Source organism: Diadema antillarum, unplaced genomic scaffold (genome assembly GCF_040938485.1).
Source record: "Diadema antillarum isolate AM-2024a unplaced genomic scaffold, OU_Dant_1.0 scf00000014, whole genome shotgun sequence".
Taxonomy (NCBI): Eukaryota; Metazoa; Echinodermata; class Echinoidea; order Diadematoida; family Diadematidae; genus Diadema; species Diadema antillarum.
Window position 1 is genome coordinate 8,005,187 of NW_027270903.1, and position 144,179 is coordinate 8,149,365.

Below are 144,179 nucleotides of genomic sequence, written 5' to 3' on the forward strand. Positions count from 1 at the left end.
GTCTACTACTACCTGCACCGATAGACATGTTGGTTTGTAGATTCACTGATACCGTATCAGCATTTGTCATACTCTGTAAGAATGGAGATTTTCTCGGTGTACCGTATAAATTTACGCATATTTCGCACAACCAGAAACTTGCGCAAAAATAAAAGCACGCGAATATGTTTGCTTGCCGTATTTTCTTGTGCGTGATGTCTTGATTCTGCGGAATTACAAACATGCGAAACTCTTCCTACCCGGCCAAGCGCAAAAAATTAGTCACACGAAAATATCCACTTTTACAGTAATAATTATTCACGTGATGCTGTAAATATTATCCTCCAAATGTGACTTTGCATCATCACTATCATCATCCGTTAGTGAATTTACATGATCACATGAGGTTTTGTTTTCTTCATCCCTTTTGTCCTCATCTTGTTGAATGTCATCATCAAAGGAGATCTGAACACTGTTTTGGATGACAGAGATTATTTGGCTTCTACTGCTCTCAGGAGAAACATAGTGTTCTCGATCTCCTTCAGGCAAATGCCCAACAGTTATGACAGGGATTCCGAAAGAATACAAGTTTTCTGTCCTACCTCGAGGAGTAATCAACATCGTTCCTTGATTTAAAGGACAAGTTCACCTTCATAGACATGTGGGTTTTGTGAATGCAGCAATATTATTAGAACACATCAGTGAAAGTTAGGGGAAAATCGGACAATCCGTTCAAAAGTTATGAATGTTTAAAGTATCTGTGCAATCACTGCTGGAGGAGAAGACTACTACAGTGCATGATGTCACATGCGTACAACAATATAAGGAAAATAAAAAGAGAATTTCACAAAACTTGACTTTTTGAATAAAGTGCACATTTCTTCAACATGTTACTGACTTATGTTAGGGGTAATATTATTTCCCCTGACTTCTGAAAGAGAGAAGTCGATTGTTCTTTTATTAGGTGAGAAAAGTGAGAATATCTTGAATTTTCTTTATACTTTCTGTATATGTGACCGTGCACCTCAAAACGAACATAAAGTCGCACACACTGATTTTGCGTGAGGACTGAAAATAAGTGAAATGGGTCAACCTAGCCGAACTTGACTTTTTTCGTATTTTATGAAAGAGCGGGTCTTCTTTTACATTATGCTAAAATTTGGTATCATAAAACGGGCAGGAAAGTGTGTTTTTTTAGCAGTTTATCTCGAACATTTTTGGTAGAATAGTGTGATTAGGTGTGTCTTTAGAATCCCTTTTTCATTTCTGAAAAACCTTGTCCACACTTTTCACTTTCAACTCTAATAACTTTTGAAAGGATAGTGCTGCTGCTTTGAAAGTTGGCATTAATTATGGACAGAATGTGTTAATGAGGCATGCTTAATTTCAGTTTAATCTGATGATCTCTTCATTGTTGTTACTCTGGTGGTTTACTTCCTGTTTTTTGTCCCATTCATCGCACAGCCAGCACGGTTTGGTAAAGATTAAGAGCTTGAATACACACTGTACTTCAGAGCCTTTTTTCTCAGTTCACACTTTTCCTGAGTTTGTGCCTTCTTTCCAATATTTAGATAGGTTAGGAGAGTCCATTTGAAATGAGTTATACATCATTTGAAAGCTTAAAGTCTGCTCTTTCAGAATGTGTTCTTAACTAAAAATTCATGTCTGGCGACTTTTTGTTTGTTTTGAGGTGCAGGGTCACATATAGTTGTACTCATATGACATCACAAGCTATAGTAGTCTTCTCATCCAGCCGTGACTGGGCAGAAACTTCAAAAATTAATAACTTTTGAACGGATTGTCCAATTTTCCTCAAATTCTCATTGGTGTGTTCTACTAATATTGCTGCATTCACTCAACCCATATGTCTATGAAGGTGAACTTGTCCTTTAATGTCGATACTATAAGAATTTGGATGTTATAGATATCTGAAATCACCTGCATACGTTCCATCTTGCATCATACAAAGGTGTCATTTTTTTTTTTTTTTTTTTACAGCATGTACTGCTTCAGTCTTTAAATAATACCTACGCATTTACTTTCTGAATGCTACACAAATTTTGATGGACTTTTTAACATGAGCAGTGCAGGCCAACACAGCAAGATTTTCATGAGGTCAGAGACAGTGTTTGTTTGTTTGTTTGTCTTTCTGTCTGCCTGTCTCTCTGTCTGCGTGGCAGGTAGCTTTTCAAGATAAAGTACATTATGTCCGGTTGGTGTGTGTGGATGGAATCTGGCAGTCGCTGAATGGCTGTATTGCAATATATGATGTGCACATCACAAAAACACATATCAACTCTTTAAAAGTTTTCCTTCATTAAGAAAGCTCGTGTATGTGTGTGATTGTAGGCGTGTGCATGTTTTTGTTTGTTTGTTTGTTTGTTTGTTTGTTTTTGTGCTGCTGGTTTTTACCATCAGTATAGATATTGACCCATAGACATCTTACAGTGGATGCTCTGTATTTTATGATAAAATCAACCTGTGTTATTCATTCTTAGTAATTACATTGTAATAACATGTGAAAGAATTCATACCAAGAAAAGGTCCTTGTTCATTTTAACACTGATAATGAACATTGTTTCAGTAGCACATTTTCAAAAACCGTATAACTACAGTCAATCTTGCCAAAGTCAAATCTATTTGGACTGAAGAAATAGCTTCAACTTCAAGAAAATTTGACTTGTGAGGGATTAAAATCAATAAAATGTAGAGAGAAGAGGGCTTGAAAAGACCTTTGACTTCGGCAATTGTTCAACTTATGCGAGGTTGACTTCAGCAATGTTGACTGTACATTTGTTTTGAAATAATTATCTAGCCGAGGCACCATGCCATCCATTATTCTGCATATAACTCAGAAGAGCACTCTGAGACCAGAACGATCCCATCCTTTTTCAGAGCTACCAAGTCTCATGCATTGTGAGTGAGACTCAAGCATTTAGGGTCTGTCTCATGATCTCACACATGACACCCATTCCTCTCACGCATTGGGAGCATACATGTAGCTTAAAGGATTAAAGTGAGAGTTGCAATTGAAGGCATATTTCCCTTTTGTCTTTCAAAATAAGTAAAAAATAGTCACTTAAGTATGCACCAGCTTGCACAATTAAGAGCTAAAAACTGAAAAAGCTCCCTACCGTGGGAGGGCGGACACCCCCCTCCCACACCCTCGCTCACAAACATGCGTGCGCGCCGAGATGCTGAGTCATGAAAATCTCACTCATAAAAATATTTTGAACTTGGCATCTATGCTTTTTGATTAGCAAATCTTCGGTAAATATCTTTAGTTTGAGCGAATTTTTATGACTTTTACCATGTTCCATATAATCTTATTCTATTAAAAGATAAGCAGTGAATTCAGCATTGCCAATTTGATGATAATGATACTCTCTGCAGTGATTCTCTCTGGACACTATTGGTTATTGAATAACATGACATTGTGATTATTATGAGATAACTGCTGCAAAATTCCAATGATTAATTCAGTGGAGGTGACTTCCATTAGAACTAACAGAGTCCTAGGAACTGGCAAAATTATTTCATTTAATTGGATTTTTGTTACAGCAGATATATAAAATATGTAAAGATTTGTGGATAATAATTTTGGGACCGAAATTTTTCCTTTGATTTAACAAAATTTTGCTATGTGTCGGGCAGCGCACTGTATGCAAACGCTCAAAAGCTTCACACAAGATTATGGGAAAGAAGGTTTTTAGAAGGAAAAATGCATTGCAAACAGATTACTTGCATAAGAAATAGATATATTCATTTTATTAGAGAGCATTCATCTGTGCTTCCAATTGTATCCTGAAATATATATCATGATTCTGTAAACATGTGTGTATGCTATCATACAAGAAATTGGACACAACTTCCATAGCCGAAAAAGAAAAGATACATATTGAATATTTGTATTGCTTTAAATAAAGCACAAAGCGGTACATCACATGAAAACCAAGCCATGCCAAAATCAGAGCATGTATTACTTTGTGGAAAAATGGGAAAAATGATAATATTGAAGCTTCTAGGGGCCTTTGTACACACCAAGTGCATGGCCCAATGAAGGGGAAGATTAATAAAAACACATCTATTCACCTCATTATCCTCAAATAATTTAGAACCGTCAGGGAAATTTTTGATATAATCAAGTAGTTCCAAGCAATTCTATAACATATAGAGTGACATTCAGAGTCTTTGCTCTTTGTAACAGCAATTCATGTACTAAAAGATACCACATAAAAACCTACAGTATGTTGTATTACAATGCCCAGCTATAGGCCTACTTGCAACACTGCATAACTATGGTCTTACCAACAAATTTTGTACAACAGGCTGCAAAGATAATATGCAAACAGTACCTTTCACACAACGTTCACTGTTGCCTAGTTGTTATAACAAGTCTTGATATACTGTGGAATAACTGCTGTAATAACATAATCCTACTGGTATGTACACAGTAAAAATAGGTAGAAATAATGCTTGATCTTAAACTGGTGTAGACTAACTATAAAAATCAAAGACTGTGTAATCCTTGCTGTCAACAAAACGACAGACCCTACTGCTCTGTAAAGCCATCATTAACCCGTTGAAGACAAGTCCTAAGAATACTCGGGAAGGTGTCTATGGGAAATGTGTGTCATAGCAAAATCAGCTGATCCTCGATGAGTTAAAGGGATCATATACAGTAGTTCTGGTTGAGACCTAACTTCAGGTTTCTAACATTGTTGGGTGAGATGATGAGAAACCTCTTATGAAAGAGCATGTAATTCCAAGAGGGATTCAATGTTTATTTGATGAAAATTGGTTTTGATATGGCCGAGATATCCAAAACAGAGCGATTATAATAAAAGGTGGGACCCACCTTTTATTACGATTGCTTTGTTTTCCTTTGTTTTTGGATGTTTCAGCCATTCCAAAACCTATTTTTATCTGATAAACATTGAACTCCTCAAAGAATGGTATATGCTCTGTATCATTTCATTAGTGGTTTCTTGGTATCTTGCAAAAAGTTAAAAGCCCATTCTCATCTCCACCAATACTACACCATCCCTCTAAATAGTATTGCTGCTAAATCATTGTACATCAACATGCAGCTCAAAGAATACGGCTGGTTTCCTTTACAATAAAGGAATTTCTGTTCTTTTCTGTAATTGTGGAAATTGTTGAAAATAAAAGAAGGCACATTCACACATCACTAAGTGGAGAGGTTGAACAAGGAACAAATGCTTGAAAACAAACAAACAAATGTATTAATACTATGACTTTGGGGCATTGACAATTTTTTACACTTTGGAGAAATTGTCTATTCTAAAGCGTCATATGATGTACACTGTATGACTTCAATATACACCTCTGATCAAACATAAATGAATGAAACAAGATTTACATTATGGTAAAGCAGATGCATAACTTATCTGGTCAGCTTTACTTGTGGCAGGTAAAGCATGTCAGAGCTAGATAAAAGATCTACATTTGACTCACTGGACAAATGTCTTTTTAATGGTTCGGCAGAGCCGCGATAACCACGAGTACGTATGTTATGTACACTGTTGTATCTAATTATTCATTCAATTCATGAAGTGGACATTCGGTTGTAATCCCATGACTATACTCTTATAAAAAAAATGATAATAAAAAATCCATATTAAATAAATGATAATAAAGATAGTTTTTTATCCAATCTTTAAGATTAATATGAACATTTGCAAAAATTAGATTATTACATGTACACTGACATATTCATGATCATTAATAAACAATGTAAAATCAAAATATGGTGCCATGTGCACTCTTGATATTCCATGACTGTTCTCTTTATATTCATATAACGAGGCACTTTTATCATCATAGTAGTAAAAATGCTACACCACCAATAGCACTGGCAGAAAAAAGCAATAGTACATTTAGAAGTCGAGTAGCAGTAGTTGTAGTAGTAGAGTAGCAGAAGTACAAAAGAGGAAGTGATAGTGACAGTTAGTAGTGATAGAGATAGTAGTAATGATAGTGGTATGTGTAGTACAACAGTGTAGTAGTAGTAGTAGTAGTAGTAGTAGTAGTAAGTAGTAGAAGTAGTAGCAGTAGGAGTAGTTACACTTGTACTAGTAGTAGGTTGTAGAAGTAGCAGAAGTAGCAGCAACAGTTACAGGAAGACAACAAAAGCAAGCTGCTCACAATGATTTCATTTCACACTGATTTCAATATTCCTTTCTATTAAAAATAAGGACATTTGCCAATCAGTATTATGTATATCTGCTTGGTTGTGATCATCTGGATGCAGGCCATCGATCTATTAACTTTGTGTGGTTTTGACTTATTCATACATTCTTGCTCATTTTGCATAACATCATGAATATCAATGGCAATTAGGCAGCTTCAATAAGACCCCTCAGCATTTAGTGGGGTGATAACTGGCGGTACAATGTAGTACTGTAAAAGTGGACATTTTCGCGGTGTTCAAATTTTCGCGCATTTCGCGCAACCAGAAACTAGCGCGAAAATAAAAGCACGCGAATATTTTTGCTTGCCATATGTGCCTGTGCGTGATGTCTTGATTCCGCGGAATTAAAAACATGCGAGACTCTTCCGACCCGGCCAAGCGCGAAAAATTAGTCACACGAAAATATCCACTTTTACAGTATTACGATTAAAGACCTAACTTTTACTGTCAAAAATAAAGTGTGCTTAACCTCTAAACTTCAATGGAGCACCATGCTCTATAACTTGATCTCCTCTATAATCATCTTGGGACCAACACACTGAGATACTATTCAGGGCTCAACATTAGCGGTGGCCCAGTTGCCCAAGGCCACTAAGAATTAATGTAGGACCACCAAGCTTCAAAAAGGTTCTTTTGGTGGCCCAGCTGGGAAACTACGATTAAAAATGAATTGCTATGATTTACATTTATTTCCGGCCACCACATTTCTTCCTTAGGCCACCATAATCTAAAATTTAAAGATTTTAGTAGCCCAAACAGGCCACAGTGAAGGGAAAAACTAGTGTGGTGCCCTGCTATTAGCAGTATGTGCAGTAAAGGTGCCAGTGGTATGGACCAAGTTAACCCGTTCCTTCCGCAATTCTCTGAGTGCATTTAATGCCCCCAAACGAGATTCTTTTCGCCCGTCGACAGAGAGGCACACAGGTTGGTAATCCAGCTGTGTGAAACGGTTCATTGTGTCCCCCTTTCTACGGTCAACTACATGTGCCCGTGAACAATGGAAATATCGATCGGGTGCGAATAGAGCGTGCGCTGATGAGCTCTCAGAATCTTTTGTTCTACACAAAACCAGGTACCTGAATGAAGTGACTGGTGTCAGCGAACCCGCATTTCTAACTGATCTCAGCCTTGATCATTATGTACATGTTCGTACGAGTTTACAGCAGAACAAGCAAAAAACTAAATCAGGAAAAGGTACATAATACTGTAAAATCCCTTTTTTTTTAAAACAGCAGGAGAACAAATCCTGATAGAATAAACTCTGATCTTTTTATCAAACCCACTTTTCTGAGCATTTTAACACAAAGAAACATGAATTTAGGCCACTGAAGCAGGCACCCTTGTCTTCATTTTGGGAACCTGGTAAACCAGGTTCCCGTATATCAGCTGCTCCCACGGGAACCTGGTAAACCAGGTTCCCGTAAGGAACGGGTTAATAATCACTCATTCATCACCTAATAATGTATAAGAAGAAAAACTTGCAAGCACCTGTCCTACCAAATACATTCTTGGCCTCTTAAAAACCACAATGGGTCTGTTCATGAATATACACACTTGTCAATCATCATGTAGTACTTGTACTTTCGTATTTTACGTGGAAATGTACATACAAAGTTGTAGCTATACCTTGCTAGGCTACATTTAATATTAGCAATCACCTTGATCAGCCCAAGAACTTGACTGAAATGTCTGTGAAAGAAACTCTCTTCAGGTTTGACACTTTCACAGTCTGACACAAAGGCAACCATGCCACAACCGTATGGAGGGGATTTGAAGAATAACATCAGTAATACAGTGCACTCCCGTTATAACGAAATGCTCGGGACCGGCAGTTTTCTTTCGTTATAACGAAATTTCGTTATAACCGAAAAAATACAATATACAACGAAAACAAGGAACCACGTATATATATCATATTATTTTTGCTGAATACTCATCATAGTGTACACTGGAAAGCTATGTGAAATGTGATGGGATAACTGTATTACAATAATAAACGCAAGTTCCCCTCAGAAACTGTGCGTGACACAAGGAGCGAACACAGAGTGGTGTGAAGCGTTCACCCATGCAGAGACGCTATAAATGCTTGTTCCGCTACGTATTTTCGAAAGCAATTCACATTTCGTTGTAACGGAGCACATTTCTTTTGTTTTTCTTTGTCTGTTGTTCTCAGAAAAGACTTCGTTATAACGGAAATTTCGCTATAACCATGTTCGTTATAAGCGAATTTTGTACCATAGACTTTAATGGTGATAATTTTGGGACCAGAAGATTTACTTCGTTATAACGAAATTTCGTTATAAGCGTGTTCGTTGTAACGGGAGTGCACTGTAATAGCATAGCGCACCGGGCCATCTTTCGGTGGTCATGATGAATGATCTAGTTCCTGTTCACTGACAGTAAATTCAACATACCATGAGCAGGGCTACCACCATTAGCGCATCAAAGTCGGGAAAATTCTGAAGAGCGATCATGGAGATACTTGTGCATTGGAAAATACACCTGTTTTGGAGGGCAAATGTAGTTCCTACATCAGAGGGATTTTTTGTGGATTGCTCTTATCTAGCCATGAGATATGGAAGTTTTTAGAAAGCCTTCTGCAGAATAAAGGGAGACTTGTAAGGTGTGCTATTAATGCCAACCATTCACGATGGCATTACAAAGGTGCATGCTGTAAGACAAGCGCTGCAGACCAAGGATTACATATGGCCAACACACTGTGATTCCAGACACTCATCAATTAACTCATCTCCTCTCACTTTTACGGCATATAATTTTGTGAATGTCTCACTTCTGAATGGATATTAAAAGGCAGATGATAAACTCTACATAGTCAAGCGCAAGTATAACAACCACTTGAGAGATACATTAAAGTTGACCTTTGAACATGTAGATGGGTGACCACTACAAACAGACATAAACAGACAGGGCTTCATGTAATTGTAATATCTGTGGCTGCTTTACACACTAAAATACAAAAGATTACCGGGGTACCCCAATGAGAGTAATACTCAAATACATGTTAAAACAATTATTTCACTATTAAACTTTGGCTAGCATTAAAGAATATTAAAAAGCAATTACAATTAAAAAGGTAGCATTGTACGCATCATACATGTATACTGTATATATCAACATGTATATAGCCAACAGATACCATCACTGTATGACTTTGTGAAAATGCAAATATTTATATAGCTGTCATATCACGATTTTCGAACTGCACCACAATTTCCTTGATTGAAAAATTGATCGCTATCAAGTGACTTGCTTCTATAGGCACCAAGTGCACTCCATGCTACAGTGTAGTTGTGATTTGGGATTTTCACCCAAAAGAAGGCTTGCAGGGCTGCGAGAATCATCCCTGTTGCCACGGCAACCCAGGCATGGATGCTGCGTAGTTCAACAGCCTGATGATATCATCTAGGACTTTCAGGGTCATGCAACGAAAGGAGAGACTTGGTGTGGTTCCAAACATCCTTCAAAATTGACTCCACTTTCGAGGAGAGGACCACAATCCATGGCAGGGAAACTAAGGGTTGATGAGGATGCTGCAATCCTTGTCAGTTTTTAAGAAGAGATGGAGATAATGCGAACTTCTCAAGAAAGGTTGAGAGTGAATGAATAGTATCCCCATATCATCACCTTGAAGGTATTCAAAGTACATTTGGATATTAAAGGATTTACTGTCTCCATTGGAGTTCATGATACTATAGTGCCCGTGAGAAACAGGTAGGAAGGTCGCTCCTTAATCCGAGCCAAATGTCTCCTGCGCGGCATAAACGAGGTACAGGAACCCATCTGCATCCTTCTCCGTGTGGTAGACCTCGGCGATCGGCGTGGAAACGCTGACGAGAGACTTCTGGTTGACGAGAAGAAAGAATGCCTGGTTGGGGCTCAGCTGGAGTCGCCTCCTGTTAAAGTGACATCAAGAATATTCTGGAAGGATTGAATTCTGTCGAACATCACGGGGAGATCATTTTAACCCTTTCCGTGCTGGAGAATTTGGACAGTGTGTGCAATGCTGTGGAGTGTGGAATTTCCAGTGCCAGTTGGCACTCAAAGCTCATAAAGTGTTAACCACTATACACAGTCTCACATTATTGTAAGAGTACAACTTGTTGTTAACTAACAGGATATGTCAGAAAGAGAGGGCACTACAGACTCTCTTATCTGCAGATGAGAGCCCTGTAATACAGAGGGGTTCTTGATATGGTTTCTCTTTCGTTTTCTTATTCTTGTCTATTAATTTCAGAATTTTTTTTTATTTAGCACCTGGCACAGAAAGGGTTACAGCCAAAACATACAGTACCGGGTAGTTCTTGTATCTGCAGAACTGTCAATGTTTGCTCAAAAATATACATGTACCTGTACACGCATGAAATGTGTGGAATAACACTGTTAAAACACAATTAAAGTTTAGCAATTACAAAAATACTATGTACAAAATTTTCTCTACAGACAGTAGTAAGAATAATGTTGGAACCTGAATTTTTACTACCTTGAGAGTATATTTTCTAATAACAATGTTCGTTGAAATGGTAGGACCCTGCAAAAGTTTTCTTGCCATTCCAACTTGCGACCATGCCCTACCTGACGATCTTGACAAGCTCGCCCATGGTCACATGATCAGGAACGAGGAACTTGGACTTGTCCAGGAGCGGCAGAGTTTTTTCACTCTCAAACCTTTCAATGATGACCTATGGATAAAAGAAGTCCAAGGAAACAAAGTCATGAGATGGGTTTAATAGTCTGAGGAGTCAGCGATTGGGCAAATATAATCATCATTTATGGAGGGACCACTTGAAATATTCTACTGTGGAGAACATCTCGTGTAAACAAATGGTGATCATGGAAAGCAGCATGCGTTCCCTTCATAACCAACGAGGTCATACAACAAAGTAAAAATTCAGGCCCCCAAATTACTATGTTCTGCATCATCCTTAACATTAACAATAAACTTCGTTTGGCTTTAACAAAATTTAGATATTACATTCATACACTGTAAACCCATTGAGGACGAGCTAACTCTACTACAACACGCATTTCCCATAGACTCTTGCCCGATTATAATCCGGACTCGTCCTCAACAGGTTAACAATGAATGGCAGATTGCAGCAAGAAAAATACAACTTTATATGGGGGGGGGGGGGGGGGGGATCATTATTTGCAAAGAACTCTTTCTCAATCAATAAGTTTTGCAATGGTTGAGTAGACCGCTACAGCGGCAGCGACTGAGTGATACTTACCGGAATCTTGGAGGGATGCTTGATGCGGATGTCTTCCACATCCTTCCTTCTTTGCTCTACAAAAATATAGCAATGAAGAGAAGAAGCAAAATGAAAGTTTTCCTGCTGATACACCTCCACAGTTATCTTAAATAAAATCCCCACTCACAAGAAACATAATGTAAACTTTGTAGGGGGAGCAGGCAGACGCATCATGACATTTCTAGACCACCAATGTTCAATGAAAGTCAGGTGGTGGCATGAAGGCTGATGAATCCAGGCATTAAATAATTTTCCATCCTTCTTTTTAGGGGAGCCAAAAGTGTGCGTACTGTGTGTGTGTGTGTGTCAGTGTCGGCAAGTAAGCAAAACTAAATTTTACACCAAAATATATATATTTTTTTTCAATATACAAATGTACAATAATGTAGAATTTAAATCTATTGTGTTTGCATACATTAGGGTAACTGCGACCAGCCCCAACGTGCAGTGCAGCGCATCATAACGACGCGGTCTCCGGGGCTAACATTAGGGGAAACTTCTGTGTACATTACTGTAGTGTTAGTCTACTACTATGGTATGACAATCTATGCAATGTCAATGATGATCAAATTACTGACCAGAATCGCTACTACATTGTAGAAACTACTGATTATTTATAGCTAAACTGGCATTTTGCCTTTTTGGACAGCATTGATCACTGTTGATTGGATATGCACACAGCAGCACAGAAATGATTGCCCAACTTCCTTCCCCTGGGCATTCCATTGACTAGCTTAGCACTAAAGCAGTCTGAGGTATGAGTCATGCTACGAATGATAGACCCTAGTATAACTATGTCACAAGAAACAAACCTTGAAAATGACGGTGAACATAGAGAAAATAGAAAGGCAAACCGTGTGCTTACCGAAACTCCTCCTCTGTTTGAACGTCTTCATTTCTTCAGTCATTCACAATTGTATGGGTCACAATCTCACTGCGCATCTGTCGTGCCAGTGCAGTGCAGTGCAGTATTGTAAAAACTCTGACGTTACGTCCACTAGCTACGCTCTTTACTCGAAGGGTTGGGACTTGTTACTCAGTATTTGATGTGTGTTTCGATCGTTTCGATCGAGTAGACGTGGAACGAGGGTAATCCTTCGCGTGAAGATGTTCTCTTACCTGTTCGGTAGTTTGAACAGTAGGCGAAAGTAGGCATTAGCGCAACGTCATGCTAAAAATAAAGCCTACCGCTAGGTTATCGTTGGCTGTTGTAATCAAAGCTAGCTAATGTTTACTGTGTGTGTAGTATCGCGTCTCTCGCGGACGTAACACGAGCGATCAGCGAGCGGAGTTTGGGAAATTTCCCCGCTGTTCGCTGGCGGCCGTGGCCGTACGTGCAGCGTAAAAACAATACTAGTACAGTACACACAGGGCCTAGGGTGTTGCGATAGCGGAGGCGCAACACGTACGGTACATAGACCAAACAAAACATGCAAGAGCGTCGAGGCGAGGCGTCAATCTAGCCCACTGACTGTTTGTGGACGAGCTACGAGCTCAGTGTTTACAACATGGTCCAAAATTAACCATGATGACGTCATAACAAGCAGTCTAGCACAATACAAGCTTTGGTCTGCTACAATGTTATGGAGTTGTCAATATCACAGGGATAACGAAATAAAATGTTGTACACGTGTATTATAGATTGTGTCTGTGTGTGTGTATAAGTGGCGTACGTGTGTTATTATTTCCATTGTGTGTACCAGCAAGGGTGAGATTCACCAAGTGGAAATGGTCCAGAGATCAATTGAAGAGCTGCGCGATTCACTTTAAATCGCTATCATAACACCTCGAGTGTCACCAAAATGCTACAAGAACTTAATTGGGCCACTCTGGAACAGCGCAGAGAAAATGACAGGCTAATTATGATGTACAAAATACACAATATTTTTACACCTCTGATCAGCACGCACAGGACTATCAACCGGGCTATACTCAGTTGACGAGAGCCTCGCAACCACACTCCGTGATCCTATCAGGTACCATATTCGAGAACTGAATCGCATCGCCATTCGTTCTTCCGAAGAACTGTAAGGAACTGGAATTCCCTGTCGTCAGAAATTGTTTCAGCGCCATCTGTGGGATCATTTCGAAACCGTCTAACGGTTGATATCACAGTGGCTAGTTATTTTCGTCATATTTTCTATGTGCTTGTAAATATCTGTAAATAAATTGTATTATAATGTAAATAGCACCAGTCTGCAAGAATCGTCAGTCTCTAATATTGAAGGAGGCAGACTTAATCAGAAGAAGAAGAAGAGTTGTGGATCGCCAAATGCAGATAACAAGAGACAAACCAAACATTATGATGTTGATGATAATGGTGGTGGTGGTGGTGGTGATGATGGTGATGGTGATGATGTTGATGATGCATAACGGTGGTGGTGGTAATGATGACGAGTGATAATCAACAATATGCATAGAGATAATGAAATAAATTCAAGCTGCATCTAAGTTACATGTAAACCTTCTTGAAATTGTCCATGTATAGGTCAACCCCTACCTAGGCAAACATTGAGCCTGACTCGATCTATAGCTTACCCTTTCAGAGCGAAACACCTTTGATCCCCCTTTAGAGATGAGCTAGAAAAGACTGGATATGATTATTTCTATTCATTTGTTCTGCTTATCAAACTCATATTCCATTATACAATTACCAGACACCCTATAGTATTACCTATACGAGGTAGCTACAGTTGGTATTTTACAGGGTCGGGAGTTCAGCAGGCGACATTAGAGCATATCACGAGCATCCGGGGGTTTTACATATACAGTGGACTCCTGTTATAACGAAATCCTCGGGACCGGCAGTTTTCTTTCGTTAGATCGGAATGTTGTTGTAACTGAACAAATAAACAATAGAAATACATATAGTGGATGACATTGCAGCTCAAATTTTTACTTCGTTATAACCAGAATTTTGTTATAACCGTGGTCGTTATAATAGGAGTGCACTGTAAAATAGGGAGGTGGGAAGAGAAAGAGTGGAATCTCTCTCCCCACCTCCCTGCTTTAAACGTAAACATTCCGATCGACCACAAAAGGAAAACATTCTAGGACGTCCAGGGTGTCAGTTACACGCACCGCAGAAGAACGTTGATAAATCAACTCATACAAGGTCGACCACTTACAGCAGCACTAGGCGTCAAACAATGACTAGTCCATTTGTGCTCAGTAATTGCACAGTGACCATTAGTTTTACAACTCTCCAACTTTAAACAGAGAAGTAAAAATAAAGTGTAAGAGCGTTCAGATGTTTGAAGTTTGCCTGTTACAACTACATATGTATCTTTGAAGTTGGAGTTGAATGATATACATTGATGAACAATAATTTTGCAATTATTCAACATGCTGATGGTCTACAGGTAGTCAAATGTGGCTTGATCTGTATCATAGTGTATAGCCGTATTCACATATTTTTCTTAATTTACCTAGGGGATAGGTAATAATTATGATATTGACTGGCCTTTCTTTCGGGAGGTACCAGATAAATATTGCCCGCACTGAAAACATATTGCCCGAGTCGAAGACGAGGGCAATATGCTTTCAGTTTGGGCAATATTTTCTGATACCTCCCTCAGGGCCAGTCAATATTATATAATTATAGTCATCTTATTGGATATTGTATTTAGCTAACATAGTTATATGTATATATGGAAAGGGGTGTCTGTAATAATATTATCATAGGTACACGAATGTACAGTGCAATTACCTCATTAAGAACAGGGTGGTATGTAGCAAAACCCTCTCACATCAAGGTGAAAATGCAAGCCCCAATTCTTTGCATTTCTTTTGTTTGTGTAGCCTGATGAGAAACCTGGTATAACAAGGTACTTGTTATAATGAGGTCCCCCAGTATTTTTACCTGCAATGTTAAGATCTGCCTTACATTCAAAATCTCTTCGTAGGACTCAGTACAAACATGACTACCTCTACAGTAATGAAAAAAAAAAAAACGCATTTCCATCTAACTTATAATACCTCTACTATCATGACCAGAACATTAACTCTTTCACACCACACAGTAAGAACAAATACTAGTAAAACTACAGAGTGTATGTGGCAAGCCTTCTGCTAAACATTTAATTGCAAACACATGACAATAAATATGAAAATACATCTCTTACTCTAGAAACCACAAAATTCACAATACCCCTGCTTGAATACTAAATATACATACAACAGGCTTTTTCAAGGTTCTCACTATTATAATTCGCATTTACCATACTCAGAAATGATAACAAAAAGACAAAGTAACATATAAGCACGTACAGTGATAATTAATGTACATGAACAACCATTAAACATAATTAATATCAATAAAAAAGCATAAATGACAATTTCTATGCACCAATGATTACACCTACATCAATAGAATTCATTCAAAACAGAAGGGAATTGTGGAAGAAAGGAGAAAACGTGAAGAGATCATCTGCAAAGAGTACAACAGTGATGACATCACAGTCTTTTGTTGTAGATTGGGTTGGGTCCAGGTGTGTGCATAAACACTCGGACCAGGTGAGGTTGTTGAGAACCAGTTTCCATGGCAATGAATAGCTATGACATCACACTTTGGCACTAGTACTCTATGCTGTATACTAATCTCTACATTTGACATACACATTGTCAAACTTCTGAAGAAATCACATGGAAATGAATGCAGTATACTAGAAATGAGAACGCAATCAGTGTGGAAGGAAAGAAAAAAAAAAGTGAAATCCAGTCCATGTTTTCTTGATATAGAGAGTGACATCACTCATACAATACAATGTCAAAGATGAATTACCATGAGATAAGTTTAAGACTAACTGAATACCTGGACTAAAATTGGATTCCTAGAGTAGTGATACCTGTCACAGGTACATGTACTGTACATGAATATAATGAAAACAAGCTGAAACTAGAGATTGTAATTTGTCATCACTGACAAATTAAGGTGATCCGATTTTTTTTAATCAATGATTCGAGTCCTGATAGTGCAAAGTCTCAGCTACAACATATTAAAATCTGAGAGAAATTCACCGAAGCATAAGTAAGATAGTGCTCGATAAAGATAGTCATGTCAATTTTCATTTCCAGAAAAATTTTCACATCTAAAAAATTCCCTCCCATAGAGATAATACGTCATAGCGAAGATAGAAAAAGAAGTACATATGACCTTTGACCCCACTTTGCACAGACAAGATGGCATCTGAGCAAAAAGTAGTTATTTTATGAAATGATTCCTGTAACATGGTCTTTACGTGTGCAAAATATGGGAAAGATAGGACATGTATTCACCAAGATACAGGATGAAATATCTACGACCTTTGACCCTAATTTACATACCCAAGATGGCGTCTGATTAAGTAGTTGTTATTTTATGAAATAATGTTCGTGACATGAACTAAACATGTGCAAAATATGGTGGTGATAGGGTATGTTTTTCTTGAGTTATTGCACATAAAGTTGTAAAAAGAAAGAAATATTACAATACATCGAAGATAAGCTGTAATTTCAAGCAAGTTTTTTTTACGTGATCCCGACAACGTATGAAAAAACAAAGGGCACACATACGATAGCCCTACGTCTCAGCTACAACATATTAAAATCTTAGAGAAATTTACCGAAGCTTAAGTGAGCTAGTGCTCGATAAAGATAGTCATGTCAATTTTCGTTTCCAGAAAAACTGCACTCCCATAGAGATAACACGTAAACTGGTCAAATTTGACAAGATTACTTTCAATCCATTTTTACGAGGTGATACCGTTATCCAATCAAAATTTAATTATTTTATTTTTGAAAGAACATTAAATAAGCTACATCATACTGAAATCTGGGTGAAAATTGACAAAGGACTAGTGAGATACGCTCAAATGAACTTGAAATTTGAGGACGTCATTTTGAAAATTTACTTTTTTTACTTTATTAAGAAATTTGATATCTTTTAATCATTTTGTCAGCATTGCCACCCCATGAAATGACATGTACAACTCATCAGCTTTCAAAATATGTACAGAAAATGGGGGGTCACCGTCCATCCTGACGAGTAAAATCGGATTTAAAATTGGCGGTTTTTTGGCATAGTTGCACTGTATATCGCCATTGACGCGCGCGCGGAATTTCAACTTTGACGGGCCCGTATGACGTCATATTGAGTCGGATTGACTTGAAACTTGGTAGAAATATTCCTTGACATTTCAGACAGCCGATAAGTGTGAAAAACGGGAAATTTCTATTGCATATGAGCTGTGCGTGCGTATATGTGCGCGCGCGTACGCGTCCGTCCAAATTTTTCAATTTTTCAAAAAATGCTCCAAATGACCTGAAACGTGTGCAAAAAAAATTTGAGCTCGATTGGAGCATGTCAACATTTTAACGCGCGCGTACGCGCACGGTTTGAGTGTAAACTGAAATGTGAGAAAATGTGTAGAATACGCTCGATTTGAACTATATGTGACGTAAATTTCATGGAAAAATTCCTTTCCATTAATGAGATATTAATGAAAATGTGTTTTCATATAATGACGTCATAGTGACGTCACGGTCCATTGATCACAATGATTTTACAAAATCTGTCGTCTTTGTGACATGATACATATATGGTATAATTTTCAAATTGATAGGCAGAGGACTTTCTGAGTTAATCTCTGCACAACTTTTGTCCAGAAATAAAGAATCAGTACAGATACAATAGGTGATCCGAAGGATACTCGGATCACCTAATAAAAGTGCCACAGCCCCACAAATTCCCTGTTTCCTCAAACACAAATCTCAGCTATTAATAATCTTCTTGACATAGATTCAAGGCGATATTTCCTGAACATCAAGGGCCGTATTCTGAGAGCTTATTAAGTGTCTGATTAGCACTTAATTACCGAATTGGTATTCTGAGAGCATGATTAAGTAGGGGGTATATTAACTACCATAGTAACGAGCGTTTTGGCGGGAAGGACCTACGCGTTTGCGCGTATCAATGCGCGTACACCTCTGAGAGGACTTAATCACAGAGTTAATTACGAATCGGTATTCTGAGGGTGTAATTAAGTATGAAAGTTAATGGAAAACTTAATCATACCAAAGAGCGTCATTAACTACTCCGATATCACGCATTACATCGTGTTTTCTCTGCCACAACGATGCTTACCGTCTTCGGTAACCGAGGAGCGGTTGAATCTTGTTATCATGGTATCCGTAGAATTCAGAGAAAAAAGAAATATACCCGATCTTTGAGGAATTTTGTCATTTTATGTGAGCAAAGAGGTTGAGATCTTCGCGTGCGTAGGTGAGGGGTTGTAATCAAATACCGAAGTGTGCGCACGGAGTTGGGTTGTAATTACAGGGGGCGTGGAGGAGCGCGCATTGAGGGCATATTTGCGCGTGTAATCATCATTTTGGCTTCTAACAACGCGTCTGATTGGATGGAATAACAATTAGATGGGAGGGACCTAAGATAATTACAGGGGACTTAATCATACCTTAATTACGTCCTCAGAATACCGATTTTGCCCATGATTAAGGGCCTATTAACTTCACGACTTAATCACGAAGTTAATTACAGACTTAATTACGACCTCAGAATACCACCCCAAATTGTTCGAGAGGCTCAATAATTTGGAAATAACTTCAAAGAAATGGAGATTTTATATGACGCCTCATCAATGAAGTAAATAATTTTACGTACAATTTTAGGCACCAACCAATGGGAGAGCTGTTAGGCGATGACATCCATTGTCCTGCCTAATTTGCATACATGAATGTAACCAATGCCAATGTGTCCTTTAAACCAAAGGAAACATGCTTATCTTCAATATCCCATTACATTTTCACAATTTGTTCAGTTTTCATTATACTTCTAGAGTTCTTTTGTTCCACTTGTGTTTTCACATCACAGTTTGACTTAAACATGGAGTGGAGATTTCACTTCAAAACAACAACAGCACTAGGTAAAGAAAAAAACAAAGACTAGAAGGGGATGTAGAAAGGAAGACATTTCTTCAAGAGACAGCCGACTGAATATGAGAAGAAAAGAGCATATTTCAGATATCTCCTACTTTGGTAACAACTATTTTCAATCACAATGAACTGCCAAAACTAGGTCATGCAGCAGTACAGAAACTGCCCCCTAGGTCCTGCACAACTTGTCATTTCTATCATGTATGAAACCAGTTCAATCAAATATACAGCGTTGAATGTACATGTATGTACTAGCTATATTATCTTATCATCTACTTATTTGTTCTTGTCGATTCAACGTTCTGTCATAATTTCATCAAATGAAGACAAATTGCAAATGGTATGAGAAGAGAAAATCATCGTTCAAATATGATAGTAGTCATCCTACTGTTGGCGATTTCAACTAACAATTACACACAGTGTACATGAATGATTACAGGTATATCAATTTTTAATCTTGCGCTTTTAGTGCTTCATGGTGTAGATGCGGTGTAGATGCAGTGTAAATGTGGTGTAGCTATGGTGTAGATACAGTACATACACCCTCAGTAATGGCTGCATTTCATCTATGAATACACGGTGCTGAGAATCAAACACTTTATACACTTTATCGCATCACTATGCAAAAATGGCAGTGGCTAGAGAGTGAAGACTATCTCTAAAGCACTCAATCTACTACAGTGTATTTCAAATATTTACATACAGAGTACTGTGCCTGGCATACCACCTTGCCTGACACTGAATATCGAACACATCTCTTTATATCAAAATATGGATGATTCCTGTTACAACGAAATCCTCGCATCAGTCAATTTTCTTTCCTTATTTAGAAATTTCATTACAGTCAAACAAATAAAATAATTATACATGCAATAATTTTGGGACCTGAATTCTTTACTTCGTTTGAACATTAATGTCACACAAATAGATGATATCTGAGATAACAGAATGAGTCACTACACCTTATCACATTCAAATGTACATTTGTATTTGACATAGCCAGCTTCATTTTCCATCAACCACTGCAAGTTGCATGCTGATTTTTCCGATGTTCAGCTGTTCAATTACACCACCATAGCTTCTGATGGTGATATTCTAATAGTGTTAAAATCTATCATTGAAGTTGAAAGCCACCTAATTTCTTTTACCGAAATAAATGCGCCGATATGCCTTCAACCATTTTCCGCAGGACATAACATCAACCCCCTTTAATTTTTCTTAAAACAAAAGAAATAAAAAGAAATACATATAATACCTCCGGCACCCTTTGGGCGGAGGCATAAACAAATGAAGGGGGCGCTTGTGACCCTCCCCCCCCCCCCCAAACTGAATTCCTGGATTCGCCCCCGAGTACTGAGAAGAATCTTATTATGATAAGGTCAGGTGCAGCGAGATAGCTGATATAACATTAAGGTAATTTTACAAGTCCCCTTTCTTTTACATTCTTTTTTTTTTATCCCTGATACAACAAGAAGATTCCTGATATAGCAAGGAAATTTCAGTTGCCCCAAGCAGCTGGTTAAAAGAAGGTGTCTCCTGTACAGTTGGTTTATCAATATCACAGAAATCTTAAATGCCATGGTAAGCTAAGCACACATTTACAGCATAGTTTAGAGGATGAAATCTTAGAACACCATGTATATGACATCCCAACACAAGAAAGAGATTGCAGACAAGAAAACATTTAACAAAATACTTATGTGTTCTAAATCAATAAATACACAAAAAAACACAAGAACTGAAATCCTCGCCATTAAATAGGACATCTTCACTTTTACTATATTTCACCATTTCCCTTCTTAATTTTTAACTCTTTTTTTTTTTTTTTTGGGGGGGGGGGGGGGGGGGGGGGGGGGGGGGCTGATGCAGGAAGAAAGTTGGTGTGATTAAATTTGGTCAAATCTGATTGAATGAAAGTAACATACCGGTAACAACTTTAGCTAGAGTGCCTGAGAACATAATATTATATCAAAGACATTACTGCCTAGTTGGCATACAATGTATGACAACAATTATCAACATTAGTAAATTATTTCATTTAGCTTCCACCACTATCGGCCACAAGGATGACGACACTTCAGAACTCTCAACATGTGTGCACTCGAAAAGACTGGAAGGCAATTCTGTCACTTGCATGTGTGTGAAGAATGGGTGATATAAAGTGAACTCTCTGTACAAGAACACTGATATAACAAGATCTTGTTACAAAAAATAAAAGGTCCTTGAACACAATTTCAAGGTTGTTTTTTTTTTTTGCATCTTATGGTTTTTAGAAACGGTTTATCAAATCTGGATGAAACAGGCCTCTTAAGGACGATAAATGTGTTACAAACTAGCAGGCTGGAGATAGTATGTCTATGCGGCTAGGCAAGGAGACAAAACTAATGGAAAGTGATGTCTTGCCTGCATATTGCAATCTGCCAGTGTAGCAGTGTTTTTCAATGTTCATTAACCTTTTGACCTTTGACCTTGTCTGACTGCACCAATTTTCCAACTAGACCAGTATTTCAAGGTTATTTACCTTTGGTGTGAGTTTGGTGGTCAAACCTCAAATACTGGAAAAGTTAATGAGAATACACCAAATTGTTGACAATGACGATAACGACAGATAAGAGATGCCTATGTCTCGCTTCTGCTACGCAGGCAAGACAAAAATAACTGGCTCCAGAAAGCAATCAGTTTGATAGTAGCCAGCAGAAAATCTAATGGAAACCCACAAAACATGGAAGAAGACTGTTAAAGGAGACATTAAAACACCTGGCCTCATCAACATAGATCCAACTGACAGGAAGATTCAGAGAATGGCCATCAGGTTAATGAACTGCCCGACTCCATAAAGTGGAAAAATGAACTACCATTTGCAGATGAAACAAAAACCCAGCATTAGTGCTTTAAAATACTTCTAAAATGTGAGTTAGGGGTAGAAACAACCACTGTGAAAATTTGAATCAGTACAATGGATGCCAAGTGTTGTTAAATAATAATTATAGAAAATGTGAACAATAACTATAATAAAAATGTTTCCAGACTAAACCGTATACTGCTACGGTTTATTGAGAAAAATACTGACATCTCCTTATATCTTAGGCTTTATTGCAAAACTTTTATATGGGAGGGTGTTTTGTGGTACAACAGACCTACACATATGCATGAAAGGCAATATCCTGAACATTTTTCAAATGACTGCTTCCAAAGGTAAACTGGACCTTTAACTGCAGGCGGTGATGATAACAAAGTTTTGATATTCTTTCAGAGTGACTTCCCTTTGTGTTAAGACTCCACTATGCAAAGATGTCCTTCCCACATCTCATATATCGTCATGGAGACATCTCATCTTTCTAGATCATGTGTCATCATAGTGACATGGCAAAACAAGTGGCGCACACACACAGAAGCACAATCACATGATCCAAAAACCTTTGTGTCTCATGACTAACTGACGTTCACCTCATCAAGATATTTTCCTGACAATTTGAAAATTCCTCTCAATTTTCACTTACACAATATTCAAAAGTTAAAGTTTTTCCTTTGAATTTCAGTCCCTATAATTCTTTTAGTTTCATGTCTAATCGCTTTGAACAAGCTCACATTGATCATGCTGACACAAAATACTTACATACACAAATGTGTGGGTTTTGTTTTTTTTTTAACTTAAAAAAAAATAGAAATAACAGAGACTCACCAATTACTATATCATCCTCCTATCCCGGTCAACATACTCAAACTACAGTCTTGACATTTCAATCATGAACAATAAATAATATTATAGCACCTGGAGGCAATATCACCAGAAACATTTCATAAAAGATTTTAGTCATGACTGTCTTCTTGTCCATCAAGAGCAACATTTCATCAAGTGTTTGGTCAAGGATTTTCACTGACAAATTTGCTCTCAGCCAATCAAGTGCAAGGATTTCAGTAGTTTGTAGCAGTTGCCAGTGACTGACAAGTTTCATGAAATGCTGCCCAGGAATTAATCATCTCTTCAAAATATTCACCTGCACCTGCACCTAAAAGCTCTCGATCCTTGACCACCGAGTAGTTCATATTCACATGGCTAAAATCATGACTTCATTAATACTGCTACTTATGATAACGACAATCATAATCAAAACAATAACAAATCATTAATATCAGTTGTAAATCTTGTGAACACTTTCATGGCAATAAGTACACGAAATGATATTTCTCACAGGGGAAGTTTCAACTTACCATCCAGGATGCAAGGGTTGAGAAAAGGATTTGAATTCCATGTTTTTTTCTTGATAACCTTACAAGATCAGTGATTGAATGACAAAAAAAAAATGGAAAGTAGAAAGAATATGAAAGAAGAAGACATTCAATAATATAAAGTCATTAACGAAGCAAACCAAAATACAAAGAAGCCATAACAAAAACAAAATAAGTGCTGGAATGTCATGTAATGCAGCCGAGATATCACAAGCGAAGTTGAGTTTGTACTACTCCACTTAATACAATAATGTCCTATGAGGGGCAGAAATTGAGCTAATCTATCATTTGTAAATACTACTGTCTCAGGATTTCTCTTTTCTAAGAATGATTTTGTCCATTTTCTTACGGTGGAAAAGAAAAGCACTTTCTAAACATACAAGACAAAGATGCATTGTAGAAACATATAAAGCACTTGAGTCCCCATCCCCTGTATGCAAGTACTATTTCAGTTAAGTGATGATTGTCATAAACATTCTTAAACACTTGATTGACTTATTTCCACTTTCCTTCAAGCGATATCTGATATATCTTCTGAAATCTTCCAAATTATATCAAGCCCTCATAAATCTCCCATCGAGTTTGTTCATGAAAAAAAAAGCACACATGAAATTATTTCTTACTTCATCAAAGATTTCTCTAGTCTTAACAACCTTTACCATATACAGTTAACAATTATGATATGAGGGCTGGAATTTCTTCTTCTGAAATCATTTTGAGCCAGAACTTAAGAGAAAGTCGGCATATTTTCTTCTTATCAATCCAATTTCATGGTAGTGTTTTTGTTGTATGATCTATCATTAATTACAGCAAAATCAACCTTTGCTGGGAGAACATGAAAAAGCTACACCTACACAGCACCACACTGAAATAACATTTTCAATTAATACACCGACATAATTTCAAAAATGTCTAAATTTCTTAAAACAGCCAACACAGCGATCATGTGTTAAGCCACTGAAATTACATTTGACCATTAGCTCACCAGCTAACCCAGAATATCTACAATCTCTGAGCTTCACTTGGTATTTCATGTTGTACTTCGAGTTCCCCTACTCTTTAAGAAAACACTGTTAACAACTAGAAAAGGAAAAGAACTCCATGTTCATTCTACAATGTATATGTGTTGAGTAGCAGAATATTGCTTTACCTCAAATCTACAAAACTTGGTCAATTTACCACAGCATGCTACAAATATCACGGAAGGTAGATGCTAGACTATAAACATATTTCACCTCAATCCTCTGAATATGTTTACTTACTTACACTTTTACACTTTACTCCAATCTGACCAAAGTGACCTTTGAACCAAAGACCAAAAGTGACTTCCAAAGCTTTGTATCACTGTACTCTGAATACCTCATATCATCATCTCTACTGCTTGAAAGAGGCTGCTTTCATAGCAAAGGTCTGATAGGCCCTATGGAAGATTTCTGTAGGCCGAAGGGACATATAACCCAAAGGTTGCACAGAAATCACTTTACTGACGGGGTTGGGTTGAACTGCAGAGGGAATAGCTCTGCAAAGGTCAAAAGATGTCTAAACTGATTTTAAACTGAAATGACCTTTGACCCTGAGGTCACAGGTTCCTACCCAAAACATGAATCACCAAGCTGTGTAGAACAGTGGCTTTGATGGAGGTCAGCCTGGCTGTTTGGGAAATATTCTTGCACCTTTGTAACTGACATGACCTTTGACAAAAAAGGTCAACATTTATTTCCTACTAGAATACTGACACTGTATGAAGATCTTATAGTGGAACTGCTATACAGGTGACTTGCAAAGGTGTGGTTGGAGGTCTGGAAGAATCATTTGATCTGAAATGACCTTTGACATAAAAGGTCACAATTAACTTCTCCAGCTGAGTCGTGACAGAGAAGGTCTTGCATTGGGGCTGCTGGAGAGACGGCCTGGTGAAGATCTTTTATTTTCTACAACTTGAAGCGATCTTTGACACAGAGGTCAAAGGTTACTTTCCCAACTGAATCATCGCGGTGAAGGTCTCGTAGTAGATCTGCTGGGCCGGCGGTGGGTCAGCGAAGGTCAAGTTGGTGGTCTGAGAGAAGATGATCATGGCGGTGGTGAGGAAGGCAAGCCAGAGAAAGAAGCCCACGGCTAAACCGACGTAGCAAAGACGACGGGCCGTACCCGATGCCCGCTGGGCTCCTATGATATCACCGACAGATGCTCGGTCACGAACCTATGAAAAGGAACATCATGGGAGACATTCCAAGTCAGGCCAAGCCACACATGAATGAGAAAACTCTCAACTCCAGGCCGCCAAAAATGCACTTCTTAATTTCAAATTTATGTTGTTTTACAGTCAAACCTGTCTTAGCGACCACCTGCCTATAGCTGCCACCTGCTGTATACAACCACTGAACACAATTCCCTCGAAGAGAAAAAAAGCATGTTAAAGAACCTGCCTGTCTATAGCGGCCACCTGTCTACACAGCCACTTTTTCAACTCCCTTGGGTGGCCGCTCTAGACAGGTTTGACTGTAGTTCGTTGCTCACTGGGATAAACAAAGTGCATGTAATATTGGTACCATTATAAATTATCTTAATTCGGTCTGCAAGCTGCCATGGTAATTGTTTTTTTTTAATGAAAATAAATAAATAAATAAATAAATAAATATATAAATAAATAAATAAATAAATAAACTAGAAAAGCACTCTGAGAGCGCAGACCTCCACCAAGCATGAAGCTTATTTCCACCATTACACTGATCTTGTTCTTCCATAGAGATATCATATGTACACAACATTGGTGCTAAAAGTCGCCAGATTTCCAAATATAGAAGCCTTTGTTACGTCATATGCCTTCAGCTGCACGGCGCGCCTCGCCCCAGCAGAAACTAGAGTACGCACTTTAGTGCGCGCAGGCAAACCTCAAATACGCGCAGCCTGAACACCCAAGTTCATTGACCCTACCTGCCAAAACATCAAAAATCCTTTATAAATTCCCCCAAAATTCTTGGATCATTAGCAAAAGTTGGTCGCTTGTTACTTGTGTCATTCTCAACCTTTCCTGCAAGTTTCATCCCAATCCGTTAACTACTTTTTGAGTTATTTTGCACACGGACAAACTAACGAAAGAACGAACGAACACACAAACCAACGGTAACGAAAACATAACCTCCTCCCTTGGCGGAGGTCATAAATGAATCCCACAAACCTGTCTGGACTTGAGGATTGCGAAGAGACCAATTGGAGGAAAGAAGACCAGTAAGAAGACGGAGAGACCGAGGTAGTCCCTACAGGGAGGACCGTTGTACTGGACGCCGATCACTGAGATGTTGGACACCACCGGTCTCACCTGCAAAGCAATTTACCAGAGTTGGTCACAATAATCATCCATGAAGTAATTTACCTAAAAGGCCGGTCCTGTTACAACTAGCACAGTTACAATACAAAATAAAAATTCAGATCCCAAAATCATTAATATTCTGGTAAGAGGGTAACAGCTGTTATTTTTATTTATGAACAGAAATTTTCACAAATCAGGACAGAGATATTTTTGTGAGATGCTGTTCTTTGAAATTTGACCCCAAGGCTACAAAATGCACTAATGCCTGCCTGTTTATCAGAGTTTTGTGTGTTGCACAGCCTAACAGTGTTTAGCGAAGTTTGCAACCCTTGCAACAATACCAGCTTTTTCAGTATTAAAAAGTCTACGATGCAAAATTTCCTTCAATAATAACAAAAGTTCCATGAAAAGAAAACTGCCAGTCCCAAGGACTTTACATTTTTTATGATAGGAGTCGCCAGTACTCTGTTAAAACTTCTCAATGTTTAATGCCTTCTGATGTCAGGTGATTACTTCAGAAACTTTCACAGACTTTAACTCCTCATGTGCTATGGTGTAGAGCCCCTGTGTGCCATATTATTCTGAGATAGCAACGTAATGATTAAATGGAAAAACGTTTTCTTTTTCAAATTTATGTTACTTATAGATTTTTGTAACCCTGGACATGTAACAAGCAAAGTTGAAGAGGAAAATGTCAAGCTTTGCTTTGATGTAAATTGTATGACAAATCGATGATTGCTTTTCTATCAAATGACCAGTAGTGGATGCATTATTGTCAAGTCATGATTTTTGCAAACAAAACACATGTTGCACTGGTTGCCAGTCAAAGATAGGTTAGTTTATAAGTTACTTGTAATTGCATATAAATGTCAACATCAGTTAGCTCCTCATTATTTGCAACAGCTCCTCCAGGAATATCAACCTTCCAGACAACTTCGCTCAAGCACCAAACAATTGTTAAGACCGGTTAATGTATCGACTAAGTCATACGGACGGTCAACGATCATTTCAATATTCAATACCTCAACTTTGGAATCAGCTCCCCAATGATATCAGAGAATGTTCATCATTAGATCAGTTCAAGTCTTTATTGAAGTCTCATTTAATTGTAAAGTAACCATTGTTCTGTAAATTGTTTAATGATGTGTTTTAAGTTGATATATATATGTAATTTTCTACTTTGTATTGTGTGTTCTTACACATGTATGATCTGTCTTTTCTCATTTCTAAAAGTGCTTAGAGACTTGAATGTAATTTGCGCTCTATAAAAATGATTTATCAAAACAGTGGCAGAAACTCAGAATTTACTTGCAAATCCAGTAAGAAAAACCAATTGATAGTCAATCACCACATAAAATGCAAGCTACGTGTGACAAGCAAGACTCGCAAGAAACGCTTTCATTGTACTTCCGGATTTGACAACTTGTCAATCGTTTTGGGTGGGTTTGCATGTTTGAGCAGAATATGCAAAGTTGGTACTCCATGGACTGAGTCGGGCGTGCGAATGTGGCACATAAAGAGTTGAAGCAAATTCTGTCATGGAAAGTTCTACAGAAGAAATCAGAGTCAAATTTGGCTCTGCTTTTCAACGGTTCGCTCAGGAGACTTGAACATACTACAGCGATTCAACATTTGTACTTACAGCCTGTGTGTAGACCCCTGGGTAAGTGGCATACGGAGATCTCTGCATCCCATGCTGGAAATTATTATCCTGAAGTCTCGTGTAAGCTGCAAAGTGTGAGACAGGAGATAAAAGTGAATCATAACAGCGCACAGTGCCATTGAACAGTTGTTTCATAACCCTTTGGAATACTGCACTATAGTCACCAAGTGGCATGGACGCGGGAGTGTTTTCTAGCAAATTGGCTCAGATGTCCTGAAAGCAACCGTCATTGATTAGAGACCAGTGTTACCATTGCCTCCATGTTGCACATTTCTACACCTGAATCGAGTGGGCTTACTAAAGTTTACAGCATTAAAGGCGCATAGTCCCGGTAGTGTAGAGGGCGCTGTTGATGATTTTGCCGATCACCATTAGTGTTGATATGAAGATTGCCGAAGTACAGCTGTCATCAAGAGTAAAGCGCGTACAGTAGGTGTTGCTAAGTAACGTTGCCTTCGTTGTCTTCTCTGCGCATCACGCAGTCTGTAGAAATGTCAGGGCGCGTGTATGCGTTTCTTATTATGACATCACAAGAGAAGTTTGCTAAAGCTGTCATCCCCTCAGCCGAATTATGAGCCGAACTGTGATCGGACCACTGGCTACATCGGATCGGACTTTTTCGGACTCGGGGGAAGTGGGCCACAGCGTAAGCGCTAAAGAGGAGTCGATAGCGTAGGACTCTATAGGAAACTAGCGCGATGCGCCCGCGTACACACTTGACTAAACCAACGGGACCATGTGCCTTTAAAAAGTTTGTAATTCAAATACTGAATTCTGATTTTAAAAAAAAAAGAAGAGAAGCTAGCTACCCAAGTACCTACAATTTGTAGACACTTTGTAAGTTAAAGTGTCACATATGCCTGGCCCTCCAGAATCATTATCATCATTAGATTTAAAATCATCAATTTCTAGTACACCATCATCATTATTGACATGATTTTGGTCATGCATGTAACACTATTTAACAGTCATTAAAGAATGTGCAACATTTCAAACATATTTGACAAAATTGAGAAAAATGATTGGAAACATACATGGGTTATATAGATCTGACATCTAATTCCAAAAGCTGACATCGAAGCTATAGATCTGCACATACTGTAAAAGTGGAAATTTTCGTGGTGTTGAAATTTTCGCGCATTTCGCGCAACCAGAAACTAGCGCGAAAATAAAAGCTCGCGAATATTTTTGCTTGCCATAAGTTCCTGTGCGTGATGTCTTGATTCCGCGGAATTAAAAACACGCGAAACTCTTCTTACATGGCCAAGCGCGAAAAATTAGTTGCGCGAAAATATCTACTTTTACAGTACCCCTTGATATGTTACTGTAGCCCACCACACTCTGCGACCAGCCCGAATGCACTGGAGCGCAATGGAGCACGCCCTGGGGCGGGGTTGATCACACCCATGACACATACCTGGTACTTCAAAATAAATCAACAACAAAGCCAATCTTTTTATTTGACTAGATGTCTAAATCCACAATACCTTCAACAAGTTCAACGTCTCCCATCCATTCTACAAAAATAACACTTTGAATCTCAACTCTCTACCAGATATTGTTCTGCCATGAATTAACAGCTTTCATACACAGTGACTGCAGATGACATTCCTTTGCCTGGACCAGTCCAAATAAGTTTTTTATCTAAACATTCTTGTTTATTTTGAACTGAAAATAGATCTCTTCGTACATCAGTCATCTGTGACTACCGAAGCTCCCCATCAGCATGCAAATTAAAGACTATATTGTCATAAGAGAATCTAAAAATGTTAGAAGGGAGTGAACATATAAAACAAAACAAGGTAGAATCTAGTAAAAGGCAAGGTGATGCCCTGTGCTGTGCTGCCTGGATGTGCAGCAGCACTGTTAGTGTATTGCTTTGGTATGTTGGTTGTACTTTAATAGTTATCCGATCCAACACTACGCTACAGAACGCGTACTGCTGCCTGGATGACATCCGTAGCGATGATGCGGCATTGCTGCGAGATGCCCAATCACTGTAATGAGCTTTGCAAGCTATTGAGAACTGAACAACGAACATGTTATCGTGATTAACATAGATCCCGTACAGTAGCCAAATACCGTTTTATTGTCTGATCACTGATACACTCCAACACTGTCCAACTTAAAATGGTGAATGATGATCAATACTTACGTGCAGACATTTTGGGCAGGTTTTCGTGATATTTTCAGCAAGATGGATGCAGCTCCACAAGATCCATTGGCTTGTTTCCGGCAGAAATAAATAATATCGGAATCGTTCATTACGATAAGGGGGGAACTCTACCATTAATCTATTCCAATTTCAATCCGTTATGATAATTTTTCGAATGGAGTCATCAATTTTAACTTATTCTGTCTAGTCTATGATTTTTGATTGTGTAAATCATTTTTGATTGTTTTTGCCTCAATATAATAGATTACTGAATCAGAAATGAAAATTATGCCCCCTTTGTGGAATAGACGCTACTACAGATGATGTCATTTTTCTCTCCTCGATCCTATCCTCCGACCGAGACTTCGCGCGCGCGGTGGACGCAACATCCGGAGTGGATTGGATTCGGCAAATGGATGGATGTGGGAAGCTCCCATCAACTCTGCTCGGTGTGTGTGTGTGCGTGTGTCGTGTACTTCAATACGCGTGAATACATAAGTGTGTGTCTCGTTCAATATTCTTGCGGTCGGCTACACGTCACTTCCGGTTGACTGGAGTGAAAACAAACAGCTTGCAAGCGCTAAGCCTGCATATATGAATGCGCATACTGCATGCTGTGCATGTGCGACGCGTACACTTTATGTGCAACTCTGCGCAGACATGGGGACTGTTTTTCATTATTCATTTTGTCATTTGTGCCATCATTCATGGGATACATGCATCATGTCTTGGCAGCAATATTCTAAAAATCTGGATCCTGTCGATCGATCGGTCCCGGTATTTTGCCAACTTGAAGGCAGCCGGACTGGACCTGTGCCCGTATGAAATCGCGGCAGGACTCTGGATCAACGACCCGACAGAATGGCCAGATGTGCAGTAGAACCTCTTTGAGTAGGCCCTACCCCGATATCTACGCTTACTTAGTACCTCATAGAAACTTCAGGTAGGTCTAACGTTAGTACTGTAGTACTTAGGGTAGGGCCTAATTTAGAGTAGGCCTAGGGCCTAATCCTGCCGCCCGCACAGCTACAGTACCAGCTTGCGCTAGCGCTATGCTCGCGGGGCGCCCCGGCAGAAAACACGTACAGCGTTCACTCCAGGCTCACGCGAGTGGTTTGTTTTCACTCCAACGCTATCCATGACCCCGTGACACGCAAAATACCCGGATGTCCGACCATGAGAATACAAACGCGAGTCATTACGTAATGGCTGCCCTTGATGTCATGTACAGTAACGTTAGTTTAGTACAATACCCCTTGATGGATGCTGAAGAATCGAAATTTGTTCAGTTTTTTAGTGTGCAGACTCAACAGTTGCCGAAGGATTGAGGGTGAGTCTAATATGGTGTCGTCAGGTATTCCGGGTCTACCGTGTTTATCCACAAAGTCCCGAAATAGGACTCTCTCCTCTGCACTGTCGAGTTCCACAACTTTAGTTTTTAAGTTATAATGTCTAGTCCCATGTATATAAAATCACGTTTTGTTTGTAAATGATTTTAAATTCTCTGTGTTAGTTAACCCCGTAGCTAGCGGGGCGCTGTAACATACATGTATTTGTCCGTATGGGGTCGCTGCTGCGGTTATGTGTTAGTTAGCTGTGTCGTATTAACATCGAAAGAACACTGCCACCTACCTAATCACTACCCGAGAACCGAGTTCTGAAAAATCATCATCATGTTCATATCCTGCTGGTTTGGCTGTATAAATGTCTTGAAACTTCAGATCTTATTCTTAATCTTAGCATTGGCCATTGTTTACCATCCATGCATTTCCCATTTGGCATTGTTTAATGATGTGACACATTGCCTAAAATTTAATTTTAACTTCTTAGAAATGGAATAGAAACTAGACCATTTCTAGCATTGCTTGCCTTTCTTTATAGGCTTGCTTGACTAGGTTTTAGTTGTACAGTGTATTAGCTATTATTGTACAGTGAACTAGGAGCCTTTCTTCTATTTCTTTCTCTCATACTGTTCTTTCTCAACATCTTTCATTGTTGCTATCCCCTTCTGTGTTTTTCTTTCTAAAGCAGGCCACCGCACGCTACACGATCAGACTGGTCTTAAAGTCTTAAGCCAAGCTGGGTCTTAGAAGACCGGTCGTACGACCGGACACCGCACACTGTACAACCGAGTAGGCTTACGACTGTAAAGTGCGCGCAGTGCGCACTGTGTGCGCTTGCATTTTACTGCATTGTGAATGGCTGAAAGCTCACGACTGGTCGTAGAAATTCAACATGTCAAATCTCTACGACTGGCGCTAAGACCCAGTCCTACGACTAGAAAATGGCAAGACTGTGACGTCACACTTCTAGTCTTAAGGTCTTAAGACTGGTGAATCGGGGCAAAATCGTGTAGGTCTAGTGTGCGGCGGGCTTTGGCATCACCTGTGTACATAGCATGACGATGTATGTTTTGTTGTTGGAAATAGAGAAAAGTTGGTTAAAACTTTATTTATATTTCTTTGTGCATGAGATTCCAATATTCAGCTCGGCTTACTGGGGATCCTCCTGTACATATGGTACCTTGACTTTTTTTTCTTTTATTATGTCTCCGTTCTCTGTCACAATGATTTGCTTACCTTTCACGTGTGCAAAATCAGCCATGAATTATTATGAACCATGTGTATATTCCTGACAGTGAACATAGTTGATTATTTGTACCGTACAGAAACAATAAAATGAAATGAAAATAAATTATCTTAACTTAAATTCAAGGTTCACACGTAAATTATGGCCATCAAACATGTTGTAAGAATTCATAAATTTATTGCCTCTACCTATTTTTAAAGTTGTGAATTGACTGACTCGATTGGGGGGTGGGGGAGAGAAGGGCGAAGTGAAGAGCTTTCACTACAATTTGTAGGTTCTAATAACCTCGGGTACAGGAGACCAGCCAAGCTTGCTGTTTGCTTTCTTCTTTAATATGGCGGTTTTCCATTTCGTCAGCCACAGCCATAGGTCTAGTTCTTACTAAATAGCAACTAGGCACCTTTTAGAAATACACAGTTTTTAACTTACAGATTAAATTGAACAAAATGGAAGAAGTTTAGGATATTTTATTAGTAATGATGTATAAGGAGCCCAATAGGGAAGCCGGAATATGTAATACAGACCCAGTGTCAGTGGAGAGTCTAGTCACTCCACTGTTTGCTTGTTTATTGTTGCTTTTTAACGGTGTTTCTCCTTCTTCTTTTTTTTCTTCTTTTTTTTTTTTTTACCAGAGACAAGAGTGTAAGGTGCAGTATGGACCTTATCAGTAAGGAAAGCATACGACAGAAAATATGGAACTATCTTGAAGAAAATGACATCGCTGCTTTCCCACGGCCAGTTCACCATCGCATACCAAACTTCAAGGTAGGTGGGAATCTCGTATCTAAACCTCTTCCGGGGGGTGCTATATTCCCAGATATAATATTAAAAGACGAAGATAGCAAGTAATTGAAGATATTCTTGACTGTGAAACAGACATCCAGAGGTTGAATCCTGCGGAGTGCTTACGTCCTTGGACAAGATGTTTTTACCCATCATATGTCCCTCTTGATCCAGGTGTAAGAATAGGAACCCGGCATTGATTGGTTGGGTAATGATTATTATGGCATGGTGCTGTGGAAGAATGGTTAACACTATAGAGGCTTCCTTTGTAAAATAAGAACATTATTGAGTTGTCATTATTATGATTCTATAAAATATTAAGTTACTACCGAGTCTACATTTACAGCTTCAAAGGTAGCAAACATGGACCTCACTTTTTCATGTTGGCTTCACCCATACATGTACTCCAGAGCTATCATATTGTAGAGTAGATGAAAATATTTGGGCTGCATTTAATAGGCCTATAATATGGAGATTGCAGATGTAACAACATGAATAAAAATATGTTAGTTTTAAATATTATTGGATTCTTTCCTTTAGAGGATGAAGTCTTTTGTGGTCTGAGTAAAGAAAAACAAGTGAGATGTATTATGGATGGCTCCAAACCTTACCTGCTCCAGTGAGAGAGAAGGATTGAGTTTTCATGTAACATCTGATGAATATTGTACAATGATTGCACTTGTTCTAGAAAGTCTGGAAAGAGAGAGACAATGTCCCCATGATACTATTGTTTATATCTTTTATCCAGGTAAAAAGTTGAATGCACCATAAGAAAATGCTGTTCGACTTCAATGAGTTTCATGAAAAGAGCTAGTGGGAGAGGTCAACAGAGTGTTACAATGGAAGATTAACAGGACTTCTTTATATAAAATATTGATTAGAAACCTACTGAACTGAGAAGACACTGTTACACAGATGTACAAATGTATTCAAGTCTGTGCTATGCCAGGTAATTATTACTCATCTAGATATTCCTTTCCTCTTTGATTCCCATCTGCCCCCCCCCCCCCCACCACCGCCTTCCCCTACCTAGGGGGCAGCAGCTGCCTGTGATCGTCTCCAGTCTATGGAAATCTTCCGAAAGGCGAGAACTGTCAAAGTGAATCCAGACAAGCCCCAACAACAAGCTCGCTTTATGGCGCTTGAGGTAAGATTATGAATCCAAGCATTTCATTTTACCAGTACAGTGGAACTTTGTTGTAAAGAGGCCAGATACAATTGTATTACAACACTCCCTTTTAACAAGGTGATTTTTCAGGTCCCACCTCTTGATTTTGTACCCTGATGTAGCGATAAACCTGACGCTACTGTAATTTTCATAGTTTGAAGTGTTTTGTTGTAATTAGATTCTCTTCCGTCAGGTGTATCCTCGATTGTTGTGTTTCTCAGTTCTCACTTATAAAGTGTTATAGAGACTCCTATATCAGGGTCTCCTGTCTCTATAGTTCTGTAAATGTTGACATCAAGAACACGTTAATAGAGAACTGCATTTTCAGAAAATGGAAACTTGCTTACACTTTTATTTTTTTTTTATCTGTACTTTTTGGTTTGTTACTTTATTCCATTACTTTTCTGTTGTTTTTTCTTCTCTCTCTCACCAGCCCTCCAATACCAACCTCCCTGTATTATTTCAGCCCCCCCCTTTTTTTATGTATAGACCGATTCGGGTTCGTTGAGGGCAGCAGACAATTTGTGGCACTGGGCGCAGCCATGAGCTCATTTTGAGGTGTCTTAGCCGACACCCCCCCCCCTCCTCTCCCCCACCCCCAGGCAACATGTTTATCACGCACTTGTAACAAAGGTTCGTGCACTAAGCAAGCGTTCGCACACTCAGTACGAGACGCCCATTGGCTAAAACGAAAATGCATCAGTTTTTCATTCTGCGCGCGGAAGGGGGTGGGGGAGAGGGGAGGGGGGGTTGGCAAAGACACCGCGTTAATGGCGCTGCCCATGCCAAAAATACACATAGCGCGTCACGGAATCGGTCTATAGAAGGAGATATGACAAGGAAAACAATGGTTATGATTGTTACAAATGAGAAGAGCACAGCATTGATAAATCTGGATGATGAAAGAAATTGCCAAAATGAAGAATTACACCATGTTGAGTGATAACTAAACTATTCTTCCGACTGACAGTCACATATCAACTTTTTCATGGAACAATATTAGACAGTTACGCAGACACAAAGAATAAGCAAAATATGATTTATGAAGGGTAGATTAATTTCAAACTGGTTCAGCAAATAACTTTTTTCCAGCTTTCTGAAATCTTATCACGTATTCACAGGCAAGGAAAACGCTCCTCGTCCCGACCCCTCGCCTTAAATCGGGTCTCTTCAACCGGATTGATCCACCTCATGGAGCTAACAAGAACATGCTCAGAACATGCTCCTCCTCTCAGGTAACTACGGAGACCTATTTAAATTGGTAGCCCCACCCCCTCGCACATTCAGACTGTTGTTGTTGTTTTCTTTGTTTTTGTGTTTAATGTAAATATTTTCATTGCTAATGATTGTGTTCACTTGTTGAAATATTTAGTTGGGGACTACCATAATTTTGTGCTATTTGTGCATGTAGTATGTAGGTACACTAGTGTATAGTGAGGTGCCCGCACCTCGTCAGGGGCCCGAATACCGTCACCCCGCTTAAAATTGTTTTGAGCGCACTAAACAAAAATGTATGCCCGGGACTGTGTTCTGTACGCTTGAAACTTGGCAGGGCTACCACAACCAAGCAAATTGTGGTGAAAACCGAACAGTTTTTCGCGAAAATCTGAAATTTTCATAGGGCTATAGGAATACGTGTTATAAGTCACCCGCACGCATCTTTTACGTGTATGTCTATGGGAACATCACGGTCACCCGCACACGTCTTTTACGTGCTAAGTCTATGGGAGAGCGGGTGACGAGTTGCGGGCCCCTTCCTTAGCGCGCAACTTTTTCGCATCGTTTGCGTTTGACGACGATAGCTGCAAATTTTCAATATCGATCAGTGAACTTGTGATTCCATTGGAATTTTCAGCATTTTTCCTGTACCTGGGTATGTGATTTGGATTTCAAAGAATTTCAGTGGCGACATGTGATTCAAATATGGGCAAACATTAACTATGACGAGGTGCGGGTCACCCAAGTATACCTCTATCTATTAATTGTCCAACGTGATTTACTATTCATCATGATTTTCATGTGTATTACTTCTACTTCTGGTAGTATACTGTAAAACGAGGAATGTTCGCATGCATGTTAATATCGCGACTTTTGCGAGAGCCAAGTTTTGCAAAATTAAAATGCATGTGAAAGTTCTTGTCTACACTATACGCATTGAATGTTCAATAGAGGCAACTCGACACGGAAATATTGTGCCATGAAAAAGGTCGTCGGCTCCAATTCGCGAAGATTTCATGCCGCAAAAGTATCGTGTTTAACAGTAATGAATTTGTTACTTTGTTCCGTCTGCAATGTACGTCGATACCTACTTTTGTTTTCAAAAGCACTATTGTAAATATTCCCTGTAATCTTTTTTATGCCTCCGCCAACGAAGTGGCCGGAGGCATTATGTTTTTGGGTCGTCCGTCCGTCCGTACGTACATACGTCCGTACGTACGTATGTCCGTCCCGTTTTGTTTTTGTCGATATCTCAAGAACCGTGTGGTGGTTTTACATCAAACTTGGTATGAGGGTATATCCTGGGGGGATAATACTTTGTTTGGATTTTAGGGTCAAAGGTCACAGGTTATTTTGTGAAAAAAAAGGTTGAAAATTCATGTTTTTCTCCATATCTCGCAAATGGTTCAAGGTATCTTCATGGAACTTAGTATTATGCTTGTTCCAATGGGCAGTAATTATCTAGGGAAGTTGGGGGTCATGGTTCAAAGGTCAAAGGTCAAGGTCAACTCCTCAAAATATCACTACTTTCCTTATATTTATGCAATGCCTGAAGGGTTTTGTTTTTTTTAACTTGATGTATACATGTATTACCAAATATATATTCTGTGGGAAGTTTCTTGCCAAAAGGTCAAAGGTCAAAAGGTCAAAGGTCAAGTGAAAGTGCTGAATTGCACTTTTTCCTCCATATCTCAAAAGTAACTCAAGGTATCATCATGAAACTTACGTATTTATGCATGTTCAACCTAACAGTGATTCTATTTGGAACTGTGAGGTCAAAGGTCAAAGGCCAGGTTTAGATAATGCTATTTTTCCATTTGATACTGAAATCATACTTTTTTTCAATACCTTGAAAATTACTCAATGCATAAACTTATAAAAGGGTCAAAAGTCAAGTAAAAATCATCAGTTCCCCAAATACCTGCACTCTGACATTTTAATCATTCATCCGATTGAACCTAGTTGTAGGAAAGTGAACATTCAGCATATTTGTGTCAAACCTGTCATTTTAATATTTTGCCAATTGTGTGAAACTGTCATCACACATTGTCAAGACATTGTACTATAGATCTATTAGGAGAACCATGCATTATGGCGGAGGCATATCAGTCGCCGTAGCGATATATCTAGTTTTTTTTTGCTATGTTTATTGTCAGTGTACTTGCTGTAAGTGTTCTCCATTATTGTGATCATCGTTACTTCTTCATCTGCTATTGCTATCTGATAATCATCTTTCTTTTAATACTGAACAATTTATTCCCTGCAGGGCGTCAGGCAGTATAGTACTCCCATTGGTCTCAAGGCAGAGGTCAAAGTTGAATTGGTCATCATTGGGTCAGTCGCCGTCTCGCCAACAGGTCAGTTTCGGTGTGCAGAGGTGAAACCCTTTGGCCGGAATTCACGTAGGTGGTACAAATTAAACCATGGTTTAAACCATGGACAAAACCATAAAGCGCCAAGTGTCGCATGGAATATTTCGTTACAAAATCAGTAATTTCGTTGATGAAATGATTATTTTGTATTAAAACGAAATGACAACATTTCGTAACTAAATGAACAGTTCGTCCACAAAATGATAATTTCGTTAACGAAACGGTCATTTTGCCGATGAAATGACCAATTTCATAATGAAATATTCCATGCGACACTTGGTGCTCCATGGTTTTTGTCCATGGTTTAAACCATGGTTTCATTTGTACCACCTTCGTGAATTCGGGCCTTTGAGTGCTTTTATAGTGCTGATTGACACAGAAAATCTCACTGCATTGTACACACTGTCCACAGTCCCCAGCACAGGTCTCACCATTTCCAAAAGGCAGGATATGCTAATGGAGAGTAAGATCAAGAAGTGTTTCAATGTGTTGTGTACAGGGGGGAATAATTCTGATAAACTTTGAATGAATTGGAAAGTTATGACCATATCATACATTGTGTTACCTAAAAACCATGACAATTACATGTACCTTGTTTTATCAAGTCTCTCACTATATCAGGGTACAAAAACACAGAAATATAAAAGAGTTATGGACCAGTAGAGTCACCTTTTCATGAAAGGTTTTTGTTTTATAGAACATCTTTATAGTGAGGGTCCTCTGTTAATATCCAGTGTATAACCTTTGACCCTTCCTTACTACTTCCCGTTCTCTAGGCCTTCGAATTGGTAAAGGTGAGGGCTATGCCGACATGGAGTTTGCCATGATGTCTTCCATGGGAGCTGTGACCCAGGAGACGGTTGTCGTGACGACGGTACACGACTGCCAAGTGTTGGACGACATGCCTGAGCACCTGTTTGGTGAGCATGACCTCAGCGTGGACTATATCCTGACCCCAACGCGGACCATTCAGTGTGACAACCAGCGGGTCAAGCCAAAGGGCATAGCCTGGCATCTCTTGTCGAAAGAGAAATTCTCCGAGATACCGATCCTCCGAATCTTGAGGAAGGAGGAGGCTGAAAGGGGTGTGGATGTCAGGCTGAAGGAAGAAGTGCAACATGTTCAAGAAGGAGGGGTGGTAGACTCTGGCCAAGCATTTTGTGCAGATGACCCACATGACCTGTCTGCTACCAAGGAGAAGACTTCCTCACGAATAGCTGGAAGAGAGTCTAGTGAACCAAGGGGTCGGTCTGAAAGACTTAAAAGTTCCCATCAACAGTACAGTCATGAAACTAGACAGGATGAGAAGAAAAGAGGGCTTAAATCATATCACAGCAGTGACCGTTTCACTGACCATGATGATTTAGGGATAAGTGTCAGCAATGGGGATGGTGAAGACAGAGGAGGTCATAATAGACTGTCAGGTCAAAGGTCAAAGGGCTCAAAGTCTGCCAGTGGACGGAGACGGGACTTGGGTGGGATGTTTGCATGGAATCAGCCAGGAGGAAACAGTCGGGGAGGAGGTTGGAGATGAGGTGACCCTCTCACGAGAGAGCTGAGTTTACCTTCATCAAAAGGAGATGACTTTACCCTCCTTGAAGGGAATGGGTGGTTGCCTCCTTTAAACAAATGGAGGTAAATTTACCTTCTTCAAAAGGAGATGAGTTTTCCCTTTCAATGGGAAATGAGGTTGGGATATAGATTAACCTTCGTCAAATGAGGTTAAATGAAGCAGACTTTTTCCTCCCCAAATGGATACAAGTTTACCTTCATCGTAGGGAGATGACTTTATCCTCCTCAAAAGGAGGAGAGGTTGCCTCCTCCAAACGAAATAAATGGATATAAGTTTACCCTCTTCAAAGGGAGATGAAGTTGGCCCCTGAAAGGGAGATGAGTTTCAATACCCTCCTCAAATGAAGCTGAATTTTCCCTCCTCAAATGATGAGTATACCGTCATCAAGGGGAACTGAGGTTGGCCCATTCAAAGGGAGAGTAACGGTAGTTTACCCACCTCACTTCTAAATTATCCATTGAAGTCAAGTACCTTGGTATGTTTACCCCCCTAACCCTAAGTAGGCCTGTCTATGTATGTAGGTTATAGCCACCACCCCCCCCCCCCCCCCCTTCCAGATCACGATAAAAGTCGGTACACCCATTGCCTGCAGCACAATCTACAAACATTTGTTGTCGACACTGTTCTGAGCATCAAAATATGTTACCGATATACTTGATAAATAAAAACAAAAATAAGCATGCTTTTACCAAATTTGATATAAAACACAACTTGCATAATTGCAATTGCGCATGAATTCACATTTCTTAGCAATTTTTGGTTCAACACAGAAAGTGAAATTTATATATGGAAATGAGAGGATTTACATCATAATCACTACTTTTATGTTATGTATTCAAGTTTGTTATTCAGGTTTATAATCCCCATATGCTTTAGTATTTGTGTAAGTTCTCAAGGTCAGTGTTATGGTCAAGCTAACAGTGTATTGTACACTAACGTTCTTGTTTTGTTTTGTTTTCTCACAATCATCATTGTTAAACAGGAATACAGCTGTATCTTGTTCAAATCAGGACCTGAAATGTATTACAATTACCTTGTTACATCAGGATTCTCACTATTATCAAATATTGTATTAAATTCTATAGGTTTCTTACTGTATGTCCAAATTTGATAAAACTTCTATAACTCTGTTCACCTAACCTAACTCATTAACCCATTGAAGACGAGTCCCGAGTATACTCGGACAGGTGTCTATGGGAAATGCCTGTTGTAGCGAAATCAGTCTGTCCTCAACGGGTTTAAGTCCACTTGTTGAATTGTAGAGGTGTTCTAGATGGATTTTATCACTGGACGAGGTCTCTGCTTAATTGGCCACCAATTTTACCTTGCTGTAATTGGTACCTCGCTGTAAATGTACGAAAGATGAGGCAGGGTGAGGAGGGGTGAGTCGAGCTGTGGAAAATCAGGAATGCCAAAGATTGTTGTAAGCCAGCTTATTGTTTAACCCTAACTAGGCCGGGCTATTTAGGTAGATGATAGAGCCGGGGGGGCCTCCCAGGCCCCCCCCCCCCCCCCCCCCCGATCTCGGCCGTCAACTACGCGATCGCGACGAAAATTGGCACACACATTGCCTATGATGTAATCTAAAGTACCATGAAGTTAATTTTTTCAAAATTTACCATTTACACTAAATTATGCTAATTTATGCATAATGATGCATAAAATCGAGACAATTTGGTATAAATCACTAAATAAAGCTTAAAACAGGCACGTTTTTTGTGTAAATATTCTTTTTAGTGTCCATAGCAAATGTAAGAGAAAAAAATTGCGCAGTCAGAAAAAGAAAGTAATTTATTGTTTTTTGAATTTCTTATGTATTTCTTTGTTTTTTCGACTTTATGTTTTTCATTGTTTTTTCGATGAAATTTGTCCGCGACATTGTTCTGAACAAGAAAATATGTTATTAATTGATTTTAATCAATAAAACCCCAAAATAATCATGCTTTTATGAAATTTGCCTGTAAACACAGTTTGCATAAAAATTGTACACAAATTCATGTTTTTGAGCAATTTTTGGTCTGACATGCACATGCATATTTATGCGCAACTTCGGAACCGCGCGCCCGGGCATCACAAAATTGGTGTCAAAAGATGCGGGAGACTCGAAAGAAAAAAGTCATGAAATGTCGCGGCGATAGCTTCTTGCGATAGTGATACATCGCGCGAAACGTCGAGGGGGGGCCTCGGAGGCCCCCGGCCTAGTTAGGGTTAACTGGTTTCTCTGCAGCCTGTAACACATTACTCCAAAGTCTAGAGAGTCTGCCAAATCTATACTGATCAATTTTATACACCCTCAGTTAGGGAGCAAATACCATGAAATGCAGTGGCACCTCCGGGGGGTGCACCAAGTGCGCCCCCTCTTTTATTTTTGGTTGAAATAAAAAGAAAAAAATGGGGGTGCATGCGCCCCCCCCCCCTTTAATTTTTGCAAAGGCGCCTCCCCTTTGTGGAATTCCTGGATCCGCCCCTGATAATGGGCATGTAGGCAATTTGGTACAACATGCTGCTAAACATTGAGTATATCAAGCAGTTCCTAGCCTTTTTGCAGGCCTTCTTACTTTGATATTTGAGACTACTACTGTAGGGTACTAACATGACAGAGAGTCAAGTGATCTGTGCCTGAGTCCAAATCTGTCACAGTGTCAACCCTCGTCTCACTGTTAGTCTTGAACAAAATGTGAAAGTGCAATATAAACCAATGTGGCCTTTTCTTCAAGGCCAGTCAGTTCATAGATTTTTTTATCAGTACCAAGGTATGACAATCCTCACAGTGTTAACACTTTCAGTTTGAACACACTTGGGTAGTAGTTTGTGTGCGGAAGGGAAACAGTTTGTATTATTAACACCAAGTGATTATTGATTCAAATGATTGAAAAGCATGTTTTCAAGAACCTGTGACATCTTAACAAAGAAAAGTTTATATGATTATTCATTAAAATCATTGGCTGAAATACAAAAGTTGACCATAATAATTTTTGTGTTTGTGCATGTTTTTTTTGGAAGTGCATAATTGTTCATCTATGGGAATTTGATGTATGTGAGAGGTGTTAATATTGAACATGAATGTCACTAAATAGAAGGGATGCTATTAGGAAGGCACATTTGCATCAATAATGAATTTTATTAAGAGGGTTATACATAATAGGTTGATAGAGTAGTATCGACTGAAAGAAAAATTATTGTTACAAATTTTTATCACAAACCAAGGAGAGTGCCACAGAGAGGAAACTATGTATTATCCTATTAACTTTAAAGGGATGGTACAGTATTGGTGGAGATGAAAATTGGCGAGATTTTGCGAGATACAAAAAAAAACACACACACTTGTGAAATAGCACAAAGCATACTATTTGAAGAGGAATTCACAGTTTATTTGATGAAAATTGGGTTTGGAATAGCTGAAAGATCCAAAAACAAAGTAAAACAAAATGATCGTACAGTAAAAAATGTGGGTCCCACACTTTATTAGGATCACTCTTGATCTGTTTTGGATATCTCAGTCATTTCAAAATCAATTTTCATCAAATAAACGTTGAAATCCTCATGGAATTACAAGTATGTGTAGTCATGCTCTTTCATATTTCATTAGAGGTTCTCACTATCTCACAGCAAGAATGATAAAAACCTTAAGTTAAGTCTCCACCAAAACGATATACAATCCCTTTAAATGTGGTTGCTTGGAAACAAGACTGATGGTTCAACAAAATGACATACCATGGTAAATATTCTTTTATTTTTTGGAGTGATACATTATGCCAAATAAACTCAAACAACAACAACAACAGAACCCAACAGCATATGCAACAATCATCATGTCATATCCGATTTTGAAAAAAAAAAATCAACAACTTTCATTGTCTTTAACTTGTTAATGTACAACCTAGTGAGATGTTACTTTTTTCAAATATGTGGAAAGCTAGGAGATCTGAAAATTACAAAGATTAGTTCAGCTATTACAGATTATCATTATTTTGTAATATATATACAGTGTACATGTGTTTGTAATACGAAATGCCTACCTTTTCTTTCTTTTTTAAGTAGAACTATAATGCTGCATGAATGGATGTTGGGGCAGTTAAGTGCTATATTGCTTGCTGCCTCAGAAAGTGTTTACAGAAAATGTATAATTGTCATAATAAGTCTTGACATGGCTCTAGTGAGGTTGTAGGTTGAGAAAAACAAAAGCTGATGAGGGACTCAAAGACAAATCCCATTTAAAAATGAAAAGGAAGGCTAAAAAAAAAAATGCTTGATAAAAGCAATAGAAGATATCATGGGTGGTTCTACAGTGTGATTCTTTTCTTCTTAACCCGTTGTCAGAGACTCCAACCCAAAGCACCTTCTGATCTGGAGATTCTCCCGCCTGAGACCCCGAGCACGAAACGGGAGACTCCAAATTGATGTGTGCGAAGCGCGAAGTTCCTAGGGTTCTAGATGATCTCTGGTGCTATCTAAGGCTTATTTTTTCCAGCATATAATAGCAATAAGTAAGAAATCCTTTCCAACGAGAGACACAGAGCCAGGGCGGGAGAAATTAAATCTCAAGCGGGAGAACGGGAGATACGGCGGGAGATATCTCCCGTCGAAAACGGGAGAGTTGGGGTCTCTGCGTTGTCTACGGGGACCGTGCCCCCCATTTTCAAAGAGTGGGAATTCGAGTAATCTCAGAAGCAACGGGTTATTTTAAAACATTTTTGTTCATTAATTTGTATAATTCCTTCCTGGCTCTCTCTATTTCCCCCCCCCCCCCTCTCTCTCTTTGTCGTCTTTCAATCCTGCCCCGTCTAGCTGGCTCTTTGTTTATATAGTGGACTCCCATTATAAGGAAGTCCTCGGGACCAGCACTTTTCTTTCGGTATATCAAAAATTTGTCATACCAATCAAATAATCAATAAAAATACACCATGTGGAGAATGTTGCTGGATGAATTTTTACTTCGTTGTATATAACCGGAATTTCATTATATTGTGTTCGTTATAAACGGGAGTGCACTGTACCGACGATATTACTGTACGCGGACGAAGGACCTACTACTATACTCAAGCCAGGGGAGATTAATAAACTATCTATTCAAACCTGAAATTAATGAAGTAATGCAATGTATCGACATAATACATGTAAGCACTGATATAATAAGTAGTAAAAGCCATGACCGAAGACATGGGCATACAGCTATATTATTCAGGATCCATCTTGGATTCGAACCTGATGCGGGGTGGGATAGCTTATTATGAGCCCCCTAAATTTGCCCTCAACAGATCTATCAATCATTCAGTACCCCTAGTCCATTAGAAAAGAAAGAAAAAACAAAACAGAGGAAGTGACCACGAAAAAAAAACAACCCCGTAAAAATTTCACTCGACTATTCGCTGATTCGTTCTTTATTGTTCCTCCTTTTTCTCATGCCGGTACAAGCTTTTAGACCAGGGGGGCATTAATTTTCATGATGCATTTTGGTCGGACATTTTTCTGACAAACTGTTACAAGCTACTAAAATCCTTGCATCTGATTGGCTGAGAGCGAATATGTCCGACAACTTTGTCGGACAAAATGCTTCATGAAATGCCCCCACTTTGTACTTTTTTCTCCCCTTTCCATCTCTTCTTTTTCTTTATTTTTCACCTCCTTTTTCTTCTTCTCCTTCTTCTTCTTACTTTCTTTCTCTTCTTTTTTCCTTCTTTATATTCTTCTCCTTCTATGCTTTCTTTCTTCGCTATCATTCCCTCCATCAGTCTTCATCTTCCTCCGACCTCCCCGTTTATCTACTCCTCGCACCTCATCCTCTCCATCCTCCGGCAAAGCAAAGTTTGAGGGCAGCATTTATGAAATTAATCCCAATGATATACCAAAGTAGTGGTGCGCTACTATCTCCCATGTAACGCGCTCCCTCACCACGCACCGAAGTTACCAATAGCACCACGCGCACACAGAAGACACGCGCGCTCTGTGTGCGTATGTAATACGTTTGTGAAACGCTCTGTATGTGGCAGTCATCGAATCCATGATCCAGTCGACTCGCACATACATCACGTATCACAGTACAGTACAAGTACAGTAAATGCGTATTTAGGTACAATACGCACGTGCGTGTACGAATCATTTATATCTACGCTGTACGCACGCACAAAATTGAAGAACCGATCTTAGCCTGCGCCTGTGGTCATTGAAGTCGAGACCTGTGTTTGTCTTGTGGCCAGCTTTTTCTCTGTTTTCGAAATATTGAGATTAAGGTAAATATTTTCATGAATATATTTATCATCATGTAGAAAAGTTAATAATTTCTGAAGTCTACATCAGCTGTGTTCTTCGTTATTTCCCACGAAAATGAAATGAAATTTTGCCGGTATTGCGCCGAATGTGTGTATGTGCGCGCGTGTCTTATCATTGAAAGCTCGGATGTGATGTGTATTGTCTATGGCGGGTTAGAAAGTTGAGTGGAAAGAGGAGGTTGTTGCTCTCTTGATTTTGGCCGGGTGTAGCGGGCTAATCATCATCCTTTGCACCGGTCATGTCAAAAGTGTGTGTTCCAAAGTTTAAGTGACCGCGCGATTTTCGAAGAGCACCATGATTCTAGTCTAGATGGTCTAGATAAATGAATATACTTCAACCTATGCTTGTTGAGAAATTCTTCTGTACATCTGTCATTCACTGGTAGTGGTAGACTAACAAAAGTTAGATTAGACTAAATCTAGTCTTACTCTTAATTTTGTGGCAATTGTGCATGTCTGGCGTTTGGTTTTTAGTGTATGATAAAGTGGTTAGCATAGCATTATTAATAGCAGGTTACAAAACCAAGCTGAAAAGTGAAATCGACAGCTGGACATTTATGATTATGAAAAACTTAGCTTTGTATTTAATTGTAATTGTGGCTGCATTCAAATCGAGATCTGTAATTAACTCTCTAGTAGATGTATGGTAGTAGATCTAGAACACCTACTAGATCTGGTGAAAAAGTATGACATTTGATGAACATTTTTAGATTATGAGATTTCTCCATAGCATGAATTTTTCCCGAGTAAAGTTGCCTCTGACATTCAATGCATTGATGTCTAGACTTATAGTATAGGTCTAGGTAGACAGAAAGATCCGTCTGTCCGGAGGACTCTTTTGTATTTTGCCATTAACGCCGTCCTCCGTAGACAGACGGAAGGTTGTAGTACCCATTGCTGTGTGGATGTTCTTAACCACTGTCTCTATGGAAAATTGGGTGAGGTACCTCACCCTTCTCGATTGCGTCTAATTCACGGCCCTAGGTCGGCAAATTTATGCTTGAATAGTTAAATCAACTATTCAAGAATAGACTACACTCACCAGATTAATGAATAATCCAATATTTCGGTCGAATTTTCAACGCAAAACACACATCAACCAGCCCGTCGCGTCGTCACGTTCAAATTGTAGAAACATACAGTATGAATCTATTAGCCAATCACATGCGAGGTAGTTTCTACGTGTTTTTTTTACTTAATAAAGTACCTCGCATGTGATTGGTTTACAGATTCAAAATGGCGACCTACTGCTAGCGAACGGCGATGTTGCGATATGGATAACATTTCTGCATTATAACCGCGTTACTGTGAGTATTTCGATTGCAAAATGTGAGAAATTAACCCCAAACATTGCTGCATAATGTGTCATGTCATGTCAAACTTGTTTGAATGTAAAAAAGCTGTCTGAAATTTGGTTTATCGTAACGTTTGATCTGTGCGCTACTGCCACACAGGAGCTGGCATCATTGACTTCGGTCTGTATACGGAGGGGATCCGTGAAGCCAGACGCAGTCTCCGCGGAACATTCCCCGACGGACAGATACAGACCGATCTTTCGGTCAAAGGTCTAGGTAGACGAGATCTTCAGCCTGCTTTTTTAATTTTTGCGAAACTTGGCTCTCGCGAATTTGCAAAATTAAAATGCATGCGAACATTTCGCGTTTCACACTTTATGTATGGTAGGTCTAGCTACAGTAAGAGACTAACAGTACTAAGTAATAATGTTACACTACAGCAGCGTACAGGCAGGGTCACTTCCGAGCAACATCTTTGTTATAGAGTCTACCGTGGTAGTGGTATTGGTAATATTGTCGCATGGTGTTTGTTAGAACGTATAGAACCTAGATATTCAACTCATAGTTTTTTAGTTGCTCTGGAATCAGTGAACTTGTAGATGCTGATAATGGAGGGGGGGGGGGGGGGGGGGCAAGTATTATTGGTCTGGACAAAATTTAGAAGAACGGATGCATCAAGTGTAAGTTTGATGCCAAATTCCACGCCAGGTGGCTATATTATGGGGTCATGACCAAGACCCAGCCAACCTAAAAAGTGTTGAATTTATCTTTGTACAACCTAACCAGGCCAGATTTATTTATCATTATAGTGGTATTTTCTAGGTCTTTTCCCTCTTTTCTCACAGGATAGTTCAATATCTTTTTTTTTTCTTTTTTTCTTTTTTAAATATTAAACTGCACTGACAGCAGAACTTCAATTTTCAGCAAAGTTTGTCTCTCTGCTGCTATGGGTTGATGCTTGTGACAGAGAGCTCTGCCAATATACTTTATGTTGTCAATAAATGACCTGATGTTAATGAGAATTCAGAAGACTTCCGTTGCTTGGAATTGGTGATACTGGCATATTTCAACGCTCAGAACTTACGGGTAACTGTTTTTGATTTGTTTTTGTTTATGTGTGAGTTTTTCTTTTCTTTTTTCATTTTGTCATTCATTTGCTGTTGTGTTTTTTCCATCACCTGTTAGGACCCACAATGGACCAGTCTGACCAGGCTATGGACTCGGCGAGTGAAGCTGATGAGATAGAATCGGATTCTGTTTCCATGGAGACCGATGAGGAAGATGAGGAAGATGACAGTTCCTCCATGGATCAGGATCAGCCTGAGCAGTCCGAGAGTACGGCCGAAAGATCAGGTGGTAGGTAGAGCCTGGATACCTGTAGGCAGAAACCATGGTAGAATACTGGAAAAGACTTCCTTTAAATGTGACCCGCTACAACAAAATGGTCCTAAAGTCGCGCACGGTCGAAGCCGTGAAAATCGAGTTTGAAGTCAGAGCATCAAAATTGGTCAAAACTTAAGATTTTCTGAATTTGACATATTATTAGAGTCGGACATGTCTTCTATCATCTGTCAAATTTTTGAAGGAAAATGATTAAAGGAAAGACCAAAAAATAGCGTTTTTCTGGGCCATGTTTTTTTGCCGTTTCAACGAAGCAGAAACGGGTTCAAACATTTGGATTGAGCGCCACACGTAGGCTCCGCCCCTAACAACAACCAGAGTGATCTCATTGGTCAGTTTGCTGCTTGCCGCTAACCGAAGCGTGAAGCTCGCACACTGTTCAGTCGACTGGTGCGTGCTAGCGGGGTGCGCTATGCATCCTGGTCACTGATTGGTCGGTGAGGAGACCGCCGACGCTGTGTTTGAATGAGCATTTCGGGGGTTGCTAGGGCTTACCTTCTATTGTCCGTTGGTGAATACTGACTTGCGTGTCCCTTGATCGTGATTGCTTCGCAAGGAGAACTTTAAGGGCGCTTTTCTCGAAACAGTGATTTCCCAGACGTCTCGATATGCTCTCTTTTAAACATCGATATCTCCGCAGGCGATTATTTTTATAAGATGTGTTATATATCAATTTAAAGCAGAATGATTAGGGAATTGTGTCATGCAATTTTCAAATAATCGACCGTGCCCGACTTTAGGACCATTTTGTTGTAGCGGGTCACAAATGTCCCCACCTTCTCCTAATTTTGCCACACCACATCACCCTACACTGCCCTTCCCTTGCTAGCTTAAAGAGATGGTATAATATTGGTTGATAACTTTTAACAAGTTATATACCAAGAAATCACCCTTTAAGTGGAATTCAAAGTTTATTAGAAAACTGGTTTTGGAATGGCTGAGATAACCTAATACAAAGTAAAACAAAACTTTCCTAATAAAGGATGGGTCCCACCTTTTATTACAATTGCTCTGTTTTATATATATCTCAGCCATATCAAAACCTATTTTCATCAAATAAAAGTTTAATCCATCTTGGAGTTATCATGCTCTTTCATAACTCAAAAGAGGTTTGTCATTATTTCACTAAAACATGTTAGAAATCTGGAGTTAGGTCTAAACCAAAAACTACTGGATACGATCCCTTTCAAATTTGTTGGATCTCTGGATCTGGATTGATTAAGCTGAAAAACTCTGGATAGAGAGTCACTCAGCGCTGTGATGTGATGTGCAGCTAATCACAAGCGAGGTGACGGGCACTAGAGCACGTCTTTGAGTAAGAATTAGAATTTTGAATCTGCAGGGATACAGACACATTTGGAAAGTGGTGGGAATACTGTGCACCTGTGCATAAGCTGGCAAGGGTAGGGTAGTGAAGTGTTATGGCAAAATTGGTGAGAAGAGCATGAGGAAGTATTTCCAAATTTTGATGTGGAGACTTAACAACCTTATGATGATCACACAAGACAAAACCTCTCCAATTTCTATGTCTGTATGAATTTACCACTTCTGGAATTACTGATAGTGATAGAGAACCTTTGTTAACAGTTCATGGACATGAAGACATTATGGCAAAAGAGGACCCAGGTCTCAAAATATTCTTGTGACGGTCCAGTTTTGTTGTCTGCAAGAACTGATTTTATTTTGTTAATTATCTTTTTCTTTTTGTTTTTGAGAATTGGTCTTCTCCTATCCTGAAGTTGTTGTTTCATTTGAACATTTTTTCCCCCCTCTGTTTTGTTTCTGTTTGATTGTTCACTCGATTCTCTTTTTTTCCCTGTTTTGTATTAATTATTATTGTTATGTATTTATTTATTTATTTATTTATTTTTTTTTGCTGATTTTAAGGGGAAGTCCTGTGGCATAGTGGATAGACTTACTTTTAAATGAGAGATCTTTGCCTGAAAGGTACATCTTTGTACAAGATGTTTTATCCACACTGGTCCTCTGTGTCCATGTATTGAAATAAGACCTTGCAATGCTTTTGTAAGCAAACAAACTAATACTAACCAACTATTAAAAACAAATAAGCAGGCAAAAAGCAGTCATTATAAGAATAGTAATAATAGAAGGACCCTTGAATAGGGAAAGCAGTATTGAAAAAGTAGATGTTGCCTTTGACAATGCTGCACACTGGCACTGGTTTGACGGTCCCTGACCAGTAAAAATCACTATCGGACCAGTAACTTTTCGGGAAAGGACCAGTAAAATTATCGAAATACTGGGTACCTACTGGTCCGACTGGTCCGACCAGTAGAAAAAATAAGTTAGTGTGCAGCCCTGCCTTTGATACATTTTATGAGACCAAGTTATCCTCAATTTCTGTTTGACAGGTGCCCAGTTCCATCAGAAGCCTGTACATTTGAAAATCACATACCACAATGACGAAGAGGACAGCTGTAGCAGCTCCCAGACTACAGAAACGGAGAAACCACAGAAAAAGGTACTAATCGCTCGCTACTTGCCCTGTACTCATTGCAAGAGATGACACTGTTGCCTCCAGGACCAGTATCGTGTTGAGATATTGCTAGTAAAAATGTTGATGTGTCTGATGCGCTGTTCTTCATTCATTGATATGAGTATGAAAACATACAACTTGTAGTTTTCATCAGAAAGGGATTATGTGAACCCATGTAGGCCTACCAAAGGGCAAGCGGCATGCTGGTTTGGAGCTGGCTGAAATGTACTTTTGTAGGGAAATTGCCTATAATTTGTGTGGAAAGCAGGCAAACCCTTTCTTTCATGTGGATTTCATTCAGTAGGGTTCCAAAAGTACAATGCCCTTTTTTCCTGCTCATTTTGTTTTTTTGTCTATAATATGAAATATACATGTAGTCACTCCTGTTGCATTTTGGATTGTTTAATTTCATTTAAGGTTGAAGACGCATCACATCCAGCAGACCAAAAAATAAAGGTAAGAGTGAGTACAAAGGGATAAAGGTTCATGTACAAATATGGGAAAGTAGGAGAAATCCAAGAAGAAGTTTTGCTTCAGTTGAAAAATAGCTATGTATGATCTCTTTAATATTTCAAATATTGTGTGACAGCGGACATCAGGTGATGACCCCACAGCTGTGGCCATCCTTCGTCGCCAGCCGCTGGATCTGCAGCACGGTTACCGCATCCTTCTTGACCTGATGAGTGACCGCTGCTACTCGTTTGCCTGGCCATTCATCGAGGAGGTTGACCCGGTCAAGCTTAACCTCCCAGATTACCACGATAGGATCAAGAAACCAATGTGGCTGGGAAAGAGTGAGTTCTATCAACGATCTCATCTTCCTTAGTAGATTGGTAGTCTAGTGGTTATGATGCCTGCCTAGCAATCAGGAGTCCATGGGTTTTATCCCACCTAATGTCTGTCATTTTATCATGATTATTCTCAAACATTAAAGGGGATGACTAGTAACTGATCAATGGGAATCAGTGGGAATGCTTGGGGATGATTGTTTCAATCCTTGTGGGATTCATTTAAGAGTACATTATATATCTATTGTTGTGTGAAAACTATTTGCTTCAGAATGGTCTCATATTCAAGTAATGTGCAGTTTAATGCCCCGTCACTGTACAGGCATGCTAACCTTGAAACATTAAACTGCACATTACTTGAATATGAGACCATTCTGAAGCAAATAGTTTTCACACAACAATATGTAATGTACTCTTAAATGAATCTCACACGGATTGAAACAATCATCCCCCAGCATTCCCACTGATCAGTTACTAGCCATCCCCTTTAATTAATTGGTGTTTATTCACTTTGATGAGGAGCAATTTGTTAATCTGCTGCAATATGTGTGCCCATGATTTTCAACATTATAGCTACTGCTTAAACACTAAGGCCCGAATTCAAAAAGGTGGTACAAATGAAACCATGGTTTAAACCATGGACAAAAACCATGGAGCACCAAGTGCCGCACAGAATATTTTGTTGCGAAATTGGTAATTTCGTCAACAAAATGACCGTTTCGTTAACGAAATTATCATTTTGTGGACGAAATGTTCATTTTGTTACAAAATAATAATTTCATCGACGAAATTACTGATTTCGTAACGAAATATTCCATGCGACACTTGATGCTCCATGGTTTTTGTCCATGGTTTAAACCATGGTTTCATTTGTACCACCTTCGTGAATTCGGGCCTAAATGATCAGTGTTCATTTACATTGCTGAAGGGTAATTTGTCCATCAGTTGTTCTAGTCTTTGTTGTTCAACACAATCAAACTTTACTAATACCAGAACACAACATGCACCATGCACTAGGCGAGGACACACTAGCCTCACCCTTAGCATGAACACAGTGCTCAAATGATGAACTTTTCCGATGATGTCATAATAGCTTGCGTTGGTAGAGGAATGCGATGACGGTCGTATACTGCATACAGCAAATATTTCGCGAGGTTTTTATTTTTGCGAATTTCGCGAGTCAGCTGCTATTCGCGAAATTAAAAATAGATTTTGACTCTAATGCCGATATGAATGTGACTTACGCGTATACACTGTACATTTGTCTGTTCAGCACAGGACCCCATGACCGCGAATTTAACCACTCGTGAAATTGTCAGGAAGTCCTGATTTGCGAAAATTTAGACTCGCCGAATATATGGCGTATACAGTATTCAATTCTTTCTTTTCCTTCCTTTTGACCTCATTCTCAGTCGAGGAAAAGTTTGAGGAGTGCGCTTACCCCTCCATCACCGAGTTCGTGGCCGACGTGCGTCTGATCCTGGAGAACTGTTACCGCTACAACGGCCTCAGTCACCCAGTCTCGCGGCAGGCCGAGACGCTGGAGGCGCATTTTGAGCGCAAGCTGGGTCTTCTCTCAAGGTAGGGTTCACTTGTCACCGCTAGGGCCTCATTCATTTGATTGTGATGTAATATTCTATAGTCAACATTAGAAGCCAGTCAATACTGTAAAAGATACAAATTTCTGCTGTGTAGAGATTTGGTGCTTCATAAGAAACTAATGAAAGAATAAAAACATCCAAAGTTTTAGGCTTGTTATAAGGTTACATTGTGTGACATTGTATGTTTTGATCACGCGGAATAAAAAACACGCTATATTCAGTTTACCAGGCAGAGCGTGAAAATTCATGCGTTTACAGTTATTTTGAGCAAGTTATCCACAGTTAGTCTGTAATCATTACCTTCAAACAGGCTTGGTAGTAGACTACTTCTGTAATCTCTTCAAATTCTATTCATGTGTTGTTCTCAAAAGATTGCCTTAACAACCACATAGCTTGCCAGAGGCTTGCTCAACCTAGCTAGCAACTAATGATTGATGAATACTGGTGAATTCTTGCCTAGGAAACTAAATAGGAGGAACAAGTGAATGAAGTGGTTCATTACTGGGCTTCAGTTGCTTTAAGCAACAAAGTTTGATGCTTATCACCAAATATGTACATTATTTTTGACTTCCCAATTAGCATTGTGTGTGGTGGAGTTCATGCATTTTGATTTGTTACTATTAATCATTTTATCCATTCTATCGTTTTTTTCTTTGTTTTGATGCAGGCACATCAGAGAGAAAACATACATGTTTTCATCATCCGATTCCTCTTCATCAGGTAGGGTTCACGGTAGTGTGTTACGATTTGTTTTACCATTGTACTCAATGTCCTGATGAAGTCTTCCAGACGACTGTAAACCTAATCGTATTGCTTAAAAATTTGAAACGTAACTTTGGTGCAAACCTTGAAAATTTGATATTTGATAAGATTCTGTCTGAACTTAAGAAATCAGAGAAAAGAAGATGAAAGTAAGGCAATTTGTGTACTTTTTTGAAAGATTTGACAAAACTCCTTCAAAAAACTCCTTAAACTTATGGGGTAGTTTTCTATTAAAACTGAATGTTGATTCTTAATTTCAAATTGATACAATCAATTTGACAGGAACAATTCTCTTAGAAACGAAACATGGATTGGAGAAATGAATAAATGTAAGCAAGAAGACCACCTTAGATGTTTTCAGATAGTAACTATTTAACCCATTGAATACTAGTCCTGAGTATATTCTGGCAGGTGTCTATGGGAAATGTGCGCTATAGCAAAATCAGCTTGTTCTTTAAAGGACAAGTTCACCTTCATGGACATGTGGGTTGAGTGAATGCTGCAATATAAGTAGAACACATCAGTGAGAGTTTGAGCAAAATCGGACAATCCGTTCAAAAGTTATGAATTTTTGAAGTTTCTGCTCAGCCACGGCTGGATGACAAGACTACCATAGCTTGTGATGTCACATGTGTACAACGATATAAAGAAAGAATAAAGAAAATTCAACATATTTTCATTTTTCTCGCATAACAAAAGAACACTCGACTTCTCTCTTTCAGAAGGCAGGGGGAATGATATTACCCTTAACATACGTCAGTAACAAGTCGAAGAAATGTGCACTTTATTTAAAAAGTAAAGTTTTGTGAAATTCTCCTTTCATTTTCCTTATATCGTTGTATGTATATGAAGGTGGACTTGTCCTTTAATGGGTTAGCCTCTTTTCTCATCCTCTGTGGATCTTACTCCATCAGGGAGGAGGCGTTTTAGCCAAAGGATTTTAGACAACAACGCCGCGTCGACGCCCGTCGCCAACATGGTGCGGCGGGACCTGGAGGACGAGGAGGAGATGCTGCGGAAGCAGAAGATCATCGAGAGACGAGAGGAGCTGGAGCGACTGAACAAGAGAACGGAGGAGTGGGAGAAGGAGGAGCTCCTCAAGGAACCCTTCAGGACCCAGCTGAGGGCCATGTGGGAGGTGAGGCAGGGGGGCGGGGTCTCGCCAGCTGAGGGCCATGTGGGAGGTGAGGCAGGGGGGCAGGGTCATATGAAATTGGATGTAGATACGTTGTTTTACCATCTCAAGGCCGATGAGAGGTTAGTCAAGGGCGGGCCTTGTAAATATGCATTCAGACCATGGGAGACGAATGTTCAACAGCCATCACCCTACCGGACCCAGACTTTGATTGATGAATATTCAACAGGAATAGATCCGATGGGAGGTCACTCATTTGACTTTGGGCCTTGTAAATTTGAATTCAGACCTTGGTTGATGAATATTCGACAGTAATTGATGGGAGATTATGGGGGGGGGGGGCTTGTAAATATGAATTCAGACCTTGGGAGATGAATATTCAGCAGTCATCAGTGGTTGGGTAGTTAGGGGAGGGCTTCGTTAATAATTATGTATTCAGACGAGATCAACATGCATTTTTTGTCAATGTCCACTTTGTAGCATTTTGATGAAATAGTCCTTCTTCTAACTTTCCTTTGATCTCTTTGGAAAAGAAAGAAGGAAATCATTCTTTTATAAGTGAAGCTCACGACACCAGCTTGTGCGTACACTGCCATGATTTGTTTTTTATACCAGATTTAATCTTTCACATCCATTGAACTCAACTGCATTACACACTACATTGACTATCCACGAACCTACTATTTACCATTCTACTATGTTACTACTTTGTTTTACTTTGTTTTTGTTACTCTTTTGCATCTGTTCACTCCTGTTTGTTGTTACAAGTTGTTGTTGTTGTTATCTGTCTTTTATCTAGATTCCAGCCATAGGCCAGTTTCTCAAGCTCTGTGGACCAACGTTGCTGCTGCCAGAGTTCTCTCTCTGTGAACTAGAGAGGGCGTTCTTCCTCCCACAGTCCAGCCAGCTGCTTGCCTACATCTTCACCCACATGCTGACAACCAGGTTTTACAGGCCTAGGTGAGGAGTCTGGTATGGTGATCCCAGTTTGATTGACGTTCGCAGTACCGTAAAAGTGGACATTTTCGCGCATTTCATGCAAACAGAAACTAGGTGCAAAAATAAAAGCATTTGAATATTTTGGCTTCCCAAATGTTCCAGTAGTGATGTCTTGATTCTGCGGAAATTAGAACTCGCAAAACTCTTCTTACCAGGCTGAGCTCGAAAAATAAGTTGCACAAGAATATCCACTTGAACAGTTTCTTAGATTTAGCATGCAATAAGTATACAAATATTGAATGGTCAAGAGTATGATACAAGTATTTTGTTTTGTTTTGTTTTTTGTTCTGAAGTATTTAAACAAATGAAACCTTCTCTCCTTTGCTCCAAATTGCTCTTGTGTTGTATCAGCTAAACGCGTTGAGCAGTCAGGGAAATAGTTTGCATCTGATGAATCATCTACCAAATCAAAATAATAATTGTTTTGGATATAAACTCCAAATTTTATTGTCCAAGAATGGAAATTCATTTTGCCCAATTGATCGTTGGCCCGGCAGCCACTGAGCAGCGCCAGATCGACGTTGCTCTAACCTTTTCAACTGTTGAACGGCAAACAGGGTAGCAGCAACTCCCATCTTTTAACGTCTTTTGGTATGACGCGGCCGGGGTTTGAAGCCACGACCTCCCGATTGTGAGGGCAGCCGCTCTACTCACTGAGCCAACACATCGGTACATGTTTATCTATCTAACATCTTTGCATACACGCCTATAGGACAGTTAGGATATGATTACATCTGACCTCACTCATATATTGTGTCTCGTTCCAATTTAAATGTTACAAATATATTTATATTTTAGGCCAATTTTTAATGAAATTTCTACAATTCTGCTTGTATGAATTTACTTTCTTTATCAAATTTCAATCAAGAGTTGAATTGCATTTGAAGTTTGAACTTTTATCGACTTTTGTTTTGACAGGATTGCTGGCAAGCAGCCGATGCCATACCCACTCTGGCAGGAAAGACTCAGGAAAAAGCTTGACGTCTGGTTTGCCCATTTCAAGGAAGAGGGCGCCACCACACAGACGGTAAGTTGCGTACTCACATTACATAGCTGATGACTGGCAGGGGAGGGAACATACCGAATGTCCCACCCGAAGGGTTTGAAATGCTATTGAGGGAGGTTGTAAGTCCAGAGACGAAGTCGAGAGACTTACAGCCTCCCGAAATAGCATTTCAAACCCTGAGAGTGGAACGTTTGGTACATGTTCACGACATCAAAAGTTATCATCTGTTATATTATATGGGTTAGTCAAATCACCAGCACAACGCACTTGATCACTCGTGCAGACCCAAGTTTACTGTGCGCAGGTCCTTCAAATCACACTTTCGTATGCATTACAATAATCGGTCATCTGCTTTTTCACATTGTGTGGAATAGGCAAATTTATCCCATCGATTGCGTGAAAAATATGATCGTTCAATCGTTTGGTATCGTTTGTCATTTGTTCCATGAAAATGTTTTTTCATGGGAGAACATTACAAAAATGTTCTGCCCATGGGGAAACATAACCAATGTGCCTCCATCACGTGACTGTGTTTAGCCAATCACTAACCAGTGTTTGACTAACCCATTTGATATTCTTCGATACTGCATTGACTGTGCACCTGTCTTTGGTTTAATTGCACGGAAACAAGCCACCAAATTCGGGGGAAACTTTCAAACATACCAAAATATTTGTTTCTTGTACCACAGATTCAATGAGTATTGTTTCCAAGACTGGAAATCTTTGGATTTGATTGTTTCACAGAAATACGTGTACCTTCCCCCCTTCCACTGGTATCGTTCTTGATCACAATTTAACCATTAATTAGAATGTGAAAAATGAGGTAAAATATTGAGTCCCAGTGCTGTAGTTATAGCAGGGTTACCAATATTACTGTATGACCCTTTCCAGTGCTGTACCTAAGCACTGAACTGTACCCACATAAACATCTATTACTCACGAGGGCCATAGTCCATCACATATCGTGTTCTTGGATGAACTCATTGTTTAGGACTGGAACACGATTCCCCCCCCCCCCCCAAACCCATTGTGTGCTTTGAGTGCTGATTAGTACAAAAAAACCCTTAGCATTATACACGCTGTCACAGGTCCTTGTCACAGAAAGGGCCATTAGTTTTATCCATCAACCACAATACTCCCAGTGATAATTAGGTTGTACCTGCTTTGTAAGGTGAATAATTATCAGCTAATTTAAAGGAAAAATGCATAAAGAAGTAACTGTAACTGCTCTTCTTGTGTTCCATGTCCTACTCTCTGCTTCTCTCATTACACCGACAGGTTGCCCGGCTACTCTACATTCCAGTGCGGTTCTTTGAGGTGCTGGGCGAGACCAATCCCCTGGTGGGCCGCGAGTTCCATGACCTGTCGGTTTACGAGAGAGTCTGGGTCACCAAAGGCCTCTGTGACCACTTCTTTGTGAGTGTGCCTCATTCTACTTGTTTGCCCTCGACAAATCTTGGCTTAGCAGAGCAGGAATGGTCTGAGTAGTCTCATTTAAATTCATAATTGTTGCATGAAGTCCCACATGAGTCTGTATACCCATGGCTTTTTTACCATCGCTGTTTCTCAAACACGGAGTACTGGAAAGGAAGATGTATTGGCGGCATGAATCTTTGTGAATTACCAGTGGTATTCAATGTATATAGTGTGGACAAGAACTTTTGCATTCATTTTGATTTTGCGAATCTTGGCTCTTGTGCAATTTGCAAAATTAAAATGCTGTGAACATTCCTCTTTTTACATGACAGTAATCAGTAATTATTGACGTCAGTTCGTTCATTTTCCATCTGAGAAGATGGCTGGATAGCCCATATTCAGCTATGTTAAGCTGGTCATCCATGGGGTCCAGTTGGACACGAGGCGGGACCACTTCACTGGGTTTAACACCCTGCTCTTTGCGATGAAAGAATGAAGCGGGATCTTTTACATGCATGAGTTGTGACTCTCTCACACACAGGACCTCCATTTTATGTCCTATCCGAGGAACGGAGTGTTTTACCTCTTGCTAGAGAGGTGAAGGGAAATTTGTCGATCAGATGCATTAAAATAAACTTGACGCAAGGACTAGTAATGAAGAATAAATTCAATACCAATAATTGCCAGAAAGGATATGAACCATCACTGGGTATTTGGCAATGGTTTAAACTTCGGGGGCATTCAAACAATCCCTAACTGCGAAGTGGTCTATTTAGGGGATCTGTGAATATGTGTGAAGGTCGTGCATGGTTTGGTGCAGATGATATTATCTGTGTGGAAAATGAGGATGGGGAGAGCTATTTTTTACCAGGTCTCCTGGAAAATATAATCATCATGCCTGAATTTCAGTGAATCAATGATGTCAGTTTTTTACCAGGTCTTCTAGAAAATATAGACATGATGCCTGAATTCGAATGAATTAATGATGTCAGATTTTTACCAGGTCATTTAGAAAATATAGACATGATGCCTGAATTTGAATGAATTAATGATGTCAGATTTTTACCAGGTCTTTTAGAAAATATAGCCATCATGCTCAAATTAGAATATTTATTAAGTAAACCGACCTAATCTGGTGCATGTTGAGATTTCAGAATGTCATGGAAGACACGTTGCTTTGAATCCATTCATTAACTGCCTTTTTTTTTCATTACCTTTCTTTCTTTATTTTTTTTTTCCCGCTGCTCCCCAGGAGACGGACCTTGATGCATACTCTGGCATAGTAGAAGAGACATTCCCTGAGGACCAGCGTCCTAAGGTGCTAGGGCAGGACGCCGAGAAGTGGACGTTCCTTTGTTTCCCCCACTTCATGGATACTGACCTGAGAATCTACAGACAGGCTCGCTTCAAGGAGGACAAACAGAAACATAAGGTAAGGGAGTTAGGAGAGGTCACTGAGGTCATAGTTCACTGAGGTCAGAGGTCATTTTGAAGCAATCACTGTCACTTTTTTGTAGTATCATCAAAGATCCTACACTCTATAAGATGAGCAAGTCTCCCAATTTAACTAGGCCACTGGTGGAATGGAGGTGGCTGCCGTCCGCTAGCATTGAGCGGGTATAGATCGAACCAGCGTTAGCCTTTAGCTATTAAAGGCTGCTCGCAGTAATTTTTGGACGTGTGCAGTCACAGTGAGTGTAGCAACCTGCGAGCAGAGATGAGTGAGCTGTGTGCGAGTCTACCTCTCGCTGTGACCAGGGAGGTGAGACGAAAACTTGCTGTGCACAGTCTTTTGGGAATCGAAATAATGATGAACCTGCTGATGGGTTCATGTAGCTATTGATGCAGTTTAATGCATTGTACCAATTCTTGGGTTTACTCATAATTCTTTACAGAAAATTCCTTCTTCCTTGTCTTCCTGATCTTGGTCCTACACAAACATATCGGGAAATGGAAACTTCACCCGCTCTACGCTAGTTGGCGCACTTCTTAAAAATCCCCCCAAAATCCAAGCGGCAGCGTTTCACTTTTCCACTGAGAGTGGACCATCTTGTGTGTAGGATCTTTGGCATTGTCAGTATTACCAGTATCATAATGATTGTTTCAGTATTAGTATCATTATTCTGGATCATTGTCAGTATCATTATCTTTACGGTTATCATTATCATTATCGGAGTCATGGACATAATTGGTAGCCAGGGGCTACTAAAATTTGAAGTAGGCCACCATTTTTCCGAACAGTTTATCTTTTGTTAGCCCAATCAGCCAACTAACATTCAAAATGGACTGTTAAATGTTTCTTTTTATTTCAGGCTAATACATGCCCCTTTGTGCTTGTAATATTTTTGTATGTATTTTTTTTTGTAGTTTGTTTTATCTTGTATAACTTTTTTGTTTATTTTTGTATGTATTTGTTAGCTTGAACCGCCACCAGAGAGAGAGAGAGAGAGAAAGAGAGAGAGAAAGAAAAAAAACATATAAAACTTGGTAGCAACCACAATAACAGGATTATTGGATTAAGCTACAATTTTTCTCAATCGTTTAAAACAGTCTATTCATGACAACTACCAAATTTAGATGCAATGACATTGTCCTTTCTTGAGTTATTCAGAGTTGAAGATGAAGAGTGTTGGCAGGATTTTAAGAAAATAAATAAAAATGGACTTCCAAGTATAATAACGCTTATCAAGAAAAAGATGTTCCAGAAAATCTGCAAAAATTACAATTTCCTATTCGTTTTGTGATCCCAAACTTACGAAATGTGTTGAGGAGGAATTGCTCTTTTAAAGAGAGAATTAAAAAAGTAAAATTGACTAGGATGACCCTGAGTCCTCATATGAATACAGGTTTTGCGACTTGTGATTTACGGTCACAATGTCTTGCATTTCTCTGACACTTGTGATGTGCTAAGCATCAGTTGTCAGGACAGTACAATGTCATGGCCTTGCGTTTGTCTTAATGCAGAAGGCAAAAGACAAGAAGAAACCGAAAGAGGAAGAGCAGGATGCAAAACCTTCTCCCGCCAAGAGAGGGCGCAAGCCAAAGGTGGTTACTCCACAGACTGGTCCCACAGCACAGGGTACTCCAGGTCCAAGACCAAGGGGTAGGCCCCGGAAAGATGGCTCCACTCCATTGCAGGCGGTCACTCCAAAACCTGGTGACACATCTCAGGGTACTCCAGGTCCGAGACCGCGGGGTAGGCCCCGGAAAGATGGTTCCACACCATTGCAAGCAGACACTCCAAAACCTGGTTCCACATCTCAGGGGGCTACTGGTCCCACATCTCAAGGGACTACTGGCCCCAGACCAAGGGGCAGGCCGCGGAAAGATGGTTCCTCTCCATTACAAGCAGCCTGGAAGAAGGTATGATGTAAATCTCTTTGGGCGAGATCAGACTTGCAAAAGATCAAGAAGATTAAGTTTTGCAATCTTCAAGATCTCAAAGTTTTGCCAGTGTGACCGCAAAACTTCCCACTCCCACTAGGGATATTTCCATCACCCCTGCCAAACTTCTCTATCTTTTTCTGGGCGTTTTGTCTGAGCGCGAGGGCCATTGTCATGTACAGATGTGCATTGTTACGTCACAATCACAAGCCATCGGATCGGACGGTGCACTCTTTCTGCTTACTTGCTCGCACGCACTGATGACCCAAACTTCTCTATCAAGAAGTTTGGCAGCCAGTGTGACTGCACAACAAAAGATCGCGAAGACTGCGTGATCTTAAACTTCTTGATCTTTTGCCAGTCTGACCGCGCGTATTGTTGTCTTACTCACTGACATACAGCATAGGCTTTGAAATAAATATCTAATATCTGTGCTTCCTTTTCTGCTTTGATGATTTGTGCATAGTCTTTCTTCATGATTCATCAGTTGATAGTTGTTCCTACTGCATTGTTCTTGTGTATGCCAGTTTGATCAGCATGCCTGGGGCGAGAAGTTGTTTTTTTACAATCTGCTCGCGAACGAGATGAACATACACTCACACAAATCATATGACTGCCCCTTCATCCTTTGTGTTAGCGTACTTTTCTCATGCTAGGTAGCATCGGAGCACTGTATTCTTTCAAATTATTTCTCTAATGTATTGAGTGTTTAATGGGGAGGCACTGGCTTAAAAAAAATCTCACAACTAAGTGCCACTTTACTGCAAGAGTTCCCCTGTATGCATTATTGTTCCATTTATGATATGAGTGAGAACGTTGATAGCACACTTAACTACATGCATTGTTTCACCTCTTTCTCTTCACCTTCTGAGGGATTTTTACATCCAATCTGGGCAGGGTACTATATTGTCACTTTTAGAACCATGATGATTATCATAAATTTGCTTTCTCTTTTACACCCAGGCTGCAGCCAAGCCCATGGCCATCGTCACACCAGTGCGGCGTTCCAGCCGCATGGCAGCGAGAGCAGAGAGGGCCCAGAGTGAGGCTGAGGAAACAAAGATGGACTGCACTCCACCAGGCGATGAGGAGAGCATGGATGTGGGCAAGGAGGAGGGGGACAGTTGTTCAGGACAGACAGAATCAGAGGATGCAAGTGCTGACAAGGGTGTATGTGAGACAGATGAGGGCAGGGTGGAAAATGAAGGGGGAGCACAATCTCATCAAACAATAGCAGATGCTAGTTGTGACAGTGGTAAGACACTGAAAGATGCAGACTCGCAAGTAGTTGCAGACGACAGTATACATAGTCGAGGGGAATCCCTCAAAGCAGCTGGAGGGGAATCCCCCAAAACAGCTGGAGGGGAATCCCCCAAAACAGCTGTTGGGGAATCCCCAAAACCAGCCATTGAGGAGTCCCCCAAAGCAGCCATTGAGCAGTCCCCCAAAGCAGCCATTGAGGAGTCCCCCAAAGCAGCCATTGAGGAGTCCCCCAAAGCAGACATTGAGGAGTCCTCCGAAGCAGACATTGAAGAGTCCTCCAAAGCAGACATTGAGGAGTCCTCCAAAGCAGCCATTGAGCAGTCCCCCAAAGCAGCCATTGAGGAGTCCCCCAAAGCAGACATTGAGGAGACTCCCAAAGCAGACATTGAGGAGTCCCCCAAAGCAGACATTGAGGAGTCTCCCAAAGCAGACATTGAGGAGTCTCCCAAAGCAGACATTGAGCAGTCCCCCAAAGCAGCCATTGAGGAGTCCCCCAAAGCAGACATTGAGGAGACTCCCAAAGCAGACATTGAGGAGTCCCCCAAAGCAGCTACTGGGGACTCTCCCAAAGCAGCTGTTGGCGAATTCCCAGAAGGAACTCCGGGAGAATCCCTTTCTGAACCTAACCCATTGTGTAATGGTGTCATGGAAGACCCAAAGAAAACTGATTCACATTCCAGGATGGAGATTGATTTGCAGAAAAATCATGATGTTTCAGATGAACCTAGAGATGATAAGCCACAAGAAATGGACCATGATAGTAGAGAAACAAATGGGCTAAAGGAGGGAGAATCGATTCTTGATAAGACAGAGGCAAACATGAATGGTTCGTTGGAATGCCCCAACAAGAATCAGTCAAACAATGTCGAGAATCCAGAGTTTGATGTTGAAAAGTCGTGTGTGCTAGACGGGAAAGCAGAAGAGGACGGGAAAACTAAAGAGGCTTTGAACGGCTCCTTGGGTGAGAGTAAACCAGTGCAGCCCCCTCCTTTAGATGGAGAAGGGACGAGAGATGGTGTGTCGAAGGAGGAAGGGTTACCGAACAGGAAATCAGATGGCACTGATGAAACCACGAACCAGATTCTTCCCAAGGAATCCACGCCTGAAGGATTGGATGCTGAGGACAATGACAACGTCTCCAACGAGTCGGATGCCACCACGCGGTACGGAGACCCACAACAACTGGGGGACGCCGGCAGCACTGGCAAGGATTCGACGTCAGACAAACCAATCCCAAAGGAACTGCTCCCTCCCCCGCCTCCACCACCCACCCCTGGGCTGTCTCCTCCCCTAGATGAGTTTGAGTTAGTCTGTGACAGTGTGGAGTCCCTCAGGGCACTGGTGGAGAAGTTCAACCAAACTGAGGAGACGATCACCAAGGGCAGGAAAACGGTGAGATAACAGGAATGGTACATTGTGTTGGATGAGCCTTATGTGTCCGGTGTTTAGAAGCACCAAGAATGGTACACCGTGTTGTATGAGCCTTATGTGTCCAAAGTTTAGAAGCACTAAGAATGTTACACCGTGTTGTATGAGCCCTATGTGTCCGGTGTTTAGAAGCACCAAGAATGGTACACCGTGTTGTATGAGCCCTATGTGTCTGGTGTTCAGAAGCACCAAGAATGGTACACCTTGTTGTATGAGCCTTACATGTCCGGTGTTTAGAAGCACCAAGAATGGTACACCGTGTTATATGAGCCGTATGTGTCCGGTGTTTAGAAGCACCAAGAATGGTACACCGTATTGTATGAGCCTTATGTGTCCAGTGTTTAGAAGCACTGAGAATGGTACACCGTGTTGTATGAGCCTTATGTGTCCGGTGTTGAGAAGCACCAAGAATGGTGCACTGTAAGGTATGAGCCATGTGTTTGCAGTGTTCAGAAACACCCAAAATAATCCATAGTTTTTATACTTTTCTTTCATGGCATTAGTCACCTTTAACCCTAACTAGGCCGCGTGATGTATCGTAATCACGAAAAACAATCGCCGCAACGTTTCATGACTTTTTCTTTCGAGTCTCCCGCATCTTTTGACACCAAATTTGCGATGCCCGGGTGCGCGGTTCCGAAGTTGCGCATAAATATGTATGTGCATGTCAGACCCAAAATTGCTCAAAAACGTGAATTTGTACGTATAATTTCAGTGCAAACTGTGTTTACTGGCGAATTTCATGAAAGTATGTTTATTTTGGGTTTTTATGCCTCAGCCACAAAGTGTCGCCGGAGGCATTATGTTTTCAGGTTGTCCGTCCGTCCTTCCTTCCGTCCGTAATCAATTTTGTGGACAGCGTATCTAAAAAACTGTAAGAGGTATCTCAATGAAACTTGGCATGTATGTTATATATGAGTGGACAAAACACAATCAGAGATCACAAATCACAATCACAAATAAACAATCAACTTTTGGGTGCACATGCTCAAGGTCAAAGGTCAAAAGGTCAAGGTCAAATGCTCAAAATTTCACTATTTCCCCTATATCTATGCAATGCCTGGAGGTATTTTCCTGAAACTTGGTGTATAAATGAACTACCAAATAAAGATTCCCCAGAGAGAGCTTTGGGTCATAAGGTCAAAGGTCAAGGGTCAAAGGTCAAGTGAAAATGTTAAAATTTCACTTTTTTCTCCATATCTCTTAAATATTTCAAGGTATGTTCATGGAACTTAGTATCATATGCATGTATTGACTGGCAGTGATCATGAAGGGAATTTAGGGGTCATTGGTCAAAGGTAATGGGTTAAAGGTCAAGGTCAACTCATCAAAATGTCATTTTTTCTCTCTTATCTATGCAATGCCTGCAGGATTTTTAGTTGAAACTTGGTGTATGCATGTATTACTCAATACAGATTCTCTTCGAAGTTTCTTGCCCAAAGGTCAAAAGGTCAGAGGTCAAGTGAAAGTGCTAAATTTCACTTCTTATTTAAACTTATAAAAGGGTCAAAAGTTGGGTACAAATCCTCAAATACCTGCATTCTAGACAATGTAGCCATTCATCCAAATAAACTAGTTCTAGGAAAGTGAACACTCAATGCATTTGTGACAAACCTTTCATTTTAATATTTTGCCAGTTACATGAAACTGTCATCACACATTGTCAAGACATTGTGCTATTTAGACCTATTCGGAGAGCCATGCAATATGGCGGAGGCATACCAGTCGCCATAGCGACATTTCTAGTTATTGATTAAAAATCAGTTCATAACATTTTTCTTATTCGAAACAATGTTGTGGACAAATTTCATCGAAAACACAATGAAAAACATAAAGTTGAAAAAACAAAGAAATACATAAGAAATTTAAAAACAATAGAATACTTCAGAATTTTTTTTTGATTGCACAATTTTTTTCTCTTTCATTTGCTCAGGACACTAAAAAGAGTATTTACACAAAAAATGTGCCTGTTTTGAGCTTTATTTAGTGATTTATACCAAATTGTCTGTTTTCATGCATCATTCTGCATAAATTAGCTTGATTTAGCAAAATTGATAATATTCAAAAAAATAAACTTCATGGTACTTTAGAAGACATCATAGGCAATGCGCGTGCCAAATTTTGTGGCAATCGTGTGGTCGACGGCCGAGATATGGAGGGGGGGGGGGCCTGGGAGGCCCCCCTGCCCCAGCTTTGTCATCTACCTAAATAGCCCGGCCTAGTTAGGGTTAAATCTTACTTACAAGGCCATAAAAGTACAATATGTGGGAACAAAACAACACTTGCTTTTCAACGTCAATCTGTACATGAATGCCTGATATGTACTGTGTAGTGTGAATTGCACCAATCACAGTGTGCGTAATGAAGCTTTCTGCTTAGACTGGTCACCCCAGTCTCTTTCTTCAATACATGCAAGAGACTGCAGCAGAAAGTTAAATATGCATAGCTCATCGGATGATGTCATGCCAGGATGGATTTTACAGTTTGCTTGTGTAATGTCTCATAAAATGCTGCCTAGAAGACTGTATTTTGAAATTAATGTGTTCACATGCAGCATGACTTTATATAATGACAACCATTCTGTTGTGCATGCTGAACATTCTTCTTAGGCCTTTTTCCTGTAAAGCGTGTCCTGTACAAACTTTATCCAGTATGGATCTTTATCCTGACACCTGTAAAGAAGCAAACTTTTTTTTTGCACATTAAACTTTGCCTGGGCAAGGCATTATTACCCTTCCCCCCCCCCCAAAAAAAAAAAAAAGAAATTGGCCAATTCACTATTCAAAATCAGAATGTCACTATGTTTCCATTTTATTTTTCAATTTAATTGTTGCACATGTATTAAACTTCATTCGCACTGTGTCCCCTCTGCGTAGATTGTCCAACCCATCAAGAGGTCATGGAGGGTGGTGGAGCTGGGCAAGGCGTTGGCCTCTGTCCTGGAGGACGTTGAGCCCGAGGAGAAGCGTCTGGTGAGGGTTGTCCACAAGGCCAGGGAGAAGCTCTACCAGGAGATGGAGGCCTTCAAGAAAGACCCCAGCATCAGCCTGGTGAGTCGGATGTAACCATTTATTCACACTTCTAGCGTACAGTTTTATGTACTATCTACTTGAGAGTGAGACTGGATAAAAACGATCATGACTGCCCTGTTTGGAGTCTAAAGTGCAAGTACTTTATTCTCCGCTAGCTACAACACATAGACACTGTACAACGATTGGTTACATAATCAAAACCTTGGGTGGCATGAGGAGGGAATGTGGAATGGGGATGGAATGACCATATGTGACCCTGCACCTCAAAACAAACAAAAAGTCGCTAGACATGAATTTTTAGTAAAGACCATATTCTGAAAGAGCAGACTTTAAGCTTTAAAATGATGTATAACTCAAATCAAATGGACTCTCCTAACCTATCTAAATATTGCAAAGAAAGCACAAACTCAGCAAAAGTATGAACTGAGAAAAGAGGCTCTGAAGTACAGTGTCTATTCAAGCGCTTAATCTTTACCAAACCGTGCTGGCTGTGCGATGAATGGGACAAAAAACAGGAAGTAAACCACCAGAGTAACAACAATGAAGGAATTATCAGATTAAACTGAAATTAAGCATGCCTCATTAACACATTCTGTCCATGATTAATGCCAACTTTCAAAGCAGTAGCTTTACCTTTTCAGAAGTTATTAGAGTTGAAAGTGAAGAGTGTGTACAAGGTTTTTCAGAAATGAAAAAGGGATTCTAAAGACACACCTAATCACACTTTTTTACCAAAAATGTTCGAGTTAAACTGCTAAAAAAACACACTTTCCTGCCGGTTTTATGATACCAAATTTTAGCATAATGTAAAAGAAGACCCATTCTTTTAGAAAATATGAAAAAGTCAAGTTCGGCTAGGTTGACCCATTCCACTTATTTTCAGTCCTCACGCAAAATCAGTGTGGGCAACTTTATGTTCGTTATTAGGTGCATGGTCACATATGGAGGATGCTTATGTCGAGAGTAATGAAGCATGGTGGTGGCTGGAGAATCAGGATGACCGTGAGAAAGACAGGATAGAGTGACCAAAGCAGTGATGGTGGAATGAAAACATGTGATGGTACACTAGTCTCATAGTTCGACGATATGTACAAAATTTACAAACACAATATCCAGGATCACCTACGTTTTTTAACATGCAAACGTCATCAGAGCAGTATCAAGGGACAACACCTTCTGTGAAGACATCTTTCTCAGATATATGCTGATTTTATCAGGTTCAGAGTTACGATGTTAAAGACTTTCAAAAGTTCACAAGATAAAGATTCAATGAATTTAGAGAGTTTGTCTTATCTTTAGTAACTATAACACAGGGCTGTACACAAACGCATTTTTTCTACTGGGCCTACCTGTCTGTTGGACCAGTAGGGTACCAAGTTTTTCATGTTTTACTGGTCCACTTCTGAAAAAGTTACTTGTTCGACAGTGAGTTTTCCTGGTCCCGGACTGTCGTACCAGTGTCAGTGTGCAGCCTCGACTATACACATTGAAAATCTAATTTGGCAGAGTATAATAATGGAGAAAAAAGAAATGTCTGTTGCAGAGTTTCCCTAGGATTTGACAGCATGAAGTATTACTGTTCCCTGTCACAAGATTCAACATAGTTATGCTTGTATTTGTATACTTTCTCCACATCTAGGAGGCCATCAGGTTTTGGTACCGCACCCAGAAGTTCATGAAGGTTGACCCCACTCTTGGGGATGGCATCGACTTAGAGGAGGAGGAGGAAGAGGAGGAGGAGGATGAGGATAGTGATGAGGATAGTGATGAGGATAGTGATGAGGAGGAGGAGGAAGATGAGAGTAGCTTCAGCGAGGAATCAGAGAGTGAGCTCGACTCTGAGGAGGAAGCTCCGTGTGTAGTCGCAAAGGGTGACAAGGAGAAGGCTTGTGAACCTCCAAAAGTAGACAAAGGAGACGAGAAGAAGGTGAACCTCTACACTGGTGTGGAGATTGCAGGGAGAACGATGAGGTCATCGAAGCGGCGACGCGCCCAGGCCAGAGACGTGGTCAGGGAGCAGAAGAAGGCAAAGAGGTCGAAGATCCAGATTGTGAAGGTGGCATCACATTCTCAAGTTCCCAAGAAGAAAGGGGAAGATGAGGAGGGGGAGAACGAACCAAAAGTATCCAGTCAACAACTGCATGAAGAACTGAAGGCCTCCATTGTGGCAAGTACTGTGCGTCATCAGACTCAGAAAGGACAGATATCAGGCAAAGTCAACCCACAACCAAGCAACAGTAAGCAAGGAGTCCAGATGAACATTTCTACTCTTCCTCAACGGGACCACAGCGGCAGATTCATAAGGCTGTTGAAGCACACCACGGGGAAAGGCAAACCTGGAAGCTCCTCTCAGAGCCCTAGGCAACAAAGAAGTGCGCCCCTTGAACCCACCCTGAAAGTCCCATTCCTCCCAGGCAAACCCGGGATTTCCTCTCAGAGCCCTAGGCAACAGAGAAGTGCGCCCCTTGAACCCACCCTGAAAGTCCCATTCCTGCAGAAGAATCAGCAGCAGTTGGAGGAAACAGACAAAAAGATGAAGACAGAGACTTTCTCCTTTACCATTGATGCTAAGCTCTGGGAGTCCCTGAAGGACAGACCAGATGAACGACAGCGCCTGATCATGGAGCATGTCCAGAAGATGCGAAATAGCAGCGACTCGAAGAAGGAGCCACCCCAGAAGACTCCGAATTCAAGGCATTCTCCATGGTTCTCACGGAATACAAGTCCTACCTCTCAGGTTGGGTCAAGAACAGTGGAAAAAGCTGGTCAGGAAGTGCCCAATTCCCACAACCGTGCTTCATCTCCTGTATCAAGTACATCAAACACCCAATCACCAGAAGCCATTGCTGCACCGGTCTTGCTGCATAAACCTGTAACATCAACCATAACCCAACCTCCAGGACCTCCTATATTGACGGCAGCATTGTCAACACCCATTCAGCAGCAAGAGACCTCCTTTGACACATCAGACCATGGAGGCAATCAGATTCTGGACCAGGACATGCCTGTACTAACCCCAGCCCTTTCCTCCAATATACCTCAAGTTGTGGCACCCAATGTAGCAGGCGTGGTTCCCAATCAACCACATTCTTCAGCAACCCAGGGTCAGAAACCAGTAGCACTTCTAACCACGAATCCCAAAGTTGCAGTGTCTACCTCAGGAAACAATGTAAGTACCCCTGTAGCTCCAGAAAAGAGCTATGTTTTGTTGCCGAATGGGCTGTTGACAAGAGTCGATGGCACTTTAGTGAAAACCAGACACAGTGTTGGGACCAAGCAGGCAATATCGATTCTGGCAGACCACCCCGTGTCGATGGTGTCCACGCCACTGGCACCGTCGCCAGTCACCAGCCATCAGGTACTGTCAAGGTGCTTGTTTCTCCCTGACCAAAATGCTGGGCTACAGGTACATCTGGGTGCAACATCCCTACCAGCGGTGCAGGGGGTAGGGGGCACTGGTGTTGGCCAAACACTGCAGTCCGTCTCCACTGCCGGTGGGGCGGTGCTCACACTCGGCACCATGGTTGTACAACCCAACGCCGCCAGCCAAATTGCCAATGGTGGTGCAGAGAAGGTGCCCGTACTGCACTGTCTCAGGCAGCAAGTCACACCGGTAAATTCCAGAGTTAACCTCCTACAACCCTATCTCTTATCAGAGCAATCCGAGCATGCGCTTGAAAGGTGGCGCCCTCTTTTGCACAAATTGGGAATGAGGTTGAGAAAGGGGAAAGGTTGTCATACACATAATTTGTCTCTTTCAGAAAATTTATTTCATAAACTCATCACTTTTATTCTCTTTGACATGATCATAATGTCATGCTTCAATTGAGATTTCCAAAATATACAAAGTCTCTCTTTGAGAAGACTATCTTATATGTGATTCCATTGCTGGAATGGAACAATGTCGTCTAAAATTTGATGCACAAATTTAATGAATTTCTCTGTGTCACAGAGATAACATACAAACTTTTGTAATGTAATGGTATGCAGAAGAGGACAACTGCCTGTATCCAGTAATACCATACTAACATCCCTTAGCATTCAACCATTCACTCAGAGCACCGGCCACTCTGCTGACTTTCACCTTCAAAATTTACTCTTCCTCTCCACCAATGCTATACCATCCCTTTAACTTTGAAGACAACAATTACAAGTTGCGCTTTTTCCAACTTTGGGCATTATGATGAAAGAACATTGGGTGTATCATTGAAATGAATGACACCTGTCAATGAAAGTGGTCAAATGAACAGGCCAGCCAGCACTAATGCAGTTTTGTGTTTAGGGTTTCCATCTTGCCTTTTATGGTCCATAACCTTCAACATGGCCTCCTGTTGGATGACCTGGTAACTCCCACAGGGGCCAACCCACACAATCCATTTTCTCTTTTCATTTTCAAGACATAGTACATCGTTGCAAGCTATGTTTTGAGATTGACCAAAAAGAAAAAAAAAAGGGGGGGAAAGGTGGATTGTGTGGGACGGCCTTTGTCAGCTTTTAAACTGATTATTATAAATTTTGACCATTCTGTGAATTTAACTCTTTTCTGTGAGAGTCAATGTGAAGTTGGGATGGATTTTCACTTTAATATACCACTTAAAGAACATCTCTTTCTTCCTCCTTTCTTCAGACTCGGACTTAAATCTCCCATTTGAATAAAACAAGCAAAGAAGGCATGTACTTACATTTTTCAAGGAAAAGGTTTATAGGAAAGACGACTTACCCACTCACAAAATAATGGCATTGAATTGTTTTGGACAGTGAAACGAGTTGTGGTCCCCTCAAGTCAGGTGTATTACTTTTGAGTGCGATTCTTTTAATAAAAGATGTCAACGTTCTTTTGATAAGTTTCAGTACACGTTAATTTGTAAAGGCAATCTATAGAATTGATAAAATAAAAAATCTCTGTAACAAGAATTGAGCATCTGAATATAAGAATGACCCAAGTCCATGGAAGACCATTTCGAGTAAACTTAAAAAAACTTCATATCTTTTTTATTTGTCCAGTGATATTTTATTTAACTGTGATGGGAAGGCAACAGTGTATAAATTAGACAATTAACATTTACATTAATTGTGGAGAGGCCATTTTGTGTGATGGACTTGGGTCGTTCTTTGAATCATATGGACTTGGGTCGTTCTTTGAATCATATACATGATATTCTGCCATAGAAATGAGAGAAGGATGAGAGTGGGTGCTATGATATGAATGTCAGAATGACCCAAGTCCTTCACTTTTACATTCATATAAGAACTAATTCATTCATTTCAGGCACTTCCAGGGGTAATTAGGATTTATCATTTATACACAAGATGAGTCCATGCATAAGCTACAATTTCCCATGTCAAACTGAATTTGGCCAAAAATTGCACTTTGGTCATTCTTATATTCAGGTCTTCAATTATAAGTTATGTGCAGAAAGTAGTATATGAGGATTGCTTCTAAAACTTTTCCTCAATGAGAAACAGAAGGGTACCTCATACACATTGCATCCCTGTTTAGTATTTCAAACCCATTTCATTTCATATGCAACATTAACTAACCAGCATTGCTCTCTAGTATTAGGTGCCACCACATTTTTTTGAACTAACCAAAGTTAATTGAAGAAAAAATTTTCTCCTTGTTTCAGCTTATTAGGTGGTGCGTCATTATGTTACCCATATAAAGTCGGAAAGATGATAAAAGGAAGAAAAGAGCTCATAAAGGCAACTTTGGCAATACAACCATAACAGTTTTTTAGTTTGTCAATTTTGTTTTATCATAAAATATTGTCCTTGTAATGAAGTACGGCAAATTGTATATGAATACAAAGCTTAGCATCTGACAAATTCATTATGCCAGAAACCAAAAAATTATTTTCCCGACATTATAAATATGGCTTTCGTGATAACGCATCACAGAACAGAGTAAGTTGTAATAGAAGCAGTACAAATTTCAGTGACATCGAAGAAAACTCATAAAAGTTCTGGAATATCCTCATTCAACATAGATTTGTGAAAGTATTGATGGTTGCAATCAGTTATTATGCAAGCAAAGAGGGGCTTTGCAAAGAAAGAAACCATTGTAATTCACAAGGCCCTGTTGGTTCTTCTACATCCTTGTATAATCCAGTTTGCTGCAAAGAGAAAGGGGGGGGGGGGTCAGGGGAAAGAACAAATACATAATGTAACTCTACTACCTTTTAGAAGATGTTTTTAAGGACTTTTCTTGTGTGTTGAAAGTGTCTCCAACAAGATATTTCAAATGATGATAAGGACTAAAGCGCAGAAGTCACTTTTTTGGCAGGGGGTTGGTGAATGACATAAAAGCCTAAAAAAACTCCCTTTCAGTTTAATGTAAAGTGGTAGACAGTGGCAATGTGTGACCTTAGATATTCCTCTCACTTGCCAGTATAGGCATAAAGCGCATGAACTCGGTCACGATAAAAAGTTTTCAGTAGGCAGTACAGAAGTTTGAAATTTCAGTGTCATGTGCTATTTTCAGGTTATTACGAGCTTCACGTCCTGCTTCCACTCAAACCTACAAGGTTAGACGGCCAAAATAGCGCTCTCCTAGGTCCTGACGCAGCTGAATGACAGATATCATTTACGATGTCATGCGCATACCCTGCACCTGCGAAAGTTGCATCTAAGCTGAGCTGTCGTGTCGCGTATTTGTTATAAGCACAATGAGCCTAAGGACGCAGTACCTTTAAGGGTGGGTACTTTTTGCATCGCGCAGCTGACTGTGTCATCTAGTAAAAACTCTCTTTTCATAGGCCAGTGGCGGTTGATGTTACTTGACAAGTAACGGGCGTTACTCGCCCTTGGGTAAGTGGGCAAGTGCGTTGATACAGCAATCTGAGTAGACTCCTTGGAAGTAAGCTGGTCAGCGACTCATGCCATTCATTTATTACTGATTGATTGAGCCATACACAAGAGTAGTACAAAGGAGAATGGCTTGAGGCTTTATGACGGAGTGTACTGCTAAATTCATCTGTCTTAAATAGCAGATACGTGTTTCTGTCGAAAATCTATGTATAGCAATCTTCCATTGGGTCCCAAATAACAAGTTTCGGAGGGTTGGTGTTGAATCTTTTTATCACAAGTGTGTTCCGTGAGATTTGATTCTACATGGCCACTGTGTGCAGATTGCTCTCTTTTGAAGCAGTTTGTTTTCATTGTTTTATTTTGTTTGTTTGTTTTATTTTTTTCTTAAATAGTGGATCACAATGCTTATCCACACAAGTTGTTACCCTGTTATCATAATTACTGAGTCATTTGTAGTAGGCATCTGGATTTTGCTCTTTGCTTTATAGCAGTTCAGCTTTGTTTTCTTCATTTATCTGTTGTCTTTTACAGTGTTTTTTTTTTTTATTTGGTAATGCCTCAAAGAGTTTCCTTTTTACCTGGAGCGCTCTAAAGTTAATTAAACTGTTCAAGTTGCGTCCGTGAGAAGTCTCAATGATTATCGTTCTATGGCAAAAAACTGACAGTGTTCTTGACAGAACGCACAGTTAGTGAGTTATGGAGAATTTTACTAACCGGTAATTGCTTTTCTAATAGCATGTTGCACCAGCTTATATTCATTTCATTAATGCATGATGGTTGTAAGTGTACATGTATACACAAATGCAGCATTTATCATTTGCCAAAGCTTTGGATTTGCTACCTATAATCGCACATTGAAATCAGTTAATTTGCAGTGAGTTACATAATGTCTGTCAGAGTAACGTTTTGCTATATTTCTCAAATATTATTTTTTGTTCTGTTTTTCGTTTTTTGTTATTCTGTGCTCATGCTTTCAGATGTCATATGTTTCTTATGAATTGGAATGCATTGTCATATGTATATGGTTTTGTTATTTTTTGGCAGGTGCAAACTGTTTCATCAGTAGCAGTGACATTGCCATCATCCATGACAAATGATGTTGCATCAGCCACCAGCAGTATCTTGCCTGGTGGTGTGACTGTTGTACCGAGTAAGGCCGTTCCTCAGGTATCAGTACAGACCTCTTCATCCACTCAACAAGGTGTAGTCCTCGGTGCCAAGCGTGTAAATGACCCGTTAGGGCAAAGTGCAGTGACAGGTGGTATCGCCGGTGGTGTTACTGGCAGTACCACCAGTGGTGTTACCGGCGGTGCCACTGCTAATGCAACCTCAACCAAGATGCTGGTTCTGCCGACCAACCTCAAGGTGAACAGTAACAACAAGCAGTGGAAACTGGTGTATGTGCAGAAGCCCGGCACCGGCCGGCCAGAGCTTCACCTCCAGCAGTGTTCCACAGACGGTTCTCCTCAGGTGCTGATACCGGTCGCTGGCACCAACCAAACCACGGGTTCGGCGGCGCCAGTTGTGACAGCCCAGAAGGCAAATCCTGGTGCAAGCATGCAGCTGCAAATGGTGCCACAGAGTCCCAACAAAGTGACTGTCAAGGCTGTCCATTCTGTGGATGCGCCACAAGCACCAACTTCAACAATGCACATGGTTTCAGGAACCCCTGTGGTGAATACACATGTGAGTAGTATGGGAGCTTCAGCACCGGCAACGATCATAGTTTCCTCTCTAAAGCCGTCAACTCCGTCAAGGCCACAAGTTCAAGGAACTTCGCCCGGCAAAATGAACATGGTTCTACTCCAACAAAACTCAGTGCCTAGCCCTAATCTTGGGACAAACAGCACCACTTCCCCAACTGGAGAGCCTCCGGCTGGTGGTGATCCTCCTAATGTGGCGGTAAGCCCCCCAAATCCACTGATGATGCAGACTCTCACACCCCCTGGCCTGGTGCTCCCAGCCCCGGAACCATCCATGCATCAGATTGTGGTGAAACGATCACAGAAGGATGTCAACATTAACCTCTGACAAAATGACATGGTCGTAACCCTCTCCCTCACATTTCTCTTTGTTCCTTTCGTATACTGAGACTTCATGACATGCATCCTCCCTGAAGTACTACCAAGCTGTAGTGTGTGATGACTTGCTGTTGCTCAGACCCCAAACAGCCCATTCAGCCAGCCTTGCTAATCACAAACACACAACATGTACCTCAACCCATGTCTAGTACCAAGCCTTCATTTTATTACCTACGACTGGTGTTGATGCACTTTTTTTCCTTGTAGTTTTCAATTGACAGTCTTGGATGTGTGATATCTTTGATATCAAATGCAGCCGCTATATTCAAATAGACCGTTATCATGAACTCTAGGAGTATTCTCGTCCACTTTACGGAGATATTTTGCCAAAAGTTGTCATTTATTCTGGCTGAGAAATCGAAAGAAGCCTTTAATTACAGGCAATTAATAGCTAGAGTAGGCAAGTGTTCAGAAGCTCGAGCTGGCAGATTGTAGTCATTTAAAGTGATTTTCCAAGGACAGCTGCAAAAGCTGTTCATTCCACAAAGATATAATTATACCGCAAATATTTGAACAGGCTTCTGATATCTCACCCGAGAAGAAACATTAGTTACGTTCAGACGGGAGCCCTTAACCTCGAAGTTAGGAAACTTCGAGGTTAGAGCTTGTAGTTAGGGACCGTGAAGACGCACTCGTAGTTAGCAAACCTCGAGGTTTGCTCGATGTTTCGAGCCACGAGAAATCTTATGGTTAGCGCTCTAACCACGAGCCGCGGGGGGTCCCCACTCGTAGTTAAGCACTGTGTGGACACAAAAAACAACGAACTCGAAGTTAAGAGTGACCTCGCCGTAAACTCCAGCCCCCCACAATTTCCCTCTACTTCCGGGTCAACCTCCCAAACGTACACCACAAATACACTACACGTGAAAAACCTATGACGCACGACACAACAACATAATCTTTTCTTCCCATGCGCTTGATCTCTGAAACTGAACACGTCGAACTCGCTATATTCTATATTCTTCGCCGACGCTAAAAAAAAATGTTTTCAACGAATATCTTCATAAAGGCATAAAGTCATCAGTGCAGTGCTATCTCTGCATATCATGACAGAGAAAAAGAGTACCTGTAAGCGAGTCCGACAGGGTTGGACTTAACCCTAAAAAGACTGGGGGGGGGCCTAAAAGGCCCCCCCTCGACATTTCGCGCGATTACTCTGCAACGCCCAATGCTCTCACCGCGATGCTCAATGACTTTTTTCTTTCGAGTTTCCCGCACATTTTGACACCAAATTTGTGACGCTCGGGGGTACGGTTCTGAAGTTACATAACTTTTTGTACATGCACGCGAGACCGAAAATGGCTCAAAAATGTGATTTTGCGTACAAAGTCAATGCAAATTGAGTTTTTTCACATGGTTCATATAAATATGCTTATTTTTACTCTCAATGGCTAAAATTAATTTGTTTTAGGAGTATTATGCTTCAAAAAGGGTCTGCCACAAATTTTGTTTAAAAAAACAAGAAAAACAAAAGGTCGAAAAAACAAAGAAATACATAAGAAATTCATAAAACAATAAAATAAATAAGAAATTAATTTTGATACCAAATTTTTTTTCAAGTGCATTTGCTAAGAATGCCACAAAGAATAATTAGACCAAAAATGAGCACTTTTTGAGCTTTATTTACTGATTTAGATCAAAGAGTCTGATTTCTTGCATAAATTAGAATAATTAATCAAAATAAAATAAAAGAAGACTATTTTGTAAAATTTCAATATACGATCTTGTAGATTACATCGCACACTACCATTGTGCAAATTTCCGCGGCGATCGCGCGATCCACGGCCGAGATCTTAAGGGGGGGCCCTTTAGGCCCCCCCCCCCCAGTCTTTCGAGCTACCAAAATAGCCCAGTCTTTTTAGGGTTAAGAATAAATAGACGCCTTGTTAACAGTGTGGGCTTAAACTTCCGGTTTTGTGGTTTTAACATCGAGTGGGACCCATTCGTAGTTACGGGGGGCAGAAGCTTAACCTCGAGGTTTCGTAACCTCGAGGTTAAGATTCGTCGTGTGGACACACGTCGTAGTTAGGGGGCAAGAGCTAAACCTCGAGGTTTCCTAACCTCGAGGTTAGGGTCTGCCGTCTGAACGTAACTATTGTCGTCATAGACCTCTTGGGAATCCGTCTTGCATCGAGGTCTTCATTTTCTCCCATGAAGGAGAAGAGAGGAATGCAGTCATAATATAGTGTTTGGGAAAATTATACTTTTACCTATTTAGCTTGGCAGAGAAAGACAGTTTTAAGGACATGGTCATCATCCTATATTCACCTGGTTGTTATATAAGTACAGTCGGACCTCGATTATCCTGGCATCAATTATCTGGAATCTCTGTTATCCAAAACATCGACTAACTGGTATTTTTTTAATGTTCAGTGACAAATCTCACTAAAAAACACCCCCCCCCCAAAAAAAAAAAAAAAAGAAGAAGAAAAGAAACCAAAACAAAACAAAACAAAGCAAAAACAAAAACAACGTTTTTAACCATTATCATGGCGAATACCCAATGGGGCATATTCCAATCGTCCCAGCAGACTGTAATTTTTAAGTCAGTTCGTGAGACGATGTCAAAGGCTGGTGCTGTACTTATCACTAGCACTTAGTGCACAGTAGTGGTTGCAGTACAATGTAGCCGCAGCATTCGACAAGTCGTGACATCAATCAGAGCAGACCCTGTGTGGCCAGATAATCGAGGTCCTACTGTACTCAAAAGATGCCATGCTGTGAGTTTTAGCATGGTAAGCCATGCCAGGAGTTGATTCATAGCAATCACATGATAGGTCCTTCATCTTTTGCCCCTATATGGCTGCCCTTATTACCAAGCAATTTCTGTGTTGAGTTAAGTTCGCCTATTAGGGTTTTCTGTTGCAATGTAACATACTGTCCTCTCAAAGGCCGTGATAATGACACACCGTTTGGTCAACGACACATTTTCAGTAATGCAAAAATGTGCTTTCACATTTCAGGGTTTTCTATGCATGTACATGTGTGTGTGTGTGTGTGTGTGTGTGTGTATGTGTGTGTGTGTGTCTTGTCTCTCTGTCTGTCTGTCTGTCTGTCTGTATTTATGTGTTCAGAATCAGGTTAACATTAATTGCAAGATCAAGGAGAGTAGACTGATGCCAGCTGTATTCTACAAAGAATAATAGTGGCATTGACTTTCATGATGGTAAATGTCTGTGAGGTATAAGCAAAGAACTTCAGTGAGGAAGCCTACAACATATAGAAATTGTGTATGGCTTGGTTAGCATTGATTAAATGACATGCAGATCATGATAAGAGGGGAAAAATATGTTTGGGTGGTAGAAGGCTTAACGGTGCACCACATATTCTTTCTTGGGTATGCTATGTGGCCCTGAAAAAGGCCTTACCACTCCTGATCTATCTGCAGGCATGAAACAAATGAGCAATTCCAAAACCAGTCATTTTTCGCGAATTGGAGCCGACGGCCTTTCTTGCGGCCTGACATTTTCGCGAACTGCCACTTGCATTCAATGCATATAGTGCAGACAAGAACGTTCGCGCGCATTTCAATTTCGCGAATTTTGGCACTCGCGAAATTTGCGAGATTAAAATGTACGCAAACATTTCTCGTTTTACCCTAATCTGTATGTATCATAATACCGGCTACTTGATTCTTTTCATTCATAGCATTTTAAGTCTCAGATTATGTATATCTTGCTGTGGTGTATTTCAATAATGTGAATGATGAGGAATGGTCTACTGTATACGCTATATATTTCGCGGGGGTTTTATTTTCGCGAATTTCGCGAGTCGGGAGCTATTCGCGAAATTAACAACACGTGAAAATATTACCTTCCAAAATGAATCCCTTGCCTTGATGATACGAACATTTCAGTACTAGAATACCATGTCACGGCTTACCGAACAGACCATACTGGCTTTAAGCTTGTTTACGCACGTCCACGTCTACTTACGAATACTGTAGAGAGCCAATCCATTATCGCAAGGGGACCACTCGTCAGAAATCTAGCGCGATGGACTTAACCACTTCAAAAATGTTGAATTCTAACTTACTAGTTCGCAGAGTTTGGCAAGTCTTTTTCATGCAGTGTATAACTAGTATCATTCTTATATGCTAGTAAGTTGAAAATTCACACTTTCTTTGCCACTTCATACTTTCTCTGGTCCCCCAATCGCGAATTTAACCACTCGCGAAAATGTGTGACATCGGCAATTCGCGAAAATTTATGTACGCGAAAATTATAGCGTATACAGTATTTTCTCCATAGGAATGTCATATAGAAATGTCATAATGATGGCCTGATGTCTTCAGGTTTCAACTGTAATAGCATTTTGTGTGGTTATTCTCTCTCATGCAAGTTTTTCCTTCCCTACAAAATTTCAGGTGTTGAGTGTCACCCATTGAATAAAAGGATAAAATCCCTCCTCTACCAGTACTATTAAGTGTCTGTAAGTTTTCTATTAATTTTAAAGGGGAAGGCTAGTAACTGATCAGTGGGAAACAGTGCGAATGCCGAGGGATGATTGTTCCAATCCTTGTGGGATTCATTTAAGAGTACATTATATATCTATTCTTGTGTGGAAATTATTTACTTCAGAACTGTCTAATATTCAAGTAATATGCAGCTTAATGCCCCATCACTGACCAGGCACGCTAACCTGGATAGCATTAAGTTGCACATTTCTTTAATTGTATGAGACCATTTTGAAGAAAATAATTTTCACACAACAATAGATATATAACCTACTCTTGAATGAATCCCATAAGGATTGGAACAATCATCTCCGAGCATTTCCACCAATTCCCACAGATCAGTTACTAGCCTTCCCCTTTAAGTAAAATGCAAAAATAAACTGTAAAAGCTGTTATTATTATGGCATACAGATATTTTCGCGAATGAGGAGGTCACAAACATAATTATTCATGAGACGTTTTCACGAGTTGATTCTGAGGCTATGGTAGGTACGCTAATGCCTGTTCAGATATAATGCATTCAATATCAGGTGTGATTTCTTTTTTCCATATTGCAAATTTGCAGCTGAGAAGTGATGCCTGCGTATTAATTTCTCATGAAAATAGCAGCTTTTACATTACTTCAGACACTTTTGAGAACCTACAGTGTATGTAAGACACTCATGTGGGACAACAGAGGAAAGAATGAGCCTAGAGAGGTTTTCTTATGGATAGCAATTCTAGATCACATTCATCCTGTTTGTTCCGAGTATTCTGAACAGTATGTCAGTGTGTACAGAAGGTAAATTAATGGTTTTCAGTGCCAGCCTGCATTTAAAGTACAATGTACACAAAAGGTTTAAGACCCTGCAAGTTATTAGACAGGCGAGTTCCAAAATCTGATGTTACACGTCCAGGCTCAGAGAAGTCAAAGAAAGAGTTAGTGCAAGGGGCCTTGCTGTGGGAGAGTTTTAACTTGAGGCTGCTCGTCACACAGAAAACATATCTGTGAGGAGGTTGTTTTTTTTTTTTTTTTTTTTTTAAATGTATACTGCTGGCGGGGTGACAAGACCTTGTATCTGCAATTTTGGTGAAGATGACTTTTTTCAATTAATGGTCAAATAATGGGTTAAGTGATGTCCTGACCAAATCTGTCCTACTCCAAAAATGAAGCCATCACGGCACGTCAAAGGAAAGGCTATCCCATTTGCCACAGTGCTTTGGCCGCCATGTTTTTTGGCTCTCCTGAACATTTGACATTTTGTAGATACGAGGTCTTGTCGCCCCAGCGAGGAATGGAGGTGATATTGACAGTAATTCACTTGATATTGCACACAAAATATACAGTCAATGAGCTAAGTTGACCTCGCCTTAGTTGACCCCGCCTACATTGAAAATTTGGTTGTAGGGAAATTCTACCCATATGAACATGTTAATTTTGTATGTTGAAATTCACGTAAGTGGAGGGATATTTTCTAGGCCCTTTGGAGTTGACTTGATGAGGTTTACTGTATCACTTATCACTGCGTGTATGTAAATTTTGTTCTTATAGAACTTTTGTTAATGAAGGCTGGGCAGAATTCAATGCAAGGGAATGGTGGCGGAAGGAATCTTCTTCTTCTTCTTCCTCTTAAGTTCTGATTAAGTCTGCCTCCTTCAATAGGCTGAAGATTCTTGCAGACTGTGCTGTTTACATTATAATATTTTATTTACAGATATTTACAAGCACATAACAAATTTGAAGGAAATAACTAGCCACTGTGATCAACCATTAGTCGGTTACACAATGATCCCACAGACGGCGCTGAAACAATTTCTGACGACAGGGAATTCCAGTTCCTTACAGTTCTTGGAAAGAACGAATGGCGATGCGATTCAGTTCTCGAGTATGGCTTGATTCCAGAAAGCCCTTTAGTTCTTTCTGTGCCATGGACTTTGGACAGTGTGTACAATGCCATGGGGTTTTCGGTGCCAATCAGCACTCAAGTGCACAAAGGGTTAACTGCTCTGGGTCCATACAGTACGAGGTATGTATTATTGTACCATCAAATGTGTGTATCCTGTATATGTTACAGAGAGAGCTCTCTCCTAGCCATGTTATGTTTCTTACATAAGGGCTGCAAAAATAATATGGTACCTCTAACTTTATTACATGTACATTGTCCTAGGAAAAAGCAATATTGAGATATCTCGGAAGTACATGTAATTCACCATTGTGCTATGTCATGATGTGTTTCTGCACACTTGAGATGTTTGTACCATCAATGCTGTATTGAATGAAAGTTCCACGGTTAATCAAATTTTCATCAACCACGAGATAATTATGATGGAAAATAATAAGAAGCAGAGAAATTTGCTACTGTTACAAACTGTGGAACGGGTGAAATGTTGATGCAGATTACCCACAGGTGGGTAAATAGCTTCAATTCAGCAGTATAAATTGCCTTTCTGTACAATTTTTGGTCAGTGTGGAGAAATTGCATCTCTCTTAATGGCTGTATTAATGCATTATATTTCCTATATAAATTAAGGGGTTTTATGTTCTTGTGCAAAAGTGCCATATTGTGTAAGAAAACAAGCAAACAAACAAAAATGAAATTCAGAGATCCTTCACCATACAAACATGAAATCTAGTAGGCTTGCTTTCTATTTTTTTTTTCAATGGTACATGTGAAGAGTTTGTTTGCAAAAACCGATAAGTCCATATTTGCCAAATGGAGATATTTGCGATTAAAGGTCAAGAAAAATAGAGAGAATAATAAGAACATCTATTTGCTTCTTTTGACCATAACTTCAAAAATGTACCTTTATATGTAGTGACCAATATATCATTTTAAAGGTATTATTTTGTAATTTATGACAGGAACCGTACTTCAAATCTTCAAAAATGGACTTATTGGTTTTTGCAAACAAACTCTTCATGTATTTTTGTGTGTTCCTGCACGATCACCTTGTTCATGAACTTTATGATGTGAATTCTGTAAGATTTTGTGCTTTGCTTTTTTTTAGGCAGCCCAAAGCAGCCTTCAACCATTCATGAATTTGAGGGAAAGAGAGCCTCCAATCTTGATGTATTACAATTTTATGCAAGTTTGAAGCCAACAATCTGCTCTCTGAGAATTTAACTCTTTATGTGCCATGGTGGAAACCCCCTGTGTGCCACATTATTCTGAGACACCAATGTAGTCATGCTTTGAAAAATCATTCTGTTTTTCAAATTGATGTAACTTCTAATTTATAGATTTCTGTTAAGCTGGACATGAAGTGAGCAAAGTTGTAAGGAAAATGCCAAGCTTTGCTTTAATTAAAATTGTATGGCAAATCGATTATGGTTTTTCTTTCAAATGACCAGTGGCTAAATTACAGTAAAGGCATGACTTATGCACACAAAACTGTGACAGAAACTTAGAATTGACATGCAAATCAATTAAAGTGAAAACTAAGTTTCGGTAAGTGCTTGAGAACCCGTCTAGCACCATTTCATTTTTTCTTGCAATATATCGAAAGAGTCCACTAAGAAACTTACCTGGCTGACGCGGTTTGCCGGAATGATGAGTCGGTTTGGAGTATTTTGAGAAAAATAATAATAGTAGGAAAACCGACTTTTATTCCAGAAGGCTCCAGACTAACTCGGTCTCGGGAAAAATTCGACCCTACTTCAGACAATTCACACGCAGTTCGTGATCGCCACATTCTACTGGACACTGCATAATACCAAATGAGGCCTAACTGAATGGACAGGAAAGTGCGTGCTAACGTAATCCTGTACAAACAAAACAAAAATGACAGCGCGCGGTCCTCAGTTGCTGAGACGCGCGGTCTTTGTTGTCTATCAAGCGCCTTTGATTGTTTTAGAGGTGCTTGATAGGCGCACACTGATTTTGCATACGCGCAAAAGAGGTTTTTGATGCGCGCGTTGTAACAACTCGGACCATTACTGCAAGTAGCCAGAACACGAAGCGCTAGTTTATACAGGCCGCTCCCATAGGACAACACTGTACAATCAGAGGGACAACCATTACAACAGTCATCCCGCCGTCAAAGCGAAGCCGAGTTATCCCCGAGTCCGAGTTTAGCCTGACCCCGTTCGGGTAAGTACTGAGACTGAACCTTTTTGGTTAATATTTCGCATTTTCGTCGTTACCCATCGAATATCTTGTCATAACATCGTTATCCTGCACATTTCCTAAGCATACGTTCACATTTGGGAGCGAAATTTGACAACTTTTGCAGGCGTACCAGAACTTTGTTTGGGCTTTAAGGAACACCGCTTGATAGTCATTCACCACAAAATATGCAGGCTATAAGTGAGACGCTCGGAAGCGCGAGAAAAGCTTTCATTGTCCTGTGGCATTTGGCGATTTATCGATTTGGGCGGGTTAGTGGATTTGAGCAGAATATGCGAAGTTGGCACGCCATCGACTGAGTCACACGTGCGAACGTGGCACATAAAGAGTTAATATGGTTTCTTTTGTGGGTTTGTGATGCAAGGTCGTATATACACATACTGTCACCAGCATGGCCAAGTTTTGTTGTTGTTGGACTTTCTGTGTACAATGTCTTCTCTTTTTATCTATAATGTAAAAAAAAAAACCCTGATGATTGCACTCCCATTCGAGTCGAGACCAAGGCCGATGGCACATGTATGAATAATGTCCTTGATATTAATGTGTGTGTTGTAGGAGTGAATTGTAAAAGTGTAAATATTCATTGAATTGTAATTTCCAAGGACAGTGTGGATGTCTCTCGATCGTCATCTGGCAACTGATGTTGGTAAACAGTGTGCCAAGCACTGAACGCTGTATATTTTCGACTTTGTTATAAAATTAAAACCAAGAGGTATTCAGGACGAAAATTAGCTGTGTTTTTGTCTTTCTTGACATGAGTGTATTGTGGCAAACATGCCAATGCAACAAATCATTCACAGCCATTGGTGTGTAGTTATGATTCAGAACTTACAATTGCAACACAAACGGCAAAAGGTCAGGTTGCTAATGTAGTACACTAAAAAAATATGTTTGTGGCTCCTGAAATAACCAGTGTCCTGTTGCCTATAATAGGCCTACACTTTAAAGGACAAGTCCATCTTCAGATACATGTGAGTGAATGCAGCAATAAGATTAGAACACATCCGTGAAAGTTTGGGGAAAATCAGACAATCCGTTCAAAAGTTATGAATCTTTTTAGTATCTGCACAGTCACTGCTGGATGAGAAGACTATATGTGTATGATGTCACATGCGTGCAACGATATGAGGAAAATATAAAGAGAATTTCACAAAATTTTACTTTTTGAAAAGAGTGCGCATTTCGACTCATCACTGACGTATGTTAACCCTAAAAAGACTGGGCTATTTTGGTAGCTCGAAAGACTGGGGGGGGGGGGGGGGGCCTAAAGGGCCCCCCCTTAAGATCTCGGCCGTGGATCGCGCGATCGCCGCGGAAATTTGCACAATGGTAGTCTTCATTCATTTTATTTTGATTAATTATGCTAATTTATGCGAGAAATCAGACTTTCTTATCTAAATCAGTAAATAAAGCTCCAAAAGTGCTCATTTTTGGTCTAGATATTCTTTGTAGCATTCTTAGCAAATGTACTTGAAAAAAAATTCGGTATCAAAATTAATTTCTTATTTGTTTTATTGTTTTATGAATTTCTTATGTATTTCTTTGTTTTTTCGACCTTTTGTTTTTGTTGTTTTTTCCAGCAAAATTTGTGGCAGACCCTTTTTGAAGCATAGTACTACTAAAACAAATTGATTTTAGCCATTGAGAGTAAAAATACGCATATTTATATGAACCATGTGATAAAACTCAATTTGTATTGACTTTGTACACAAAATCACATTTTTGAGCCATTTTCGGTCTCATGTGCATGTACAAAAAGTTATGTAACTTCAGAACCGTACCCCCGGGCGTCACAAATTTGGTGTCAAAATGTGCGGGAAACTCGAAAGAAAAAAGTCATAGAGCATCGCGGCGAGAGCATTGCGTGCTGCTGAGTAATCGCGCGAAATGTCGAGGGGGGGGGGGCCTTTTAGGCCCCCCCTCCCCCAGTCTTTTTAGGGTTAAGGGTAATATATTCCTCCTTGCCTTCTGAAAGAGGGAAGTCATATGTTCTTTTATTATGCGAGAAAAGTGAAAATACAATTGTATCTTGAATTTTATTTTATTTTTTTTATATCGTTGTACACATGTGACATCACAAGCTGTAGTAGTCTTCTCATCCAGCAGTGACTAAGTAGAAACTTCAAAAATTCATAACTTTTAAACAGATTGTCTGATTTTCCTCAAGCTCTTACTGTTGTGTTCTATTGATATTGCTGCATTCATTCAATTCACATGTCTATGAAGGTGAACTTGTCCTTCAAAGTGATGGTAGTTTTGGTTTGCATGGAGTCACAGTTGTGGAGTCAACATTTTATTGAAATATGAAAGACCATGTAAGTTTTAGGGGAATTCAGTTTATTTGATGAAAATTGGTCTTGAAATGGCCGAGATATCCACCCTAAGCAATCCTAATAATGCGACAGGTCACAACTTTGATTAAAGTTGATTTGTTTTTGCCTTGTTTTTTTGGATATCTAGGTCATTCTATAATGGATTTTCATCAATTAAGTTTCAATTCTCGGTAGAATTTAATGCTCTTTAACCTTTCATAGAGTGGTTTCTAGATACATGTACAAAATTTATCTCGCAAAATGTTAAAAGCTGAATTCCTCTCCTCAACCAATACACTGTACTAACTATGCTGGCATATTTGCCATGACGCACAAGAATCAGACTACTCGCATTCTGTTTATCATGGTGAGTCTGTATTTTTAGATGTGCAGAGAAGAGTTGAATATGTTGATAGCAAACTGGTCTGCTGTAGTTACCATGACAACAGCCACACATCAGCCAATCAGCACTTTGTATGAACAGTCACTGCTTTGATCCACACACAAGCACACACACATACAGGTACTGTACACACACCTGTACAAAGGGATTGGGGAAACAATAGGAATGCATTTACAGTACAACTATGTACTTGAAATACAGTGCACTCCCGTTAATAACGGACATGGTCATAACAAAAGCGGGAACAACGAAGTAAAAATTCAGGCCGTGACATCGACTCTTCACATTTCTATTGTTAATTTGTTTGGTTATAACAAAATTTTGATATAACAAAAGAAAATTGCCGGTCCTGAGGACTTCGTTATTATGGGAGTCCACAGTACAATGTAGGAACTTCACATAGGGATTTTTCCATGTTTCTGTTAACCCGTTTCTTACGGGAACCTGTACCAGGTCTGTGCGTTTATGCAGAATATTTGAACTTGGCAAGCCGTTGACCAAGTCGGGCATGCAAACATGGTACTTTAAAAGAGTTCATAGGCAAGATTGACTGTACATGCAATTGTATTTGATATTGTTACCTTTGTACATCTTGTAGATTTCAGAATATTCTGATTTTAATGTCATGATTTTAAGAATGTTTCACTATTATCTGTCCTGTGCTGTTCCAAACTGTTGTACATTGTACTCTACTTTCCAATGTCAGTGTAAAAAGAGAAGATTATAGCTTTTTGTGTCCCCCTCCTCTCTCCCCAGTCACATAAACACACAAACTAACGTATGTGTAGAAACAAACACTCACTCACAAAACCAAAAAAGATTTGGCAGAGCACACCCGTACACCCACTGAGCATTGAACTCCTTTTCCTTCATCCCATCTCACTTTTTTATTATACAGAAATTATATTTTTTGTTGAAGTCCCATCAATATTTGTAAACATTCACTACATTGTGCATTTGACTGTTTGTAAACATTATGTGATCAAAATGCAGTTTAAGCGTGACGAATGTACAGTTATAATTAGTAATATCGTGTGGTCAGAAAATGAGAATGTGTTTGTGTGTGTGTGTTAGAGTCACTTATTGGATGTGATGAAGAGATGATTGTGTGTATGTGTTTGTGAGTGTACCTGTGTTTGCTCGTGCATGTAAGTGTGTGTATGTTTGTGAGAGAGAGGGAGGGGGAAGATGTGAATAGAATGTGAGGAAAGGAAGTAACTGCATGGGTCCCTTTTATTCAGTTTATTTGTCACGTACAGTACAAATGGATATTTTATTTTTGCACTTGTATCTTGTCATGCAAAAAGGTTGAGAATTTGCACACCACAAACATTTCCACTTTTACAGAAGATCAAGTGTCAGTCTCACTTTTTAATAGCAAAGAGAGCACAGTAGCACCTTGTTTGCCACAAAGACACAGTAACAGCCAAAACACAAGCGGACAATTTTGAATGCGAGATGCTTTGACCAAAGTCTTTATTTTACATAGCCCCCTTCAACGATTGACTAAACCTCCTCAGAACTTCTGGAACTGCTTCTTGGCGGAGCCGGGGGCCTGCGTAACCTTCAGTACGTTGAACCTGACCGTTTTGCTGAGAGGACGGCACTCACCGACGGTCACAATATCGCCGATCTTGGCGTCCCTGTGTGGGGGGAGGGGGAAGAGATATACAAAGATGGGTTATAATGAAATCAAGTTACACATACTGTTAAAAATTGCAATACAGAGCCCCCATATTAACATTTATCCGATTCAACACCAAATTTTGTATGAAACACTTTGTTTGACAGACAGCTATGTGTCCTGTAAAAGTCATGTGTATGTTCAGATTCATTTCCCTGGCCACCAAAGGGGGCACTCAGACACTAATGGGCAAATTTTCATGGGCGTGATGGCTTTATGTTTCCTCTGGAGGACTGAGCAATGAGGACATGCCTTGCCTTGGGGCACAATTGCTGCTGCAAGAGGACTTGAACCAGGAGCCCCATGAATGAGAGTCTAAGGTCTCATCCACTGAGACACACACTGGCTCCTTGACAGCTTTAGCTTGAAGAGTTTGTAGAACATACTGAGACAGTGTAAGTTATGAGGCCTAAGGGGTTCCTTGTTATAAGGAGGTTGCCCACATTCTGATTCTACCACTAACAGGGGCGGATCCATGGAGGTCCGCAACCGGCGCACGCCCCCCCTTTTTTTGTTGAAACAAAAATAAAAAGAAAAAAATGGGGGGAGGGGTGCGTGCGCCCCCCCCCCTCTTTAATTTTGTAAACACGCCCCCTCTTTACGGAATTCCTGGATCCGCCCCTGCACTAATACCTTCTTACCAGCCAAAACACACACAAAAAAAACAATACAAACAAAAACATGATCTCATTTCAGAAAAAAAAAAAAGTGTTTTGACAGCAATTCCTGCTAGAATGGCAACTTCTTGTAGCAACAGCCAATCAGGAAGCAAAATTCTTGCCATTACCATAATGCTTACCACTGTTGCAGGAGTTGCTATTATAGCAACTTTTAATGAAATGGTGCCCAGATAAATCGAAATCTACTGTATAACCAGAAATTTCTGCGTGTATGACACTTTCTAAAATTTTGCAAGGAACCACGATTTGCACATGAAAGGTTTTGTCTACACAAGGCATTGAATGCCAGTGTCAATTTGCAAAAGTTTAATGCTGCGAAAAAAAAGGCCCTCAGCTCCAATTTGGGAAAATTTCATGGAGAAAATATTTCTGGTTTCACAGTAAATGTCGTGAGGTTACCTGAAGCAGGGGGAGAGATGGACCGACATCGTCTTGTGCCTCTTCTCAAATCGGTTGTACTTCTTGATGTAGTGCAGGTAGTCACGGCGAATCACGATCGTCCTCTGCATCTTCATCTTGGTGATGACCCCCGACAGGATTCGGCCACGGATGTGGACGTTGCCGGTGAAGGGACACTTCTTGTCGATGTAGTGACCATCCCGAGCCTAGGGCACAAACACAGATCATTGACCTTTGACTCACACTGGAGTTTACACACTTGATTTTTGATGTGGGAGGTAAATTGCAAACAATATTTCATTTCCAATTGTACATGAAAGCGCCATACCTGAGCTATTAGTGCAAGCTCAACACAAACAAACACTAGACAAATATGCACACAAACACACTCGAGCTGCCTGAAGGTGTTAACGTTTTGCTTCCCAAAGGGTCACATATTCTGAATGGAGACCACATCACAAACACACGTACTACTACTGGTACTCACACATGCAAACATACAGGATCACACACTCAAATTGCACTTTTGCAGGCCGCATCAGTCTAGTGCTTTGAAGCAGTGTCAACATCCCGTTGCCGGGTGATATGAAGACCATCGTGAGAAAACATCATCTGCAGCCACACTTAGGTTTCACTATTGTTGGCAAACTTGTTACCTGCTAGTGAAAAGTGTAGTAAACTTTGCTGTAAAACACTGCATAAGTTTCTCTTCTAAATCCATGCATTCGTCAGAAGCAGAGAAGCTTTGGAAGCTTTATGGAGTTCATGGCACTGCAGTTCCAACAGACATTTGTAAATCTTGGTTGAAATCTCTTGGAGCCTGGGTTCCAAAACTTTCCTTGGTAAATATTCGTAGAAACTCTAGCCATGATAAACCAGCTTAAATTTCACTGTACCTTTATAACAAGGGTTGTTCAAAACAAGTAGATGCTTTACTGACACCTCCCCAACATAGCAACAAGTATGTAGCTGGATTCCACATATTGAAATCTAGTCAGTAGAGGCATGTAACACCGTGCTTTATGGTAGGTTTTCAGAGTGCTCACAAAATTTCACTGGTAACCCTCAATACTTCCGAGTCCAGAGTGATTTGAAGGTTTGTTCTCCTATGATCATATCACAGCTAGCGACATCTTAAAATATTTGGCACAGGGTGGTTAATTGCAAAGCAATAAACATCATCTTGTAGGTCTCTTCTTTTTTCGCGACTGAATTTTCTATTTCAGTAACTCATTTCTAATTTGTTTTATCAATTAATACTTAGTCAAGGTCCCATTACGCAAAAAGTAATGTTTTGCCTCATGAAATGTCAGCTAGTCACAGCTATGCTTCTACAATAGCCTGAACCAAAAGACTCTCTGGTCTGAGAGGGGCAAGCCACTACTCACCTCAGCTGGGGTCTTGAACCCTAGACCAACATTGCGAACGAGGCGCTGAGCCTTCTTGTTGGACGCCAACAGTCGCTTGTTGTTCTGGAACACAGTTGGCTGCTTCTGATAAGCCCTCTCCGACTAGAAGTTAAGAGGGAGACGAAAAGAAGAATAGATATAGAAAAACGCTTCTGAAAAACAGTACAAAATGCTAAAGTTGAGAATCCAGATCAACAATGTAGACAGAAGGGGGGGGGGGGGTGGCAGAATCTCACTTTGTAGTACTGTTAATCTGATTCACAGAAACTCTTGCAAAATCACGAGTTTGCATCAGTGGAGTGCTAAACAGCATTGTCAGCATCCATTCCTCAAGGAGGGAATATGAAGACCATCGTGAGAAAACATCACTTGCAAACCCTAGATCAGTTTTATTGGTTCATTTTGATTTATTGGGTAGCTCCTCATTTACATCATTCATTAATGTTACCGGTACCGTACTAAGTTTGTTTGTTAAAGGACAAGTTCACCTTCATAGACATGTGGGTTGAGTGAATGCAACAATATTAGTAGAACACATCAGTGGGAGTTTGAGCAAAATCGGACAATCCGTTCAAAAGTTAGGAATTTTTGAAGTTTCTGCTCAGTCACAGCTGGATGAAAAGACTACTATAGCTTGTGATGTCACATGAGTACAACGATATAAAGAAAGAATAAAGAAAATTCAACATATTTCCATTTTTCTCACATAACAAAAGAACACTCGACTTCTCTCTTTCAGAAGGCAGGGGGAATAATATAACCCTTTTAACATACGTCAGTAGCAAGTCGAAGAAATATGCACTTTATTCAAAAAATAAAGTTTTATGAAATTCTCTTTTTATTTTCCTTGTATAGTTGTACGCAGGTGACATCATACACTGTAGTAGTCTTCCTTTCCAGCAGTGACTGCGCAGATACTTAAAATATTCGTAACTTTTGAACGGATTGTTCAATTTTCCTCAAACTTTCACTGATGTGTTCTGCTAATATTGCTGCATTCTCTCAATTCTTATGTATATGAAGGTGGACTTGTCCTTTAATGTCTTTTAATCTATATCATACAGCCATAATTCTCACACTGTCACACAGAGTTTGCTGGTTCATTATTTTTGCTACTTATAAGATAGTTGATGATGATAATGATGATGGTGATGAAACAGCATTTACGTAGCATAATTCATCTGTAGAAACATTCAAAGGCACCTGGGCCCCGTGTCATAAAAAGTTGCTATAATAGCAACTCTTGCTGGAATGGCAATTGTCATGGCAATGACAAGAATCCAGCTTCCTGATTGGCTGTTGCTATTGGAAGTTGCCATTCCAGTAAGAGTTGCCATCCTAACATCTTAAGTTTTATGAAATGGGACCCACAATGTGTCACCCATCATTCAGTTGCAGGGCCACACAGAGCTGCCAATGCTATCTCCCACATAATCATCAGTGCCAGAGTAGCTCAGACTCACATTTCACCCAATTCTGACTGTCAAAATCTGTGATAAACAAATTTTCACGCTGAACACAATATAAAATCATAATTATGGACAATTTCAAAGAAGTCTCCAAAATATATCAAACATTCTTGACACTCGAGCTTCTAACGGTTAGACAATGCTAGAAGAGACAAGCCCAAAAGTTTCAAGATTTTCCAAATTCCAGTAGGCACACTCCCGATTTTATGTGCACATGTTACTTGTTAGTACAATGTTGATATATCAATCAGATCTATGAGTCCTATGACTCATTCATACACACCACCTGGATTACACCATTTAGATCAGTGGCTACTCTAAACTAATGTTTAAATAGAGAATAAAGATTGTTCTTTACAACTAAAATTGGGAACAATGACGATACCAATACCAGAGACTCCAACCCCAAGCACCTTCTGATCTGGAGATTCTCCCGCCCGAAACCCCTAGCAAACGGGAGACTCCAAGTTGATGTGTGCGAAGCGCGAAGTTCCTAGGATTCTAGATGTTCTCTGGTGCTATCTAAGGCTATTTTTTCAACATACGATAGAAATAAGTAAGATATCCTTTCCACCGGGAGACACAGAGCCAGGGCGGGAGAAATCAAATCTCAAACGGGAGAACGGGAGATTGTGCAAAAATGGGCTTTCGGCGGGAGACTCCCGTCAAAAACGGGAGAGTTGGAGTCTCTGCAATACTCATCAATAGCAATGGCCAATGCCATGCCCCTTCCCCCTCCCATCACCCTGCAGTGTACTGGTAGTGTCTTATCCAAACTCTCACTGTATGTAGCACGTACCGTCGGCGTCACTCAGCAGTTGTCTGCCTGCAAGTCAAGGACAGCAGCATGCGAGCCAAGGTAGCACAAGCTACCCCACACCACAGGCAGGGCGCTCTACACAGGCCACACCGTCCACCACAGCACTGCACAGGCACACACACTCACACCAAGGAGGTATTTTTTTTTGTTTTCAGTGATCTTTTTATTAATTCCATTTCCTTTGAGAATATAACAATTCAAAAAAAATTACACACATTCTACATAACATCTGTCATAAATCATGTAGATATTCCTACAGTTATGAGACATAATCCATAATCCATAAAACAAGAATAATCATTCAATTCATTTTAAGGCAGATATCGAACAGAAGAGAGGAAATAGAATGAATTATCCGATCATTCCTTTTTAACTACAAAACAAACAAGCAGAATTCATATATGCATTTGTGAGCAATTTAACCAAACACTAAAAAAACAGGAAATGAAATTTCTATTATATCAAAAGAACGATGACAACAACAGCAACATGAACCACCCTCATTCCCACCTTTCCACCATACCCAACCCTCAACTACTCATAACTTTAAACTTTAAACCCCCCCCCCAAAAAAAAAACGTCCTTCTCATCTCTAAACCACCTCCCCACCCTCTACACTACATCCACCTCCTTACCCGAGACAGACACACTCCCTCTCATCCACCTTTCATCCACCTACCCATTTACACACCCACCCTGCACACACATCCGCTTAACACACACACACACACATGAATGAGGTATGAATGATCCTCCTTGCTCACACTCACACACACGTACACACACTACACACACGTACACACAGCTAGCTAGCTCACATTACTCGTTGCAATCGACAATCGCAGTCACGCGCGCTACAAGACACAGCGACTGCCGTAATTCATATTAATAATCTGTAATACAAATTGGAATTCAATGAGCCTTTTAGACTGAAAAGAAAGTAAATATGAGACCAAAAGAGGAGCATGTCAATTTCACGAAGTCCTCGTGCATATGCCCGTAGGTTTTCGGACGGAAATACCAATCTGTTTTATGTTCATAGCCTCTCGTGGAATTCGGCGACCGTACGGTCAATCCCGCTGCTATTCCAAGCGAACGGTGTCTCTTGTGAAAAAGGAGTGATATTTTACACTACGAAAACTACACTTATAGGACAAAGAATCGACTCTAAATGTTGGCATAGTTATCATATTAGTTTGATCAATGACTATGTTTTCGATAGGGAGAGTGGATTTGCAGAATTATTGAAAAATTTTCATGCATGCTCGTCAAACACACCTGATCGGCCATGTTGAAAGGTGAAAGAGAGTGTGCGAGTGACAGAAGACCCACAATGCACTATCGATGTCCATTGAAAACTTCCGGGAAGTTTGGACGTAGATGGCGCATAACCTCTTTGTCATTCAATCACTTTTCCTCTAAACGATGGATAAACTCAGGTACTTGACCTCACATTATGTCACACCCATGCAGATTGTAACTTCAAACACAGACTCGATTATCTTAGCTCTATACAAAATGAAAACAGTTGTTTCTTTTTATCATAATGTACTATACACTTGTTTCACTTTAGTCCCACTTACTCCAAAAATTGGCAAAGTTTTTTTTTTTCTCTCTCTCTTTCTTTCGTAATTATCTAATCTTGATCAGCATGCTAAAACTAAAACTAAAAAAAAAATGATAATAAATAAATAAATAGATAAATAAACAAATGAATAAAATAAAGTTTCTTTATACACTCCCACATAATCTGGACTCTGACAGTTTTCAATCTATGCCTATCTTGCCTAAGCATTACCATACATATGTCATATCACGTCTCATGCCTCAGGGGTAAACAGGCCTGTCAATTTTTCTCCTTTTTTTTTACACCTCAAAAAAATAAAGCCCCCTTCCAAACACACACACAGACACACACACAGACACACACACACACTCACACACATACATACATACACACACACACACACACACACACACACACACACACACACACACACACATAGAGCACACAAAATGATTACGGATTTCCAACCACCAAGTCACATTTTGAGGTCTAATAATGAGAAAAATAATAACAATAACAGCAATAGTTTATCACATTGTATTATATGAAGAGTTTGTTTTGCAAAAACTGATAAGTTCAAATTTGACAAATAGAGATATTTGCAATTAAAGGTAAAAAAAGTAAAGAGATTAACAAGAAAACTTTTGCTTCTTTTGACCATAACTTCAAAAATGTACCTTGATAATTATAGTTACCAATATATCATTTAAAAGGTATTATTTTGTACTTTATGACAGAGACCCTACTTCAAAATCTTATAAAATGGACTTATCATTTTTTTTTTTTTTTTTTTTGCGAACAAACTCTTCATATAAACCTAATATATGAAGAGTTTGTTCGCAAAAACCGATAAGTCCTTTTTTGAAGATTTTGAAGTACGGTCTCTGTCATAAATGAAGAGTTTGTTCGCAAAAACCGATAAGTCCATTTTTGAAGATTTTGAAGTATGGTCTCTGTCATAAAGTACAAAATGATACCTTTTAAATGATATATTGGTCACTACATATAAAGGTACATTTTTGAAGTTATGGTCAAAAGAAACAAAAATGTTCTTATTATCTTTATTTTTCTTGACCTTTAATCGCGAATATCTCCATTTGGCAAATACGGACTTATCGGTTTTTGCGAACAAACTCTTCATATATTGGTCACTACATATAAAGGTACATTTTTGAAGTTATGGTCAAAAGAAGCAAATACTTTATTATTATTGTCTTTATTTTTCTTGACCTTTAATCGCAAATATCTCCATTTGGCAAATATGGACTTATTGTTTTTTGCGAACAAACTCTGGATATATTTTCTTTTTCAGAATAGGCCAAAATACCACATCTCTTCTTAGCGTACTGTATTCACAAGATCGCATGAATCATAACTTGAAGAGTTTGTTCACAAAACCGATAAGTACATATTTGCTAAATGGAGATATTTGTGATTAAAGGTCAAGAGAATAATAAGAAAATGTTTGCTTCTTTTGACCATAACTTTTCATATGCTGCAATGGCAAGTGCTATGGTAACACAAAGAATCAAGCCTCCTGACTGACTGTTAATTGCTATTGGGAAATTGTCATTCTAGCAATGTTGTTGTGTAGACCTACTACTGTACTGTAGTTCTCAGGCAAAATTCTGGGCCCAGCTGACATAGTATCAAAGCTCAGGTCCTTGCATGTCTGTAGGCCTACCATTTAGCTTTATAATCTCGCACATGATTTTCTTTTTTTTTAAATATAGATCCTTTCATTACAACCCTCATTCCTGTTAGTAATCTTAACTCAACAATAACTGAATGCTAATTGATACGTACTTATTTATAGTTACTTTGATAATAAAAAAAAAATCAAAAACAAAACATCAATTGCTCTTTAACTATGGGTTTTTTTTGTCTGGCTTCGAAAGCTGTAAATTCAGTATTTTTCTTTCATTTATTGGCAATCGAGTGTCAGCTTCTTTCATCACACTGTCTGCGTGGCCTATAGGAAGATCTTTTTGACATTATTTTCATAAATGGCATCATAGGAAATGATCGGAAAATACCCAAATGTTCTGTTCCCAGCTGTTTTCCCAATTATTACCTATGGTCCCTCTATGCACACTTTGATCTGGACTGTCCAATCCTGTAATTTGTATTTATTTTAATAAATCACGGAGAGTATGTTTAAAAGCAAATGATTATTGCAGTACAGAGGTAGGAATGTGCTTTGATTTTTGTCAGTTGACTCCCTCTGTACAAATGTGTTTGTGAGATTGTAACTGCTGATTTATATTCTTAACAAACATGTCGGAAAAAAAGAAACCAGTGGGAGTCAAACCTGTCATCTACTGCTTTCCAGGCAGCAACATCACCACCAGGCTAGTCTGCAGGCACAAACCCTTATTGGTCGAAAGGAGTCTGCGTCAAGAATACTACACACACAACCCTGGCACTGTCCCATAGGCCCGGTCTGTGTTGTACCACGGAGGTGGACCTCCGCTGGTTGTAGCTTTTTCCAGTGTTGGGAGACTGAGGCAGCTCCAGACATGTGCCAGAGAGGGTGGTGCATGTAGTGCATGTAGTGTTGGCGCAGATTCCTTTACAATCAACAAAGGTTTGTGCCTGCAAACTACAACCCGGATATCTCTGGCTGCTGGTAGTGAGATGATGAACTTGGAACAAAGTACCCAAGATCCAAAATTCTGCCATTGTTATGTTAAATAATCCAAGGCAGACAAGGGTTATTGAATTTGTTTGAAATGTAGAACAGCAGTTACAGTATTGTACAATTTTACATGATACATTTGCAAAGAGGGAGACAATTGATAAAAATCATGGCACAAGACTATGTTTATTGTTATCATACAACATCTTACGCACACACACAATAAAGAACTACATGTACTGGTAAACTTTCACAATATCAGTCTGTAGCAATATGATTTAATCAAATGTAATTTCACAAAATGAAGATTAACATGGACATTTTTTTGTCCAAATTCCAACAACAACTTAAAGGAACACCTTGGTTTACTGTCAGCATTATACATTGTACAGCTTTTTGAAAGAATTAAATGAAACTTCAGAAATTCATGCATTTGTACGTAGCAAGAATGAAGTCTGAGTATACATAAGAAAAAATGATCAATTTTCTTTTGCACATTCCAACAGACTTGAAAGAAAATAATGCAAGCATAACAGTTTATTTATCTGTTTACAAGCTTAACAACACTCTGAAAGAATTAAAATCAATGGTAGTAACTGGCAAGAATGATGCAATCTGCATGGATTTCAAACAAAATGAACCATTATCTGTAATTCCGACAAAGAACATATCAATGTCATGCTTCAGTACAATTATCAGAGTCATATCACTTTCAATTACATCCAGATTTTAATAACAAGAAAGTCAAAATGCTGAAACTGATAAGACATGACTCTTTATCATGAAATTCAATGGAAATGTCTTGCAAACCTTACTATTTATTTACTTTAAAACGCCTGCATCAATTTCAGCATGAAGTCTTGTGGAATGAAATAACCTGGTATGATAAATCAGATGTATATTTGTGTATGAGAACTCTTCGGTTGAAATGTGAATTTTCAGTGGATACAAAAGCTTCACTGAATAATACTAATGAAACAGTTCCCTGTGATGAGACAGATATTATATTATGCAAACATCAATCTCTCTACAAACTGCTAAAGAATCTTGAGATTGGCAACATCAACACTAAAATGTCACTTTTCCTCATTCAAAATGACATCATTTGATTTCAGAAATGACAGTATGACTGTCAAGTTAGGAAGTAGCATGTGTGCTATTAATCAAAAGGGGGAGAATTGAGAAATATGATCTTCATTTCTTTGCATTATTTGAAAATAATAGAATTTACCATGGTATGTAGACTTGAAATACAAATTCATTACAGTAGACTCCCGTTATAACAAAGTCCTCGAGACTGGCAGTTTTCTTTCATTATATCAAAATTTTGTTGTAACCAAACAAATAAACAATAAATACGTAGAGTAGATAATTTTGCGGCCTGAATTTCTACTATTCCTACTATCACCAGGAATGCACCGTAACAATGACAATGTAAGGCTCGTCTGTGGGGTCTGCCATCTTCAAACATGTTTTAATACAAAAGTCCATCTGGTTGTTGGTCAAAATGATATGAGATGATTACCTGAATGGTGCAAGCCATACATTACCTCCGCCAAGGAAGGTGGAGGGTAAGTGATCATAAGCATCGGTTTGTCTGTTTGCAAAATAACTCAAAAAGTTGGGAACATATTTGAATGAAACTCGCAAGAAAAGTCAATGACACAAGGAACAGGTGATCAAATTTTTTCCAGTGACCCAGGAATCTTTATGGATTTTTGGAGGATCTTTTGGCATATAAGGTCAATGCACAAGGGAGTTCTAGCTGCATGTTCTGAAGGTTTACATATGCGCACTAAAGCACGAGCTCTGCTGATGACGTAAACAAAAGGCTTCTATTTTGGGAAATTGCATGCATGCTTTGTGGAAATGAGTTGTTGGCTTGGTGGAGGTCTGCGCTCTCCGAGTGATTTTCTAATGGCTTCATTTTTACCCCCCAATTTTATGATTACAATTGACCCTGCCCCCCTTACTCAACCCTTCTTTTTTCTTTTCTTTTTTTTTCTTGTTTAGGGGGTCAGGAATACAAGAACACTCCTTTGGATTTTCTGGGTCGTCCTGCAGGCTTCTTTCTCTTCACTGGTGGGGCTTCATCTACTTCGTCTGAATCAGAAGGTTGATGATTGTCCAGGTTGGCATCAGCACCAGGGTAGTAAGCTCTGTATTCCGCAGGGATGTTGGGGAGCCTCTTTGCAATGGACTCCTCTTTGTACCCAGGGATGGGTTTTTCCTCCAACATGGGCAGCCTGGGAGTCGCGCTGATGATATCTCCAAGTTCTGCTGTGGGCGGCAAACCTAGGAGTTCGGCCAAGATTGCCTCGCGAGTGGAGGCCACATCCGTGCAGAAGGTGTGCTCCAGTCCGCTCTCCTCCGTCACCAATGACTTGTACACCACTGCTCCTCCAGACACCTCAAAGCAGTAGTTCTCTGTGAATCCCAAAGGAAGTGGCTTCAGATGCTTCGCCAGGAAATGTTCCCAGTCACGGAAGACTTTATTCCCAGCGTTGAAGAACTCAGCGTGCATCCCAGGTACTGAATTAAAGGCATCAACCACCTGGGAAATATATGTAAATTAGCAAAAAATTAAGAAGCATAAATATAAATGTGAAAGCAGGAAAAAGCCATAGCAACTACATTCTTAACCCTATTCCCACTGGCAAAAAAAAAACCACCAAAAAATATTTATGCATAAATTAGCATAAATTAACATAAAATACATAAATTAAAAATTGAAAAATCTAGTCTTGTAGATTACATTGGCCTCTACCTTAGTGCAAATTTTCGCGAGGATCGCGCGATCCATGACTGAGATCTGAAGGGGGGCCAGAAAGGCCCCCCCCCCCCCCACCCCCGTGGTCTCAAGTCCCTCAAAAAACCCGGTGGGATTAGGGTTAAACCACTTTGTGATATACACTGTACATGTATTTAACCCATTGAGGACGGACTAATTTTGCTACAACACGCTTTTCCCAATTAGACACCTGCCAGAGTATACTCGGGACTCTTCCTCAACGGGTTAATAAATCTGGACCGCAACAGATGAAAATGACTTTGGGTGTACTCTTTACATTTTCATTACTTAGTCCTTTGTCAGAATGGACATAAAAAAATAAATTATTCAATTTTCATAAAATTCCTAACAATGTACTTCACTGAAAATAAAGTTAAAACAAGGAAACTTTTTTTTTATAACAAGCTACCTGGGACCATTAGAGTTTCTTTGATATAGCCATTTTTTGTTTGATGAGGGATTATTACAAAAGAATAATGAAGATATGAGAACTGCAAAATTGCCCCGTTATATCTTGTCAAATCCAACCTTGCCATATCGAGGCTCCACTGTCGAAAAGACTATTTTGTGAGATAATTTTCTGAAATAATCACCTGATCTGGGATGAAAACATTCTTCTTGTACAATGCCCGCCGGCAGGAATCCATGGCCTGGTCTGGTTTCATGTGGCTGAGTCCAGGGAGCAGATAGAAGGTTGATACCCGATCGTACAAGAGGAGGCTCAGGAGACAGTCCAACATCAACGTACACTGAGTCTTGTTGCGTCCAGCACAATTGTCAATAACTCTGATGACCATGGTTGGAGGGGGGACACCTGCATCCAGCAAGTTCCTCAGATATTGGCAGTGGTAGTACCAGCGCAGCGAACTCGTGGCATTGCCATCCTTCCCTGCCGTTCTCTCGTCATAGAGCAAGACAGCGTTCTTCTTCCGGGTGACATCGCAGATGTTGAACATGTGGAGGTGCAAGTCTGAGTTGAAGTAGTTCACATTGGGAGTTGTTAGTTTATAAGATGGCAAGGGTATGGCTTGTCCGTAGTCTTCACAGAGAATGACAATCTTTCTTGCTTTCTCCGCTGTTGCTGAGGTGAAGCATTTGTGCTGGATGTCTGGAGATGGAAGTAGTAAAATAATTGACATTAGTGAAGCAATGGCATAATTTAATATGAAGTTCACTTGTACATTTATTTATTTATTTATTGTAAGCAAGACATTAAAAAAAACAACAATGGCAAATTGAAGCCATAGTCCTAACATTTTCACCAAACATTGCAAAAACAGCAAGATTAAAAGAAAAATGGCTCCAAATTCATTATATCTTTATCAAGCATTGGGAAACAGCAAGATAAAAAGTAAACAAAAACCAAAAGAAAAAACTAAAAATAAGGCAACAAATTCTAGGCCTACATCAAATGCAGCATCAGTAATGTACCTCTAGCCTGTGTCAGAATGAACCTGTCGAAGACAAGCTGATTTTGCTTTAACACGCATTTCCCATAGACACATGCCCGAGTATACTCGGGACTCGTCTTCAAAGAGATAATGATCTATAGTAATAAATATGAACAAGGAGCTTCAAACAGACAGCCCTTGATAAGACATAACTTAGAAAATGAACATCTTCATATAAATTACTCCCTTGTAGTAAAAAATGAATGCCCACTTAATTATCACATTCAACACTTACCATCATCTGTTTTTCATTCATGGCCTACCAAGTACGACTGTGATTTACTTAAATTACAAATTAGTCAATGGATCAACACTCACTGGTATTGGGAGATGGATGACCACAGTTTGCAGTAGAGCTGGCTTGATCGTCTTCTGTCCTGCCCTCGGCTTCAACGAGGATGAATCCTGCAGTTTATAGTTCATTTGAAATGGGACAAGAAGGTTATATGGCAAAAATAATGAGAATACAAAATGTATGGTCTATGCATTAAAATGGGAAAGCCTTCCACCTTAGCTCCCACCCCCACTTATTTTGCCATAAAATGGTACCACTCTGCATTATCCAACCCTTGCTACATGTAGCTTTATACAAATGTGGTCGGGCATCACCGAGGCTAGTGAGGGACAGTGCGCATCCATGAGTACAGCCAACAGTATTCATCATACTGTGTATAGTGGCACTGGAAGGGTAGTACCTGGTCTGTTGTGGACAAGGGGACAATATTTGTTGGGGAGAGGACATACAATTGTACAAAGAAGCCTTTCATAATTCTGAAAATTGTCTACCACAGTATTAAAACTATTTACATAAACGTGACAATCAGATGGCTGTGATTGAATTTGCATTTTTGTTTTGGTGTTAAAGAGCAAACCAAGCGAAACTGCCTAGATGATCATCATCAATATCATCATTTTTATGATGCCGATTCATGATACCAACTCTAAATTTGTTTGCCAATAACCAAAAATGTTAATTTTGTTCAACTCATCCTTGTGTATCACAGCATTTACATGAAATCAATATCAATGTAGTTACTAGACAATGTTTATATTGTTAATATTTATATGAAAAAACTGTGGTTAATTGTGATGCATCCTTAATTGCAGTAACTTGTTCTGACAGTAGGCCTACCTGTCAAGGGTGTATTTTCCTGGTCATCAGGATCTACCACAAGTGATATAGTCTCTTCAATTGCACCGTCATTTGGGGCCCACGTCTTCTGGTATTGAGCTATAGCCGTGTTCATGTCTCGCCGCTGACGAACAGCATCATCGAGCCATGTTTCCTTTTGAAGCCTCAGCTCAGCCTTGCGTTCGTCGGACGTTGTGGGGTCGTTCAGTTCGACATCAATCCTATAGCAGCAGCTACACAAGCCTGTGGATGCTGTCTTCAACCTAAGCCTGGGTTTGAAGGCTCGTACATACTCCCTCCATCGAACTGGACTCAAAACTCTCTCCCCGCCGATGCATCTCTCCTCCTTATATTCTCGGTAAAGTTCCTGCCACTCCTCTGCTCCAATGTACTCCAGAGGTTGCCGATGACAGCACGGAAAACTCAGTTCAATATCCCAAGTCATTATTTGCCTCTTAATAGCGTCTCTATCTTCATCGCTAGCAGCATGCCAAGGAATTCTCGGCCCTTTCTCCACTTTTTCCGGGTCGAATTTGGCAAGGCGTGAAATCCTAGAGCCCCCTACGGGTAGGATTGATATGATTTCAATTTGCGACAGACCCTCAGCCAGTAGTTCCAGGATGATGCTGTCCGCTCTTGGCGGCGGCTTCTGCTTCTGATGCCAGCGGCAATGGCATTGCTCCAGCGCGTCGTCCGCTTCGCTGTCAGCGTCTCTTTTTTGTTGAGCCTCGGAGAAATCCTCGCGTATTTCACGTATCTTTTCCTCCCCTAACTTTCTCACAACTCGTTCAAAGGCATTTTTCAGTCTATCCTGCCTCGTTAGTTTCTTGTAATGTTTGTTGGGTTTAGATAGGCCCTTGCAGTAGACCCTGAAAGCTTGCACGGACGACATGATGAACGCTTCAACACCGACCGCCACACACGTACGTACAGTACGTTCACACATAATATACGAGTTGCACTAGTAGCACGCAGCAAATAAAAGATTTTTCGACTAAAGCCAACTCTCGGTCGAAAAGTGAAACGCTGGCGAGGAGTGCGCCAACTAGCGTTCAGCGGGGATAAAACTCAGCGGGTGAAGTTTCCATGCTTAAATAAATGTACTGTGGTGCCTGAGCATGCAATAAGGGGTCGGTGCAAGAGTGCTAACCCACACTTTTGTCAAAATTGAGTTACTCTACATGCATTTTGATCCTTATCCTTCACTCTAACCTCCGTGAAAACATCATATTTGAATTAAACCAATAAGATGACAAAAAAAATGCATGCATTCATGTTTTATTAATGTACAATGTATGGACTTTCCAATCAGCGATTATCTCAAAATGACTATTGTGTGGGTTAGCACTATATTGCAGCGACCCCTTCAATTATATTTCGCGATAATAATGTTTCTGTGAGACCAAAGAAGACAGGCTATCTGAAAGACAAGAAAGAATGAATTTTCTGTAGATCTGGAGAGTTATGAGTAATTATAGGAATTGGTGTAGTGCATTCATCTGCACCAATAGCTACACCAAACCATCAACATGTTCATCATTATTTCAATTTCCAAGTTTCCAAGTTGGGTTGAATGTAGGTTAATATTACACAGTATATACAGGTAGTATACTTATTATACAGTATACTATATAGGTAGCCTATATAATAACACCGACGCATAGCCATCGGGAATTGAACCCTCTTCCACCCCCCCCCCCCCCCCACACACACACACACACACAGTGAGAACTTTTTGCACCAGACGTTGTAAACGGAGCAATTTGATGCATTTTTGCGTGTTTTATCAACTTTAAACGGTCCCACTGGTTTAAGGTAGCAGTATTTTGATGTGACCAATCTGCCCTAAAAAATGTTATCATTCAAATCAATTTCTTGGACGCTGTCTGTTCAGCAAACAGAAAGCATGAAAACGAGGGTGTGGGAGAGGGGATGATTTTGCCTTTTTAGGCCTGAAATACATGCAGCGATCTGGTGCAAAACCTTTGGTGAAATACTTAAAATGTCTTTGTTTTGTTTTTCAGCAAAGAAGAAATAAATAAGTAGATGATGCAGGGTTTTTTTTTTCTTTCAGGGAAGTGTCAAAAGCTAAATCACGAAATTAAGCTTTTATTCCGCGTGTGCGTCATCACTGTGGAACTAGATGGGAGGAGGATGTGGGAAGGGGTGCGCCCTCCGACATCCGATGGAGATTTTTGCTTTTTAAGAATTGAAATAAAGGAAGATGAGACACACTTTTTTTGTGAAAAATTCGGAAATTGCCATGGAGGGGACCAAGCAATGGGAAGGTGGCAAGATACGTCTCCCATATTCGAGGGAACTTTTTCATTTTTGGAACTGAAATTCTACGATCATGGCACACACTTTTGCTGGAATATCTTGAATTGTCAATCAGAGGCACGTAGCGAGTATGTGGAAGGCAGATAGAAATGAAGATGATGTGGGAAGGGGAAAGCCTTATCCCCCCCTCCTGCCAACATGAGGGAGACTAATTGCAGTTAAACGTTCTGATGCACACATTTTGTTGCATATTTGGAAAACTCTCAATGTTCAAAGTGTGGCCATAGTCTACATGTATAATGCACCGGCGTAAATCCATACCGAGGAGTGGGGGGGGGGGGGGGGGGGTGATTGATGATAGTCACCATCACCTAGTTCTATAACGATTGCAAGCCCATAACCGGGCTGGCGCAACAGTTGGGGGGGGGGGGGGAGAGAGAGAAGCAGTGGGGAGCTTAGTGGAGAGCTTGGTCGGGGGCTGCCCCTTTTCTTGCAGAAAACAAAAGGTTGAATGTTTGCATCCCCGACAATTTTTTTTTTTTTTGCATGAAAATATAAGATGCGGGAGGGAAGTGGCAGCAAAAAATGTGAAGACTCTTTGGTTTTTTTTACACAATACATGTATAAAGGCTTTTTTATTTTGCTGTTTCGTTTTTCTTTCATTTTCTTTTTAACGAAGATTTTGTCACCCTCACTTTTAAATTTAAAGCCTCGACATGCATATTGCAAAAATGAAATCAATATAATAGTAATATGGATATTCATTTTTTTTTTGTAATAATGTACTATAGATATTTCCTTACACCTACTGCCTTTCTAAATCTTCTTGACTTAAATCAATTAAGACAATCATCCCCAAGGGCATCGTTCAGTTTAATCGATGGGGGTGGGCCAATACATTAAAGAAAAGTCTATGCAAGAGAGCTGAGTGACCGAAAGGGTGAAGGGAATGGAAGGGGCAGGGGAGTCGATCCGTTTTCACGATGGGAGGAGGGGAACTTGGAGTTGAAAATTATCTGTGCGAGGGTGTGGCAGGCTTTGCGCTTTTAGACCTGAAATTCAGCGATCTGGTGTACACTCTTGGTGAGATGTTGGATTTTTATTTTCTAGAAAAAAAGATTAAGAAAAAGAAATATTCCCAGATAACTGAATGACTTAAATTGTGATATCTCGTTCCGAGTGTGCGACATCACCGTGTAGGCGTACTAAAATTAATGATACGTGCATGGAAGTTGTCAGGGGAATGGGTACGGTGTGGGAATTAAGAGGTGGCTCCTTCCCGAACGGAACGTTTGCATATTACGATTGACATAAAATTTTGTGGAATCATTTGGAAAATAATTACCAAAGTGCTCACAGAGTCTAAATCAGTAGATAGAACCGACAGCGACCGAAACGAGGATTAGGAAACTTTTACATTCAATAGAATTGAAGTCATGGATATGATGCAATCTTAAATAAAACATTTTGGAATCTGTCAATATAATGTGCCAGGAAAAGAGCCGAAGTGTGGCGAGGGAGAGTGTGGGAATGGGACGATGCCCCCTTTCGAGGGAGAGATTTTGCTATCTTAGAATTGGAATTTGATCTGGTGCACACTTTGAGTGAAATATTGAAAAATTATAATCTTGATAAAAATGTTGAAAGTGAGAGGCTTCATGCACATGCTTACTACAGTATACACGCAATTTTCCATCCCCCTGCCTTCCAATCCTCGGTCCAATTTGCTTTTTGGTTTGTTTGTTTGTTTGTTTGTTTGTTTGTTTGTTTGTTTGTTTGTTTGTTTGTTGTTGTTTTTTGGGGGGAGGAGGGCAAGTGCCCCCATAGCGCCCCGTGGGGCCCCCACCCCACCTGTTGGCTATATACGCCGGTGCCTTATAAAATAGTAGTCAAATAATTCAATCTATACTTGGCAAGTATTCAGTTGAATACAGAACCTTATGTATAACTCTGCAGTTGTGTATTGCCATAATTTTACTGTGGGTGTTTCCATCATGAAAAGCCAAATAAGCAGAAGTCCAGTTTATGTCTAAGCCATCTTTGTTCTGTAAATGCAGTGTTTAATAATGTTCTGTCGCTTTTATGCATGTGTATCATAGCGTGAAGGACACGGGAAAGTTGTGAAAGCTCTCTTATAGGATAGATTACTGATTGAATGGAATAAACCGCTGAGTGAATTAAAAAAGAAACTATTGTCATTTAACCCTATATTCCCACGGGGGGGGGGGGGGGAGGCACCATTTTGCCCCCCCCCCCCCCTCGACGTTTCGCGTTATTATTCCGCAACGAACAAACTAAAAACAACAAACAAACAAATAAGCAAACAAAAAGTCTTCAGCACAAAAAGCAAAGCCTTTAATTACCGCGCACACTTCAAGGTCTCTTATCTATTCCTTTGTAGTGCCACTTGTATACGCACTTTCTTTTCATTTCATTAAAAAAAAGAAAACAATTGGTGGCCCAAAGTGGTGACACCTTATGTATTCCTTTGTATGGTGGAAAAAAAAAGTACGCCTACAGCGGTTCCGCCAGCCATGAGTAATATGCCTTCCAAGGGGGCAGGCAGTCATCGTGCATTGTCAATAAAGTCCCAATCAGTTGAAGAATTAAAACAAGTTACATAAGATTTAGGTGATAATAGGACAATAAAATGAAGTTGTGTTGAGTGGCTGAAACAATATTATAATACTTATAGAGTTCATGTCCCATCATTCTTTAGTGCAATAGGCCATAATAATTATCTATTTTCGTGGAAGAACCAAAGGTACAGTATTTGTTCGCAAAAACCGATATGTCCATATTTGCCAAATGGAGATATTTGCGATTAAAGGTCCAGAAAAATAAAGAGAATAAAAAGAATGTTTTCTTCTTCTGACCATAACTTCAAAAATGTACCTTTATAATGATTGTATAGAGTGACCAATTTATTTATCATTTATTATCATTTAGAAGATATTATTTTGTACTTTATGACAGAGACCGTACTTCAAAATCTTCAAAAATGTACTTATCGGATTTTGCGAACAAACTCTTCAAGTGATTGATTAATGCATCAGGCGCATTTTTTTTTCGCTTGTTTTTTAAAATAATGTACAATAGGCCATAGGCCCAAACATGTTCTCATGCTTTGTACTCAGTCTGGTCTTCAACAACAATTGTTTTTTGTTGTCATAAGTTGTTGTTGTAAATTGTTGTTGTAAGTTGTTGTGGTTGTGGTTGTTGTTTTTTTTTTTGTTTGTTTGTTTGTTTGTTTTTGCCGGGTACAACAACTTTTTACTGCCCCATCCCACCTCCCCGGGCGTATCGATAAACATGACTTTCAGTCCAAAGACGAAAAGAGGGTTAAAACAATTATAACTAGATAATATGCAAAGTAGCTGACTAATGATAACATTGTTGGGATAAGATAATAATCATTGTGATTTTGTAAAGCAACCATAAGCGGGATGAATGGGCTTCGTATTAATGGCGGCATTATCCGCCGATTGTGCCGAGGCGTAGACTTGGCTGATAGGGCTCACACCCGTAAATACAATGGAATGCCCCAGACCCCTTCACAAATTCGTATCAAAGATACCAAAATAAATGAAGAAAAAAATTAATTAAAAAACAATGATGTGGTTTGGCAAAAAAAAACTGAATAGCTGTAGATATTGAGTAATCATTCCTCTACAAATTGCATTTTGGTTGGAAGATGAAAGCTTTTCTGGTGGAATTTGAGGGGACTATATTTCATTGGGTACGTGCACGGAAAATGGGTGATTTTTTGAGTGACAAGAACTCGTAGTCTGGCTTTGCGGACCCCTGGACAGAATTTGAACTATATTATCCACCCTGAGAATTTGATGGATGAAAGGGTATATCTAACTTATCCAGGTTAGTGAAGCTGAAACACCTCATTTCTCCCAGCTATTTTACAGAATTTTTTGAAATTTGATTTTTAACACACATCCCTATGGGGAAATATTTATGGGTGTGAGCCCTATAGAGGATGCATGCAATGCACACAAGTTTATGGGAAGTATTCATCCCATACAAACTCTTCTGGTTTATGTTGATCTATTGTGTCAGATCTCTTCCTCCCTCCCCCTTCCCCTTCCTCCCCCCCCACCTCTCTCCTTTACCCCCCCCCCCCCCCCAACTCTGTTTGGCTACAATTTGTTTTCTTATTATGTTGTTGTGGTACAGATCGATCTTTGTACATAGCAGGCATCAGTATCACACAACTTTGAATGACTGTGTTATTTTAATGTATTTCTTTATTTGGCTACCACTGAAACAGGTCAAAATTCATAAAGTTAGTCTGTTTGACAAAACAAAGTCTTTTCAAGTATTTTGTAGGCAATAATGTGATGATGACACCCCCATTATCAAAGATTACTGCTTGCATCTAGGTATTCATCTTATGAAGAACTGATCAACACTACATTTTTATTAAAAAAAAAACCCTCAAAGGGCATGCGTTTCAAAATGTCCCTTTGAGAAGCTTTATAACCATTGAATGTGAAATTTCCCATATGATGTAGGTGCAAATCTCATCAAAAACACATTTATGATGTTTAAAAGTCAAATGAGAAATATGACCTCCACTATAGAGGATGCATGCAATGCACACAAGTCTATGGGAAGTATTCATCCCATACAAACTCTTCTGGTTTATGTTGATCTATTGTGTCAGATCTCTTCCTCCCTCCCCCTTCCCCTTCCTCCCCCCCCCCCCCACCTCTCTCCTTTACCCCCCCCCCCCCAACTCTGTTTGGCTACAATTTGTTTTCTTATTATGTTGTTGTGGTACAGATCGATCTTTGTACATAGCAGGCATCAGTATCACACAACTTTGAATGACTGTGTTATTTTAATGTATTTCTTTATTTGGCTACCACTGAAACAGGTCAAAATTCATAAAGTTAGTCTGTTTGACAAAACAAAGTCTTTTCAAGTATTTTGTAGGCAATAATGTGATGATGACACCCCCATTATCAAAGATTACTGCTTGCATCTAGGTATTCATCTTATGAAGAACTGATCAACACTACATTTTTATTAAAAAAAAAACCCTCAAAGGGCATGCGTTTCAAAATGTCCCTTTGAGAAGCTTTATAACCATTGAATGTGAAATTTCCCATATGATGTAGGTGCAAATCTCATCAAAAACACATTTATGATGTTTAAAAGTCAAATGAGAAATATGACCTCCACTATAGAGGATGCATGCAATGCACACAAGTCTATGGGAAGTATTCATCCCATACAAACTCTTCTGGTTTATGTTGATCTATTGTGTCAGATCTCTTCCTCCCTCCCCCTTCCCCTTCCCCTTCCTATATACCCCCCCCCCCCCTCTCCTTTACCCCCCCCCCCAACTCTGTTTGGCTACAATTTGTTTTCTTATTATGTTGTTGTGGTATAGATAGATCTTTGTACATAGCAGTCATCAGTATCACACAACTTTGAATGACTGTGTTATTTTAATGTATTTCTTTGTTTGGCTACCACTGAAACAGGTCAAAATTCATAAAGTTAGTCTGTTTGACAAAACAAAGTCGTTTCAAGTATTTTGTAGGCAATAATGTGATGATGACACCCCCCATAATCAAAGATTACTGCTTGCATCTAGGTATTCATCTTATGAAGAACTGATCAACACTACATTTTTATTTTAAAAAAACCCTCAAAGGGCATGAGTTTCAAAAATGTCCCTTTGAGAAGCTTTATAACCATTGAATGTGTAATTTCCCATATGATGTAGGTGAAAATCTCATCAAAAACACATTTATGATACAAATGAGAAATATGACCTCCACTATAGGGCTCACACCCGTAAATACAATGGAATGAACCAGACCCCTTCACCATGTTCACAAATTCGTACCAAAGATACCAAAATAAATGAAGAAAAAAATTAATTAAAAATCAATGATGTAGTTTGGCAAAAAACTGAATAGCTGTAGATATTGAGTAATCATTCCTCTACAAATTGCATTTTGGTTGGAAGATGAAAGCTTTTCTGGTGGAATTTGAGGGGACTATATTTCATTGGGTACGTGCACGGAAAATGGGTGATTTTTTGAGTGACAAGAACTCGTAGTCTGGCTTTGCGGACCCCTGGACAGAATTTGAACTGAAATATCCACCATGAGAATTTGATGGATGAAAGGGTATATCTAACTTATCCAGGTTAGTGAAGCTGAAACACCTCATTTCTCCCAGCTATTTTACAGAATTTTTTGAAATTTGATTTTTAACACACATCCCTATGGGGAAATATTTATGGGTGTGAGCCCTGATAGCTACAACTGCAATGGCGTCAGTGAATTTGTTGGACCGTGCTCGTAAGTAACACGAGATGGCGCTACACAACGTAAGTTGCGCTGTCCGATGGAGGTCCACTTACTAGGAGATCGTTGGTTTAGTTCGAATCCAAACCGATTAATGCCCATTTATCACGGCTAGAACACGGAATGATCGGTGTCTATTTACGTCGATGAAGGGCATTTCGTCCATACTTTACATTTTGTCCTATTTAAGCAAAATGAAATTTCCATTCTTAGATATATTAGGCGCATCGAATATAAACATTAGATTTGATTATGCATTTATGATAGATAGATTATTATATACTAGATAAAATAACACCAGTTGGTGTGGACTTGATTAAGCGTTATTAAAAACTAAAATTATTTACAGCCGTTTCAATGTGATCACAGAGTATGTACAATCTTTGAATGTATTTTTGAACTTTTTAATTTCATTTTCCAGTTCATTCCATTTATTTTCATTTTCAGCAAAGAATATCTGTGTACAAAACATACCATACAAGACAATATATGATTTATATTATACATGATTATGATACATACTTAATATTGTCACAACACTTAGAAGTAAATTGTATAGATAAGGGCTTAATTGGAGTGAAGTTATTTGTTGTCTCCACAGTCTTTCTGTTACAGGGACTCTCATAGACAATGTGTACAACGCTATTTGGGGTTTTTAACCTGTTCCATACTGAATTCTGAAATCTCCATAGATTTAATGCACAGGCTACCAGGTTCCTGCATTAGAACGGGTTAATTCGCACTTGTACATCGGCACACTGCGGATTAAGTTACATGGAAGTCGCGGTATATAGCAGACGAAGAGAGGGAATATTTATGAAAGGGTTATGTAACGTTCATTTTTATATCGTTATTGTTATGGGAAAGGACTTCGTAGGGCTATAGGTTCTCAGAAACGATTAGATGAGTAATTGCAGACTTCATTGCACGTTGGATACATTTAAATATTTTTCAGCTAGTATTTTCGTGACATTATGATTATCTTGTCACTGGCGTAACGACGACACAACCCACTTTCATCAGTGTAATGATGTTTGCGTTTCGCAAAAAAAAAAAAAAAAATGGGTTGCAATAAGCACTGTTGCAATAAGGACAAGGCGCACATTTTGTATAGCAGTTAGGCCTATACAGGAGAGGCATTTCATTGATGTTGTCAGATTTTTTTTTTCTGACAAACTGTTATAAGCTACATTCTGTAATCTGACATCCTTGCATCTGATTGGCTACGAGCAAATTTGTCAGAAAAAAAAATGCTCCATGAAATACGCCCCCCCCCCCGCCGTCTTCTGGTTATGACGTCATAAACGTGCAACCGTCAGTATAGGAGATGATTTCTTGACCTACGAGTATTTTTCTGCGAATTCAATGCGAATATAAACATCACAAGCGTGTCATGAATGCAGCCAATTCATCTTTTATTGTATAGCATGGAGAAGAAGAGAGAGAAAAAAAAATGAGAAGGAACGAAATGAATGAAGAGTTTGTTCGCAAAAACCGATAAGTCCATATTTGCCAAATGGAGATATTTGCGATTAAAGGTCAAGAAAAATAATGAAAATAATGAGAACATTTTTGCTTCTTTTGACCATAACTTCAAAAATGTACCTTTATGTAGTGACCAATATATGAAGAGTTTGTTTGCAAAAACCGATAAGTCCATATTTGCCAAATGGAGATATTTGCGATTAAAGGTCAAGAAAAATAAAGAGAATAATGAGAACATTTTTGCTTTTTTTGACCATAACTTCAAAAATGTATTATGTAGTGACCAATATAACGAAGACTTTGTCTGCAAAAACCGATAAGTCCATATTTGTCAAATGCAGATATTTGCGATTAAAGATCAAGAAAAATAAAGAGAATAATGAGAACATTTTTGCTTCTTTTGACCGTAACTTCAAAAATGTACCTTTATATGTACTGACCAATATATGAAGAGTTTGTTTGCAAAACCGATAAGTCCATATTTGCCAAATGGAGATATTTGCGATTAAAGGTCAATAAAATAAAAAGAATAATAAGAAAATATTTGCTTCTTTTGACCATAACTTCAAAAATATACCTTTTAGTGACCAATATGTCATTTAGAAGGTATTACTTTATACTTTCTGACAGAGACCGTACTTCAAAATCTTCATAAATGGACTTATCGGTTTTTGCGAACAAACTCTTCAAAATACTATAGTTATAGGCGAGAGTATGATATGAGAACGGGTGTGCATGCATGCGTGTACCTGATATTGGTGTGTGTATGTAAAAGCTAAACGATTAAAAAAATCGAAATCATCAATGTGTGCTACAGGACACTAACTTGGTCTAATTTATTCCTGAACCCAAATTACTTTAGATTTAAAAAGCTGTAACAAATGCGAAGCTTTTTGTGTATAGGCGTAGACGTATGAAACGCATTTTGACGAAAAAGAAAAGATGGAGGTTTCGTTCTGAATGACACCTTCTAGCTTAAACTTTGCTTGCCCACGCATTACCATAACATTATGACATATCACTATGATCACGTCTCTGTGATTGATCGAGAGAAGTCAATCTCCAAAATCATTCATGGTTTCCGAGAATTAGCCGTATTTTCGACAAAGATTGGGCCTTCAGTCTAAATTTATCGGCAGATAATATCACCACCTATCATAGGTCATGCAAGTTGAACGCCCAATCGAGCAAAACGCAAATTAGTAGTCTTTGTGGACAGGCGATGACTGCAATTTTTCCAGGAGAGGTTGGGTCTGCCGCTCATCTGAATTCTACCAAATACGACCAGAAGACCGAGAACGTGTTCATCGTACTGTGAGCTGCTTGAATTTTATACAGCGAAATGTTGCGGAAACTATTTTCTGTTTTACATCATAGAGGCCTAGTATATTACATTCCATATTATATTCATATGAGTTGACAAGAACATAACTATGAAAAAGAAAATTCGAGATGAGTTATTGGTTGTTGCTCAGATACAAGCTTTTCAAGTTTATTAAAGGAGACCTCGAGACGATTTCAAGACTTTTACATTAATTTGAACAATTATAAATTAGTTATACTGAGTACAGAGTTTCAGAATTTATAGTGATTGGGATGAGGAATAAGAATATTTTCAAAATTTATAACAAATTTTCATAAACAAGGATGATGACATGGCAGAGTCACGATAAGAATGCATGAGTTGGGGCTCAAGGAAGCAGAACAAAAGAAGAAGGCATGCATAGATTATACACAGATGAACTCGCAAGCAAGCGATATTGTAATGGAATTACACTGCTACGTTTCTGAAATATGTGAACCTCCTATGTCATCATCCTTGTTCAGTGTAATTTGTTTAAGGTTTTTCAAAGTATTGTTTCTCTGCTCAAGAACCACAATAAATTCCCAAAATCTATACATGGAGTTGTCGATTTATGTACTACATGATGTGAAATTATGAAAATCGTCTGGAATGTCCCTTTAATTCTAATCCGAAAATATCATTATTGCGTATAGTCCTTAAAATGAGTTCATAAGTCACGCGTGATAGCAGTTGAATGTAATATAGCGAGACTTCATATTTTTTAAACAGTTTCTGTTCTATGGTGAGATTTTAACATTTTGTAAATAAAAACAAAAATATCTCAGAAGTCGGCGAAGGATGGAGACAAGATAGGAGACGAAGACGGAGGGTAACAAGGGATGAGGTTGGAGGCAGGAGATGTACTGGAGGGAGTAGAGGTGTGGATGAAAAGGTAGATGAATATAACTCGAATTTATCGATATTCATGCATCCCTCCCGTCTCTCTCTCACACACGTACACAACACACACACACACACACACACAACACACACACACACACACACACACTCTCTCTCTCTCTCTCTAGCGTTCATACGCGCGCCAATGTATGTGGTATAGAAAAAAAAAATACAACCCAGGTTTCAAAGAATCCCTCCTTGAAAAAAAAAGAAAGAAAACACACACACACGCACAATTTCTCACAGTGTGAAACACATGCATTGTGAACACAGTGTGAAATCTCTATACTCTGTTTAATTCTAGTGGTTTTTGGTTGAACAAATTGTTTCGTGAACAAATTGTGAATGATCAATTCAAGTTTTGTGAAACAGAATATTACTATGTGAACATAAACTCTGTGAAAGCCTTATAACAGTGTCTCATCTTCACACTGTTAAATTTGAGCGTTTTCACCAACATAGTCGACTATGTAAACACATTGTGAACACACTGCGAACTTTGCTCAGAAGTAACTTTTTAAAATCGAGAAAAATCCAGAATATCGTCCGCTAAAGCTGATTGGAGGCGAAGATGTATAATCGCTCGATTTTACATGACATGAAGGATATCTTTTAAGTCTATTAATAGGATCGAATTACGATTTAGTGTTTTTCTTTTATTAACTATTAGTGGTCTACATCACAACCCATTGACAGAAATGTAGTAGGTCCTTATTGATTTTTTTTTTTCACCTGAATGGAAATAGTATCATGAATATGAACATTAAAGGCAATGCGTAAAATATCAAACAGGTGAATAAAGTAACGAGGAATGCAGAAAGGAATGAACGAACGGATAAGTGAACGAATTATTATTGACGCAATGTAGCAATATTGATTTCTTCTTTCGATGCTTTCGGGGCTCCTTCGTCTGTTTCTGTCGTTGACCACACTAACTTTTGACGCCTCGAAGAAGGCGACAATAACGAAATTGACAATGGTAATAAACGCACTTGATAATAAGTTCCCGCCTACTCTGTGAGTACAAGACAAGTACTAAGACAAGCAGACACACATCAGGGTGTAGGGTCAGATACTCATGCACTATTGTAATAGAATAACTATACACAATATTATCTGATTACGTAGAACTCCCAAGTGCATACGAATACGAATATACGGTCACTTTACATCTCGGAATCCATATTCTGAAAGTTATTTCTTGTCATAAAGAAGCTGTTACGAAGTACCCTATAGACGTTTTCTGTAGGAGTGAAAAAAATAATTATACTATAAACATCAATATATTATCAATATAGTCACTTATCGGTCGTGTTAATGATAGGTAGGGTCTACCTAGAATTGAGTGAGTTTTTGAAGTTATTCAATACAACATAGCAAAAATGCATAAAAGTTTTTGGCGGCCATCTTAAGTATAATTATTTTAGGAAGGATGAAACATCCTTGTTGGAGTACAAGTTCGCGTGTCATGCTTTTTAATCTCGCGCTTATGCAATCTGGGTATCGTCCTGATGTTGGTCTTGTTCGGGATTGTGGTGGTGGGTGATTGCAATAGGGTGTGGGTTGTCGAGATGGAGGTGGACAGGTGGTGCGTGTGTGTTGTTTCTGTTGGTGCTGGCGGCCGTGTGTGGTTGCTGGAGTTGTATTACTAGGTGGTGATGGTTGCGTTGGTGCATGAGTGCGCTTCTGCAGTCTGACTATAGTCCTGATGTTGGTTTTGTACAGGATCGTGGTGGAGGGTGGTTGCTGGGAGTGGGTTCTCAGGATGGTGGTGGTGGTGCGTGTTGTTCCTGTGGGCGGTGCGTGTGCGCGGGGGCTTGTGTGTGCGGGTGTGTGTCAGCTTGGGTGGAGAGCTTGTGCTGAATGTCCGCTCTCTGCGACCACCAGGGAGAATTCCGCCCGACCATCCGGGGGTTGCATCTCTTTTATTGACTTCTGAGTGTTCTACATGAGTGATTCCCGAGAAGCATAGGGTTTTCTTACCAACCGTTTTCTCTAAAATCTAGGGAGGATAGCTTCCAAAATAGCCCCAGTAGCCTAGTCTTTTCTTGCCAGCCGGTTTCTCCGAAATCAAGAGCGGTCAGTGTCTAAACGACACAGCGACATTTGTATACATTGAAAGAGACTTCAGTGTAATGACTAAACCCTTTATTGTCCTGATGAAGTGCCCACGAAGTAGGGCCTAGCTACAAAATAAAGAAAATCCCCTCAAAGCCACAATTCCATAAGAGACAGAATCCCAGACAGTTTTAATACCACTGTAGTACACCTTATACCCAGCGTTGAAAAGGAACTTGAGAAACTAATTATTTTGTGGTCGAGGAGGAAAGTTCAAAATGCTGGGGCTGACAATGGATAATGCAAGCCGGGTTTTCCTTACTGATTGCGTAAGATTAGCGCGGTTTACTGTCGAGGCATGGTGCCCGTTTTAATCGGCGCAAAATGTACGAATACAGGAGTCACATCCTGTAAGTACATTAAGAAAGGCTCAAATTGACATTTTTGAGATCTATAATGCACACCTCACACATACACTGTTGACAAAATGAGATCATTTGCTCATTAAAATGCTTTTTATTTTCCTTTCGTGCTGCTGCACATGAATTCTACCAAAAGGCCTGACTCTTTGCACTTCATTTTCTCTCAAAATCACATGACAAAAAAAAGACAAAATTACAGATAACTAGTAGTATGTATGTATTTCCATGTTTCCATGTGTCAGAACCGTCTCTTCTAGAGAGGATGTTAATATAAACCTTTTCAATCATAATCATAATCATAATCATAATCATAATAATCATAATCATAATAATAATGATAATAATGATAATAATAAGGATAATAAATTACACTTATATATAGCGCTTGATACCGACGTTTTTACGCGCTTTAATTCGGATAAAAAAGATCAAATCCAAATACAGCATTTTGTACATATAATGCGTACATTATGCGTGAAAACATTCTATGTGACATTATGATATTGTAAAATATACAGATTACTATTGTGGCGGCCATTTTGGATGCCATTTTGACATATTTTACAAATTCGCTGAACTGAAATGTATGTAAACAAAATACAGAAAATACAGAAAAAGAAATATTGCTTTTCTCCCTGGGTTCAATCTCCCGATTCACTTTAGAGCATATTTTTCTTAACTTATCAGAATACGTAGGAAATGTCTGATTTTTTTTTTCACAGAATCCTCACGGATGCACGAACTGAATCATCCAGTAGATCTGAATTCACCATTCTGGAAGAAAAATAAAACCTTCATGTTGTTATTGTTGATGTTGTTGTTGCTGTGTTTCATCATTAATGGGGAAATAATCAATTATATCAGATTTCTGCGCCAATTTCGGCTGTCATTTTCGCGTCCAGGAGCATCTCGGAAATCTCAAAAACCCTCAAAGGAGCAATCGTTGCATCATCCAGAATTGGATTCAGCACCTTCGAAATAGAGTACAACCACAGGGGCGGATCCAGGAATTCCGTAAAGAGGAGGCGCGTTTACAAAATTAGAGGGGGCCCACGCACCCCTCCCCATTTTTTCTTTTTCTTTTTGTTAAAAAAAAATAGAGGTGGGGGGGGGGGTGCGCCTGGTGCGGTCCTCCCTGGATCCGCCACTGCAACCATCATCTTATTTTATTTATTTTTTTCGCCGTTCATAGGGAAATGTGTAGGACGTATATCCGGGCAATATATTACCCCCAGACTGTTGCCAGAGGGCAATTATCCACGGGCTAAATACTGGTTAGTGGTAAGGTTAGAGTAAAGATTGGGGTTATGGTTATAGGTTTAGGGTTAGGAGTTTGGGTTATGGTTATGATTAGTTTCAGGATTAGGATTAGGATTAGGGCCAGAGGAAGGGTCCGGAGTAATTGCCCTAGACCCCTTTCTCCTCCTCCCCCCGGAAAAACAACAAGAAACATAACTACTCCATTTAGAAATCGCACGATTTCATCAAGACTATGTGCTAGGAGCTTTTGAAATAAATCGTGAATGTTGTTATTGTTGTTACTGTTATCAATAAACTAGCGACATTATTATCACGGTTGTTATTGAATGAGTGGATTCCCCAGTTTCCTTCCTACCTATAAATAGTTCATATTCTAGTAATGGTGGTAAACAACGCCCTGGACTTGTGGAAACCGTCTTTCATTTCATCTACCTTACTTTCGTTATCCCTTTCTCGCTCTCGTTTCTTTTTTTCTTTTCTATTTGAGGGCTGACGCAAAAGATCCTTAAGCATCCAGCTGCGCTGGGACTATTGATATCCGAGAGAATTACGACAACAGGACCTTATCAATGTTTCAAAAAGTGTGTAATTTATCTGCGTCAGTCCGGATGTGTTGACTACAAGCTGCATGGCTTACTGGTGTGGACGTCACTCTCTGAAGCTAACGCGTTCTGCATTTCAAATCTCTTTGTTTTTGTTTATGCTTTGGACGCAGAGCGGAACCAGGTTCCTCGTAAAGGAATCCTCGAAGATGTTCGTGATCAAAATATCATATCCGACCACAGCAGGCAAAAGAAGAATTTATAGTTCGCACGATTTAGTGTGGGAGTTGACAGTGGAAACCCCTTTTCTTTTCTCTTTTTTTAGGGGGGGGGGGAGTTGAGAGTATATCTCAGACTGACACACATAATAAAGATATTAATGATAATAACGAAGGAGGATATTGTGTCTCGGAATTTGGGGTTGTGTATCAAACATTATTCTGTAGTCTACTAGGTTGAGTTGCAAAACAGTCAAGAATTTCACAATCGAGCGCGTTAAGGATAAAAATATAGGCAAGAGGTTTACAATGACACGTATGCAAATCATTGACTGCGTGATAAGATGTTGAAAAATCTACGATGACAATGGTATTCAAATAGTTAAAGGACAAGTCCACCTTCATAGACGTGTCATGTGGATTGAGTGAATGCAGCAATATTAGTAGAACACATCAGTGAGAGTTTGAGGAAAATCGGACAATCCATTCAAAAGTTATGAATTTTTTAAGTTTCTGCTCAGTCACGGCTGGATGAAAAGACTACTATACCTTGTGATGTCACATGTGTACAACAATATAAAGAAAGAATAAAGAAAATTCAACATATTTCCAATTTTCTTGCTTAACAAAACACTCGACTTCTCTCTTTCAGAAGGCAGGGGGAATAATAACCCTTAACTACATCAGTAACAAGTCGAAGAAATGTGCACATTATTCAAAAAGTGAAGTTTTGTGAAATTCTCTTTTTATTTTCCTTATATCGTTGTACGCATGTGACATCATACACTGTAGTAGTCTTCTCATCCAGCAGCGACTGCGCAGATACTTAAAAAAGTCATAACTTTTGAACGGTTTGTCCGATTTTCCTCAAACTTTCACTGATGTGTTCTACTAATATTGCTGCATTCTCTCAATCCTTATGTATATGAAGGTGGACTTGTCCTTTACGGATGGGGATTAACCATGGATGCACAGGTAACTGACAGGTGAAGAGACGAGTAGAAAGAATGATAGAAGTATTGGATGAATAATAATGGTTGTTGCTATACCTTTAACCATCCCTTTGAAGGGATAGGAACAAACACAACAGAAAAAAATCTTATTTTTATGTCAATATTTTTTTTTATCTCTAAATGTATGTACCATTTATCTAATCTGTCTGTCTCTCTATTTATCCCTTTGCTGTTCAATATTCATATAGAGCCGACAGAGCAGAGACAAAGAAATAATTATTACTATACTATATTTACAGAATAAAAGAGATAGTTTCGGACGCATTTTGATAGATAGACAGAAAACGAAATTGCAAACTTGAGATGTCCCAAGTAGCAGATGGAAGATAAAAATAAAGATATAGAAAAATATGTCATCAGATAGCCATGTATAGATATAGATAGATGGATAGATAGATAGATAGATAGATAGATAAATAAATAAATAGATAGATAGATAGATAGATAGATAGATAGATGGTTAGATAGATAGATTTATAGATAGATAGATGGTTAGATATATATATATATATATATATATATATATATATATATATATATATATATGTATATATAGATAGAGAAGGAGAAAGATAAGTATATAGAGAAAAGGGGAGAGACCTGTGTTGCGGGAGTGATGGGGGAATCAAGATGAGGTATTAGATTTCCGCTTATTAATGAAATCCACAGATGCGAGTCGTGTTGCTGGAAACAGAGAGGATGTCACTCTGGGATTCGGCAGTCATCTTTCTCCTTCCCATCTCATGATGTCATCTTCTCAGAGAAAGAAAAGAACAAAAAAGAACCAAAAATTGACAAAAATAGTTAAAAAAAGAGATTCGTGAAAGATGATCACTTCATCCACTTGTGGTTTCTGTCACGCTTCGCTGAGCACGGCGGATACGAGTGGATGACTTGGGATTAGATACAATTAACACGCGATTCCCTTCATGCCCGCTGGGAGGGGGGAGGGCAATCCATACCCCCCCCCCCCCTCCCCTTCCCCCCCCCCCCCACCCACCCACACACACACTGACACTGCCAACCTCGATCATTTTCGCCGGAAGAAAGATGTTTCCTGATCAAGAAACAAGAAAAAATAGAAGGAGGATAAGCAAGAGAGAAAGAAACAAATAAAGAAGACAAAAACTCAGAAATGCAGAACTTGTGAAAAGCCTGGCACTGGATTTTGGTAACCCACGCAGAGTATCACCTTGCCAGGCTTATCGATAAATATTATTTCCAGTTGAAAAAACAAGATGATTTGACAAAGCTATTATTTTTCGTTATTCATTTATTTATTTTTTCATTTTCGGGGGGGGGGGGATTCACTGTGTACAGCACTGAGTCAATTTGTGTGAGCAAAAGGGAAAAATTCATGTTAAGCCAAGACAGCGTATTCAACCTATCGAAAGTTATTTCATGATAACTATGTAAAGCCTAAAGCCCTTGAACACATCAATAGGAGCTCTATACACATTTTAGTAATTATCATATAAAACGAATAACTCTTTTATTACATGTATTTTGTCTGATGATTACGCGAGTTCAAGTGTGTTCAAATTTTGTCGTTATAGGCTGTATATAAAGAATACCTATCTTATCTTGCATGTTGAATTTCATGTGCTGGACTCTGAAAGAAAGAAAGAAAAACCAAAGACTTCAAAAGTGCTACAAGAAGAACCTAAAACTGACAGCAAAAAGGGTGTTTTATTATGTTCCTAACGTGGCCCTTAAAATCCACTACCATCTACTCCGTTATACTCAACGCCCCCAAAGGCGAGCTCCGTTGGAAACGTCTCGTTGAGTAATCATCACCATTAATGGCGCGTTTATTAACAGTGCTCTGATGAGATTCGTGTGCTTCAGTGCGCTCATGATTCGTTTTTCTTTTTATAATGTTTTGTTCTGTTTTATTCAGGTCCTTTGCGAGTTCCTACGGAGGCGTTGGGAGAACTGTGCAATAAAAGAACGATCCGTTTCTCCAGTGTTACAATTCTTGACGTACGTATACGGAAGTACAATATTTCACTGAGAAGGCGGACTTTCGACCCTGGGTGTCTATAGAAAATGTACCCCTGAGAGTTAGGTAATAGACCATTATTTACACAGAAATATCCAGTCAAGCAACTCTAGGGCAGTAACCTGTCATGACGGTAAACTCGATCACCCATCACACGAATATTACACATTAATACTTTCGAAGGGGCCTTCTTATTTCACTGAACGTTGTCCAGACTAATAATCATCCTACAATGGACTTTATTTTTTGACTGTAATGGAATAAGAGAAAGGATGAATAATGGTGTATATTAAACTCAGTTATTTTTTTTTGAATGTTGTTAGAATAACAAGCGATCGAAAAAAGAGGAATTGAAGATTGTATTTATTTGTGACTTATGTCAGTTATATATGAAAACGGTAGTTTTATTCAATCCTAACATTTTATAACAATCACACAAAAAAAACAGAAAAAAAAGTCACAATATATATATTATCATCTATCAAAGTTTATAGATGGCTCAAACTGTAGTGTCTCACTTTCGAAGAAGTGCCGATTTCATTTTCTTTGCCTTGCTAATTCATCTATCAGAATCAGATATACCATCTTTCATCACTTTTCACGGAGCCGTCCTGGCGATTTTAAGCTATATTTTAGTACTTTTAAGGGCTTAACAAAATTCATCTTTTACGTCAGCGAATGATATCATCTCTGGTGGCTACTATTAGGAAACGTTAACAACAGTCATCAGACCAGTAATAACTACGTATTGTACACCACACTTATAAATGAAACATAATAAAAAAGAATGTTGTATCATGCCATTGATTAATTATTTCTTGTGCATCATTTTACACGTACAACGTGGAAATTTGGGTCTGTTTCCCCTAGTTTGTATGGGTCTTACCCCTTCGACTACTAGCAGATTACGTTGTTACACAGGTTGAACGACACGATACTTTTTATACACAATAAGAGGGACAGAAAGTGATGGCGAACATTACAACATGGTTGTAATACGAAACGTACACGTTGCTTACCCAAATGTTGTTAGAGTTGTGGTATCGGCGGTGGTAGTGGTGGACTAGTGGTGATAGTTATGTGTGTGTGTGTGTGTGTGTGTGTGTGTGTGTGTGTGTGTCTTTTTTTTGAGGGGGGGGGGCTTGTTGGAAGTGTTGAGAAATCGCGAAATGTAACGGGCTCATTATTGGAATTAGGACATTGTTATCAAATTAGTATTGTTCCCCCCCCCCCCCGAAAAAAAAGAAAGAACGCCAAAGAAGGCATAATCAGTGATAACCTGCCCTTGTCCTTCGAAAACGAATCCAGTGTTTCAGAAAAGTTTGACTGCATTTTGCCCGCGCGCAGTAAATAGTTGTCGGTCGCCCACGAGCATGGCGCCAAAATTGCTCACTCCCCACATTGTGACGATTCGTAATACTTCCCCTCTCTTTGCGCGCACCCTCTCTCTAATCGTACAGTGATTGCAATACGCGTACGTCCTTCCACGCTCTACCTAACGCTTCATTGATGCATGATCCATCTCAAATAACAAGTGCGAATGAGTCTTTTAAAGAGCTTCACCACTATTAGCTAATTTTATTCTCAAGGAACTCTGGCAGACTACTGGGCGATTCACAGAAAGTGGCACACACCACTTGCAACGGACGCTTAACTTACAATCCCGCAGCCGCAGCCACTGTATCTTGTCTTATTCCATACGAGGGAGAACTATTGACTCGTAAGTATCAACATGCATTTTCTATAAATCTTACTTTTCTATTTTGTCTTACCTGTACCTGTTCATCTACTTATTTTCTTACAGTTTTGGAGTGTTCCGAGTGTCAAAGTCAAGTACAGTCATCAAAATTAAGAATAAAAAATTTAAATGCCAGAAATGACATTTTTCGAGTTGAAAGGTAAATACATTGTAACAGAAGCAATAGTCTCATTATCAATTCAGTATTGGAACCTCCAAAACCTCTTACGTTCTTTGCTCATTTTCTTTTATTTTTGTATTTCATCACAAAGGACTATCATGTCGTATCATATACATTTGAATTGCTGTTAATCATTCTCGTCATTTTGAGTTATATTACGTCTTCTCATGCAGACGCCGCAATTAAAACAGAACAAACTTAATGCATTGATGGTTTCCATTTTGCAAAACCATGCATTACTGGTTACTATACCAGGGCCCTGTTTCATGAAGATTTATAATTGATTATATAGTTGATTTCTATCATAAGTCTATGGCAGCCTGTGTGGTAAGAGAATTTACAATCATTTACATATTTTGGTAAAACGGGGCCCAGGTCGTACGGGAAATATTATGATATATTTCTTTGTTTTCTCAATAATATATAAAAGACAATTCATTTCAAATTTTTAGGTTCGTATTATTATTTATTTACAAATAGAATATCAGAAAGGCATTGATTTTTAACGAAGCGTTGTTTTGATTGGAACTGAATTTCCATACCATTGAATGAATTATCATTGGAAGAATCAAGTAGTATTTACGAAAGGACATTTTTCTTATCCTGACTAAAATATATAATCATGCTTATCTCATTTAAAAGCACAAGATTGCAAAAAAAAAGAAAAAAGAAGTGGGATAGGAACTCTTCCCTAACTTGTCGGATGTATAGCAGAAGCTGGAATTGGCGCGAGAAGATGATGCATTCAAGAGAGAGAGAGAGAGAGAGAGAGAGAGAGAGAGAGGGAGAGAGAGAGAGAGAGAGAAGAAAGAAAATAGTGAAAGAGTTTGTGTTCAGAATAAGAATACAGGGGCGGATCCAGGGAGGACCGCAACCGGCGCACGCCCCCCCCCTTTATTTTTTTGTTGAAACAAAAGAAATAAAAAGAAAAAAATGGGGGAGGGGTGCGTGCGCCCCCCCCCTTTAATTTTGTAAACATGCCCCCCTCTTTACGGAATTCCTGGATCCGCCCCTGAGAATATAACTGCAGTATCAAAGGAGACCGCATAATGTCCGGTCACTATAATACCCACTATGCTCACCCCCTCCCCCCCCCCCCTATTTTCGCCCGATGAGACGGAGGGGGAAAGATTGCATGTTAGATAGCGTCCGTAACTAACATATGCTGACATATTAATGGACTTAATGAACTCAACACATGGGTCTGAAAGTCAAAGATGATTATGAATGGAGTCTTCTATTGAAGGCGATCTTGCGGTCACTTAATTGGAGATTGGTCTTTTTAATTAGCTTCATAGAGGTCCTGTATTGAGACATCTTTCCTAGAGAGTACTTTAACTCTTCTTCTAAAACACCGGACATGACTAAGTTTAGGTTCGTCTGTATTATTAAAGGGGACCTCCGGATGATTTTCAAACTTTTACACATGAACAACTATAAATTAGTGAAACCGAATACAGAGTTTCTGAATTCATAGTGATTGGGATGAGAAATGAGAACGTTTCCAAACTTTATAACAAATTGCAGTGAACAAGGATGATGACATGGCAGCCTCACCATAAGAATGCATGAGTTGGGGCGCAAGGAAGCAGAACAAAAGAAGAAAGTATGCGTAGATTCTTCACAGGTGTACTTGTTAAGCAGGGGGTATTGTAATGGAATTACATTGCTACCTTTCTGACTTATGTGAGGCTCTGATGTCATCAACACTGTTCAGTGTAATTTCTTTAAGATTTTCATTTTATTGGTTTCTCTGCTCAAGGGCAACAATAATTTACACGAATCTATATGTGACCCTGCACCTCAAAACAAACAAAAAGTCGCCAGACATGAATTTTTATTAAGACCATATTCTGAAAGAGCAGACTTTAAGCTTTAAAATGATATATAACTCAAATCAAATGGACTCTCCCAACCTATCTAAATATTGGAAAGAAAGCAAAAAGTCAGGAAAAGTGTGAACTGAGAAAAGAGGCTCTGAAGTACAGTGTCTATTCAAGCGCTTAATCTTTACCAAACCGTGCTGGCTGTGCCATGAATGGCACAAATAACAGGAAGTAAACCACCAGAGTAACAACAATGAAGGGATTATCAGCTTAAACTGAAATTAAAGATGCCTCATTAACACATTCTGTCCATAATTAATGCTAACTTTCAAAGCAGTAGCATTATCCTTTCAAAAGTTATTAGAGTTGAAAGTGAAGAGTGTGGACAAGGTTTTTCAGAAATGAAAAAGGGATCTAAAGACACACTTAATCACACTATTCTGCCAAAAATGTTCGAGATAAACTGCTAAAAAAACACACTTTCCTGCCCGTTTTATGATACCAAATTTTAGCATAATGTAAAAGAAGACCTGCTCTTTCAGAAAATATGAATGAGTCAAGTTCGGCTAGGTTGACCCATTTCACTTATTTTCAGTCCTCACGCAAAATCAGTGTGTGCGACTTTATGTTCGTTTTGAGGTGCACGGTCACATATATGGAGCTGTTGATTTATGTACTACATGATGTTGAATTATGAAAATCGTCCGGAATGTCCCTTTAACGAGGGAAAATCCATGATAGGTTACAGGCATTGTTTATTATCTAAATAATTTAATAGATTAAACAAAAACAAAACAGTTCTAGTGCTTCAAAATAGTTCTAAAATGTGAGATAGGGATTGAAACAACTAATGAAAAATTGTTGATCTGCATGCAATGTGAGTATTGATAAAATTCATTGAATGTAAACAATAGTGATAAAATAAAATTGTTTTTAGAATAAACCGTCAACAGTTGTTTTATTGAGAAAATTAGTATTGATATTTCCTTATAATAAATGGGATTTATTGTGACATTTTTATATGTTTCATGATACATCTGACCTACACAATAATACATCATTAATGTGTAACTGCTCCCTATGGTGAACAATACCTTTAAGAACAGGTGGCGGATATGTTCAGATCTACGTGTTCACGTTGGCCTTGGTGATTAGGGTAAACTCAGTAATAATACTTCGGTAGAAATCGGACTCAATAAGGACGTTCTGCATTTAACATTTTACATGTTTTTGCTACGAGATGAGGTAATTGTCTCAAAAGTGTCTTTTATCGTGGGGGGGGGGGGGATGAAATTACAACATCACAGACAACGAATCTTTATTCTAACATCAAATCATTCTCTTGCGCATGTAAAATGTGCTCGTATGTGTCAGTGTTTGTGCGTATGAAAGCGGGTGCACGGGGGCAACTCCCCCCCCCCCCCCCCCCCCCCCACTACCCCGCCCAAGATGTTTAGTGGCATCGGAGGGAAATGAAACGAGATCGCTGGACCATGTATGATACAGAGATGTGACTGGCGAAAGTGAACAGTGCATTAATGTAATACAAGTGACTATTGTTAGGCGGAGAAGCTTATATTAGGATTAAGCTAAGTGTGACTGTGATTATGATTGATGTTGATATCATGATCGTGTCTCTGATTTTGATAATGATTAGACTTTGATGAATACGCTTATGTGATACGATTGTAATCGCAAAGTGTATAACGTTTTTGTACAATTTTGATTATAGTCTACGTGATAACATGGACCTAATATAGGTTTTCCCATCCATTTTCGCACTTTTGTCATTCAATTTCAAAGATTTATTATTCAATTTCGTCCCGAAATTTTTCGAAGACATAGCATTCAAAATCGTCAATTGTCATTCAAATTCATCCCTCCCGCTGACGGATCGCAGAATGTGAAGATCAAAATTCGTTTTTGTTCACACAATTTCATGAATTTTTCATTCAAATTAGCCAGATGTTGTCGATTCTTTATCTTGATGGTGAACCAACTTTAAGCCGACATATTCTCTCGTAAATTGTATCGTTACATATTATTCCCTAACCATTTGCTTAGACAATACACACGAAAAACATGGTCATAACCCAGGACAGTATGTCAGTGTCATAATGCATGAAGCAAACTTTAAATTTTGTACCCTGGAAAGCAGCAAACATAATTATGTTATCCCTTCTTTGACATTAAACAGGTTACAATTCTACACTTAAAATTTTGTCTTTAATCATGTTTGCCTAGAAATCGTTTGTTAGTGTTTTCGTATTCGAGACGGTACGTCTGTTTGTATCAGTGTGTACTCGGATTACTTGTGTGTGTGTCTGTATCTGTGGTTCTGTGTGTGTGGGGGGGTGGGGTGGGGGCACTTGTGTATGTTAACTCCTGAATGTAATATGTGAACGGTTACAGAAAAACAAAACAAAAACATGAATGACTGGGAAATCACACCGGATAGAGATATGAGACGAACACCATGAAAATTTAACGAAAATGATTGACAAAAAAAGAAATCGATCCTGCTGTTTTGAGTGTTGCGAGTGAGACTGACGAATTTGAAGTGTAAAATGACGAAAATGTATGCCAAATGACTAAATTGAATGGATTTATTTGAAATGAACGACGAAGGACGAATTTGAAAGTATTCCCGACATCTCGCGACGAAATTGAAAATGAATGGGAAAACCTATTATATACAAGGACATTCATCGTATCGTTAATTAATTCATGCCCCTGTACATCTCAAAAGCGCCACAAAGACATTTTTAACATGCTTTACTGCTTTGATCCCATCATCGTCACCGCCAGCAAGCCGGGAGAAGAACAAGACGGAGATTCGAGAAATCTAAAACTATATGCGCTGAAGAAAATAACTCACAACAATCAAGTAATGTGAATGTGCAGTTGTTGTGTAGGGCCTATGTTCGGAAATCATGCCTCAAACAATTTCGCTTGGGAGAAGCAAGCAGTTTTTTAAAAGTAAGCTAACATTTTGGCAGAATGATTGTCATTTGTGATCTAAATATTTCACTTTTCCGCTGCTTATTCCAGAGCAAAAAGGGACAGTAATAGTATAGAGAACAGGTATATCTTGCCATTAGGCAAGGTCTTATGCGTGTGCGAAAATGTGCGAATCAGCAATTACCCATCTTTTGAAACAAAATTTTTCATGATCTCAGGTTTTTTTTACTCCTCATCACCTACATTTATTTAAAGACATTTCTGTTGAACAAGGCACATCAGCGAAAAAACACTGAAATGAGGGAAACGATTCTTTTGTTAGTGACGATACATGATCACACAATCGTATTGTCCAGACACCTGAATGTACTCATTAAGATGCACATAATCAGGTGTCGGCGACGATCATTACATCAAAGAAAGACTGCCGTGAACAGTCTATATACATGTACATCAGGTCCATGGTGAGAAAGAGTGTATTAAGTGCTTGATCAGAATCGAACATTTCTGAAAAGTCTAAAACGTTTTAAACAAGGAGGAAACACATTAAGAATTTCCCGATTATTTTATTATCATTAGGACTATTAATAAGAGCTGATAATGCGCCATCATGTACGGGGTCAATAAGATCATAATCATACAGAAAAGACCGGGAAGCAAAATTTGAAGCAATATTTTTACAATGGCTATTTGAAGAGGGAGAGCAGAACATCAGGAAATGGATTTCAAAAGTGGAGTTGTAGGTTATAGAACCATGCAGAAGAATGGAATAAGGGGAAAACATCGGAGAAGAACAGCCAGGTGAAACTTAGCCGGATGGAAAAAAAAAAACTAAAGCAAAACAAAACGAAGTAAAACAAAACATATTAAACCATGATACCGAGGGAGGAGGGAAGAATGACGTATACGTGGAAGATTAAAATGTCACCCTTTGGGGAAAGATATTTTAGACATGCACACCTATCTCTAATTTCCAAGGCTCTTTGCATGACGACACAATTTCATTCAGCATATTATATCAAGTCTGCCACTCCTTCGATCATTGGCGTAACCAAATACTCAATCTTGATTGATACACGCCATTAAAACCAAAACAATAACAACAACAACATTGATATACGTATATTAATAGAGCAGACGCAAAGATTTGGTGAAAAGACGAGCAGGACTGGTATCGTGACAGACTTAGGTAACGATTCCCGTGGAGGGAGTCCGTTACAAAAACTGAGAGAACCTCGCTAGTCCTCGTCGCATAATAACAGTGACAAGAATAACAAGTTAAAGATCCGGGCTTAAAGGGATGATATAGTTTTGGTTTAGATGGTCTGCTTCAAGTTTCCATTTGTGTTTGTGTGTATGTGTGTGTGTGTGTGTGTGTGTGTGTGTGTGTGTGTGTGTGATATAATGAGAAATCTTATGAAATATGAAAGAGCCTACAATATTGTAAGAGGAAGTTTGTTTGATGAAATGTGGTTTTGAAATGGCTGAGATATCACCCCCCCCCCAAAAAAAAAAAAAATATACAAAGGATCCTGGAAAAAAAAATGTGGGTCCCACCTTGATTTGGATCAATTTGTTTTGTTTTGTTTTTTTTTTTAATTCATGTTCCATATTCCACATTTCATACAAATTATATATTCCATTTGATTTTGAAAAAGAAATGTTTTTGACACAATGGTCAGTTTGAACCAAAATTGCACAAATGGATAAGGACGTATAATTGGCGTGTAATATGAGGAACCCACTAAAAAGCAAAGCTTGTAGGATGTGGGTTCCAAAAATGTAACAGGCTTTTAGTAAAGTATATCAATTTCAAAAGTGACGTAACATGCAAAAATACAAGATATCGAGAATATTATAAAGTTTACGGAATGCACAAAGTATAGTATTATGTTTTTGACTAAACCTATGGTTTAAATGCTATAAAAGTAGCAAGTTAATCAAACTACTGAAGTCATCCGAGCGAGGCATCATTTGAGTATGCAGACATTTCAAATGGTTACGGCAAAATAATTTAACATAGGATTTTAGAAAATGGGCTTTGAGATTTTGCTTAAAGGAACTTAAAGAACTTGATTGCAACCGAACCGAATCTAACTCATTCCAGAAAGAAGGGCCGGTCGATGTTATTGTCTTGAGGGCTAAAACTGTACGAACAGGGGAAAAATGATAGGATTCACTGTGTCTTGTAGGGTAAGTATGAATATCATTGTTTTTAACAAACATTGTGGAAAATATACATGGAAGATCACCAGTATTCAACTTATACATAAAAATTCCAACATGATACAAATACAAATCAGAAAGTTTTAACAGTTTACTTGAAACAAACAATTCATCAGTGTGATCAAAAAATTTTACTTTGTTTTAGGATATCTCAGCCATTTCAAAACCACATTTCATCAAACAAACTTTTGAATTCTATTTAGATTTGTATGCTCTTTCCTATTGCATACTTATGTGGTTGTGCAATTATCTCGCAAAAAGTAAAAAGCTGAATCCTTCATCTCAACCATAACTATATCATCCCTTTAACGTTAAACTCTTTCGGGACCTCGTCGTCATCATAATACATCATGTGCACATTGTAAATTTGTCAGGGATACTAGCAGGGTTAAACAATAACCATGGCACCTTTTGAGGAGTGAGTGAAATAATTTCACTCTTATTGACTGGAATATACGTCTGACGTTCATTGTAAGTGGGTTGATGTATTAAACTTTGATAGCGTATTTCTTGGTGACTGTTTTGCACGTACATGAAAAGCGAAAAAACAAACAAACAAACAAACCCGGGGGTGGTGTAGAGTTTGACATACATAATGTCTTTTGTTGCCATTCGATAATAAAATCACTGAAATCGCCCTTCAGCGTGCTGTTTGTTTGTCCGATCTATTATTGTATACGGAAATCAAACCAACTCTTTGTAATGAGTATACGCACGCATGACTTGGAGTGCTTTACCAAGCTGAAAAACGCACCTGTTAAGCCGTATTCTAAACCCAAGGAAATTTCATCGCCAAATATTCTTCAAGATCGATTTGTACTTTGAGCAATGACGATAGGAATGGGTTCCTTTAATCATCTTCAAACACCTAGAAAATTTTCAAGTGATGTAGAAAGGTGAATCTGCGGTCACCCACCCTCCCTGCTCTCCAGATCTCACCCTCGCCAATCATTGGCAGTATGACATTATTTTCCGTCTTCCGTGACACGGCTGAACGGAAGAAATCAACGTAGACTATAAACATGATAACACAATTTATCTGAAACCAATATGAACAAGACATTAGATGCCCTTTTATAGCGGCTCTTTTATGACGGCTCGCTTTATGTTGATGAGAGCATTTCTTCCAAACTTTGCAGCGTAACTATAGACTATAAATCATGTTTTCTTTTCATATCGAAGGGTGTGTGTTACAGTCACAAAATACCCTCACTTTAACGATGAATATAAAAAAAAAACCCAGAAAAGCCCCGAAACAAAACAAAATAACTTCTTTTGAGATTCGTTGAGGGAAGTCTTATTAGTCACGTGACAGCCAGTGTTGAATCAGTTCTTACTTGTGTGAAATTATTTGTGTGTGTCCGTGTCTCAGTGTGTGGGTTTACGAATGTTTCGAAAATAAGCCAGTTCGCAGTAACTGTTCCACTTTGCGCATGAGCAGAAAAAGGTCACTAGCTCGTATCACCAGGCGTGTTGGTTATTAATTTCACTGGGATAAGCATCTGTGATGTAATGATTATCCATATAATACTTATAAATGCTACTTGTCAGCACGTCCACCTGACAGCGAAAGTGGTATTTGGCAATAACAATAGAAAGAAATTGTTAATATATCCAATGCAAAATAATGAAATGGATGCTTTCCCAGGTGTTAATTGACGAATCATTCTGGTCATGGACCTAATATACAAGGACATTCATCGTATCGTTAATTAATTCATGCACCGGTACATCTCAAAAGCGCCAAAAAGACATTATTTTTCACTACTTTGATCCCATCATCGTCACCGCCAGCAAGCAGGGAGAAGAACAAGATGGAGATTCGAGAAATATAAAACTATATGCGCAGAAGAAAATAACTCACAAAAAATGAATGTGAAGTTGACATGGTTGTGGTGTATGTTAGGAAATCATGCCTGAAACAATTTCCCTTGGGAGAAGCAGGCAGTTTAGAAAAGAAAGCTAACATTTTGGCAGAATGACTGTCATTTGTGATCTCAATATCTCACTTTTCCGCAGCTTATTCCAGAGCAAAAAGGAACGGTAATGGTAGAGAACAGGTATATCTTGCCATTAGGCAAGGTCTTATGCGTGTGCGAAAATGTGCAAATCAGCAATTGCCCATCTTTTGACACAAATTTTTTCATGATCTCAGGTTTTGCTGCTCCTCATCACCTGTATTTATTCAAAGACACTTCCGTCTGAAAAAAAAAGCGCATCAGCGAAACAAGACTGAAATGAGGGAAACGATTCTTTTGTTATTGACAATACATGATCACACAATCGTATTGTCCAGACACCCGAATGTACTCATTACGATGCTCATAATCATGTGTCGGCGACGATAATTACATCAAAGAAAGACTGCCGTGAACAGTCCATGTATATTAGGTCCATGTTCTGGTCATCTGGTCTACGCAAGTTTATTCTTTGTTTGAACAGGATCGATGAATCTCATAGATTGTTACGTAAAAGCTTATGCATAATGTCGCTCTGAAAACTATAGTGGAGTGCCCCTAACTGACTGAGAAATATGAAAGGTTATTCGTACCAATGTGCCCATGAGCTAACTCCGAACTGGCCTATTCCCCTACTCATGTTGATTTCTTCACACCTGAATTATCATCAGAGTCACTACACTAACAGAGTGTATGACGTCAGCAACATTTTGAAGTGACGTTGGTAGCCGGTCCATTGTATTGTGCTCAACATCTTTACACAACATTATTTTGTTAAGTCGTACCATAACGCATGCTTGTACATACGCAGCCTTTGTATACCATTTATGCTTATTGATTGGCTCTCCGGTTGGCTATCTGTTATCAAAAGTATTAGCTGTATTCCGGCATTTATAGTCCCAGAAGCGACATGTATCACCTATTGTGTTCTTTCTGTCTGCTTTTATTCACACTTTCAGTATTTTATATTGTAATGATAAGAATGTCTTTCGTTTTAATATTCTATTGTTAATTTAACATTGTTTATTTCGGTAGAAAAATGCTCAAAAGCCTTTCCATTGCACAAATCTAGTACTGTTTTTCTTTCTGATTAGCAAAACATCAAAACAGATTCATTTTTCTGTACTTCTCACATTTTTGTTCATTCATTAGCTACAGATACGGTTTAATAGCTGACGTACACAATCGAATGGCTAAGTATTTTCTCTTTTCTCAGTTGGTTAGGCACTTCACGTTTTCAGAGCGACATAATGCATAAGCTTGACCGACGTCACAGTGTATTGAAGGAATGCATGTTTAAAGTATTTTAAACAAAAAATGAACTTGCGCAGGCAAGCTGACCAGGAATGGCCCATCAATACCACATCAGAAAGTATCCCTTTCATTGTTTTCCACTGAATGCATTAACAATCTTGTTTTAGCACGCTTATACGGTGCATTATATTGTCAAAATAGAAGGCTGTAATAAACGTTCTTTGGTCTTTTAATTCTAAGAATTCACGTATGTTCAACATGCTAACGACAATATTGATGGAGTTCTTTTATTCATGAACCATCCATCATGAAATATTCATGAGTGAGTAAAAAATAACCCGCAGAGGTAGAAACATAAAAGGAATAAGAATTGGCATATTGATAGTAAGAATTGAAGTTGTTTCAGTGTAACCCACGCATTTGTTGATTTATGTTATGAGAATGAAAAGAAAACAAAATATACTTCACGAGAATTTTTCAAAACACTTGCATCCCATATTTCTAGAGTAATTAATCAACGTCTATCGAATCTCAGAAGAGTAGTTACATTCACCACTTGACTGGTGAATTATTAAGATTCGTTGAGATTATGCGTAACCAATAGTAACTTGGGACACCGCTGATCGATGAAGATGAAGGTGCGATATCGCAAACACGGACAGAATAATGAGGGTATAGTGTCGGGGTGACGATGGTGTATGAAAGGGATTTGGTTGGGTTGAGGTTCAAGGGGATAGGGTAAGGGGGAGGAGGAGGAGGGATTGAAAACAGGTTGTTTCCTTTGATGATTTACGATCACTATCAATTATAGAGGATGCTTACCAGCCTAAATTGTGTGTGTGTGTGTGTGTGTGTGTGTGTGCGTTACTTAATTCCATTTTGTGTGTTTGTCAATTGCGTGCATGTTTGTTGGGGAAGTCATGAATAACACGTGGGTTGGTTGTTGTTATTTTGTCGCTCCACTTTCACTCAGGGTCAAATTAACACATCTGAATGAATGCAGCTTTTCCAAGTCTGAAGATCGTGATAGGACATATCAGAAGTAAAGCCATCATGACTGTAATTATGCCCTGAATCTACGATGTGTGTATATAAAGGTAAAATTCAAGAAAGAAAGAATAAAAGAAAGAAAGAAAGAAAGAATGAAAGAAAGAAAGAAAGAAAGAAAGAAAGAAAGAAAGAAAGAAAGAAAGAAAGGGCGGTGAGTTGGCTCAGTCGGTAGCGTGTCTGCCTCACGATCAAGCGGCCCGGGTTCGAACCCGAGTCTGGACTGAGCAATGTTGTGTGTAAACATACCGTCCCCTCTAGCAAGAGGCAAAACACTCTGTCCCTCGGATAGGACATAAAATGGAGGTCCCGTGTATGAGAGAGTCACAGCTTATGCACGTAAAAGATCCCGCTTCATTCATTCATCGCAAAGGGTGTCTATCCCGGTGAATTGGTCCCACCCCATAACCAACTGGACCCCATGGAAGACCAGCTTAGTGTAGCTGAATATGGGCTATCCAGCCATCTTCACAGATGGAAAATGAACAACAACAACAACAACAAAGAAAGAAGAAGAAAGCGAGCTCACAATTTGTGTAATCAATTCTCATTTTGTCTCACTGAAACAATTACGAATGTGTTTTTATTTCGCTTTAACCACACGCAGCAACAACAACAACAAAAAACCCCGAAAAACAAAACAAACAAAGAAACATCAAGAACAAAAAAACACCAAAAACAAACAAACAAACAAACAAACATAAACAAAATGAAATAAAAATAAGTAAATAGATACCGATTTTTTTTTTTTCGTAGAGGAAATATCGTTTACACCGGACAACACTGAAGGTATAGAAACGCCTTCAATTTGACAGCATATTATTTTCTCTTTCTCCTTAGCCGATATGACACGTTTTACAAATACACTTGTTCAGCATACGATTACACTTGATTGCATTCCATAGCCATCTAAGGTGCTCGTTACGGTATCATTAAAGTCGTTATTTATCAGAAAACAGGGAAAAAATAAGCATTTCCGCGGCATCGGTATCAATTTAAGCAATCACAATATTTTCCCTCTCTTTCTTTTATGCGTTACAGTATACCTTTTGTTGTTTACCATTTCCTATCAAAGTATCATTGTGGTTTTTTTTTTTGCTTATCTCTTCTTCAGACAATGGATAGGTTGTGCTGCACTTTTCTCGTTGCCATGGTTATGGTAGCTTGTATTCTTCCGCCGTCCGAAGGAGGTCGGGCAGATGGATGCAGATTCCAACGTGAGTATCGGTTTGATCTGTAGCAACTAAGGTCCGTTTTCATAGAGTATGAAAGATATCGCCCTTTAAAAGGGAATTCCACAAAAATAATTTTCATGAAAATCACACATGCCATAAACTCAATTATTACCCCTGCTTTCTGAAAGCGGTTAGTCAAGTGCCCTTTCATTATGCAAGAAAAGTGAATTCTGTGGAATTCCCTTAATAGTTTCTTAATTATTGTTGTCCACATATGACGTCGTAACCTCAAGTAGTCTCCTCATCCAGCAGCTCCAACACCAAAATTTTAAAAATTCATTAGTTTTGCATCGATTGTCCGATTTTCCTCAAACTTTCACTGATGTATTTCTGCTAAATTGTTGCTGCTTTCGCTCAATCCATATTTCTCTTCGGGTTAAATGGTCTCCTTTAAAACGTTCAATTTTGAACGTCATCAAGTCCCTAAGAATCTCACTCGGACAGGAGACAGATCCTTCTCAGCAGCTGCCCCACGCCTGTCAGCTCCCTCATCAGCTCCCTCAAAGTATCAGGGAATCCCCATAGCTGTCATTGTTCCAGAAATCGTTGAAAACTTTCCCTTTCAATAACTGATTGATTAATTATATACATTTTGTTCTTATCTATTTCATTTTTTTCTCCCGCCTCCTAAATGTAAGTTGGATTATTTTTTATGAAGCGCTGTGACACTAGTTCACTAATTGTAAGAGCGCTGTATAAGTGCCCATAATGTTGTAGTGTATTGTATCGTATTGTCATTCTGACGAATAGATTTGTTGAGGAGCAACAATTACTATTCCATACGAATATCAAAACACCAACAAAGAGTCATGAGAGTAGAGGAGATAGAAAGATAAGGGATCTGCAAGAGAGAGAGAGAGAGAGAGAGACGGAGAGGGAGCGCGCGAGGGAAGAAGAAAAATATAAGAGGGAGAAAGTAAAGAAAGATGAGGAGAGAGAGAAAGAGCTGAATACAGGAATACAGAGAGATAGAATAAAGCAGGACACATCTTTATTCAGGACGATTACATCATTTTCTCTTTTTCCATGTGCCTTTCTGTGTTTTTTTTTTTGTTCACACGGTTTATCAATATTTAATGCAGAAGCGTTTTGAAATATTCTTTGACATAATATATGCATACTTGTCTCTATGATCAAAAGACCTGACATGGGTATGCAGATATGAAATGGTTATATCGAAATAAAATCAAGAAGAAAGCAAAAAAAAAAAAAAAAACAAAAACAAAAACTTGTTAAGACCGAGAAAAACGCAGCACACATAGTACATGTAGACAGATTCGTGTGGAATTTCAGAGCGTGTAAGGATTTTGATTAACGAAGAAATTTATAGGAAATAATATCGTATAAATTGACTGTTTTCCATCATGTAATGTTATTTTGATTAATTTCTGACATAAATCATGCAATAAAGTTGTCTCTGCTTTGAATATAAGAATCTTTATTTTTACCAAATTTGAGCGCTGGAAAATGTTCGATGCGGCTACGAAAAGTGCCAGATCTGCGACGTCACCAAATGTGTATGCAACCCAGTGGGATGTACGTATCTATAGGCAAACTGTGTGCACTTTTCAGGAAATTGGTGTGTAATGTAATTTGTTGTTAATCTAGAATAAATCGTCCGCCAAAACTATATATTCACGCCGTGAAATTGTTTGTTTGTTTGTGTTCATTGGAATAATTTTTTTACACCCATAAATTTACGGAAAAACAAAGTTTTAAAAACACAAAACCTATAGTCAGCTCAAGATTCACGATTGCCGTGATCAGCTGTTCCTTCGCACAGCCACAATTTGCTGTTATTATTGAAACAATAAATCGACCATTGTGGGGGAATTGCGTATACCTGCTGCAGCTGAGGTCATCTTACATTCTCATGAAGGATGATAACTAAGTAAAAGAGCTGTAATTGATTAGAAATCATTTTTACACCCATAAATTTACGGAAATGCGACGTTTGAAAAGCACAAAACCTACCGCAATTAGCTCAAGATTCGCGATTGCCGTGATCAGGTGTACGCACAACAGTACCAGCAGAATCGGCAGTGAAGAGGTATTCCTTGATGCCGTGATTTCAGCTTGATTCTTCTTCGAAATGACATGATGAAGGTTTGTTAAATAAATGTGACCTTCTTTTTCTCTTGTGTGTTGGTTTGATTTCTAATTTCTACCTCAACTTGCTAAAAAAGCAGTCTAACAAAGAGGGAAAATGCAACATTTCCGTGCTGAGCAGCAGTCACGATACACGTGTTGCATGCAAGCATGCACCGCTGCTGCAGCGATCCCCATAGCACACTTGCCAACTCTACCGCTTTGGGCGGTAGACTACCGCTTGTTAGAGGTTTTGAACGGCTACCGATTTTCTCTTCTGATCTACCGATTTTGTAGCAAACCTACCATAAAATGAAATAGAAGTCATATTTTCCCTTCATTGTGCGTTGATTCCCTAAAATAAGCTAGTAATTAGAATACTAATAATAATTTCAAGGAACTCGTTCCTCAAAAACGCCGTATTCAGCCTTCCAATATGCACACAATCATGTATGCACACTGCAGTGGCGCACTACTAGAATCTAGTACTCTATCATAATCAACGTGCGTGCAAGACTTACTGCACACGTGTACGTGCAGCTAGAACCACGCATAATATGTTTTGGTAGCTCACGTGTGCGTGGTGCGGCCGATGCGGCATACGGTGTGGCATGCATGATCCCAGCCGGCCGTGTACGTATACGTGATTGTATCAAACGTACATGTATTTTCTTATCTAACTTGTGATAACAATATGTTTGATTACATTTTCACATATGCTTAGCCTACAAAAATTATTTACGATATGTCTGATTTTATCTTTATATGCATAGTCTACAAAATAGTTCATAGATTTACATGGATTATAAGTTTTTTATCAATACCAAGAACCCTTTTCAAAGGTTAAAAAGCATGCACCAAATCTCATATTTTTATATTGAAAAACAAAAAAAGTCCACACCGCGGGAGGGGGACACACCCTCCCCCCCCCCCCCCTCGCGCGCAAGCGCGCTCGGGCTTGGTCACTTCGCTCCCTCGCAAAATCTACCTCTTCAGGATTTCAAAATGTTGGCAAGTATGGCATAGTATAACACGTAGGTTGCTTGTAAACAAGGGGGTCCTCGGCGCAGTTGACCAATCGTGAACACGTATTTCGATCACGTGTCTTGGTAAGCAACAAGGCTGTTTACGCGTCTGGGAGACGATTTGCATAAACTTACGCATGTTTCAGACGAATTTATGAATGAAAGTGAGTAGCATGACAGCATGCCATGACCATTTATTTGGAATAAGCAGAAGTAGAGCTTTCTGTACGTACCAAATGTGTCAGGGTTCAACGCAGAATATTAAGACACGATCGCCGTAAGCGAAGGCGATTTGGTCTTTTGGCCAACTTTTGAGATTGACATTCCACTTTTCTCTTCAAAATTCCACATTTTGTAGGTTGTATTTTGAAATGTTGTTGATATCAATCAGAAACTAAAAGTTTTCCCTACAACGTGATACCAAAATGTCAATTTTGTCCCTGAGGTAGGTCATTTTTTAACCTTTTTCGGGCTGTAGCGCGAAATCACATTTGCCGAGAAGTTTCGGGTTTGCCAGAGCGGGTCTCATATAGCCGTAAATACGGCAAATCAGCTCATCGGTGACGTCGCTCAAATCCGATGTTTCTTGTAGCGAACGGATCTAGCGCGTACGTGGTCATGGAAATTGGGTGTTTTTTCAATCTAAAAAAAAAAAAAAAATTGGGGGTAAAGACATACATCGTTTAAAAGATATCCAGTTTTGTTAACTATAGCTTCTTAGCTTTCCGTAGATATCAAACTTGTCATATTTCTAGATTCTCTATAAATTTCTGCTTTAAGACAGCATGTTATCAAAAATCACTATCGTTGCTGGCAGTTATAAGAATACCTATGATGAGATCTCAACCTTCCAACCATTTTTTCGTTGGTTCCATTGTCCTCTATGTTTATAGTTCTTGAAGTACCGAGGAAAGAATACTAATTACGAATTCTGTACCGGTGAAAACAAGCTGATGTGATTTTTAAGTTATTTTCTTTCGTTGGTTTCGCACTATCCCTTACTCTCTAAAAAAAAAAAAATCGAGTGAAAATATTCACTCTTAAAAGAGTGAATACAAAAAAGAGTGAATTTAGAGTGAAATTGGAGTGAATTTCGAGTGAAAATGGTCATTTTCACTCGTTTTGGAGTGACCTCAGGGATCACTCCAAAATCTTCGAGTGATCCCTGAAGTCACTCCAAAATGAGTGAAAATGAACATTTTCATTCAAAATTCACTCCAATTTCACTCTAAATTCACTCTTTTTTGTATTCACTCTTTTAAGAGTGAATATTTTCACTCGATTTTTTTTAGAGAGCATGTATATAGGAGAACACTGAAGAACCGATGTAGAAGATTTGTGAATTCTGTGCCAATGAAAATGAGTTGATGTGATCGTGAAAGCATTCTTCTTTTGTTGTTTTCATACTGTCCTTCATTGCATCCCTCTGTTTACGTGGTCGACCATGTGAAGATTATTGTGACTTTGGTGTGGGTTTTCGCAGGGTATTCGAATAGTAATATTCTGTTTCAAACTGTAAATAAATTGATGGTTTACAATACGTTCACACTTTTAAAATTCTCACGTTTAACAATGTGAAGAGATTATTTTCACAGTGTGTTCGCGATGTGTTCACACTGTGAGTTTCATTGTGCTTCACAGTGTGGGGTTACGCACTTGCAATAATTACCAAAGAAAGAACTTTGCCTATGTGCCAATAAAAACGAGTTAATCTGACTTGAACTTGAAGGTAATTTCGTTCGTTGGTTTAATACTGATTTTGTTGTTTGTTTGTTTGTGTGTGTGTGTTTCTTTTTTTTAACAGGAAAAGCTTGCAAGTACCGAGGAAAGAGTTACAAAT

General features: G+C 39.3%; 6 protein-coding genes and 2 non-coding genes across 8 annotated transcripts; 2 read left to right on the forward strand and 6 right to left on the reverse strand.

The window, feature by feature from the left end:
* Positions 1-7,781: 7,781 nt before the first annotated feature.
* Positions 7,782-12,668, reverse strand: LOC139723191 (microtubule-associated protein 1 light chain 3 beta-like). The gene is made up of 4 exons (XM_071634450.1): positions 12,329-12,668; positions 11,443-11,498; positions 10,787-10,893; positions 7,782-10,107 (listed from the first exon to the last, which is right to left on the reverse strand). Exons 1-4 carry the CDS (start codon positions 12,369-12,371, stop codon positions 9,942-9,944), a joined length of 372 nt encoding a protein of 123 aa, XP_071490551.1. The 5' UTR covers positions 12,372-12,668; the 3' UTR covers positions 7,782-9,941.
* A 10,922-nt stretch (positions 12,669-23,590) lies between these two features.
* On the reverse strand, positions 23,591-30,823 carry LOC139723200 (proline-rich transmembrane protein 1-like). The gene is made up of 4 exons (XM_071634462.1): positions 30,754-30,823; positions 28,578-28,663; positions 26,804-26,944; positions 23,591-25,825 (listed from the first exon to the last, which is right to left on the reverse strand). Exons 1-4 carry the CDS (start codon positions 30,761-30,763, stop codon positions 25,595-25,597), a joined length of 468 nt encoding a protein of 155 aa, XP_071490563.1. The 5' UTR covers positions 30,764-30,823; the 3' UTR covers positions 23,591-25,594.
* A 1,186-nt stretch (positions 30,824-32,009) lies between these two features.
* Positions 32,010-40,994, forward strand: LOC139723211 (methenyltetrahydrofolate synthase domain-containing protein-like). Its single transcript, XM_071634474.1, has 6 exons — positions 32,010-32,083; positions 33,975-34,107; positions 35,159-35,272; positions 36,415-36,528; positions 38,778-38,868; positions 39,660-40,994. The coding sequence occupies exons 2-6, from the start codon at positions 33,997-33,999 to the stop codon at positions 40,415-40,417; spliced, it is 1,188 nt and encodes a 395-aa protein (XP_071490575.1). The 5' UTR covers positions 32,010-32,083; positions 33,975-33,996; the 3' UTR covers positions 40,418-40,994.
* Positions 40,995-46,592: 5,598 nt separating this feature from the next.
* Positions 46,593-77,570, forward strand: LOC139722563 (uncharacterized). Its single transcript, XM_071633855.1, has 16 exons — positions 46,593-46,686; positions 49,206-49,376; positions 51,794-51,903; positions 52,508-52,712; positions 54,119-54,287; positions 54,975-55,027; positions 55,984-56,207; positions 57,004-57,164; positions 58,122-58,230; positions 59,488-59,625; positions 60,878-61,057; positions 62,590-62,988; positions 63,973-65,664; positions 68,577-68,750; positions 70,372-72,345; positions 76,584-77,570. The coding sequence occupies exons 2-16, from the start codon at positions 49,214-49,216 to the stop codon at positions 77,568-77,570; spliced, it is 6,738 nt and encodes a 2,245-aa protein (XP_071489956.1). The 5' UTR covers positions 46,593-46,686; positions 49,206-49,213.
* Positions 77,571-90,253: 12,683 nt separating this feature from the next.
* On the reverse strand, positions 90,254-96,650 carry LOC139723222 (small ribosomal subunit protein uS17-like). The gene is made up of 4 exons (XM_071634484.1): positions 96,637-96,650; positions 93,049-93,171; positions 91,661-91,866; positions 90,254-90,540 (listed from the first exon to the last, which is right to left on the reverse strand). The coding sequence occupies exons 1-4, from the start codon at positions 96,646-96,648 to the stop codon at positions 90,414-90,416; spliced, it is 468 nt and encodes a 155-aa protein (XP_071490585.1). The 5' UTR covers positions 96,649-96,650; the 3' UTR covers positions 90,254-90,413.
* LOC139723498 (small nucleolar RNA SNORD35) lies at positions 92,190-92,277 on the reverse strand. Its single transcript, XR_011710362.1, has one exon. It is a non-coding gene; the product is annotated as a small nucleolar RNA SNORD35 (small nucleolar RNA).
* LOC139723483 (small nucleolar RNA SNORD35) lies at positions 93,352-93,443 on the reverse strand. The gene has a single exon (XR_011710360.1). It is a non-coding gene; the product is annotated as a small nucleolar RNA SNORD35 (small nucleolar RNA).
* A 4,407-nt stretch (positions 96,651-101,057) lies between the features above and the next one.
* Positions 101,058-105,829, reverse strand: LOC139722573 (uncharacterized). Its single transcript, XM_071633867.1, has 4 exons — positions 104,938-105,829; positions 104,124-104,210; positions 102,948-103,462; positions 101,058-102,117 (listed from the first exon to the last, which is right to left on the reverse strand). The coding sequence occupies exons 1-4, from the start codon at positions 105,827-105,829 to the stop codon at positions 101,581-101,583; spliced, it is 2,031 nt and encodes a 676-aa protein (XP_071489968.1). The 3' UTR covers positions 101,058-101,580.
* Positions 105,830-144,179: the final 38,350 nt, after the last annotated feature.

What these genes read in the sequence shown, in the direction of transcription:
- LOC139723191 (XM_071634450.1), bottom strand. Translation starts at nt 12,371, where the DNA reads ATGACTGAAGAAATGAAGACGTTCAAACAGAGGAGGAGTTTCG. An exon ending in CAAACAGAGGAGGAGTTTCG is followed by an intron (nt 11,499 to 12,328) that starts GTAAGCACACGG and finishes ATATTTTTGTAG; the next exon opens with AGCAAAGAAGGAAGGATGTG. An exon ending in GAGCTTGTCAAGATCGTCAG is followed by an intron (nt 10,108 to 10,786) that starts GTAGGGCATGGT and finishes TCACTTTAACAG; the next exon opens with GAGGCGACTCCAGCTGAGCC.
- LOC139723200 (XM_071634462.1), bottom strand. An exon ending in CAGGGGTCTACACACAGGCT is followed by an intron (nt 26,945 to 28,577) that starts GTAAGTACAAAT and finishes ATTGCTTTGCAG; the next exon opens with GTGAGACCGGTGGTGTCCAA. An exon ending in CAATCCTCAAGTCCAGACAG is followed by an intron (nt 25,826 to 26,803) that starts GTTTGTGGGATT and finishes TCCTTTTCATAG; the next exon opens with GTTCGTGACCGAGCATCTGT.
- LOC139723211 (XM_071634474.1), top strand. Translation starts at nt 33,997, where the DNA reads ATGGACCTTATCAGTAAGGAAAGCATACGACAGAAAATATGGAACTAT. An exon ending in CTCGCTTTATGGCGCTTGAG is followed by an intron (nt 35,273 to 36,414) that starts GTAAGATTATGA and finishes ACGTATTCACAG; the next exon opens with GCAAGGAAAACGCTCCTCGT. An exon ending in AGTCGCCGTCTCGCCAACAG is followed by an intron (nt 38,869 to 39,659) that starts GTCAGTTTCGGT and finishes CCCGTTCTCTAG; the next exon opens with GCCTTCGAATTGGTAAAGGT.
- LOC139722563 (XM_071633855.1), top strand. Translation starts at nt 49,214, where the DNA reads ATGGACCAGTCTGACCAGGCTATGGACTCGGCGAGTGAAGCTGATGAG. An exon ending in ATCCGATTCCTCTTCATCAG is followed by an intron (nt 55,028 to 55,983) that starts GTAGGGTTCACG and finishes TTACTCCATCAG; the next exon opens with GGAGGAGGCGTTTTAGCCAA. An exon ending in GCCTCTGTGACCACTTCTTT is followed by an intron (nt 59,626 to 60,877) that starts GTGAGTGTGCCT and finishes GCTGCTCCCCAG; the next exon opens with GAGACGGACCTTGATGCATA.
- LOC139723222 (XM_071634484.1), bottom strand. An exon ending in GGTTCAAGACCCCAGCTGAG is followed by an intron (nt 91,867 to 93,048) that starts GTGAGTAGTGGC and finishes TTTGTGCCCTAG; the next exon opens with GCTCGGGATGGTCACTACAT. An exon ending in CATCTCTCCCCCTGCTTCAG is followed by an intron (nt 90,541 to 91,660) that starts GTAACCTCACGA and finishes CCCCCCACACAG; the next exon opens with GGACGCCAAGATCGGCGATA.
- LOC139722573 (XM_071633867.1), bottom strand. Translation starts at nt 105,829, where the DNA reads ATGTCGTCCGTGCAAGCTTTCAGGGTCTACTGCAAGGGCCTATCTAAA. An exon ending in GGAAAATACACCCTTGACAG is followed by an intron (nt 104,211 to 104,937) that starts GTAGGCCTACTG and finishes TATAAACTGCAG; the next exon opens with GATTCATCCTCGTTGAAGCC. An exon ending in ATGTTTTCATCCCAGATCAG is followed by an intron (nt 102,118 to 102,947) that starts GTGATTATTTCA and finishes TATATTTCCCAG; the next exon opens with GTGGTTGATGCCTTTAATTC.